Source organism: Amblyomma mixtum, chromosome 9 (assembly GCF_055824585.1).
Source record: "Amblyomma mixtum isolate Tamu chromosome 9, ASM5582458v1, whole genome shotgun sequence".
In the NCBI taxonomy this organism is placed as follows: domain Eukaryota; kingdom Metazoa; phylum Arthropoda; class Arachnida; order Ixodida; family Ixodidae; genus Amblyomma; species Amblyomma mixtum.
Genome location: NC_143020.1, coordinates 48,329,375 through 48,452,133, shown reverse-complemented (window position 1 = coordinate 48,452,133; position 122,759 = coordinate 48,329,375). Strand labels below are relative to the sequence as shown.

Genomic DNA, 122,759 nt, shown 5'->3' with positions numbered 1-122,759 from the left:
GACCAATGCTCAGCAGATGCGACACGAAGATCAAGTTGTAGGAACACTATAAAAACTAGAAAAGGTCACGTTTTACCAACATGTTGAGCATACATCCACAGAGCGAAGAATTTTCAGGGGCTTATATGCTCCAAATCAAAGACCCTGCTGTTAGAGCCAATGGCTCTTGTACGTTAAGCAATATTTCATCTAATTGTGATTCTGTGGTGACACAAACGAGAAATGTAAATGAGCGGACTGCTTTGCAAATACCTTCTAATACAACTAACTTAATAGTACACTCTGCAATCTTTGTTGTGAACGTAATGAGACTACATTTTCTCGGGCACCACGACTGCAAGACACAAGCGTGTCATGTAGGTCATACCTCCGTATATTTCAACAACGTTTTGCCGGCAGTTACACGTAGGATCAAGAAAGGTAGCGTTTTGACCAGCGGCTGTGTCCTAATTACGCATGTCTAAAAATTTACCCGAAGTGGTTGGTGGCCAGCGGTGGCCCGGTGTCGGCCTGTGTTTGCTTGCCTATGCATCGGCGGCCAACTATTGCCAGGGGTTTACCAGCGGTCAGTTGTTTGCCTTTTGCCAATCATAGGTCGACACAGCAGTTGGCCTGCCGTTGCCCGACGCTGCCCCGAGGTAAGTTGGCCGAACACGTCGGCTACCATCGCAATGCCGGCGATTTGCCAACCATCGGGCATTAGCCAATTTCTCTTGGGAGCGAAAAGGTGAGTGCAAGACATTCCCTAAGCAGACAGCGGATACGAAATGGGCCGTAAGTAAGCCTGCTGTCAATTCCTGGCACACGCGCCTCACCACGTAAAGAGGCCGGTTTAATGGGGTGCTATATTAAGTTTTTGGAGGCCTAGTTTTGTACTACAGTGAAAGCTGGCGTTTCTAAGCCGACTGACAGCGCATAGTATTTTCCACAGAGCCAGCGCAAAGCATTTCTTTTCTCGCTCATTTTTTTTCTATTTCAAGCGGGGCCAGAAACTACTACCCCTTTGGCGCTGCCGCAGCTCGAGTCCGGCCGCAGCCTTGGTTTTGGAGGAAAGAAAATGGCGCAGTAACTGCCTCACTTTTGGGTGGGCATCTCAACCGCCCTGTGAGGGAAGGGAGGAAGGTAGGAGTGAAAGAAGAGCTCAAGAGGTGCCGTAGTGGAGGGCTCCGGAATATCTTCGACCACCTGGGGATCTCTAATGTGCCCTGACATCGCACAGCACACGGGTGTCTTTTTTGCGCTTCGCCTCCGTCTTAATGTGCTTCGGCCGGGTTAGAACCTGGTTCTTGGAAGCTGTGGCGTGACGGGTTTCCCTGCCTCCACCCCCAGCATGCGCCTGCTGCAGGTGCTCGTCTACAGAAGCTGCGAAGCAAATCTTGCACTGTTGCGAATCCTCACTGAAACTAAGACGTCATTGAAACGGCAGGGCCTCAGTCGCTGTGCAGTCCAAATTCCCGAGAGAGCGCAAGACAAAGAGTGAAAGCAGTGCTTCTGCTAAGAGGGGACCTAACAACAAAGCGCTCAGAAATCGACGACGATGAAGACGAGGTTGAGGATAGATACAGCCCAGAGCAAAAAATTTGATTTGATTTATGGGGTTTTAACCTCCCAAAGCGACTCAGGCTATGAGGAACGCCGTAGTGAAGGGCCCCGGAAATTTCGACCACCTGGTGCTCTTTAACGTGCACTGAAGCACCTCCATCGAAATGCGACCGCCGCAGCCCGGATCGAACCCGCGTTCGATCCGGGTTAGGTGTAGGGGGTATAAGGGATGTTTAGGGGGGTTAGGGGTGTAGGGGACATAAGGGGTGTAGGGGATATAAGGGGTGTTAGGGGTGTACGGTATATAAGGGATGTTTAGGGGATATAAGGGCGGTTAGGGGTTACAGGTGTAGGGGGTATAAGGGAGGTTTAGGGGTGTAGGGGATATAAGGGATGTTTAGGGGTGTAGGGGATATAAGGAATGTTTAGGGGTGTTCCACGTGACACCTGTCAACCGTCCCCCTTTTTACCTCCTTATGTCCACTTCTAAGGGAAATGAGGGAGAAGCCGGACGAAGAATGAGTCAGCGAAAACGAAAATGTCTGGGACAACAGCAGGCCTATACGTGCAAAATATGCAGCCTCCCGAATAACTAACTATGTGTGCAAAATGATGCTTGTGGATGGTATTCCTTCTTCCATACCCCGGTTAGAGCAATCTGTGCCTCACAAACCCCACTGGAGGCTGTGTCTGTCACAGCCACCTGCCAGTGGTGTGGCTCATTGCTTAACACTCATATTGCCAATCTAGTTAATCAACTAAGTAAAGTAGCCGGATGTTCGTATAAAATCACTGGTTTAGTACCTGTCTCTGTCGAGCGTCTATTATACTATGCACTGCTTTATTCGCGACTCACATACTGCATCCTTACTAGGTGTAGAACAACACACAAAACCTCAACCGGCTCGTTGTCGCACAAAAAATGGCGATAAGACCAATTGAAGGATACTACGAAAGCCCACAATATCTGCGTACTGCACAGCTGTTCCAAAAGCACAGTATGTTTAAAACCAATCAGATTTATCACTTTCGTTACAGTACATCCATCAGCAGAAATTACATGTAGAAATTCCTGATAACTCAGCAGGATGCGACCTTCGAATCCATAGAAAGTTTATTCCTAAAGTTCAAACGAACTATGGCAAAGAAACACTTATTTACCATGTTCTCTCTGTTCTCAGTAGGTTCAGTCGGAACGTTGACTTTTCTGTCAGCAATGTTACATTTAAACGAAACATTAAACAATACCTAATTGCCACCAATATTGAATTTTGTTTACTCTAAAACTTCTTTCGGATGACTTTGTTCGTAAGTGACAGTAGGGCACCGATCCACCCACGTCTGCAGTTTATTATTGCATGCATGCAACTAATCTTGCTTGTATCTATAATTGTGATTAAGTTGGTCATTTGACTCTCTCTGTATAGTTTGTGCACCGACAGCTCTTGCGTGTGTACATTTCTACGCATGTATGTACTAACTGTACTGCGATGTATGTTTTGCTTCTATCATTTCACTCGTCTTCTGTCAAACTCTTAGGGCGCCGAAGCCTCGTCAGGCTTGTCAGCCTTTTGTCTCGGCTGTCTCTTTCTGTAGAAATAAATAAATAAATAAATAGATAACCGCCGCGCCACTGCGCCGGTAGTAGTATGAGCAGTCGCCGCGATCTATCAATGCGACACATCGATCCAATTGATCTCCCCTTAACATTCTTGTTGTGCCGATGTACCTGTGCTAGCTCGTTGTAGACATTGAGCACTTGCTCTGCTTTTGGTGCTGCTTACGTGACGTAGAAGTCTCGTTTCTAAATCTCAACCCCCCCCCCCCCCCCACGAACCCGAATGCCTGCCTTTTTTTACCTTAATTGTGCTCTCTGAGCGGGGGAACGATGAATGAAGACACTTATTTAATTTTACTTTGGCAAATAAAACGCTTAACAACACCTTATCTGGAAAACTTCTCAGGGGCGCATTAACTTGGATTGTTTTATGTACAGCCGGCCAAATCTTCAGCTGGCGTGCGCGACGGCCGCTTTTGGGATGAAGCAAAATTGCGAAAAGCTAAATATTCAGCACGGGCTTAGTGAGCCTGCGCTTAAATTTGACATTTTCGCAAGTTTGCTCCGTCGTAAGCTACAGGAGCACGGAAAACGCGGCCGTCACGCACGCCAGGTAAAGATTTGGCCTGCTGTACACCTACCACTCTGCTGGATGGGCATAGCTGAGCGAAATGTCGCACTTCCGGCTCGTTTTCTGGCACTTCCGTTCCGGCTACGACAGGTTCGTAGCCGTGTACATTCTAAACAAGAAGGTGTAGAAAGGGGGTAAGTTGTCCTCTATCCACTCCCTTTAAAGGGGCTGCGAAACACTGCTTGAGGGGATACTGACAATACTTTAGGTGGGTTCTTTATGTCACACAGATGCTGACTTAAAAAGAATTACAGGAATCGATGCACAGGAACGGGAGTTATTCAGTGGAGAAATATCAAAATACAAGCAAACAAAACGCTGCCCTCAACTCGATTTTGGCGGGGCTTCCCACTCCTATTTCGCTCTCCCAATGACGGCACCTGGCGCAACCAATCAAAACAGCCAGCCAGAGCACGTCGCGGAAGTTTGTACTCCATGGTTGCCTGCTCTCTGTAACTCGTTCTTGCTGAGACTGGCAGCGTTGTTTCCATGCCAGAGCGCCCCTGGTGGTACATTTTATTTTACTTGCTTTGCAGGGCTTTTATCTAAGACGAGCAAGTTGTTTTTGTTGATCTAATATAAAACGCAGACAGGTGACAAAATGTGTCTCTAGTTATTCACACAATTTGCAGTATATTTACTGTTTGTCCGGTCATCAAGCTCGCGCCAGGTGATGTCATATCCGCTGCTAAAACCCGCCACTGTGTGGCGACACCATCAGAGCCATGAAGTTGTTTTTGGGAGGACATTAAAATATTAAAAAACGGAATGTACGCGGTATTACCGACGCTAATAGCACCATTATAACTCACTGTATGCAATCAACAGGCAAAACAGTTAACTAAGATTGTGTTTCTGGGCCCCTTTAAGGGGCAGGGTATGCTGCCAAATCCTTGGGGTGTATTTCCATCGCTAAAAACGCAGAATAATCTCGATTGGCAAGGGAAACGAATTCCATCTTCAAAAACATGCAAAACTGTAGCAATTCCGAAGATTTGAACTGAGGTTTCAATCGTTCGCTGTTGGCTAACATCAGAACCTCCGTGGTGTTGCGTTTAAAAGTCTCCTCCCATTGCTAATTGCATCAAGTTGCGGTGCTTTGCAGCGGGAATATACCTCTTTTACGAAGAGTAAGCATGAAGTCTAAGGTTTGACGAAATCTCGTCTGGTCAGGCAGCAGTGTCATTATTAGTACCAAAAAAGGGAAACGCCGACCAAAGGTTTGGGTCACAAAATGTTGACGTTTCGGCTTCCATACGGAAGCCTTGTTGGAAGTCTACCATACGGAAGCCATACGCAAAGTTTGTTGGAGTGAACAAGGCTTCCGTATGGAAGCCGAAACGTCAACATTTTGGTACTAATAATGAAGAGTAAGCATGTTGTATACCCAGTGACCGAAATCTATACTCCAGAACTTGGACAGCAAACCCTGCCCCTAAAAGAAGTACAGCTTACTCCCTTGATAGTTTCCTGATCATAGTCCGTTGTATCGATTCGGTACCGGAATGATAGTCACTTCCACTGCCACTTTTCTGTGTTGTAACTGTCGATTTCTGGGCCGTCAATTCCGAAATTCCGGGCGCGCGGCAGCTGAACCAATGCCAGCACAGCTAAACAGCAGGAGCAGATCGCCGCGAAAAATGTGACGTCATGCCCCAACTCCACTCCACCCCCTGATGCAGGGACGGCGACTGGCGCGCGCGCCGTAAACCTAGAAAATAAATGCATCCGCGCAAAAATTACGCGAAATAAAGACTTCAACTTTAGATTATCGCACCTTCAGAATGCATTTCAGCGATGTCACAGAAAGTCCCAATTTCGCCCCAGTATCCCTGTAAGCCTGAAACCTGTCAACCACATAACCAATAATTCAATCAATCAATTCATCAATCAATAAAATATTTATTTCAGCATTAGCTGTGCTGTACTGGTACAATATAGCGATTCTGAGCCATTTGGTAAATTGGTTTTTGAGGAAAGGAAATGGCGCAGTATCTGTCTCACATATCTCGGTGGACACCTGGACCGCGCCGTAACGAAAGCGGGGAAGGTAGGATTGAAAGAAGTAAGAGAGAAAGAGGTGCAGTAGTGGAGGTCTCCGGAATAATTTCGACTACCTGGGGTTATTTAACGTGCACTGACATCGCACAGCACACGGGCGTCTCTTGCGTTTCGCCTCCATCAAACGCAAGAGGCGCCCGTGTGCTGTGCGATGTCAGTGCACGTTAAAGATCCCCAGGTGGTAGAAATTAGTCCGGAGACCTCCACTACGGCACCTCTTTCTCTCTTTCTTCTTTCACTCCCACCTTCCTCCCTTCCCTCAAGGCGCGGTTCAGGTGACCGCCGAGATACGTGAGACAGATACTGCTCCATTTCCTTTCCTCAAAAACCAATTTACCAATTCACCAAATGGCTCAGAAGCCATTTCCATTCTATATTTCCCGCTCTTTTTCGTTGCCCAGAGTGATGTCACGGCACCCGGACAGCAGACGAGGCACGGCGTCGCATTGGACAATGACGAAGAAAATACAAAATAAGAATGCAATTGGTTTGAAAATGGTTGCATTATACTGGCTGCAGTATTGAACTCCGCTCCGTGCAAGAGAAGTAAATAGTACAGGTTGCAGTGGTATGGCCTATATCTTCATATTGCCTGACGGACTACAAACGCACTCCCAAGGAATCGCGGGTACATTCAGAAACATGAGATAACACAAAATACATAGCTGTTTCGTCCAAAGCCTTCTTCCGGAAACCCGGCGTGGTGGCTTGGTGGCTTTGACTTCTGGCTGCTGATCACAAAGTCGCGGGTTCGATTGCAGCCGCGGTGGCCTAATTTGATGGAGGCGAAATACAAAAAACCTGTGTGCTGTGCGATGCTAGCGCACGTTAAAGAACCCCACGTAGTCTAAATTCATCCAGAGTACTCCACTACGTTATCCCTCATATAGCCTGAGTCTCTTCGGAAAGTTGAAACGCCACAATCCGCAATCTTTTTTCGAGAGAGATTGTGGATTGAGGTCGAAGAGAAAGACCTCGCCCGCATCATCGACACTACGGAAACAGCAATGATTACGAAGTTCAGGTTTTTGCTGGCCACTAGCGGAACTTGCTTAGCAACTACTGCTGCCAGTTTCTGCGCAATTGCAACAATTGAAGTAAAAAGAAAAGACAAAAAACAATCCTCTTTCGTGGAGCACTCGGTGTCCCTCCTGTGTCATCACTGAAAGAAGAAAAGGGGTGATCTTAGTCCTTAAATCCATCGACGCTGTGGCGAGCCCCTTTTGGTGTAAATTTTCATCGGGGGCTAAGTGCGTAGGGTGTAATGTTTAGGCTGTATTCGGACTAATGTTATTCCGTTTGGTCATGTGTAAGTATAACCATTTGATGACGAACAATACCCTCTTTCAGAAAGACTAACGCTTAGGCTATGAAAGTGCAAATATATGCCTTACTTTCTGCAGCATGCTTGCACCCACTCGGAATAAGCTTGGGCTCTATCCCAAAGCGTAAACTTATCCTCGCAAGGGCTACAGTTAAGCCTTTTAAATAAATTTACTGTAGAGCTCCTGAAGTGCAACTTTGCACCTTATCAATAGGCTTAACACTGCTCTGAAAAAGCATATGGTTTTGCCCTTTCAGGTGCACCTTTAAGCCGTTAGGTCGTTAGGAAGGGTAACGTTAAGCGTAAACTTACCCTCGTAAGGGCTATAGTTAAACCTATCTAATGAGTTCATACCTGCCATCTTCATCGTTAGTGAAGACAGATTAACATGAACTGAACAGCTTGGTTTCAAACAATGGCATAGCAGCAAGACATGAATGACATGAATGCAGGTTTGTTGGCAGCGCCAGTATGTCGCTACACTACGCGTGACACTCCTTTTATTAAGACGCCGACGAAAATAGCCTTCACTACGGATGTCTGTTCTTTAGGCCTAGAAATGGGACTGACATGCTGAACACAACGACCATGATGTGGGCACGGAGATCCAGTCTGTACAGACGGTTGTCAGACTAAAGCCTAGTGCTGCTCGTCCCAGTAGGAGCACGAGTGGAGAGGCATCATTTCGTCACTGTGCTTACACTTGAAGGCGCGTCTGAACCGGTCGCTGCTGCCCAGATGTGCGTTTACCAGGATGCGGGAAGGAATGCCCATTTTGTGCCTGACCTTGTAACGCTCGATACCCCGCTTTTCACACATCCCCATCGTGTACACAATGTAGAACAGCATATCCGCCGTGAACTCCGGCTCCAGCCGCAACCCGTCGGGGTGGTACTTGGACACCTTCTCTCTGAACATCTTGTGCAACGGGTCGAGCAGGGCGCTCTGAGCCACAAACTCCTCGAAAAAGTTCTGCTGGTTACTGTTGAGCAGCATGTCCTTCAACGCGAGAGCGTACAGATCTCGGTAGCACGACCTGATCTTCAAGTTCTTGGTGTCGTCGACCGGTGCCCACCAGTGCGTAGCGATCGCGGAGTTGCCGAGGAGAGTCTGTGACCCGCGCCCGTCGATGACCGATAGCATCGCCTTAAGAACGGGCGCACCGATCAGCGGGACTAGGAGCAACGGGTCCTCGAAACGCTGCACCTTGTTGATCAGTCCGAACAGCGCAGGGGGCAGGTAAAGAGTATGGGTCTCGGCAATGTACTTTGGCTCCAGGGAGAACACGGAACCGGGGAAGAAATCGCCCCCGCTGCCGACGACGCGACCAGGCGTCTGTTCCAGAAGGCTTGCCACAAGCTGGCGTGGTTTGTTGAAGTATTTTTCGCTCCGGTCGTATGTAAGCTCGTCGTGTGGCGTTGCGCCCAGGAGTTCCACCTTCAGCGTCTTCAGCCGCTTTGTTGCATCTCGCCGGCTGTCAGTCTCGGTGAACCAGGAGCGCACGTACTTTTTGAGGCCTTTCTTGATGTCTGCGATTAGCATCTGTATGACCTGAGCCTTTCGCTTCTCTGGAGACCATTCGGTGACTCCGAGCGCCTTCAGAGCCAAGACGCGCATCCCGAGCGGGAAGGCTTTCTCGGTTAGGCTTAGGCAGCCCTGGACTTGCATGGGGACGCCTTGGACCGTTTGCTCGAGTCCCAGCGGCGTCAGGAACGACATGTTTTGGATGAGCGGTGCGATTTGGGTCAGAGTCGAGTAAATAACCAGATTAGCTACGTCGAGCGGTGACGAAGCGTTCCGAAGCACAGTCATCAGGTTCATCAGATACTTGTGGTCGAGGGCCCGAACCTCCCGCCTGTTTCCGACCAGCGCCATCAGCAGTGAGTCCCAGAACTCGTCACCAGTCAGAAGGTTCTCCGTATCCACAGCGCGGTCGGCGAGGGTGATAAAGTCTCGCGAGACGATGCGAGACAAAGCGAGTTCCAGCTTTACGATGGCTTTAGGTATTTGGTTGCTCCGACGGCCTTGTAGTGAGGCTCGTATTAGCCTTACATAGTCCTCTTCCTTGGCGTTTGGGTGGAGCAACTGGTACCTGCAAGAAGCAAATAAATTTTTACGCAGAATCGAAGCTATTAGAAGGGACATAGCGTCTTGATGATTGCAGCACTTGCGATGCAGTCCTGAAGATGAACAATCAACTTACGATCTATTGATACTTCTGCATTGACTGGGAGATTAGGTGGTAATCTCCGAAGGATTGATTTGGTCGTGCTACAGACGCCGCAGTAAACAAATTCAATGAGTACGAACAGATTTAAAGAACAATCCATCACAAAAAGAATTCAGCGCACATGACAGAACGAAGCTTGAGAATGAACCTAACCAAGCGCTGAACTTAAGACTTGTCCTCATGACGTCTCGTCTTAAAGGGCCACTGCCCAGGGTCCGGACATTTTTGAAAAACAAGCCCACTGCATAGATGAGGCATCGAAGATAACCTCTGCAAAATACTAGAGCCATGCGCGCCCCGAAAAGCTGCGAAAATTCATATCAAAGCCCGCTCGTTCTTTCCTTCCTTCAAAAACGGGCCCGGCCCACTACTCTGAACCCCGTTGACGTCATGGGGGGTTACTTTCGCTGAAGGCACTCCATTGGTGCATCGTTCTGACTGACGGGAGAAGATTGGGCGTAGCCTTGGCGTCGCGTCGTCTGCACAACGCTTTCCGCAGCGCCTTCTGTTCTGGCTCATGCCTACAAACCCGCATGAAGGAACAAAAAAAAAAAAATGCGGAGGGAGCGTGCGGCGACAGCCTTGAACCCTTGCCATAAAAAGTAAAAAATAGTAAAGCTGAGGGAGTTGGTCCCCCCCCCCCTCCCCCCGCCGTGATCACCTCACGAGACGCTCTGCATACGCGCTCCCTTCTCAGATTTTTTTCTTCTATGCAAGCCCCCCAAAACAAGGTTTTAATTACTAGTGCAGCAGAGCCTTTCCCTCGCTCGCCCACTTGACCGCTCCGCACACACACCGCTTATCTTTCGTGCATCTTGCGTACGCCTTGACTCCAATGAATCACATATGCTTTGGAGCGGAGAAAAGACACAAACACACAGAACACAAACACGCATGGAGAAAAGCAAACGGGCGGTTGCCGGGTCCGCGCTTCGCCGTGTGTTTCGAACACAACCGACTTCCGCCCCTCCCTCGTGAAACGGTGGGGAGGCTAAAAGAAAATGAAAAGGTGGCTCGTTAACTGGGAATGGCAAACAGATGTATGAAAGGATGCGCTCGCTAACAAGTCTAGGTGGTCGAGCCGATCGCGCCTCTCGATCGTTCAGTGTGCGGAGAAAATGCAAAAACCAAGAAAAGAATTCTATTGAAGGCGGGGCCATGACGTCGCCCTGTGACGCACTCCACAGACACCACGCCTCCGGCTTACACCGGAGAAGGAAGGGGTGATTTTGCCTTGCCGAGCCTACTCGACGAGGAGCGGGAGAGAAAAATTTCGAGGAGGGAATGGAAGGAGAGGAGGCTCGCTCAAAGTGAGGTAGAGAGTGTCTGCTGCCCGCGGGTGGGCAGGGGCCCTTTAAGCGCTGCATTCTTCCTCGGAACCGTACCAGAAAGCCTAGTTCCTGTTCTCTAACTGAACAACACCATTGTCATGTCTTATACAATTAGTACCGCGTCACTTTAATATTTATTTTAACGCCATAGAATGACAAGGCTCTAGTAAAGAATAGCTGTAAAGCACGTGAAAATCTAATTCATGTCCGATACCTGCGCATTACATCACCGGGACACCTGCGCGAAGCCGTTAGTACAGTAACCGCGTTTCTTTGTGTCCTCTTAAACTGGCGAGAAGTTTGTCACTGTATATGTGTGCCACAAGAAACATACTTTACGACAGCAGTATTACTTCACTCACAGCCGTTCAGTTTGCTTAAAGTTGAAGCATAAAATTGGTATGCTGCGAAAGCAGGTGTTCATTCTTGTATTGGAGGGGTACTTAAGCTCCGTCTTAAGGGTATGACGTTGTATCTTTAGAGGCTTAATGCACATGTATGTAGGATTGGTCATTCTCTACTTAACATTCATAGATCGCGGCGAGTCCTCATACCACTACCAGCGCAGCGGTTAAGCGATGCTCCACTGCCCGATGCGCCACTTACCCGAGTAACTCGGGTAAGCACGGGTAGTAACTCGGGTTGCCAGGCAACGGCACAAGATTTTACGCATGGTGAACGTACGTATGGTGACACGATTCTCGGTCGGTGTTGGTAAGCGTTTACATAGCTAACTTTTACACTTCATATATCGCAAATACAAAGCCACCGTCATTACCTCGCCAGGGGCAGAACCGGGGACTCCACGTAGAGCGTATCGTTGTGAAGGGGCGTGCGCAACACGCCCATGTATGCCTTCAGCAGAGGCGTTGCCCTGAAGTACTTGGCCACGTAAGCCACAAGCTTGGGCAAAGTGCTCACAGAGGTGATCTTCTCCAGAGGCCAGATGGGAAAGCGGGGCCTCAGGCTGCTCAACGTTCGGGGCACCTTGGGTTTGAGGCAATCGGTGAAGAACGTGGCCGCGTTCCGCTCCCAGGGCGTCGCGGACACCTTGCCCTGGAGGTAAGCGGCCACGTCGTTCATAAGCCGCGCCACGGCCTGCGACCGAAAGTCCAAAGAACTCAAGTCCGACGCCTCGTTAGCCGACGACGTCTCGAACCACTTAGCCGAGCAGATGTGAGAGTAGAAGTCGTGACAGGGCTTGATTGTCCAATCCAACTTTGGGGTCAGGTACCTGCTCAGCCATCGGCACTGTGGACTGACGCACTGTTTACGCCGTCGCGGTTCCCCGCTATCACTGCCGTCTTCATCCTGGATGTCTCTCCAGGAGTTGTAAGTATTGACCAAAGCTGATCTCGGAGAGTCCATCTTAGCTAGCCTTAGTGCATCCTCCTTCTCGCTATGGTGCTTCCGCTTTTTCTTCGAGTGATGCCGTCGCATTTTGTGTTTCTTCTTTCTTCCGCCATGCTTTACAACGCCGCGTCTCTTGTGGTGCTCTTGCGTAAGCGTCGTCTCACTGAACGAATCCCGGCCATCGAACGGCGCCAGCGTCGCGGGGGCCGCGTAGGCCAGCGGTTCTGTGTCAGCCGGAGGTGTCACAAATCGCGAAGCCAGGATGTTGAAGAGCGCCACGCAGCAGATGATGACAACGGTCATGCCAGCCATGAAGAACAGCACGGAGCGAAGGTTGATGAAGACGAAATTGTTGTCGTCTCTGCTCTTGGGGCAGCTGCCGCTGGGCCGGTTGTCGGTGAAGGAGACCACATTGGACGGCTTATCGATGTGCATCTTGGCAGTCCCGCCACCGGACGACTGTGTCATGACGGTGACGGCTACTCAGATGATCGCATTACATGCATCCACGTCGGGCGTCTGGTCAACGTACGAATAATGACATAAGAAAAGCGCTTAGTTACTCAATTTAGACGCCTGAAAATGCACATACAGGCCTAGAGGGGGGTGGGAGGCGGCGCATGACCTCTGGAGCTTACGGCAATGCGATGGTCTAGAAGGCTGTCATCTTGTTGCACCGCTACGCCCGGCGACCTATTCAGATGCTTCGTTGTCGTCTTTTCCACGAAGCCTTATGCATAGAAGTGTTTCCTACGCCATGCGGTGTGCCGACGCCATTAGCAAAGCAGACTGCATAGCCGCTGTTAAAACTGGAATTTAAACCAGTAGAAGCTACGCAGAAAGACAGTGACATGACGGTCCACAATATTGATTTTGGGAAGCCAGCTGGCTACATCGATTTTGGTGTGCCACCCCAACTTCCTCGTCGTCTACACTGCAGCTTTGTCATTTGTAGTATTCGGCATCATCTGCTCAGCGTCCACTTGCGCTATAACACATTTATTCAGGAAGGGAAGGGAAGGGAAGGGAAAACTTTATTTACACTAATGGTTTTTCCGGCGGTTTGGGGGCATCTTCAGAGACGTCTTGGTTCTACCCCCAGGAGCCTTCTCTGTCGAAGTCGTCCGCCTATAATCAGTGGTCGAAGGAAAAATTCACGAAAGCTGTGCGAAGAATACATAGCTTGCACCGACGTCACATCCGGTGGCCGTCGGTAGCGAGTCGGCCATGCTGCCGAACCACTGCCAGACCGCCTCTAGCTTTCCGCTGCCTATGTTAGCTCGCAACGTGTCGGTTCTCGTCCATCCGTAGATTCGGTATGGCTTTGTGTGCCACCCTTGGCTGCTACGGCCGTAGCGGCAGCTCCAGGCGAAAGAAGAAGCCGTTTAACACGAACTTCATCTGCATTCGTAAGATAATCGTAGGCATGCAAGTGCGAGCGCTCCATGACACAGTACGAATCTGCGCGAGCTGTGGCTGGCTCGCATTAAGCGCGATGATTTGGACCCCGACAACCCAAATTTAATTGTGTGCGGAGTGCACTTTGTGACAGGTAAGAGGCTTGTGTCGTCAACTTAATGTTTACGATGTAGCGAACCACGACGGTCGCGCCTGACGCCGCCTAGGCCGATCGCTGCCGGAGCGCCGATGACGACGAAGCGTCGCTGAAAGACGAAGTGCCGCCGCTCTGCACGAGATCGCTTGGGTTGGACTGGCCGTCTTCTGCGCTGCCCGCCGTTCTGCTCGCCGTTTTGTGTCGCCCGCTGTCAACACCACGCCTTGTACCATTTGTGCAGAAACCCCATTTCAACGAAAACGTGGGAAGCAATGGCTACACTCTTGAATGTTGCTGTTTTGATTAACGCCATCCAATTTGTCTGAAAACACAAACCCAGACTGGGTCCCGTGTCGCTGCATCCTAGATACAGCACTAGGCAAGCCTTTTCGGATCGCCACGACCGCAGCGAGCAATGACTGCAGAGAAAGCGGCGTGCCGAGGCCGAGCTTTTCGTCTCGTTGCTTGCGCATCGCAGACAGGCTTCACACCCACCTGCTGTAGAAATCATTGTGTGGCCCCATTGATTCGAAGGCTTTCATTTCTTCCAACTTCACAAAGCTGGAAGGAGTACACGATATCCCCCGTGGGCCACTTCGAGGAACACATCAACGCCCATCGTCGCGTCGACTCCCGGTCGCAGCGTGTACGGATCTGTATCGTCGCAAATTTTCACTTTGTCTGCGTAGCGTACACGCGCCGATCAAATAAATTCAGACCAGTAGCCTGCACTGAATGGTTCATTCGTCTCTGGAGTAGGCATCGCACTCTAAGGATAAGAAAATAATCCAAAGTGTCCGAGGAGTGGTCCGGCATCGGAGGGCAGACGGGCGGGGACGGCAGAATGGTTCGGCAGCATGGCCGCAAGCGTTTGATGGAGGCGGAAGTGACGACACGTGCAACCTATGTATTGTGATATTCTACAGTTCTAACACGATAGTGACAGGCGCCTAGCGTTGATACTTAAAGCATGGCGTGTACCGCTGCCGCGTACCGCCAATTGCGCTTGTGAAGACATTGTCTGCAGACCGCCCTGAGGACGCCAGATGGCGCCACGCTCCGGTCAACAGCGCGCCCGCCTGCCCCGTCGGGACCAATCAGCGTGCGCGCAGTGGCGGGGCACGGTACGCGGTAAGCGGTGGCGGTAGTGGTACGCGCTATGCTAAAAGTAAGGCTAAAAGTATAAGTACAGCGCTCTGTGAGTCAGGGCGTGTGCAAGAAGGGGAAAAATCTCTCTGCGGAGTGCCAACATTAGAAGAGGCCATGAACAAGCGAAAGCATCGGTTGATTGGTCGTTATTAACCAGATAATGTAGTGCAATTTGGTGCCCCGCATTCACCACCTTGACGACACCGAGTCAAAACCCAGATAAAACGCAACACGCTTCCTCCGCGTTCTCTTTACAACTCACTTCCATTCAGAGAAAAAATTAATATAGATGGGGATCGTTTTGGGATCATAGAAAAGACGTATTCCGAGTGATAGTGGAACCAACAGGACAAGGAAGAATATTGCTAAATTTCTATTTGGTTTCAGTTGGAGAGTTGGGGACCAAGTGGGGACTTGCCATGAATCTTTTAAGCTGACTGGTACAGAGCCTTGCTAAGTCACCCAGGAAATTAACTGCAAAACATGATCCATTAGTTAGGTAGAGCAGTACTGTGGGTCTAAAAATTAACATGCAGAAAACCAAAGTAATGTTCTACAGTCTCGGAAGGGAACAGCAGTTCACAATTGCTAGCGAGGTAGTTGAAGTGGTAAATGTCTATTTAGTACAGGTAGTGACCGCTGATTCCGATAATTAGAGGGTAATAACTAGAAGAATAAGAATGGGGTGGAGTGCATATGGCAGGTTCTCTTAGATAATGATGCAAGTTTACCAGTATCCCTCAAAAGTATGCAACAACTGTATCTTACCGGTACTCAGCTATGGGAATAAACATGGAGGCTAACGAAAAGGCTTCAGCTTCTGTTAAGGACAACGCATCGAGCTATGGAAAGGAAAATGATAGGTGTAACGTTAAGAGACCGGAAGCGGGCAAAGTGGTTGAGGGAACAAACGCGGATTAATGACATCCTAGTCGAAATCAAGAGAAGGAAATGGGCTTGGGCAGGGCATGTAATGCAAAGGCAGCATAACCGCTATTCTAATAGCAGGCAAGGGTAGCAGGGGGCGGCAGAAGGTTAGGTGGGCGGATGAGATTTAAGAAGTTTGCGAGGATACGGTGGCCGAACCGGGCAAAGGACGGGGTTAATTGGAGAGACGTGGGAGAGGCCTTTGCCCTGCAGTGGAAGTAGTCAGGCTAATGATGATGATGAAAAAAACTTCTACCTAGAGTCGGCCATTTATATCTTACTTGTTTCAGTAACCATCATTACGTATGAATGACCTTGAGCGGTTGCGAGTTTCTGCAATAATTATCGTCGTACGTTATAATGGTACTGAGCTATAGGTCAGCCTACTGCGTTGGCCGCGGAGTTTGCGCAAACATACTTACATCCTCAGGTGCAGGGCTGAAACGTGTGGTGCACTAGCTAGGTCTCGAAAACTGCGCTGCTCTGGCAGAAGAGTAAATATGTAGGAGAAAGCACGTACGATGAAAGTTTCCGGCATGAATTTTTGAGGCTGGTGAAGAAGCGAGGCAGCTAGAAGGCTTCCCGATGGTGCATTTTGCATCACATCCGGCTCTGGTTGGCGTCGCTTTGCACCGTATATATTTTCAGCTGAGGCGTGAGAATTTTTTATCCACTGGCAGTTGCATTGGGCTGAATGCATGCATGTTAACGAGAGAATAAAACTGCATTAGGCTCACGAATAAAGCAGAGTGAAATTGCTACAGGCTGCTTGAGCTGAAAAACGCATTCTGCGTCTGAGAATTATAAAGATATGATAAGGGGCTTGCGACCCAGCCACTCTTCGGATATGATTTATTACTGGCCAACAAGGTATGTTACTCTAAATTGATGCAATTGATTCCCACACGAGCAAAATAAACTCTACACCACAGACATGTCCAATATTCGTGAGCAAAAATTTTGAATTTTTGAAAATTGAAACATACTGTTACGGAAATATTGAAGGTAATGGTCCATTTTCTCGATGTGTCGCAAAATCTTTCTTTTAAGCATCGAGCAGATAAGTCTACCATATAAAACAAATGGAGAGCGCTTTTGACGATAGCAAAAACGCTATCAGCAGAAAATGAAAGCCTTTCGAAAGGAGATCTGCGGTGTTTTGATTGTTATAGTGAAATCGCACGCTATGTGAACAGATCGCGCTGATAAATCCTTTCCCGTTCGAAAATGCTTTTGTCCACAATTGTTGGGGTATGGTACAGCTATATCTCCAGTCTATAGCTTTCGAACAAATGCACATAAAGCAAGAAAATTTGTAACTGTGGAAAACAGGATCTTGATTATCAAGCAGTAAAGTAACGTAATCATCATGAATGCTACATCGATCTTACGCTACCATTAACCTTCGAACCCACCCTTCGAACCATTACCCTTCGAAACCCTTCGAATTACAGTCTAAAGCGTTCTTAACAACTGCAACTCATATTTTATATATGTAGATACTCATGTGCGCATGCTATCAGTTCTCAAATTTGTTTTCTCAGATTTCTATCATTTCGTTTTACCTTTAAACCCTTTCCACATACATACAGACGCATGCTTTTTCGGTTACTTCTTTTTCACCAATGTGTTGTCGCGGATTCTATCATGTGTTTGTTTCAACGCATAACTTGTGTTCGATCGCCAGCCTGTATTGTGTGTCCATATGTGCCTTTTGTTTCATGCCATATTTGTATTGTTAATAAAAAGGATCCGCTGGGAATATATCAGAAAATTTTGCCCGCTGTCAACTTCAGATTGGGGACGAGGCTTCGTCAGGATTCATGCCTTTCGTCTTGTCTTCCACTTTCATCTGAAAGAAAATAAGTTGAACTGAACTGAACTGGGTAGCTTGTAGTACAGACCGGCGAGACCTTTCTATGTGCAAATTTGTTCTCAAAGTAACTGTGCGGCACAAAGAAAAGAGCAGCAGGCGTATATAAACAAGAGGGCTGGCATTAACTCACGACTGGTAAGGAAGGAAGGAAGGAAGGAAGGAAGGAAGGAAGGAAGGAAGGAAGGAAGGAAGGAAGGAAGGAAGGAAGGAAGCAAGCAAGCAAGCAAGCAAGCAAGCAAGGAAGGAGGTTCTCTGTGTGCGCCTTACCCGTACCATGAGGGAAGGGATGATGTAGGGGGAGGGATAGAAAGGAGGAAGAGATAAAGAGGCAACGTAATGTAGGCCTCCGCATAAATTTAGACCCCTTGGGGTTCACTAACGTACACTGACATCGCACGGCACACAGGCGCATATTGCAAACTAAAGACGCGATAACTGTTACACTCTGGGTGGACATCTGAATAGCACCTTGGACGGAATGAAGTGAATTAAAAGGGGGCTAACGGAATCCTAATTGTCAATGACAAAGTCCCATTCAAGTCACAGGAAGCAGAAGAAGCAGACTGAAGAGACCCTTATGGATCTGTCGCTGGCATCCTCGGGGAGCCGGATAGTTGCTTGCCGCCATACGGGCGAGCGCATTCACTACCAGGCATGCCCGCATGATCAAGACACTTACCTGAGAGCCATTTTGTGGTCCATGGGAGGAAGGACGAGATAAACAATGGAGGTCGTAAGAGAACCAAGGGTCTTCGTGAGCTAGCAGCGACGCGTAATAAGGAGTGGGCCAGACGACAGCCGTCAGTTAAATAGTAAGAATGTTGAGGTATTGTTGCGAAAGAAATTGCAACGAGGGTGACAGCGCAAAGAGGAAGGCGGAGAGGGGTCTCGGGAAAGTCATCCCCAGGAGCCCGGCAGGAGGGATAGCATATGCATGGGGTGACGCATACGGTTCGGGCCTTGTCTGTACACGATCAGTGTCTCGTGGGCTTATGACGATTGGGCGTAGCTAGCCTGAATAAGAAAAACAAAAAATGAACAACGCTAGCTTGCCTTTTCTTTTGTTCCTTATTATCCATCCTACAGCTTGTTCTGTAGCTGAGTCTTTAGAGGTCCTGGAAATACTAAACGCTTAGAAGGCCTTTCGGTGGGCATCGCAAACAGACAGCAGCCTTTGAGAATATTAAACCAGGATTAGCATCGTAATTTCGAACATTAGCATGTGGCTTTCCAATAACGCAGACGACTGAAATTTATAAGAGATTTGGATATATAGCACATACAAGTTGACGTGGCCGCTGAAGTCGTCAAGACATAAAAAGGAACGTTAGTTTGACTTTTACTTGGAAGTGGCCTGTCAGCCTTACAGGTTCAAAATACCTAAAGCTTGTCGAAAGGCATGCATTTAAAGTACTGTATTAATTAAATACTATTCTAATCATATAAAATGCAGGAAACGGGCACATATTGGCTAAGGGAGAGTGACGTCAGTATTAGGCTTTTTTTACTACGTCTCAGATATTCACGCACTACCACGAAATAATAACTCTCTTTTCGCACTTATGCTGGTCAATTAAACATTTATATCTCATTGGTGGGGTGCTTTAGTGCTACAAATGTTAACAACAAAATTGGAGGAGACATTTGAGCTCCGCCTTAAGGGTATGACACGATGGCGTTGATGGATTAATATTCATATATGCGGAATTGGTAGTTCTCGGCTTTAGATTCGTAGTTCCCTGGGAGTCTTCATACAACTCCTGGCGCAGTGGTGCAGCAGTTAAGCGATGCGCCACTGCACTGCGATGGCAGGTGCTGCCTCTGGTGGGGTTTGTGCGACCCAGGTTACTCTTCCCGATCAAGCTGTCGTGACCAATCATTAATTTAAGTGTCACCTACCACGGCGGTCAGTTTCAGCTTGCTCACAAACCAGTAGGCAGGTTGTGATGTCGCCACGAGGTCACGTGATAGGTCACGTGATAGATGGCCCACCAAGGTTTCTTTTCCGAACATTTTTCGCTCACGACACAGACGACGACAACGACACCGGATATTCTGCAGAACGAGAGCAACAACGCTACCGCGTTAGAACTTGAACAATGCATAATAGTGGTCATGTTTAAATCTAAAAACCACGACAAATCGTGTAAGAAAATAGCAACACTAATTCGTGCTTCCTATAATTTTCCAGTCTGCAAAGCCACGTGACCGTGAATTAAGGTTTGCGTGAGGTCACGTGTGCGTCCGTTGTATCACAGTAGGCATTTCTAAAACGTACGCGTATTTTTTTTTAACTTTCTGTCTCATTTTCTGCCTCACAATCAACGTGACTGACACAACCTCTCACGTGACATTGTTTTTTTTTTAATGTTCTGCTCATCGAGAGATCCGTGCCTAGAGGCCCCATTCCGATGTAACCGAATTGCAAACAAAATACGTCCGTATGTTATGCGATGTGAGCTGACTTTAATGAATCCCAGGTGATAAAAATTCCTCCACTACGGCGTCTCTCATAGCACAAGTACAATTTTGCGCTAGCTTTCTTGCACATCACTTTTGGTTGTGTGGAAAATGTGGGAAATATTGTAAGATATTATTTTTGTTATTTTTTATTTTCATTTACTTTTATTTATACATACCGCGGTCTTGCTCAAGATCTTGACACGGCAGGTCCATGTACAACTGCGTATACAAAAAGGCAAATAATGTGAGTAAATTTTATATTAGGTGCTCTTGAAATGGTGCTCATAAGTTTTGTGCAATTGCGTCGTTAGTGAGGTTATTCCAGTCAAATATAGTTCGTGAGAAATATTAGTACTTTAAACAATTATTTGCTGTATATAGCGGTGTTATTCTTATGTCATATAGTGGTTTTGTAGCAGACGAGAAAGTGGAAATACGATATACGTTAATATCGCAATGCCCTGTTATTAACTAAAAAGAAATTGATTGCAATAGTCTAATCTTCCGACGCATAAAAAAATCTTGCTTTTAAAGTTTGTTCTACGTTAACACCGAGTAGTTAAGACTGCCATAGGAAACCAATGGAAGGCGTTTTTTGCAATAAATAGCAGAAATCTACAAGCGTCCCGATATGCGAAAAGTTATGTTCGTAAACAACTTCCCGCCGAAAAAATGGGCCTGTACGTTGTGGTTAAACCTCGAGTACCACATCGTTTGACGACGCAAAATGAGCACAGTAGGTGGTAGGAAAGCCACAGTCCACTGGCCAACATTTCGACAAGTCACCTTGTCTTTGTCCAGACGAAGACAAGCTCACTTGTTGAAACGTTGGCTAACGAAATAAGGCTTCCCGCCTCACACCCATTGCTCATTGTTTCTAAAGCATCCCATCTACCCGTCTGTCTCCCTAGACTGCGAATGCCGCATTAATTGTGAAATGTATACTTCTGTTTTCTTCTGAAAGAACTCTGTTCACGATGCTGTTTTGACTGGTGCACTTCGTTACTTTCATCACTCTGCCTTATACAACACATTACACCTAGGAAGGGGCATTCATATGAGAGTTTTAGGCTCTCATATGAATGCCCTATGAGCTCTTATGAGCTCATATGAGCTCTTAAGCGCCCTTTCCTGGCTTCCGCGTCGTAGTCGTTGTAGTCGTCGGCATTGTCAGAGTAAGCCGTTGTTTAAGTAGCAATGAGAGTCGTTACCTGGAAGGTTGCTGCCACGGGAAGATCCCGGAGGGTGGCGAACAGCGTGACACGCCGCCTGCCATGCCCTCAAAGGTGCACTGAAGAAGAATCTGAACTCGTCTTTTTGCCGCGGGAACTCGATCTACACGTTCCCAGCATTCTTAGAAACGTCGACTTATTGCCCTGTGTGGCTGATTTTCCTAATTAAATTGAACTAACGGGCGGCTCCCGCCTTTTTTTTTTTTAATTCTCCCTCGTACGGTGGGCGGAGTCGACCAACGCGTGGAGTGCCTTGCAGCCAGCTCCGTGGAGGCTTTGCTTTCGCTTTATTCTGTTTTTTAGGTTTCCGTGAATAAATAGTTTCATTCGCAGATAATATAGCCGCAAAATAAGCCCGCAGAAATAAAAATACGCGCGGACTATTTGCTTCTACGGACTACTACGTATTACTCCGCCGATGGCAGAACGGCAAGCCGCCGCGGGACTGGCTGAAAGGCACTCCACGCGTTGGTCGACTCCGCCCACCGTACGAGGGAGAATTAAAAAAAAAAGGCGGGAGCCGGACTTTAATTCGGTTTAATTAGGAAAATCAGCCACACAGGGCAATAAATCGAAGTTTCCAAGAATGCTCGGAACGTGTAGATCGAGTTCCCGCGGCAACAAGACGAGTTCAGATTCCTCTTCAGTGCACCTTTAAGCGTCAGCGTAGTGACCTTAGTCACAGGTGACAGGCCACCCTGTCACCTGACAGGTCGCAGGTGGCAGGTAGCAGCAGAGGGAAATGCCACCTGCCACGGCGAAAGTGGTGGAATGAACAGCTGGAAGGTGGCTGCCATTAGAAGATCCCGAAGGGTGGCGGAACTGAAATATGCGAAGAGCTGCGCTCAAACTTCGCATTACCAACTATTGTAATCGTATATAAATATCTGTTATTTCCCCGCTAATGCAGTATGCAGCGATGCCGGAGTTCATTAGCTCCAGCATACGAGAATTTCATACATCCACCGAATCCTTCAAGATCCTCAGACTTCAATGTATGTTTTTGACCCATATCACATGTCATTTTGTCTTTCCTATAAATTTGTATTGTTGTATTGTTTTGTATTTCTCCTAAGGCGGTGATCTGCTGATGTACTGCATCTAGTTCTTGATTATTTCAAGGATTTCAACTCATGTCTTGGCAGCAGCTGACAGTATGAATAAATAAATAAAAATAAAATCTTCGCTTCCCTCTACTGTGATTTGCACCCCTAAGAGCTTAAAATCCCAATGAACTCGGCGGTTCCTTTCGCTGAGGCATTTATTGCAACGGGCTGTACAGCCAGACATGAAACACGATGAAGATGACGACCACATACGAAGTGGAACGATAATTGAGCGCGCGCGGAACGCCTGCTTACGAGGTGCCAATCTCTGACCACTTCAATATGAATGAGGCGTAGCTGCGCGTGGCACGATCTCATTCTCGGTAGCAAAATGAACGAGGCTGTGGTGCCTCGAACCCTGTCGGCACTGTAGAGCCCGGTACTTTACGGGATTTTGAAATGGGAGGGAGTATGTGTATTCTCCGGTCGCCCGCAGCTGGCAAGTCAGGCTACTGATCCCAACCCGTGACCTTAAGCTCAATAGCACGGAAAGTGACCATGGCAGTTCATGCTCTTGGGAACAAAGGAATACGACAAATGTGCAGACACAAGCGGTATTTATTGCTGCTGAAAGAAACAAAATATTGAAGAGGACACTTAGGGTGCGACAAGACGTCTAGTGTGACGTCTAGGATGCCGTCTACATGTCTACATGTTGGAACGTGTCTACTTCACTCGCCGCCTTGAGCATACAAACTGAACTAAAATTTACGAATAGTTGCACTCCTATGTTCTTAAAAATTGTTAATAAAACAATTTAAAAACGCGCTCTTAGTAGTTTGCTTGTTTTGTTTTGTTTGTTGTTTTTTTTTTGCTGCAATCATCCTGCGTTCGTTGCTACTGCTTTAGCAGACGATCTCACCCGCATAGCAAACGATCTCACCTGCACGATTTCCTCCGGCACGATTCACACATATAAGCTGCAATAGCAATCGTAGGTACACAAAGACTGCTTTATTGGCAGCCAGTTCTTATAAAAATCAACTTAATGGAATGACTCACACTTGAAAGATGGTGCGTCTCCGGGCTCCAGTGCCCGCGAAGAGCACGGCTCACTCAGCTCCGACTGCACCAACTGCTCCGCCATCTTTAGACAGGAAGTTAGCCCTCATCGATGTTGACTTCGGTGAAGCAGTCTTCTTGGACGGCTTCGTGAAAAATGGAACGCGTCTCAAAATGGCGGCTGTCCGGCAAGACGTCAAAGTAGACGTCTACTCCGGAGTATTGGAACGCACCCACAAGCTCCGCCTTAAGGGTATGACGCGATAGCTTAATGGGTTAAAGTTAATGCCCATATATGGAGAATTGGTCATTCTCTACTCAACAATCGAGATCCCTGGGAGACCTCATACCACTCCAAGCGAAGTAGTGCAATGGTTCAGTGATGTGCCACTGCCCTGCGATGGCAGGCGCTGCCAACAATGGGGCTTGTGCAACCCAGGTTAATTGTTTTTAACGAGAAAACTTTAGCGACCAAACATGAGTTTAACTGGCACCTGCCACGGTGGACAGTTTGCTCACAATCAGTTGGGCAGGCAATGATGACACTGCAAGGTTACGTGACGTAGGTGTCCCACCAGCCTTCTAGGTTGCTCTCCTAGGGATGTCTCGAGGGTTTTTCGCCCGCTGTCAGCGACGGCGACGGCAACGCCAGATTTTCTGCGACACAGCTCCTTAACGCGTTACACAATAAAACGCCGGGATACCTAATTACACTATGTGTTGTCAATGCAATAGTATTGCAAGAGAGAAAAGTGGTAGAGGAAAGGCAGGGAGGCTAACCGTATACCTCCCCCCCCCCTGCACTGGGGGAGAGGTATGAGGGGGGCGTAAAAGGATAAGCTGTTGATGACTTTACTGGAAGTGACTATTGGTGCTTGTGGTGAGGCCCAGGTTGCTCTTCCCTATAATATATAATAATAATAATGCTTTATTTCCACCAAATCAAATACAATTTGATGGAGGAGGGGAGAAAAAAAGCGGCTATCCGCTTGACGGAGTTCTCCTCTCCTGTTCAGACGGCAGTGACAGAAAACGAGGAACTAAATTGAACATCAAGTCATTAAGAACATAAAACTAAGAACTAAATTGAACTAAATTGAACTAAATTCAACTAAAGAAAGAGATGGCAGATGCTCCTCAAAGGAGACACTCCAGCCAATGACATAGACTGATTGTCATGACGCAGTGGTTAATCAGATTAAGCCGTAGTTATTCCCCTTTCATCTGTCACGTACCCCCTGAGATTTCACGCTAGCACGTAAAAGGGGAACGGCCAAGGCGTAGATGGGGAGAATCGGTCAAGGGAGAGAATATTCAGTGGACGCCACTGGCTACAGGGGCACCTTTGAGGGGCATTTGCCGCTGTGTTCTTTAGTTGTATCCGACTATAGTTGGCTGCAAGCAACAGGGTGGCTACGGCAGGCGACTACGTAGACGTAACAAATGAAGCTGAGAAAACAAGAGTTATACAGGGAAACTAATCGTCTACAGTCTCAACTTCTGGGCCTATACGGCATACCCGACTGCTAAGCGCAAACAGTATAATATACGACGAAGCGATACACGCAGCTTTTTTACATGACGAACCTTGTTACGTGCTTCTGTTTTCTCCGCGAGCCACTTCACTTCGGAGTATGCGGAACATTACTGGACACTTAAGTCATGCAGTTACAATTAGGCAAATGCGATGTGTGTTCTTTGGAACTTTATTCGAGAGCAGAGCGAATTTATATACTATTCTGCTCGATGTGTGGCCGAAGTCGAGATCTGACTCCACCGGCAAAGTGCACAAGAATGCTCTTTTTGTCCTTTCGGCTTTGGGAAAACTGCATAAGCGCATACGTTGACATTTTCTTCGAGCTTCCAGCGAAATTTAAGTTCGCTCGGCAGAGATATAGATATTGTAATTTGAGACAGAAAAGGAAAATAGCGCTGCAAAAAGACGTACACAAGAGAGACTGACACAGGACTTGCGCAAATCCTGTGTCAGTCTCTCTTGTGTACGTCTCCCAAATTGATGTTCTTCTAAACCATATTGTAATTCATTCTGCTTCTTGTGTTTTAAAATTCGCATTCAAGTGCACGCCCCATTCTGCTTTCAGTGGCTTTTGGTGTGGTATATCTGCTGTTTTCTCTAGGTTCAGATCGACCTGCCATGGGAAAACTCAGGTAATCTGGGAAAATAATACGGCGTGATTTTGCCGAGATCCTAGCAACTTTGAATCGCTTTCTAGAATAGGCTTTTAAAAGACACACTTGTTGAAGCTCGCGAAAGTGAAATTAGAGAAACCGCACCCAACAATTCTGAACAACAGCATTTTAAGCGGGAAAGACTTAATGAACACAATTTTTCTATCCGGCAAGATTTCACTATAAAAATCGATATATTTGGGGATCTTCCATCAGCAGATTTGCATTTTTTTGTATTATCGTTTTCGCTATCGTCATAATGTTCCCGATTGGTCTTCTATGGCAGACTTAACTGTTCGATACGAGCGATGTAAAAAATTCAGAAGAAAGATTTTGCTGCGCATCGGAAGAGTGGACCATTACCTCCAATATTTCTATAACAGTGCGTTACAATTTGCCAGTATTCAAAATTTTGTTGCCAAGAATATTGGACATTAACTACGCGTCGTACGTACTAGTTATCGAATCCAGTGCTGCTTCAGCTTCAAAGAAAGAAAGATTGTGCTACGCATCGGAAGAATAAGAGTGCCTTACAATTTTTTCAATATCCAAAATTTTTATCGAAGAATGCTAGACATGAACTACTAATACCCGAATCCAGTGCTGCATCAGCTTCAAACATTGCGTTTGGTGGCTCGCTGTGACTGGCAGCAGCTGGCGACTGGCAGCAGCTGTTTTGCCTTTTCTTTTTTTGCGCGAAGAGATGCCTGGCAAGTAGACCGGGTGACTGGCATCTGAAAAGGGCCACCTGCGTTCAACTTCCGATCACGCGCGCACGGAATATCGCGTCTAAACTTGTCATGATGACAGCACGAAAGAACGCGAATGACCTACAGGTGTTGATTCTTGCACTGCTCTCCGCGCGACTGAAGATCACCCATGCCCATTAAGCAGGGAAGAAGGGTTTTCTGGCGGGCTAGTTGGTGCTTGTCGTTCATGATTAAACTGCGCGAAAAAAACACGGACAGAGACAGAAAACAGGTACACACATAGAGAGCAGAACTTCCAACTTTTATTCGAAAAACGCTTCGAGCATTACCTTTTATACTCTCTACACAACCACCACATGACACAGCCGGGATCAAAACAGATAAGTATTTACAGTTGCGCGTAGTACATGATGCCCGGACCCGCCAGAACGCCAATCTAAACTACACCAGTGGTGCAAGCTTACGCACCATTGATGCCTTGATAAAAGGATAAAAGGAGACGGGAATATCTCCTGAAAGTTGTGGGTTTCTAAGTGGACACAGGCCACCACCCACCGCGGGTTCGAGCTTCGCGCGAGCCAAGGGCCCCGATCAGCCGTCACCACACACACACTGGGACACCGCTGCAGCGCACTCAACCTCCGCTGGGAGGAGAGCGGTTCGCCGCAAAGAAATAGGCCTCCAAGTTCACCAAGGAGACGTTTATTCACGTCGTCCTTCAGCAGTACACACGCACTCAATCGTCACCCCGTCCCGGGGGCACGCGAGGAGCAAGGCTCCGCTGCGCGCACGAAGCGACTCGAGCAATGTGCGCCGCTAGCACGCCGCTGCAGGAGAATGTCCCCGCGGCAGTGCTGTGATCTCTCTCTCGTGTCGACCGTTGGGCCGGTTGCGAGAGAGTGGGCAATCAACGCAAGGTACGCCTGTCGGAGGTCGCTGGACCCCGCTGGACAGGCTCGAGCCGCTGCAGGTCAGAGGACACGTGCGGGCGAGCTCGAGTAAGCACTGGTCCGAACGGCAAAGGCCGGCACGGACAAACAGTAACGTACGCACCTTACGCTGTCTCGGAGGGATCTCTCTCTGGGCCCCGCTCGGACGGTCGCGCCGTGCGCGGCCGCCCGTAGCGGGTCCCGGATTCCCGCCAAAAGGCGCCAATGGCAAAGGCCGTTGGGGAGCCGGGGCGGAGCTGTGGCCAAATGACAGTGATTAGTCACCCAGCCGCCTCTCCACCGCCTGAGGCGGGAGCAAGGGAAAGAGGAGAAAGAACGCAGGAAGCCGACACAGCCGCGCAAAGGCAACGGCGGAAAGCCAGGATTCCCACATCCCCCTCTCCTTAAATGCCCTCCTACCCATCGGCAGAGCACACGGCGAAAATAAAGAAATCAATACACAAAAAAATAAGCTACACTTCAGTTCCAAAATAAGGAAATGAATACACAAAAAAAAACTAGCTACACTTCAGTTCCAGCCAAAACAACGCAAGAAAACAAAGGAAAAACAAGGCAAAACAAACAAACACTGCCATACGCTTCAAGGAACTAAACAGCACGCAGATTATATACACGGTTCACAAGGAGATGTGAATGCAACTGTACAGCTGTGTTACAGGTGGATGCCAGCCTCAAAGTTCGATGGCGCGGCCCAGTGGGCCTGTCGGCGACTCACCGCTCGCAGACTTCAAGTTGAACGGGTTGGGAGGGGCCGACGACTGATGGCGGTCTTCTTTCCGTTGATGACGACGGGGCCGCGACAGAGCACTGACCTCGCGCCCTTGGACACGACATCACGTTCGGCACAAGACAGTTAGTGCACCCCTTCACGCCGGCTGAAACGGGCGAGGACGTTCGGCGGCGTCCCGATGTGTAACCTTGGCCACAGCGAGGGGTCCTCCTCATCCTCGCGCTCACGCAGAAGCACACAACGGCACAACTCACAGGCGTCGCCTTGTCTCATGGTTACGCGCGCACACAGTCACAACCACAACCACGCATACACCGGCAAGTGCGCGGACGCTGGTCGGCGACAACGACCCCCTCATCAGAAGCGTCCAGAGGCGCCGCGGCGAGGGTCAAAGGGTGCACTTTCCGCTCCCCCCCATCGCCCCAAACGCCCCGCGAACTTCCCCTCCATACGGGCCGCACAAAACTCGCACCGCGACACACGGCTCCTTAACGAGCCAACCACCCACAGTCGGGCCGGAAATGAGAAAAGGCGCGCTGTACAAGCGACACCTAATCCAATCTATTCCCTCTAGAAGATAAGAGCAAGCACGAGCGGGCTGAAGTTTCGGGTAAAAAAAACTGAAGGCCAACACAAACGCATGTTGCCTATGTACATCTCGGTACGTTAGAACCAAAAACAGACGAGCAAGAAGGAAACGAAAGTGGCTAGAAACTGACTCAAGCAAAACAAATAAATAAATAGATAAACACACAAGGTTGGAACTGAGCATGCTGCAAAAACAACAAAAAAAATAACACACCGTGCTTCGCCTGGGTAGGGCCTGACGAGAAAGCTCGCCAGCTAGCTGAGGCTGCGTGCCTTCGGTTGCGGAAAAGTCCGCCGTCCGGCATCAATCACACCGGTGACCGTTGCCTCAGATTGTACCGGTGCTCCGTACGCTTGCGTTCCGCAGCACCAGTTGTGCCTTTGCGCTTGCCTTTGATACCAATGGGTGCCGGCGCAAGCTCGTCAGACCGTGACGCGTAGGCCTTCAGGTCCATGAACCCCTGCTTGCTCCTGGGGAAAGGCCCCATCAAATCGCAGGTGGCCATCTGCCACGGACGCACACTGTCAATCGGTTTCATCATTACAGGCGGCTTGCCGCCCCGTGACTTCACCGCTTGACAGACATGGCAGGAACGGCAATAGCGGAAAATGTCACACTTCATGCCGGGCCACGTCACCGAATGGCTCAGTTTTGCAGAAACTTTGGAGCCACTCAAGTGACCGGCCAGTGGTTCGTCATGAGAGAATCTCAACAGTGCGCCTCTCAGACTTTTGGGGATAACCACCTAGAACGGGTCGATGGACTCGTCATCGGTGGCTATGTATTTCAGCACGAGCCCGTCATGGTCCAGCAAATATGAATCCCCGGGGTTCGCCGCGACACACGCTGGCTTCTGCCCCCCTGCGCCCGCTACAATACAAGTAGCGTCACGGCGCTCCGTCTCCCTGAGACCGTCGCTCACCTCGCGACAAAAGGGGTCATTTTGCTGGGCTTTCAGTAGCTCTTACGGCTGAAAACGATTCCAGTCATCCCAGAGGGGAGCATGGTCTCGTCCCCACTCAGGTTTGCAGCCAAAATTTCCGTTCGCGTCGGCACCTTCGAGACGCTCACGAAGAGCTTTGCCTCTCGTCCGCTTTGCGAAGCGCTGCTCGCCTGGTTAGCGGAATGGGTTAACCCGTTTGTGGGTTCCCCCTCCTTGCCGCCCGGCGGCTCGTCCGCTGTTTCGCCCCCTCCGTCTACAGGCGTCAAGGCGCCGCTGGCGAGTGGGGCACGGGATAGCGCGTCAGCTACCACGTTTGTGCTCCCCTTTCGACACTGCACGGAAAAGTCGTAATGCTGTATCAGGAGAGCCTAGCGCGCCAGCCGACCCGCAGGCTCGCGGAGCCGCATCAGCCAACTGAGCGCACTGTGGTCTGTCTGCACCACGAATTGCGTTCTATCAAGGTAGACGTCGAATTTGCGCAGTGCAAACACGATGGCGAGGCACTCCTTCTCGGTCACGGAATAATTCCTCTCCGAGGGCAGCAAGGAGCGGCTGGCAAAGGCCAGCGGTTGCAGCACGCCATCGAATTCCTGTAGGAGAACTGCTCCTAAACTCAGATCGCTCGCGTCAATCTGGACTACGAACTGTCTGGTCAGGTCGGGTAGCCTGAGCTGCGCTGTCTCGGCAATGGCACTAGACAGGAGGCGAAAGGATCGCTCTTGCTCGGGCTCCCATCGCCACGCGGCAGTCTTTCCCAAGAGCTTGGTCAAGGGTGCCTGCACGCGGGCACAGGACGATAAAAGTTGGCCATTCCCACACCACGGCGCAGGCCGCGTACGTCCTTGGGCGCGGGGAATTCGAGTATGGCTCGAAGTTTCTCCGCATCTGGCTCAATGGAGCCCCGGCCTCAGCGACTGCGCCCCTGCCTCAGTGGAGGCTTGGGCGGGCTGCACGAACGAGGGAGGCAAAGCTCCTAGTTCGATGAGCGGCGCGGTTTCCGCAGGGAACCGGGCCAGCGCCTCGCCGTTCCCAGAGTAGAATTGACTGCTCGCGGGGCACGGCTGCTGCTGTTCGAAACTGCCGGTTGCGGCAGCGTGACACGAACTGCTTTCGCACTGGGCGGAAAGCTTGCACAGCGGAGGCATGTGACCAGCGGATGCACCGCAGGGTGCTCCGGATACAGCTCCAATGGGAGCCGCGTGGTCGACATGTTGAATTGTGTTGCCGTAAACCCCAATGGGGGCCGCGGCCAACCACGGTGCCTAGCTATTCGAAGGAACAGCAGCCAGCGGATAAAACGACGCTACAACTCCGTAGGGAGCCGACATGTAGCTGCCGAGTGCCCCGCTGGGGGTGTTAAACATGGTGCGCAAGCGTGATCGTCAAGGCGACCTGCTCGGCTAATGTGCCATCAAAGGCGTAAGCGCCAATGACTTAGCACGTTGGGCGCCAGTTGTGGGTTTCTAAGTGGACACAGGCCACCACCCACCGCGGGTTCGAGCTTCGCGCGAGCCAAGGGCCCCGATCAGCCGTCACCACACACACACTGGGACACCGATGCGGTGCACTCAACCTCCGCTGGGAGGAGAGCGATTCGCCGCAAAGAAATAAGCCTCCAAGTTCACAAAGGAGACGTTTATTCACGTCGTCCTTCAGCAGGTACACACGCACTCAATAGTCACCCCGTCCCGGGGGCGCGCGAGGAGCAAGGCTCCGCTGCGCGCACGAAGCGACTCGAGCAATGTGCGCCGCTAGCACGCCGCTGCAGGAGAATGTCCCCGCGGCAGTGCTGTGATCTCTCTCTCGTGTCGACCGTTGGGCCGGTTGCGAGAGAGAGTGGGCATTCAACGCAAGGTACGCCTGTCAGAGGTCGCTGGACCCCGCTGGACAGGCTCGAGCCGCTGCAGGTCAGAGGACACGTGCGGGCGAGCTCGAGTAAGCACTGGTCCGAACGGCAAAAGGCCGGCACGGACAAACAGTAACGTACGCACCTTATACCCCTGTCACACGGGCATTTCGAAGGCCCTCGAACCGATAGTCTATCGACTCGAAGGCGATCGAGCGCTGCTACACGGCCAGTTTGAATGGCCATCGAGTCAATAGTCTATCGAGTCGACGGAGCAGCCCGGAACTCTATCGAGATTTCGAGGGCCTTCGAGCGTTGCCCGAGGTTGATAGCATTGCTTCGAACGACAACAAACATGGCGGCGCCCTTCAAAGCCGGACCCCTCGCTTCGGACTGAATTCTCGTTGTTGCTGACTTTTTCTGTCCGTTCACTGGTCACAAATGGGGCACCGGTCTTTCGCTTCGTCTCATCTTGCCTACAAGAAAACGTATAAGTGATAAATTTGCTTTATTTTTTATTTAGAGTTATGATTCTGCCGCTGCTAGGCCTAAGAGAGTCGGTTTGTTGACAGTAATGGTTCCCGCTTTGACAACCAGATGGCGCCACTAGATGCTGAGTTTATTTTTGCGTCTCTGCTAGCATACGCTGAACTAAATGTGGGAATGCGCCTGCGTTTATCGTACGTAAGCGTGCATACGCTCGTGGTACGTAGACAGCATAAAATTATGCTCTTTTCTCACTGTATCTGTGTACGCCGCGAGCGGCGACGTGGTGCGCACAGCGAGAAGCAGCAGCGGCGCGGCCGTTCCAACTCGCCCGGGCGTCAACAGATGAGAACAGGTCCTAGTTTTTGCGGCGAGCGAATCCGCTTCGCTTGCCGGATTTCTGAACAAGTGTGAACACGCCTTATGACTGCAAAAAAGTGTATTTCAATATTTAGTTAAGTTTCGTCAATATTTTTTTGTTATTTGCGCTAAACCGAACGTAGCGACTGTGGCGCCACACGAGCTTGGCGTAAGACGCGAGAACGATTTCAATGGCCATTGAGATTTGCCGTGTAGCAGCTCCACAACTCCCTCGAGTTCGATGGCGATCGAAAATCTCGATGGCCCTCGACTCGATGGCCATTGAAACTGGCCGTGTGACAGGGGTATTACGCTGTCTCGGAGGGATCTCTCTCTGGGCCCCGCTCGGACGGTCGCGGGGTGCGCGGCCGCCCAAAGCGGGTCCCGGATTCCCGCCAAAAGGCGCCAATGGCAAAGGCCGTTGGGGAGCCGGGGCGGAGCTGTGGCCAAATGACAGTGATTAGTCACCCAGCCGCCTCTCCACCGCCTGAGGCGGGAGCAAGGGAGAGAGGAGAAAGAACGCAGGAAGCCGGCACAGCCGCGCAAAGGCAACGGCGGAAAGCCAGGATTCCCACAAAGTGAAGATAAAACCAATACCACGAATGAGGCATCAGCAAAACGCTGTATTACTAGCGAAACTTACTCAGCAAAATAGGATGAGACGGAACCAACAGTAATAACAGTAAACGATGAAGGTGCAAAGCCACTGAACGTAAGCTGAAAAGAACTAGGAACTAAGAAAAAACACCGAGGCTAAAACTGTGAAACTGAGAGTGAAAGATGGAGACAACAATAAACAAAGGTAAAGGGGACGCGAGCAATGAAAAGGCAAAACCAGGCTAAAATCTATGAAGGATGGAAAAAACAATTGACAAAAGTACAGGTGCGGGGTTAAAATGGACGGTTTAAAGTGTTCCTTTTAAAAAACGAGATTTCTTTATCAGAAGGCATAATGGACGGTGTGATCACACAATTCTTCGAATTCTTTGCGATTAGGAAGGCCTCAATTGTCTCCCTTTCCGTTTTGGTTCTAGCCGTAGCGAGGAACTCTGTGCTTTCGAGAAACGGGTGACAATTAGTTTTTTCGCACTTCTTACAATGTAAAGCTAAATTTCCCGCTGAGTTGGTAGAAAGAATGCGAACATGTTCAGCCGCCCTCTCATTAAAACAAAGCGCGTCTGCTACAAAATGTCAATTTCTAAACGCTGTGTTCGTGAAAACTTATGTGTTTCAGGCGGTCACCCAACAAACACAAAACCTCCTCAAAATCTCCCAAAAATGACCCATCGGGACATCTGGAATCTCCCCAGGAGGTGCTCATTTTTCCCGAACACATCTAAAAAACGTCCCCACAACTAGCAATGTCCAAAAAGTTGTGCGTCCCATGGAAAGCTCCAAAAGGTTAATGCTCGATTTCTCGGCTCTGGTTCAATAAAATTGTTCCTCCTTTTTCATGCAGCCTGCAGGCATTCCAGCGCACATATGTGTCAAATTTCAGGTGCATACTTACCTTACAGGTGGTGTAATCCACCTTTCCACTCGTCTGAATGCGTGCTGGCTCGGCCGTTCTGCACTTATCCGTTTACGTGAAATGTCCTAGCATTTTGCTCCCCGCAGGGAGGCGTCTGCAGCATGCAGACGTTGGTGAGTGGCGACACCACGGGGTTAACCCGAGCATCCGCAGGGACATCCCCTCAGGGGGATGATGGTGAACAATGCGTCACCACGGACCCGAGCATCCGCGCTTAGCCGTGCGTGGCATCGCCGTGTCCGGGGAAAAGGGGATCCTGGTGGTTGAGCCGATGCCGAGCGTTTGCACCCTTAAGGCCCCTCGGCGGAGGCAACACACCACTTTGGCCCCAGCTTCCTGTAGACGGCACCTCCGGCCTGACCCGACCGGGGGAAATCGGCAGTCGCCTTTTCCTGTCCTCCCCTCTACCTTTCACTTTCCTATTTCCTTTCTTACAACTTTCCTGTATCCTCCTCTCTTCTTTGTTTTTTCCTTTTTCCTGGCGGCGAGGGTTAACCGTGTGTGACCAACTACCCTGAGTTGAGTCATATTAGGTTATAGTTAAGGTGTACAGCTGGCGTGGGCAGGACTTTCTTTCAAGTACCTGTCGCGTCCCCTTGTTGGACTCCATGGTGGGTGGCTGGCACCATGACCGAAAAACTACATTTTTTATGGCCCCCCCCCCCCTTTCAAAACTTGATCGCTCTCTCAAGAGAGGGCGGACCGAAGCAGATGACTTTTTCCAGAAAAGAAAAGTATCCTTTCCAAAATTTCATGTCATTCACAGTAAAGCAGAAGAAACAGAAGCAAGGATAATATCCCCATTCCAAGTCTCAAAACGCTTGACGGATGCCTTAGGCCTTGGCTACAAGGTGTCAAAAATGGCCAGTGGCGACTTACTTCTTGAACTGCGCGACAGCATACAACACTCAAAAGTTGCAACAATTGTATCCATTGGGGACATCCCTGTCTCTGTGACCCCACATCGGTCTCTAAATACTGTACGAGGCGTCATTTCTGAAATAGATTTTGTCCACCTTTCTGAAAAGGAAATGCTCGAAGGACTTACTGACCAAGAAGTTATAGATGTCCACCGGATCAAGATCCGGAAGGATGGCAAAGAAGTGGACACCAAACACCTGATCTTGACATTCAACATGAGCACATTACCCGAATCCATTGAAGTAGGCTACCTGAAAATAAATGTAAGACCGTATATTCCCAACCCACGCAGATGTTTCAACTGCCAGAGATTTGGCCACGGCTCCCAGAGTTGTCGCGGCCGCAAAACTTGCTCAAAATGCTCTTCGAAGGACCACCAATCCGAAGAATGTGTTGCTAACCTACGGTGTGCAAACTGTGATGGCGACCATGCTGCCTACTCCAGGGCTTGTCCGTCCTGGAAAAAAGAGAAAGAAATCATTACTCTCAAGACTACGCAAAACATTTCTTTCAAAGAAGCAAGAAGGCAATACTCTCAAACACACAAATTCACCTTCACTGCAAAAACAAACTTCGCCGATGTGGTGCGTGGGCGCGGCGCACCACACCAGGCTTCGGCACCTGTCCAGGCCACACGTAGTGAGCCTGTGGCGGGGCCATCCGCGCCGTCTGGTGGAGTAGCTCACGCTACTCCGCCTACCCCAAAGGAGGGGACGCAGACCCCCGGGTCGGCGGGCCCAAAGACCTCTTCCCACAGGTCGAGGTCAAATTCGAAAATCAATGTGCCTCCTGCACGGTCGTCCAGTGCCTCCGCAGAGGCGATGGACACGACCCCGGGCAGCCCCTCGCCGTCCACGTCGGATGGTCGGCGGAGCTCCCTGGATCGGTCAAAAAGAGACAGGCCCCGAGTCACGGGGCCATAAACAACTTGATCTAGTTTTTTCAATCAGTACAAACACAAAACTAAGATGGCTTTCATAATACAATGGAACTGTAGAGGAATGTTGAGGAACTACAATGATATAACTCATATTCTAGGGTCAGTGATGCCTCTAGCCTTATGTCTCCAGGAGACCAATCTTGGTCCACAACATTCAAATATCTTAAAACATTATACAACTTTTAGGCGTGATCGCGAACATGCGAATAGACTCTCGGGAGGCGTCGCAATCATCATCCAAAGCGGCGTCCCGGCTCAAGAAATCAAACTGAAAACAAAACTTGAGGCGGTTGCGGTTAGCGTCATCAGCTACAAAACCATTACAATATGTTCTGTATATCTTCCCCCACACATCACATTAACATGCCAAGATCTAGAAAGCCTGATCGATGAACTGCCGGAGCCATTTCTGGTAGTTGGCGATTTTAACGCTCACTCTCCGTTTTGGGGAAGCGAACGCTGTGACTCTAGAGGCCAAACAATCGAAGATTTTATACTTTCGAATAGTGTCTGTCTTTTAAATAAGGGAAAAGCCACATATTGCTGTCCAAGCACAGCAAAAATGAGCTCTCTCGATTTAGCTTTCGCATCACCATTACTTTTTACCGATTTTAAATGGGATGTTTTAAATGACCCCATGGGCAGCGATCACTTACCTACCGTCATCAGGCTCTCATCGTCTACTCCAATCATCCCCACAAGGCCACGGCGCTGGAAAATTCAGCTCGCCGACTGGTCACTTTTTACAAAAAGTGCCACTCTGGAAAAGGAATTTTGTGACGACCTTAGCACAGATGAAATTAATGAGAAGTTTACTGAATGCATAATATCGGCTGCAACACTCGCTATACAACAAACAACAGGACTTGCACAAAAGAAACATAAAGCGTGGTGGACAAAAGAATGCACATTAGCTAAAAAACAACAAAACAAAGCCTGGAGCGCTCTGCGTCGATATCCCACTGCAGAGAACTTACTTACCTTTAAGAAGGCAAAAGCCAGAGCGCGGTATGTGCGAAGAAGTGCAGAGAAAACCTCTTGGCAGAAATATGTCTCCTCAATAAATAGTTCAATAACATCAAAGAAAATGTGGGAAAAAGTTCGTAAATTTACTGGTGACCATACCCCTTTCACACTTCCTCTCTTGACAGCACCCGGGACACAAACATCTTTAGAAGAACAGGCCAACATACTGGGCGAGCATTTTGCTGAGATCTCAAGCTCATCCAACTACACAAGCACATTTCAAAAACACAAAGCAATAGCTGAAAAACAAAAATTTCCATCTGGAGCAGGTGTTCATGAGGATTATAACCAGCCTCTCACACTAGAAGAATTAAATAAGGTACTATCTTCTGGAAAAAAGACAGCACCAGGACCAGACAACGTGCATTACGCTATGCTTGCACATCTCTCCGAGGCTGCTGTAGAGGCACTGTTAAAATTCTTTAATAAAATCTGGATAACTGGAAATATACCTGACGAGTGGAAAAAAGCAGTCATAATACCTTTTCTCAAACCCGGAAAACCACCAACAAGTCCTAGCAGTTACAGACCAATAGCCCTCACCAGCTGCATTGCTAAATCTTTCGAAAGTGTAATAAACATTAGACTAACCTTCGTACTTGAATCTCGGCAACTACTAGATAAACACCAATGTGGGTTTAAGAAAACATGCTCCACCACAGATCATCTTGTCCGCCTAGAAAACACCATCCGGGAGGCGTTCATCCACAAGCAGCACTGTATTGGGGTCTTCTTCGACTTGGAGAAGGCCTACGATACTACGTGGAAGTTCGGCATCCTCCGTGACCTAGCAGAGCTAGGTATCCGCGGCAGGATGTTGAACTGCTTGAACGACTTCCTGGCTAACCGCACATTCCGAGTCCGCCTAGGAGCAACTCTCTCCATGACTTTCACCCAAGAGAACGGCGTACCCCAGGGGTGCATTCTAAGCACGACACTCTTCATAGTAAAAATGAATTCCTTAGCTAAAGTAATACCCAAGTCCATAATGTATTCAGTTTATGTAGACGACCTACAAATAGCATGCACGTCCTCTAGCATATCAACTTGTGAGAGACAAATACAAATCACACTAAATAAACTAGGTGCTTGGGCAGACAGAAATGGGTTTAAATTTTCTCCTCAAAAAACAGTAGCTGTTCTTTTTTCATTGCGACGAGGCCTACAGGTCGATCCTAATCTATGCCTGAATCACACTGTGCTACCAATTAAACAAGAACACAAATTTTTAGGCCTAACTTTCGACAAGAAACTCACATTTCTACCACACATTAACAACCTTAAAAAGAAAGCTTCTCAAGCCCTCAATATCTTAAAAGTTCTCTCACGGAAGCGGTGGGGGTCCGATAGAGCAAGCCTTTTACAAATATATCGCTCTCTGGTTCGCTCCAAGCTGGACTACGGGTGCATAGTATATGGTTCGGCAAGAGCATCCTACTTAAAAAGATTAGACCCCATTCATAACCTTGGTCTGCGCCTATCATCTGGAGCATACAGAACATCACCAGTAGTTAGCCTTTACGTTGAAACTAATGAAGCCGCTCTTGAGGATCGAAGAATTGCCCTTACATGCTCATATGTCTTAAAAATCCGTTCTCTTCCGAAACATCTCTGCCATCCAATTGTCACCAAGTGCCCATCTAAAAGATTATTCATCAACAAACCACACTCTATCAGACCATTACTACTGCGCTTTGAAGATAAATGCGAAGAGCTAACAGTGCTAGATGCCCTACCAAATATTGCACAAAGGAATGAATGTTTGCCACCATGGTACAGCCTGCCTTCAGTATGTGACTTCACAATGACACATTTAGATAAAAAGCAAACGCCACATGAGTACATATTACAGGAATTCTTTGCACTACAAGAAAAGTATGACACCTACATTGAATTTTATACCGATGGCTCAAAAACAGAAAGTCACGTTGGAAGTGCAGTAATCCAGGGAAAAAATAAACAGATAATGCGACTACCAGAATGCGCATCGGTTTTTACTGCTGAGTGTTATGCCATCTTTGTAGCTGTAGAAAAAATAGTAAGAGAGAATATCAAAAATAGCATCATTTACACCGATTCCCTGAGTATGCTTAAAGCACTGCACTCCAGAAATGCAGCTGAACCTATAATAGGAAACATCCTACATAGCATAGTTAAAATCACAAAACAAAAGCATAACATTAAATTCTGCTGGGTTCCTAGCCATGTTGGAATTTTAGGTAATGAGAAAGCAGATGTATGTGCTGCACAAGCCCGGAATAGCCAAATAAAGCAAGTGAACATACCGCACAGGGATTGTTTAAAATTTATATACAGTAAACTCAAAAAAAAGTGGCAGGCAGCATGGGAAGAGCACGCAAACAACAAATTACATTCTGTTAAGCCCATTTTAGGGCAATGGCAATCATGTAGGCATCAAGAACGTTTTACCGAATTTATTTTATGTCGGCTCCGCATTGGACACACCCACCTCACGCACAACTTTCTGCTAACCAAACAAAACACACCTCTCTGTGAAATGTGTGGTGCTGAACTCACAGTGAACCACATTTTAATTTCATGTGTCAAACTAGAAGAACTAAGAAAGAAATATTTTACAACATTTTATAGGGAAAGACTTCCATTACACCCCATGCTACTTTTAGGCGATCGTGCACTGGTTGACATCTCATGTATTTTTAGGTTTCTCGAGGAAGCCAGCGTTTTAAACAAACTCTAAGTATAAAAAGCTTCACCTTTAACAAAACCTCCAACCTTGTGTTTGGCGCATCATAGCCTCAGTTGCTTTTGCGCCATTAAAATCAATATAACTAACTAACTCCTAGCATTTTGCACACAAAGGAAATATGAACTCAAAAAGTAACCCGATTTGGCCCATGTAAGAGCAAATAGCAGCGCCATACAGAAGTAATTTCAGTTTACTAGCTGTGCTCTTAGCACGAATTGCATCCTGTCGTCCATGCCGGCGACCGCACCATACACCACCACAGTCAAAATGCATTCATGTTTCAGTCAAAGAAAAACAATACAGACCGAATTGAAAGTCCGTGCCGAACAAAACTTACGTTCAACGGCGCAAATCTGAATGAATACAAACAGCAGACGCAAACGTATGCACCATTTAATACACAGTGTACATAACACTACGGCGCCATGCATATAATGATGGCCACTTTTTTCTCCAGCCCTGAGAAATCTGCAATATGAAGCAAGTAAAACAGAATACAGGCTGAAAGTTGACGCACCTTAAACGAGCATTCTAAGGGCTCCAAAAGCAGATATGCACACGCAAAAGCAAACGTATGTAAAGAGCAACTTGGGTGACAAAAGAAAAGACGAGATGGGCGTACGCTGCAGACACGCAGTTTCAGGTCACGGATTTTCTTCAAGTTGAAACCCCCCTCACGCTTAGAGACTCGGAGCAAGCTTCAGCGACGTGTTATCAAAACAGAAAAAAAAATATCAGTTCTACTAGGCGAAAATAAAAAAAAGTGCGAAAAGGGCCTGCAGTATGCATAAATAAATAAACAATTAAAATAATTAAAATAAAAAAAACATACTTTGACGACGTTGCCTACCGAAACCCAGGGATGAAATACAAGGTTGCAACAGCTGAAACCATAAATTAAACGCAGGCTTCTGTCCTGCGCCTTCCCACAGCACAGCGAGCGCTCAAACATACGCGTTACACCCTCGTAACATTCCTGGGAGTTTTATTTTCTTGTGACTAAGTGTGGGGATAAGACTGCTTGGAGCCAGGCGGGAAGGTGAACGTGCTCAGGTACGTGCGGTGGCGCACTGCATCCATGGTGCGGCAGACCGCGCATGCGGCACAGTCCAGCTTGGGAGTCGAGATCAAGGCACGATTAATCCAGTGGGAGAGAGTCAATATAACCACGCGAACACTGCACAGGATGGCTGCGCGGTGGCGAAGTAGGTAGAGCAGGCTAATCCATGGGCACTCGCAGATGGAGAGTGGTGGGTCTCCGAAGGTCCTTCCCGCCTCAGACCGTAGTAGACGGCCACGCTGCCACCACCAACGTGCTGCAGTCGTCGGAGGCGCTGAGGAATGCAGGGTGCGTGCGAGGAGTCACCTATTCCCACGAACTCCGCTGCCGCGAACGCCGCCTCGAACAGCGGCATCAGTAGGGCCGTGGAGCTGCGCAAAGGACTTGCGATGCGCCGCCGCGGCCTCAGTTCCAAAAGGAATGGTGTGGGCACGCCGAGGTGCGCGGGAAAACTTCCATGAATCCGTAGCTACGAAGTCCACGACAGCCCAGTTGGCGCAGTGACGAGAGCAAGAACTGCCGCGCGCTGGGGCTTGTGCTCGAACGTCTCGGGCAGCGCGAATAAGCGCGCGCAAAATGGCGTCCGTCCAGCGAGGAAGCCGGGCGAGCGACGGGAGGCCATTACTGCACTTCTGCTAGACAGCGGCGCAGCGAGGAGTGCCGATAGTCGGAGAAGCCTGGAGGGACCACCACATAATGTTGAAGTTGGGCGCAAGCTGGGAAAACGCTAGAAGACGTGAAAGCTGGTGACCGCCGCTGCCGGCGGCGCGATGAAAATGCAGACCGCCGCCGCTTGCCTGCAGCATGGAGCCGACGGCCCACGTGCGAGAAACGCATGCGCCGAGAGAGATGCGGGGTTTACCGTTTCCTTCGGCTGTTCGAATGCAACTGCCGTTTCGTCTCTCAAAGCGACGAGTGCAAGAGCAAAACCTTCTCTCCCCGCAGCTTGTGGCGCGAGGGAGAGAGAAAAGAAAGCAAGCTGTCAATTTTTATTTCTTGTTGAAAACCATTGGTCCCGAAAACGTTATACCCAGTTACCTTTCTGGGACCGAAATGCATTAATTATTTTTTGTTGCTGCTTAAAACTCTCGAAAGAACGTTTCTAGACCTTTAGTGGGAGCACTGCCTTTTTTCTTGTGTTTCTATGTCTTGCCTCTATGGTCTGGAAACGTTTTATAAACACTGTACTGGGACTGAGACATTCCGTCCTTTTTTGGAGTTTCTGAGGAGGTTTTGTGTTTGTTGGGCAAGGATCATGGCATTTCAATATCTTATATAAAGAGTGGACACTACGTGAAAGTTGCCCCCCCCCCCCCCCCCGGACCCCGCGCGCGCGTGCCACCGAACATAGACTGTTGCCGTCTGCACATATGTGAGCGTTCTCCCATTGACGGTGCACCACGGGTCAAAAAGGATCTATAAACGATGCCACGGGTGACCATGGTACCAGAATGGAAGGAAAACACTAAGAGAACTTAAGTCTCCCTACGTGGTGCGAACGCGTAAGCATTAAATGCTACTGTTTCGCTTCTGTTGCCTGGTTTCGTGATCCTCACATGTTAACCGTTAACCGTAGACGTGGTGGTTTGGGCGTCCGCTTCGGCTGCGGTAGGTGGCTGGTTGGAAAACCACCGCCAGGCATGCTCTTTTCTTGTATTGTTTATTCTGGTTCTGTGGACACATTCTGCTCAAGATACGCATGAGGCAAGTAATGCTTACGCATTAATAAGGTCTTTTTCTGTTTCTTCTTATTCTCGTGGTGGACACAGCAAGCACGTCACTCGCAAGAGCCTACGCTTTTTCTGCAGCCTCAAGCGGCACACGTGCAGCCCTCGAGATTCATCGCGAGCGACGCGAGAGCGCCGTGTCCGTTGCGTAATCTGCATGCACTCATGCGGAGCCATGGAGCCATCCTTCGGCGCGGCGCGGAACCCACTGTAACTAACGAAGGCGGCGGAAGTTAGTGGCATGACATGGCATTAGATCCGTCGCTACGAGAACTTTCAGAATGAGCAAGTGGGCGAAGTACAGCCCCCGTAAAGTATACAGCCCAAGGGGTTTGCTTCGAAGCTGTTTAGCGTGGCTCCCTGGCGCACCAAGTAGTCCAAACTTTAGGAGGATTGAGGACTCAGTGCCTTTTCTCTTTCGAGAGATCACGGTTGCTGAGGGTGCATAACGAGCCATGCTGCAGGCCTCACAATTAATCAAACCACTTGGGCTGTATACTTTTGACGGGGGGGTGTATACATCCAGAACTACAAAAGGAAATGGAAAAAGGAGCCGGAATTCAAGGGTAATATGATTTTCTCATTATTGTGAACGTGCTGTTAGACTGAAGATAAAATCGACAAAGATTATCATCTAATGGTATATATCCTTTATTTATTCTGAGCTTATGCATATTGTAGAATGTAGCTTCAAGAAGTTGCATGCTAGATGCTTTGAGGTGACGCTGCGAAATGTGAGGCTGCGAAAGTATACAGTAAAGTATTTTCACTGTCGATGTGTCTAATCTGCGCACGAACATTTAAAAGGTGAAATATTCCTAAACTAGAGTTGCGATTGCGTTATATAGCGCCGCCGTTCTTTCCCGCGTGCAGACTGGCTGTCGTCACCCGCCTCAGGTGATATGGCCTACTGCCGCGCCTGCAAAGTGGAACTGCGGCCCCATCTTTAGGACCTGGTTAGCGCACCTGGTTAGCCGCACTGGTTAGCGCGCATGACGGGTGCGAAACGTAACAATGGAAAGAACACGCCGTGCGCACCCCCTCAGACATCATGCGCGGGAAAGAAATCTAATATGTAAATATTCCTACCGAAAATTAATTCAATATGCTTAAGAAATGTCGTCACAAAAACAAATATTTTTGGCTACTTTTGGGCTACGCAAAAATTTCGCTTTTGGCTACGTTTTGGCTACTGCGGAGGGCAATTTGGCTACCTGAGGTCGGAGCCATCTGGCAACCCTGCCCGTAAGAAGAACTACTGCTTGGCCATGGATATAGTGCCTAGAATATACCATGGAGGAAAAAAGTTTTTTTTCTCCATGTGCTTGGCCTCCATGTGCTTGGCCCTCCAGGCCAAGACAGTTGGAAAACTCTCTCCGGGTATGCGGCCCCTTTCTGTCGCCGATTTCATCTCATAGAGATGCAAGCACCATCTCTTCGGTGGTGGGAGTACCGCGTTTGTTTTCTATGGCCTCCGTGACCAGCACAAGCATCAGTACTTTAACACTGCGCTTGATCTCAGAGGCCACGATTTCTCTTCACTGCCGCGGCGCCCATTGACTGCGCTTGGTCACTGTTTGCTGCGCGAATGATTAACGTTAGTTCGCGCCTCGCATCGTCTGCGCCGGGGGCGGCTGCTTCTAGCCGCGCTCATCTACGAATTGCGAAGTCCGCGTGCGCTCCACGTCTGGGGTACGTGAGGGCAGGATGCTCGAGGTTGAGCTTTTGGCTGTAAATATCGGAGAAAACTGGAAGCCCTTCTTTCCGCGGTTTAGAGAAACATGACGTACTGCTTGCCTCCTCGTAGTTTATGTTGATAATATTCCTCGGGTGGGTAATATTCCTTAAATACGTTGTTTTTTTAACGGACGCGAGCCATCTCCTTCCGGCAACCCTCAAGCTGGGAGTAGCAGACGACGCGCTCATCCTAAATAGAGTTCCTGTATATGCTACCTTTGGTAGCATATACAGGAACTCTAATCCTAAAGCGACCGCAGCGCCACCGCCTAGACGGCGATCGCGTGGGGCCGCTCTGCTCCCTGGCTCGCCGGCGCAGTTTCCCAACTGTCTTTATCTAGAAACGTTGCTCCAGGCGCCAGCCGATCTCTGCTCCTACCCTTAAGGCCGGTTCACATGCAAGCGACTGAGCGATTGAGCGGCGCGTCGCAGCGAAAATTTCCAACTTGTTGAAACCTCGCCGCTTGTCGCAGCGACGACTCAAAACAGGTTTTTCCGCCGCGGCGACAGGATTCGCTAGCATTTTCGCTGGCATGTGAAACAGGCGTTACGCGTTCTGTCCTAGGATCTGCACTTGCTGTGTTATTGCCGCTATCGCCCTTCTAAGTCAAGTCCCTGAGCCAGTCTTTCCACCATTTGTGTGGCGTAAAGCCCCTAGATCAGCATTTTTTAGAAAAGCTCATAAAGGGGCTTTAGTGTGGCGTCACCATTGAGGTAAAGTGTCATTGAGGACATCATAGTAAGGAACTGTATGCATCAAGCATTTCACCTGATGGCCCTGCCATCTGGCGCGAACTTAGCAGACTAACACTTCGTAGTGCGTTCTAGAGCCGCACTGGCGCTAGCTCTGCTTAATGGCTTCTCGAAGTGTCGCCGGTCGGCTACACGCGCGTTCGTGTTAGTTTTTTTAGGGGGCAATTTCACCAGTTTAAGTGCTTTCGCGTTGGTCCCACTGCTGAGAGCTTCGTGGTAAGCATCACTCTTACATATGACGGACCGGTATGCTCTGTACTGTTATCTCCAGTTGTCAGTGAAATCGATTTCGATCTACTTTGTTTACACGTCCCGATTTGAAACCAGTGCGCACAACTACCTGTCGTGTGGATAGCTTCACAGTCACCCTTCGTGCCTTGATACAATCGCTGTGTACTCTGTTCTTTGCATTTGACAAACCAGCGATGTATTTCATGTATTTCGGGCAATTCGATCTAGCCGCAACGCACACCGGCCTTACGTTCTATTACGCTCGCCGCGTTCTGGCATTTTCTGCGCGCGCTTGGTCTAAGTACAGGCGCTCGCATAAAGATCTTTCGCTGCGATCTCATTACACGTGCACTCGGGGTTATATAAGCAGGGAGAACAAGACCGGGACGACGAGATATGCAAACAGCCGGGCTTGCGCTGAATATTTAATTCCGTGATTATTAACCAACTAGCTCGCACCAAGATTTGGCTCGACAGTGTGCACCAGTATGGCCAAGTAGCCCAATGCTCCCCGGTGCACTGTACTGGATTGTGATTTTTCCAAATGAGGCTAGGAGGTGTGCAATCGAGACAATCCTGTTCATGCATTGCAGGTATACTAGTGCTCGCACTAAGCAGCTGTGAAGTGGAGCTTTTTCGCGATGCTGGTAGCAGTTGCTAGGCCGTGTTTTCGATGGGGCCGATGTTTCTCGGAAGCAATTAAGTTGCGCGCGCCTGTCTTGCAGGGCGAGCAGGAAACATTTATGCATTTTGTAGATGGCTCTTTGGTGTCGCTGGAACGCGATATCTCACACTGCGGTGTTTCTGTACATCTTATTTTTGGCTGTTAACATTTTAACCCCCACTGAAGTTTTGGGACTGTAGATAAACTACGTGTACTATATATGCATGACAGTATATAAACTATGTATACTATATATACATGACAGTATATTAACTGTATACCATGTGTACTCAGCTTGCACCTGACATCATGGGTGCCATGGTGGTGAACCAGTGAAGGCCAGGACAGGTTTTGATAAGTGGATTATATAAAGATACACCTTATCCCAATGGACCTGGTTTGCGTGTATGGCAGCTGTGACGCTGGTGCACGTTATGTTTCTAGTTTGTGGCTTCCGAATGCCTGACATGGCACACTACTTAATGCAGCTATGCTGTAACTAGTAAAATTGCTTGCTAGGCTAGTGTGCACACTCTGCTAAAAACCAGTAACATGATCACTTTCTCAAGAAGTAAGAAAGCATGAGGGAGCTTTCTGTGATGTTGGTAACAGTTGCTCAGTCGTGTTTTGATGGCACTGATGCTTCTGAGAAACAAATAAGGTGAGCTTAATTTAAAGTAAATCCTTTGGCGCTAAAAAGCAGTGTTGGTATAAAATTGCATCTTAACATTTTAGTTGATGTCAGATGATTGCAGCTTTCAATAAGTACATAGTCAGTGTGAATTGAGAGATTACCCTTCAAGGGTAACCTGTCTGTAGATGTTACCAAAACTAGAGATAAGGAGAAAAAAGAATAAATGTCAATCACGTGCGGCTTTTGCCAAGCACTGTATGCCCTTTCACACTACATGTCATGATAATATTGTGATGCATTAGCTGATTGTATGAGCCATAGAAATTGTTAGAAAAAACCACAACGAGAGTATGGGAGTAAGTAAGACCTTTGTTATGGAGCACTTCAGTTAGCAGTGCTTCACATTCAAAGCGTTGCATTTTCAATGCCCTCCTTTGCACGAGCACATCATTTTTGGGTATAGGCAGCCTGCAGTGAAGTTAGCTGTGTCGATGGTCATAACACACAGCCTAGCAGTAGAAGCAAGCAGTTAATGGCGAGCCTGAAGTACCTTTCTGCTCCACCTTCCCGCGTTATAAGCATGAGCTTCCTTGCTGCGTCGAAGCCACATGTAGTAGTGCTTTAGCTAACTGGGCTACGCCAAGACACATGGCGGAAGCCAACACTCACCGAAACCAAGAAGCTGTCCAATCTTTTGTTTTACTGGGTATTTATGTGTAGTGTAACCAAACCTTGAGAGTGTTCACCAGCGCGTCCCTCGTCCCTAGCGGCGGACTTTGTACGTCCTGTATTACCACGAGTGCCACGTAGGAACGTAGTCGAACGGTTAGGGTGGAAGCTGTGCAAGAACCATCTGATGCTTCTACCTAGGGCATCAAGATGGCCAGATTCGAGGCCCTTGTTAGGTAATTAAGCAGACAAGGGAAGGGAAAGAGGTGCTCGTTATGACATACATGACGGAAGCCAACAGTCACCGAAACCAAGAAGCATAGTGGATATCTCTTTTTTTTTTAATCGGTAGTCTTTCATTAATGGGAGATTAATAAAAGCAGGAGAAAAAGAAACCACATGCCGCCGGTGGGATCCAAACTCACGACCTCCGAATTTCGCTTCCGATGCTCTACCAACTGAGCTATGGCGATGGCTGTTCTGCTTGTTTCTCAAGATGAAGAGCGTGCTAAAGGGCTATAGACACCAGATTTTTGCCTACATGTTTTCTTCTTTCAAATTATGTGTTAGGCATTACTATACATGGATCACCACGTGATATTCACCCGCGACCGCTAAATAATTTGTTGGAATTTCTTCTTGGATGTTTTTTGGGTTTCAGTTTCATCAACAGAGCAATGGCGACGATGTGTGGTTGGCGTTTCACTCATCCAAGGCATGAAAAAAATGCCAATACACTGCTGATACATCGTTTATTGTCATTCCAGCTCTTGAAGAAAACTGGTTTAAGTGTTGTAGTGAATTAAAAACTACGTATCATTATTTATATTGCAGGTTTTTTTCATGCCTCATGTGACCTAAATGTCAACTACGCATCACAGTCATTTTTCGGTTCATGAAACTGAAACAGCATGAGAGAAAAAAATTAAATTATCAACTTTTTAGTGGTCATGGGCGAATACCACATGGTGATTCATGTATTCTAATATTTAACGCATTATTTAGAGGAAAAAGACATGCAACTAAAATTAGATGTCTATAGTCCTTTACTGTTACACACCTTGCATTGCATGAATAAATCACCTGCCCTGCACTTCACTGATACAGCCAGTAGCCACTGTTATTATTCTGCAGTGACAGGAGACTAATGCAATAAGGGAGTAATTACTCATTGACATCCACCCAAGCGCAGCCATACGGCTACAAAGGAAAGCTATACAGCTTTCTCAGAAACTTCGCAGTTAAAGAAAAATTCGTCCTGGTCCGGGGTTCGAACCAGGGACCACCGCTACACCGGAGCAGTCGCTCTACCAACTGAGCTAACCGGGACGGCAAGCTTATGGTAGGGCGAGAGCGAATTGATCAATAACTCAAAGTGGGAACAGTGTTGGTCAAATGTTTAGGGGAATCCCCCAAGGTGGAGTAGATTTGTAATAAGGGAGTAAACTCATTGGCATCCACCTGAGCGCAGCCATACGGCTACAGAGGAAAGCTATACAGCTTTCTCAGAAACTTCGTAGTTAAAGAAAAATTCGTCCTGGTCCGGGGTTCGAACCCGGGACCACCGCTTCACCGGAGCAGTGGTTGAAGTGTATCTCTAGTGGTTGAAGTGTATCTCTGGTGATGTGGGCACTGTACCAGAAAGTGATACGCTACTTGTAAAGAGGACTCATAAAATCTTCACTTGACCTTAGCATCTCTCATTTCTGTCAGTTGAAAGCGCTCCTGATCAAATCTCTTTTCTGTTCCCAGTAAAAATTGATTGCTCGGTGCTTTGTTGCTGTGTTGATGTTCGTGCAGCAGAAAAGGACACATATTTGTTGCTGAGAAACATGATATTAAAATAGAAAATTTTTTCACGGTGCTCGATTCCAAGTCATGACAATAGCAATGGAAAGGGCTCTGAGACCACCAACTACTAGTGGATGGCAGTGCGGTTGAGCCTTTTAGGTCCATGATGTAAATGTAAAAAAAAATATACTTAGTGTCATGGCATTGTCCTTGTGAAAATGGCGGCTAATGGCCATCCCTCTCTTCCACTCTCTGTGTCATCATAGAACACAGTAATCCATTAATATAGACCAACTTCAGTTTGTCTGCCATGTTTCCCTAATAAAAGTGATTACGGCTTGGAGGCTAGGTTTATTGAACACCTCTCATGGAGTGTTAAAGTTGCACCAAAGAGGATTCTGAGCTTGCCTTTTCATCATGGGAACTCATCTACACGCTCGAAGCATTCATAGAAACTTTTAATTATTATCCTGTGTGCCCGATTTCTCTATTGAATTGGACTAAACGTCCCGGTTCCCGCCCTTTTTTTTTTTAACTGACCTCCAAGAAGAGTAGGAGGATTCGCCTTTCACCGAGTCCCATGGTGGCTTGCCGCTTTGCGATCAGCGGAGTGACACGTAGTAATATGTGGAGTGATCTGCGAAAGCAGAGAGTCCTCGCGTATATTTGTTTCTGTGGGCCTCATTTGCGGCTTTGTGGTCTGCAACTGAAAACTATTTATTCATGGAAACATAAAAAACAAAATAAAAGCGAAGCCATCACATGACTGGCTAAAAGGCACTCCATGCATTGGTTGACTCCTCGTATTCTCGGAGGTCAGTTAAAAAAAAGAAAAACAGGAACCGGGACGTTTAATCCTACTTAATATGAAAATCGGCTGCACAGGAAAATAATTCCAAGTTTCTAAGAATGCTTGGGCGTGTAGATCGAGTTCCCGTGTTAAAGAGACGAGCTCAGGATCTTCTTTAGTGCCCCTTTAAAGATTGCAAGGTCAGCCCCTCACCTAAGGGGCTGGTGAGAACATGCTGTGTGTCACAAAGAGTATTAGTGGGGCCTTGGGAGGATGCAGGAGATAATAATAAAAGGGAAAATTAACTGAAAAAACAAGAAAATAAAAAGTAATGAACGGGAAGGCGAAGTAATGAATGGGAAGGGCGAAGAAAAAACAGCTAACAATAAGAGAATCAGAAATAAGATAACAAAACTGCCACTAGTGTCCAGAAAGTTGCACCTAATGCTTCATGGAAGTTTGCAGAAAGAACCAACATTTCTGTGGCAGTGAAAATAAGGGAAGGCACACTGGCATGTCTGTCTTTTGGGAAGTTGCTTAAAGGCTTATTTGCTTAAAGGATGGCAGCTGGTTCCCTGTCTTAATGATAATAGAACATTTCCCAAAGGCAATGCACTGCTCAGCTAGCTAGCATTCTTTCGTGATGAGGAAAGCACCACACTGGGAAATTAATAGCATAGGAGGCACATATGATAAGGACCTGCACTGCTTTCAGTTGTCACTTAGTTTATTGCGCTGGCTTTGCATGTCTGTGTATTTGTTTATGTGTACCTGTTCTCTGTTTTGGTTTGTGGGGTGCTTCGCAAATTATGGACCTTCCAAAGTCTGGTTCACTCCGGCTGTTAATGCTGTGGTTTGGTTTATGGTTTATGGGGTTTAACGTCCCAAAGCGACTAAGGCTATGAGGGACGCTGTAGTGGAGGGCTCCGGAAATTTCGACCACCTGGGGTTCTTTAACGTGCACTGACATCGCACAGTACACGGGCCTCTAGAATTTCTCCTCCAAAGAAATTCTAGCCGCCGCGGCCGGGATCGAACCCGCGTCTTTTGGGTCAGCAGCCGAGCACCATAGCCGCTGAGCCACCGCGGTGAATCTGGAGATCAACATTGGTAACTCTGTGCGAATTATATTGATGTACTCTGATGCTAATTTTCTGTGCAGTTTCAAATGAGCATTGCAATGAGCCCTTGCGGCCTGCATGCTTACTAGCTAAATTTATCTGGTGCCGACCCCTATCGTATCTCTCATAACCCATGTGTCGCTTCGGGACGTTAAAAACCCCACAATTTTCAAATTTACTGACAATAAATAAACAAATAAAAATGTAATCTGGCATCTTCCACATATGTGGTAAACATAAGGCCAGCGGAAAAAGATATTAAAAGTGCACAAGCTGGTTGCTTTAAGGGGGGACCCTGGTCTTTGAAAAAAAATGTTTGTTAATGAAGTCACAGGTATGAAATTTCCAGGCCACATGTAGTTTTGTGCGCTGATTCTGGATATGTCATTGAATTTTGTGTAAAACAATTCCTTGAGCACTTGTGCAATTTTTATGCAAGTATTTTGGGAAAAGTTTTGCAGAAAATTTGCTGCGGGAAACTCGCTGAAATGCATGTCATTGGGTTCTCTTGACACCAAGGAATGCAATAAGGGTAAAATTATCATCCTGGCTATCATAGAACTTGAGTTACAGGGTTTTGAAGTTGTCGCTTCAGAAATGAGAAGAAAAGTGTGTATTCCTGTTTGTGAAGTGGCAGCTTCAGTACCCTGTAACTCAAGTTCTACGATAGCCAGGATGATAATTTTACCCTTATTGCATTCCTTGGTGTCAAGAGAGCCCAATGGCATGCATTTCAGCAAGTTTCCTGCTGCAAATTTTCTTGTATGCTCTCTCCAAAAGACTTGCATAAAAATTGCACAAGTGCTCAAGGAATTGTTTTACACAAAATTCAATGACATATCTAAAATCAGCACACAAAAATACATGTGGCCTGAAAATTTCATGACTATATCTAAATTAATAAAAAAATTTTTCAAGACCAGCGCCCCCCCTTAAACTGCAGCATGTTGCCATGATGAGAGCAGCACGTCCTTCGTGCAGCCTAATTCCAACTGATCGATAGTTTCATGCTTGAAAGCACCCATTCTGACTTTGCATGCTAACTGAGACACTCAGACGGTCAAAACGTCATGAACACTACATGCTTGTCATTACATGTCTACGCCTATGCTGCAGTGTCACCATTCTGCACACTGCACAAAGAAAACTGCCTGAAAAAGGCCCTGATGTTAAGTGTGGAAGACCATGGTCATTGTAGTGCGGTCTTGAGGAGAAAGACAAGCACCATAACTTGATGCCACCAGAGGCATCTTCAGGCCACCTAAAATTCTTCTAACATTTTGGTTTAGGGAAACTAAGAGAAATAAGGTGTTAGGATTAAGTGCGACCGAGATAAGCTGCCGCTGTAGACCTTGAATCAATTTCTTGCACAGCTCATTATTTGGATGAGTATTTAAGGTATAAGCAGGTAGCCATTTGGTGACCAATTGTGTTCAGATATGGTGTGAACTATCCGCACTGCTGTTTTTTTTTTTTATTTCAGCAGAGCTGAAAAAGCATGCTTGAAAACTTACGCTCATTTTACATCTGCTGCTGATAATTGGTAGTTTATGAAATAGCACAGAACCTGAACTTTAAACTTGCATCACTCCTTTTAAGCATGTCTTTCAATATACTTTCATATGGAATAGAAATGATTAATTTATTTTTTTTACCCTCAGGGTCGTATTGCAGAGGGGAGTGGGCGAAAAATGAGCAGCAAGCAATGTTAAAAAAAAATTGGTCCATAAATGATTAATCCTATATATACAATGTTCGTTAAGAGGATAAATTCATTAGTACAGAAGAAAACTGTCAGCGTTTATACAATGCTAGCCAAACATTTCAAAAGTTGTTTGTCAGTAATAGGTGCAATTTCATTAAAAAGATCGTTCCATTCTTTGAGCATAAGAAAGAAACTGTTTTGATTTGCAAGTCAAAACACATACCATCAAATTCTCTCCTTGTGTTATGCATTCACTTGGTGCTTCGTTTTAGTAGTATGATAATGTACGCATACATACACCAGGGGCGTCTGCAGAACATTTTGCAGGGAGGCGGGGGGGGGGGGGATGGGGGGGGGTGGTAGGTTAGCACCAAAAAGGCACTATTTGTGGTCTAAACTATGCACGTGAAACAGAAATCAGAAACAGCAAATTAGTGCTAGGCTTGGAGAACATGCATTGGATTTTATTAATGGATTGGATTATGGGCTTTAACGTCCCAAAGCGACTCAGGCCATGAGAGATGCCGTAGTGGAGGGCTCCGGAAATTTCGACCACCTGGGGTTCTTTAACGTGCACTGACATCGCACAGCACACGGGCCTCTAGAATTTCGCCTCCATAGAAATTCGGCTGCCACCGCTGGGATCAAACTTGCGCCGTTTGGGTCAGCAGCCGAGCACCATAAGCTCTGAGCTACCGTGGCGGGGTGGTTTTATCAATGAACAAAGAATTAAACTTAATAAGCAAAATGCCAAAAGTTACTGTCACCTAAGTGCACTAATCAAGCTGTGTAGTTGTTTTCTGCTAGTGTATAAAAATGTCTGAAGTTCCAAATACACGCATGCTGCAAAAGTGAAGATCTGACTTGGAGCACTCCTGAGTTTACGAAACGCCTACGCTTTCCCGTCTTGTGTGCAGATGTCTTCGAAACGGCTTTCCTGTAAGGAATGCTGCATGCAGTTCACTGGCCCTGTGCCGTACATGGACCACATGCAAAGTGCCAGGCACAGGAAAAAGATGGCGGCCCTGAATCAGACCGATGCGGTGGCGCCCTCTGGTGGTGAGGCGACCGCTCCAGCTTCGAACGGCAAGGAAGCGAAACATCCACCCAGTGGGCTCAAGCATCCGCTGCCGTTTGTCTGCAAACTCTGCAACATGGCCATGAACTGCGAGACTGCTCTGATCGCTCACAACAAGGTGTGTGTGGGAGTCTCATTTGGAAAGGGTAGTGTATGGACATTGCATTACATCAGCCCAGCAGCATAGCAGTGCTCGAGAGCAGATGCTGGTAATGCTAATCAGAAATTTGTTCTTGGCCTTGCAATTACAATGCATAGCTTGTGTGGAAGGAAAGTTCTTTAACCCTTTCAGGCACCATTTTTTGTTTTGACTGAAATCAATTATTTTTTCACCTAAGTAGTATATTCAGGCCTCAAGAAAGGGAATTTGTTAGTTTTCGAACGTGAAAGACCAGCAGGTAAGTTTTTACAGCGATGCGGAGAATTCCCTACAAAGTACCAGATTTGTTAGAAATAATAGCATAGAAATGTTCTCGTGTGTCAGGTAAACACCTTAGGGATCATGGAATTGCTTTGTGTTTCGAAGATTCACATTACGCTCGAAATTGAGCAAAAACCGTCGATGTTTTCACTCGCGGCAAAAGCTGTCTGCACAAAAACGGCAGACAAAGTGCTACCTAGCTCACTCTTATGTGAAATATTGTTTACTGCATTTGCTACATGGTACAAAAAACCGACTTATTTGCGACAAGAAGGGTGCTCAGTTCGATTGAAACCATGAAATCACTGCTAAGTGCACCAGTCCCTAAGAAAAAGCTGCGAGTTTGTTGTGTACACAATTGTGTACAAAGCGCCCGAAAGTGCTAAGGTTAACAGTAGCGACAAGTGACCATTGCTTGGCTTAATTAACAAAAACATGGAGGGGAATGCAGGAGAAAAATAATTGGAGGGGACACTTACGCTCCACCTTAAGGGTACGGCGGGGTAGTGTAATACCCCTGTCACACGGGCACTTTCAATGCTCATTGAACTCGATCTGCATCGAGATTTTCGAGCACGCTTGAAACATACGGTGCTACACGGGCATTTCCAATGCTCCTTGAGAAGTTTCCCTCATGTGTGTTAGGTGGCGCCAAATGTTCCTCCAACAGCCATAACAAGGTCATGTCCAGCTACACTGTGCAGTCGGGGGCAGCGGTAGCCAAATCCGTAGCCAGACGTGCGACGCATCTCTGTATCTGCTGTTGTGCGATGGAACCCGAGGGTTCGAAACGCCTCCGCGATTTCTGCGTAGACTACGGCATTTCTCTTCTGGCGCCGCAAATTATCTTGGTGGTCTAGCCAGCAGTCGATGAGAGCGCCTGTCTTTGCGCGTCGACGAGCAGGATGACACCATCTTTGTTGTTTACACTGACGGCTATGCTTGGAGCATGGTGTCGAGATTATTTGTAAATATGTTTGCATATAAGCAGGCATAGTGCCTGAAACTGTTCTGTCTTGCATTTTAATCAATTACAACAACAACAGTTGTAGTTTTGTTTTGTTAACTAGCGTTTATTTTTATAGCTTCGTGAGAGCGAGAGTGCTTTCGATTGTGCTTGGAACCTCGAGCACTCTTGAGGGGCCGGCATCGAGTCAAGCAGGATCGAGCTCGATTGCGCTTGAAAGTGGCCTTTTGACAACCGTCGATCTGCATTGAGTTCAATGAGCATTGACTCAATGAGGATTGAAAGTGCCCGTGTGACAGGGGTATTAAGGTATGACGCCACCTTTGAAAAATCGTTTTTTTGCAAAAATGACACTTTTTCTTTTTTATATTTCGGGAATCCCAAAACATTCGAAAATGTTTTGCAGCATGAATAATGTTCGTATCTTTATTTGTTCAAAAGTTATAGCCAACTTTCGAACAGGTGGTGTACAGTTCTGAAACCGAAACTGATATGTTTTGGTAACAGAAAATGATAACTCAGCGATAATCAGCGGCGTATATTGAAAATTTTCCTGTTTTGTTTTAGTCTGATATGTAAAAGATTATTCAAAGGCAATTTGTAAGGCTTCCTTTTTTTAAAACATTGCTTTAAATTTCCACAAGAGGGATGCAAGACGCTACAAGCGTCTCAGTTGTTTACTTTGCGCGCACTTCACGCTATCGCTTTGAATGCTACCGGATTCGTCCTTCAATGATGGCAGCAGAAGTACAGCAGATATTTTCAGGGAAGCAGGCATCGAATCTGGCCACCACACTCTCGTAGCATGTTGCACCAGTGACTCAAAAGAAAACATTCGACAGAAGTCTGTCTGGTTGGGAAATTTAATGTTAGGAGAAGGTAAGTGACGCCAACCAAGTAAAATACAGGAAAAACACGACGTTTCGGGACCGGCTCGGCCCCTTCTTCACGGTGTGACTACGGGCGAGCGCAGCTTGGCTTTTTAAGCCCCTGTGTGGAGGACCTGCGGGTCAATGGCCGCAGCCCATGGACGTAGGATGAGGGGAGAGTCCCCAGGGAACGATTAACATTCTCTCGTGTTTGCTGTATGTGCCACGACTCGAGTAGAAGCCTCCTGCGTGGGTTAGCTTCCGTTTCCAATACAATGGTGCTGTCGAAGTCAATTGGGTGGTCACACCCTTCACAGTGTTCGGCCACGGCGCTGCGTTGACGATTCATGTGACGGACGTCCGCTTTGTGTTGGTTCATCCTTTCCGCGAAGTTCTTCGTTTCCCCTATGTACGACGCCGGGCAGACGGAACACGGAATTTTGTACACGACGCCCTGGGCCTTTTCTCTGGGCTGCCGGTTTTTTGGGCGGGGGAGAAGGCGACCGATAGTGCTGGTCGGTTTGTGCGTTGTCAGCACCCCTTCTTTTCCGAGAATGCGACCGAGCGTCTCGCTCACGCCTCTCACGTAGGGGATGCAAACACGTTTCCGCTTCTGGCATGCGTCTGAGGAAATAATAGACCGGATTTTGTTTTGCCTTTCTTGTTTCCTGATAATGCGCCGGATGAATGAGCTTGGGTAGCCGTTCTTTTGGAGGTCAGAAATGACTCGGTTCTTCTCCTTCCTTTTATCTTCACTTGAGGAACATATGGAGTCGGCTCTCTTCAGTAATGACGTCACGACAGATGCTTTGTGCGGGATGGGATGGTTCGAATCGAAATGTAGGTACCGTCCTGTGTGGGTTGGCTTCCTGTGCACCGAGGACTGCAGGCCTTTGTCGTGCCTTGTAAGTAGGACATCCAGAAAAGGCAGGCTGCCCTGCTGTTCATGTTCAACAGTAAATTGTATGGCCGGTTCAACTGAATTTAGATGACTCTGGAGGTTTTCTATCTCTGAGGTTTTCACCACACAAAAGCAGTCGTCTACATAACGGAGGAATAACTTTGGCTTGGGATTAAAGGAGGAGAGGGCCCGGCTTTCGACGTCTTCCATGGTTAGGTTAGCCACTGTGACTGAAATTGATGCCCCCATAGCAGTTCCGGTTGTTTGCTTGAAAAATTCTCCGTTGTAGGTGAAAAAGGTACTGCGCAGACAGAGGTCGAGAAGGCGACATACCTCATCGACGTTGAGTGGAGTTCTCTCGTGCAGCGTTTGGTCGTTTTCGAGTGCGCGGCGAGCAACGGACACAGCAAGGGGAACCGGTACGCAGGTAAATAGCGACACCACGTCAAACGAGACTAGGCTTTCGTCTTCCTCCACGGTAAGGTTCGAGACAAGTTGGACGAAATGCCGCGAATTCTGTACATGCGTGGGTGTTCTGCCGGCGAGCGGCGCCAGTACCTTGTGCAGGTAGTCAGAGAGACGTCGCAGAGGAGACAGGGTAAAGTCTACAATTGGCCGAAGGGGGACGCCAGGTTTGTGAATTTTAGGTAGCCCGTAAAAACCTGGAGCTGAGCCGTTTCTGGAGATGAGGCGGAGGTAAAGCCATTTGAAATCAGGATGCCGCTTGAACATCTCTGCCAGGGTTTTGTTGAGTGTTGCCTGAGTGTTTGAAGTCGGATCCTTGCGAACCTTCTCATACGCCCCACTGCTCAAAAGGGCTGACGCCTTCTCCTCGTAGTCGCGTCGGTCCATCACCACTGTAGAGTTGCCCTTGTCTGCCGGGAGTATGACGATGTCGGTGTCGTCCCTGAGACCGCGTAGGGCTTTTCGTTCCAGTTGAGACAGATTGCTCGGAAATTTGGGGGGTACCTTGGCGATGACACCAATCGCTTTCAGGCGGACCTCTTCCCTGACGTGCGGCTCCAGGTGCTGGATCGCATCTTCAACAGCCGCGACTAGTTTTGGGAGGGCGGGACCAGATGATATGTTGAATCCATGTCCTTTTGCGAGAACAGAGGATTCGGGCGGTGTTAAGCGACGGGAGGAGAGGTTCTTTACAAAGCCAGAGTTATGGGGGTCAGGCTGTTTCTTCTGCCGCTGCTGTAGGGCAAACAACTTCTTGTTTTGACACTCACGATGTTTGTTGGCTGCAGTGGAGGCCGCTTCCGTGGCAAAGGCGTCCACCCGCGGGAAGAGCTCAGGCATCCTGTGTTCTAGTTGGCGGCGCGCGAAGAACCGGTCCAGCTCCTTTTTGCGGAGAACGGAATGGCACTCGTGTATCCGCGCACTTAATAACTGTTGCTCCGTTTTGGACACCAGCCGTAGGCCTTCTGCGGTGGTTACAGGGCGCTTTAGGCGAAGGCTCACGGGTATCACATCCTTTTCCTTGCAGGTCTTGTTGAAGTTTAGATGTGTCCGGAAGACAGCAATACTCTTGGTGATGTTGACGTATCGCTTCACTAGCTGCATGGTCTCGATGCCGAAGTCTTGGCGTATAGACTCAAAAGAAAACATTCGACAGAAGTCTGTCTGGTTGGGAAATTTAATGTTAGGAGAAGGTAAGTGACGCCAACCAAGTAAAATACAGGAAAAACACGACGTTTCGGGACCGGCTCGGCCCCTTCTTCACGGTGTGACTACGGGCGAGCGCAGCTTGGCTTTTTAAGCCCCTGTGTGGAGGACCTGCGGGTCAATGGCCGCAGCCCATGGACGTAGGATGAGGGGAGAGTCCCCAGGGAACGATTAACATTCTCTCGTGTTTGCTGTATGTGCCACGACTCGAGTAGAAGCCTCCTGCGTGGGTTAGCTTCCGTTTCCAATACAATGGTGCTGTCGAAGTCAATTGGGTGGTCACACCCTTCACAGTGTTCGGCCACGGCGCTGCGTTGACGATTCATGTGACGGACGTCCGCTTTGTGTTGGTTCATCCTTTCCGCGAAGTTCTTCGTTTCCTCTATGTACGACGCCGGGCAGACGGAACACGGAATTTTGTACACGACGCCCTGGGCCTTTTCTCTGGGCTGCCGGTTTTTTGGGCGGGGGAGAAGGCGACCGATAGTGCTGGTCGGTTTGTGCGTTGTCAGCACCCCTTCTTTTCCGAGAATGCGACCGAGCGTCTCGCTCACGCCTCTCACGTAGGGGATGCAAACACGTTTCCGCTTCTGGCATGCGTCTGAGGAAATAATAGACCGGATTTTGTTTTGCCTTTCTTGTTTCCTGATAATGCGCCGGATGAATGAGCTTGGGTAGCCGTTCTTTTGGAGGTCAGAAATGACTCGGTTCTTCTCCTTCCTTTTATCTTCACTTGAGGAACATATGGAGTCGGCTCTCTTCAGTAATGACGTCACGACAGATGCTTTGTGCGGGATGGGATGGTTCGAATCGAAATGTAGGTACCGTCCTGTGTGGGTTGGCTTCCTGTGCACCGAGGACTGCAGGCCTTTGTCGTGCCTTGTAAGTAGGACATCCAGAAAAGGCAGGCTGCCCTGCTGTTCATGTTCAACAGTAAATTGTATGGCCGGTTCAACTGAATTTAGATGACTCTGGAGGTTTTCTATCTCTGAGGTTTTCACCACACAAAAGCAGTCGTCTACATAACGGAGGAATAACTTTGGCTTGGGATTAAAGGAGGAGAGGGCCCGGCTTTCGACGTCTTCCATGGTTAGGTTAGCCACTGTGACTGAAATTGATGCCCCCATAGCAGTTCCGGTTGTTTGCTTGAAAAATTCTCCGTTGTAGGTGAAAAAGGTACTGCGCAGACAGAGGTCGAGAAGGCGACATACCTCATCGACGTTGAGTGGAGTTCTCTCGTGCAGCGTTTGGTCGTTTTCGAGTGCGCGGCGAGCAACGGACACAGCAAGGGGAACCGGTACGCAGGTAAATAGCGACACCACGTCAAACGAGACTAGGCTTTCGTCTTCCTCCACGGTAAGGTTCGAGACAAGTTGGACGAAATGCCGCGAATTCTGTACATGCGTGGGTGTTCTGCCGGCGAGCGGCGCCAGTACCTTGTGCAGGTAGTCAGAGAGACGTCGCAGAGGAGACAGGGTAAAGTCTACAATTGGCCGAAGGGGGACGCCAGGTTTGTGAATTTTAGGTAGCCCGTAAAAACCTGGAGCTGAGCCGTTTCTGGAGATGAGGCGGAGGTAAAGCCATTTGAAATCAGGATGCCGCTTGAACATCTCTGCCAGGGTTTTGTTGAGTGTTGCCTGAGTGTTTGAAGTCGGATCCTTGCGAACCTTCTCATACGCCCCACTGCTCAAAAGGGCTGACGCCTTCTCCTCGTAGTCGCGTCGGTCCATCACCACTGTAGAGTTGCCCTTGTCTGCCGGGAGTATGACGATGTCGGTGTCGTCCCTGAGACCGCGTAGGGCTTTTCGTTCCAGTTGAGACAGATTGCTCGGAAATTTGGGGGGTTGCACCAGTGACCATTACCGTGTGACGAAGGCCCAGCGTCAATCAACGGGCGAGGCAAAACATCTCCGCAAGAAAAGACGGGCAGCAACAAATGCCAAAAGAGAGCTCGTGTCAGCTAAGGAGGGCCCTAGCTATGAATCTGGAGGATTTTAACTTCCTAGGGCATGATGATCTTGTTTCTACAAGGATTGAAAAACTTTAATCTTGTTTTTCTCAAAACTTTATTTTTCGCAATTTCGTGTTGCGCAAACAGTGATAACTTCCAAATGCATAAATATTTTTCAATGAAACTTTGCACGCTCGTTCCTTTGTTACTAGCCTGTGCAATGAACTGGCGTAAATGAAATCGAATCGTGAGTTTTGATATAATCATGTTTTATGTGGAGGAAGGTAGGCAAAAATGACACATTTTTTGTTTTCTTTAGCATTTTTGCTATAACTTTTTTCTTAATTATCGGATGGCAAAGATCCTAGTTGGTTGCACAGTATGGTTAGTTGGCTAACGCTGTGCCAAAAAGTTTGCAATTCCTGCTCTTCATTCACCAGTTATGAATGTTTGCATAACAGCCATGTTTGGGCAATTTTTTGTGAATAATAAATGCCAGCATGGCTTTTTTCACTCTTTTGTGCTTTTGAATATCATATAAAATGGTGCTTTATAAGGTAAATGTGAAATAAAAATTTAATGCTCAAAATTTAAAAAAATTTTGAAAAAAGTGGCGTCATACCTTAATGAGTTAATGCCCATATATGCGGAATTGGTCATTCCCTACATTAATAGTATGTCCCTGGGAGTCCTCACACCATTCCTTGCGCAATGGTGCAGCTGTTAAGGGATACACCACTGCCTGCCCTCCGATGGCTGGTGCTGCCACCTAGGGGGCTTGTGCGACCTAAGTTGCTCCACACGAGCAACCTCTCGCGATCAACCAAATCTAAGTGCCACCTGCCAGGGTGATTAGTCTGCTCACAATCTGGTGCTCAGGTTTTGATGTCGCAGCAAGGTCATGTGACCTACGTAGCCCAGCTAGGTTGCTTCTTCGGGGGTCCCTATGCCACCCTATTTATCGCTCATAATGTGGACGCGGTATTTTCTGCATAACGAGGCCTTTAACACTATCGCATTATCAGAGAAGGGATGCATACAGTAGCAGACTGCGAAGTTCTGACGCATTGTTTGGTGTTTGGAGTGGTGCAGATGAAACGGTGATTTTTGAAACCAGTTAGAAGAGCTTAGGATGCTGTTTAGTAGTCTGGAGAGCTGTAGTTAGGCAGCTGTAGCTGACAGGTGTAGCAAGAAAATTTGCGAGATGAATTTGGGAGAGGGTGCGTGGAACTTTTGGTCTATGGTTACCAGAGCCACTTCGCATAGAAGGTACAGAAGCAAGTTGCACATCCGGCGACCATGAATCATAGGACTTTTTGCAGCTGGGTAGGCATCTCATGCATGTGTGGCATGAGTGAAGTGCTTTCGTGAGTATTTTCAAGATATTAGTGGCACCTTGCCCATGTGCCTTAAAACAAATTTGGGATCCGTCTAATGAATGTAAAATATCTTGTTTAAACTGTGCGATAATTGTTTACAAGGTGCCATTCCTGGGCTTTAATCATGTTTACATCAGTGAGACCATAAAATTCTGGACACGCATAAAGGAGTACCATTGTGGTGTCCGAAATAACAGGCACACTATTAATGTGCTTTTGGGCCAGCCACATGAAACTGACCACCAGATCGAATAGAGCAATGCTTCTTTCTACCTTGTCCAAAGGGGAAAACCTGATGATACGTCTTTTGCTAGATTCCCGATTCATCCCGACCATGGCGGAAACTTTGAGAATCGGAATGAATGCGCTTTGCCATGCGTTCACACTCTATCATTGCGTTTAGATTCTTTGCATATCAACACACAACAGGACCTACCCCTTCCCTGTGAACCAGAAAGTCGTACAATTAGTTTCAAAGCCTCTTTCTTTAATTTTGACTATGTTCAGTGACTGCTTTTTTGTTTTGTGAACTGACACAGTTAAGCATGTGAAGCCAGCATGTGATTCACTGTTCTCGGACACTATTCTGGCAGCAGCAGGATTCGAGACTAGTGTCCCGTTTCGGCATGCCAAGGTGCTAGCAATTTTAACAGAATATCGTTAAGGGTTCCCTCTCGAAGAAAAGTCGGCGTCCTTGGCTGTGAGCGAACAGTCCACGAAAAATAGCCAGGGAAGCAACCTAGGTGGCAGGTGGGCCACCTATGTCACGTGACCTTCTGACGTCATCACAACCTGCCCACCATGGCAGGTGGCAGTTAAGTTAATGATCAGTCAGTCAGTTAATGATCAGTTAAAGGTGCACTGAAGAGGAATCTGGACTCGTCTTTTTGCTGCGGGAACTCAATCTACACGTTCCTAGCATTCTTAGAAACTTCGACTTATGGCCCTGTGTGGCTGATTTCCTTAATTAAATCAAATTAACGTCCGGCTCCCGCCTTTATTTTTTTAATTCTCCCCCGTACGGTGGGTGGAGTCCACCAACGCGTGGAGTGCCTTTCAGCCAGCTCCGTGGAGGCTTTGCTTTTGCTTTATTTTGTTTTTTAGGTTTCCGTGAATAATTAGTTTCATTTGCAGATAATATAGCCACAAAATAAGCCCGCAGAAATAAAAATACGCGCGGACTATTTGCTTCTACGGATTATACTACGTATTACTCCGCCGATGGCAGAGTGGCAAGACGCCACGGGACTGGCTGAAAGGCACTCCACGTGTTGGTCGACTCCGCCCACTGTACGGGGAGAATTAAAAAAAAATAAAGGCGGGAGCCGGACGTTCATTCGATTTAATTAGGGAAATCGGCCACACAGGGCAATAAGTCGAAGTTTCTAAGAATGCTGGGAACGTGTAGATGGAGTTCCCGCGGCAGAAAGACAAGTTCAGATTCCTCTTCACTGCGCCTTTAAGCTAATGATCAGGTTGCTCAGGAAGAGTGACCTGGGCATCACAAGCCCCACCGCTGGCTGGGTTTGAAACAGCCACCTGCCCGGGCAGTGATGCATTGCTTAACCATTCCACCGCAGTGCCAGCAGTGGTATGAGAACTCCCCGTGATCTATGAATGTAAAGTCAAAAATGACCTATCTCCGCATATACTATGGGCATTCACCTATTAACATGGCACCATGAATGCAACGTATAACTTAATAATAATTAAAAGAAAAGCTCCACAAAGTGATTTCAAAGCAGCCTTATGAAGCCCACACATCTCCATTATTCACTAAACTCAAAATTGTTTGGTTTATTGGTTTATTGGGGTTTAACGTCCCGAAGCAACTCAGGCTATGAGGGACGCCGTAGTGGAGGGCTCCGGAAATTTCGACCACGTGGGGTTCTTTAACATGCACTGACATCGCAGAGCACACGGGCCTCTGGAATTTGGCCTCCATAGAAATTCGGCCGCCGTGGCTGGGATCGAACCCGCGTCTTTCGGGTCAGCAGCCGAGCACAATAACCACTGAGTCACCGCGGCGGGTTAAACTCAAAAGTGTGAAATTACAGAACCTGTATGACTTTAAGCTACTGTCAACACTTAAATCTGAAATACGTAAAGGCACATATACTCTCACAACATTGGGAAATTTGAAAAGTAACACATCTTTACGCTTAATGAGGCACACAGAACTGTGGCATGTTCCAAGATCTCGCACGAATTGTGGATTTCAGATGGTTCAGTCTAGAATTCCCCAGATTTTAAATAAATGCCACCTCACAACAGAGAAATTGCGCGCACTTTCTAAACTTGACTTGTATTCACTTTTTGTATAATGCTTGCTAATACTTCACTGTTCATTCCAATTCGTTATGTAATAGAGTTGTTTGAATTTGATGTCTATTGTTTGCAAACTACCTTCGCAGTCATGATATTTGTTGCGTGAATCTGTGCTACTCACCATTGTCAAAGCGTCCGCTGTCAGTTATTGGGAGGTGGGGCTAGTCAAGCTACTAATGTGTAGCTTTTTTCCCACCTTCCCTACCACATCTCATGTATCAATTTTTGCTTTGTGGTAAAACAAAACTTCAACTTCAACATACCGCATCATACCCTTCAGATGGAGCTTTAGTGTTGTCCCCTTTAGTTTTTGTGCGGAAGCACCGCTTCACGAGGTCTGATCAGTGCACTGACTCTGTGTGAACCACGTTTTAAACTGCAACACACTCTTGCACTGTGCATTGCACATTGTTGTCATCATAAACTTCCATCCGTGGCGCGAACAGTTCACATCAGCTTAACCTTGATCTGAGCTTTACCTGGCTCTGATATCATCACCAGTCTTGCCGACGACCCAGCAAAGCAAAACCATGAGCTGACCAGGCTAAACACATGCTTTTGCACATCTACTCGGTTTAGCTGCGTTAAATCCCTGCCACTTTTGGTCAAGGGTGTGTGCTCTTTGTCTCGAGAAATTCTTGGTATTCCTGTTGTCAGACATTTATTTACATCTTAAGGGGGGACGAGGGTCTTAAAACTGACCTCTTTATTTATGGCTAGAATCTCATGAAATTTTGCACACAGATGCGTTTTTCTCATCTGATTCCAAATATGTAATCCTAGTTTAGCTGGTGGTCTTAGATCTTACAAAGTCTAGAATGTAATTAGGTAATTTCTTACGCACTTTAATGAACTTTCTCATTATATTTTGTTGCTTTTATTTACATGAATTGATAGCCAGAGAGTTCCCATACCCGATGACATTCTTCGTTTTTCTCTAAAGGCATGTCATCCTGATGTACTATGTCGAGAGTAAAAGGTTGCAGTATTTTACACTGCAACTCGTTAAGCTAATTGTAAATTGCTATTTATATGTGGCCTAAACAAAAAAAGTAAGAATGTCATCGGGTGTGGGAATTTGCTGGCTATCAATTCATGTAATTAAAAGCAACAAAATGCAGTGAGAAAGTTCATTAAAGCTGTGTAAGAAATTACCTAATTACACTCTATAATTTAAGATAACTTTTGACCTAGGATCACCAGATCAATTATGACTACATATTTGGAATCATGAGAGAAAAACGCATCTGTGTGCAAAATTTCATCAGATTCTAGCCACAGATAAAAAGGTCAGTTTTAAGACCGTCGTCCCCCCTTAATACCTGCATGCCCTTAGGCAGGGACTTTCAGAGTGGGTACCGTAGCACCCTTGGGTTCCTACAAATGCTGTTTTGGTTTCCCTGAGTACCTAAACCCATGCTAACTTCAGCTGCCATCTTTCTTTTAGTCACTTTATTTTGGTACTAATTGTATGTAATCTCTCTATAACTTACTGTTTCTCAATGCAGCCATTCATTATCAATTAAAATTTGGGCATCTTTTGAGAGCTTATGTTTCTGCAGGCCCTTTTTTGCATGTATGTCGGGCAGGATGGAATGAAGGCCAAGACACCGAAGACTTCGAGCGCCTTTTGAGGAATTAATTTGGGTTTTGTGAGGCTCAAAACATTGGGAACCCCTGCCCTAGGGCATAACAAAAAGACAGAGGACTGGGTAACTATGATACCCTTTTATAAGGAAGCGCGGGCAACATAATGTGTTTAAAAAAAAAATGAAAACAAACATAGAAAGTCTAAGAACGCGTACAACAAAAAAAAACGACTAGTGGGTGGCACAGTGAGATAGATCCGCAACATGCAGGAAAATGCATTTTAGGAGTGGTGTGGTAACAATATTTTGTGGTGAGTAGTTCTGGTCTAAAATTTTCATGGGGAGTAATTGTTTCTTAACTATTTCAATTTTTTACTGCTTAATTCCGTTGCAAAGAAAAATAGTGGAGTTGCAGCTCTTATTTACCGCATTAATGCCTATTCTGGAATTAAACCATCACTCGACAGTAGGCCATATTCACACTGTCAGTCAGGTGATAGAGAAATGCGGAGCGTATAACCAACCCCTATATGTAGCCTTTATAAATTATAAGAAAGCATTTGATTATGTGGGAACCTCGACAGTCATGCAGGCATTGCGGAATCAGGGTGTGGAAGAGCCTTATGCAAAAATACTGGAAGGTATCTGTAGCAGGTGTACAGCTACCATAGTCAGCAATAAAATTCCAATGAGGAAGGGTATCACACAGGGAGACACGATTTCGCCAGTGCTATTCACTGCCTCTTTACAGGAAGTGGTAAATTGGTAAATTGATTTTTGAGGAAAGGAAATGGGGCAGTGTCTGTCTCACATATCTTGGTGGACACCTGGACTGCACTGTAAGGGAAGGGGGGAAGGTGGGAGTGAAAGAAGAAAGAGAGGAAGAGGTGCCGTCTCCGGAATAATTTCGACCACCTGGGGTTCTTTAACGTGCCCTGACATCGCACAGCACACGGGCGCCTCTTGCGTTTCGCCTCCACCGAAACGCGGCTGCTGCGGTTGGGTTCGAACCCGGGTACTCCGGCTCGGTAGACGAGCGCCTTAACCACTGAGACACCGCGGAGGGTACAGAAAGTGTTCAGAGTCCTGAATTGGGAACAGTTGGGGATAAGAGTCAAGGAGAATACCTAAGTAATCTGCGATTCTCTGAAGACATTGCCTTGCTAAGTCACTCACGACGTGAACTGCAAAACGTGATCCATGAGTTAGGCAGAGCAGTACTGTGGGTTCGTCGTTCTGACTGACAGATGAAAGGCGGGCATAGTCGACACGTCATGGCATCAGCTTGTTGCACGCATGCTTTCCGTCACTTGTTTCGTTTTCTCACATGCATACGAGCCCGCAAAAACAAGGTTTTTAGTTTCTTGTCCCCATTCATGTATGATTCAGCGTGTTCTGTGCGTTGTGCCATGTCGTATGGCCTTCCCCACACATTGCTTCTTGCTCGTCTGTCTAGTCTACACCGCCGCTGTCCTGTGGCCTGCAAAGCTGATCTGTTTGCGCCACGCCGGGTTCAACTCCCAGTCGTAGATATTTATTTCATTTCTTTTTAACTAGTAGTAGTAGTAGTAGTAGTAGTATGTTTATTTGGCCATATTATACACAATATGCCCTCGAGGTGAGGCTAAAGGAGGTAGACCAAGCATGCCTCCTGATAAGGCCTACACCCCGATCAACACATCATGGAAACGGGGGCCGAATGGACAAAAGATAAAAAACAATGAGCAAACATGATCACAATAGAAAATAGTTAATGACAGACAATAATAAATGTCAATTAACAATAAACAAAACATTTCATAATATGCACATTTAAAAAAAAGGCAGAACACAAATACACACTCAAAAAAAAAACTAAGTATACAGAATTAGCTAAATTTAACCGGGGGGGAAAAGAATCGTCAGTTTTTTCTTGAGTACAGACACACTATAACTTTCTAAAGCAATCTGAATAAGAGACTGGTAGGCATTACACAATGTTATAATTTGATAATCGGTTGTTTGTTTACCATAATTTGTTCTGGGTCTTGCAGTAGATAGGGCAACTGAACGTAGACCATACGCAACGTTTCTTGAATTATAAGTATTAGAAAAAGAGCTAAAGTCATGCTTGACTTTATAAAAAATGTGAAGAGCCAAACTAAAATTGTATGAATGAAAGAAATTGCGAACATGAAATGTTTCGAAAAGATTTGCTTCAACAGATGAACTTGAACTTAAAGGGAAACTGCATAGGTTTTGGAAATCAATGAGCTTAAGAGGGCCGAATGTGTGTATCTTGGAGGTAAAGCATGCGAAGTATTTTTGGGCTATCGCTTGAAATAGTGAAGTAATTGCCGATTAAAATCCGGGCGCCCTTCAAGCTTCTCCGCAGCGCACAACGCCAAGTGGGGGGCGCATGATGACGTCATCGAAGGTATCGGTACATTTCTAACGCACAAACGGCTGCTTTCAAGGAAAAAAACCAACGCCACCGAAGGCGAACCCTGCCGAGAGTTGTTTGGCAGCGTCTAACGCGTCAGGGCAGGGTGTGGCTGACGACCGCGGTAATTTGAAATAATACCTTCTTTGACGTCACGCTGAGTTTTCCTGCACTCCTCAGGTGCACTGAGGAGAAGCGCAATTTTAAATCGTCGATTACGTCACTATTTTAAATGCTAGTGCAAAAACACTTGGCATGCTTTACCTACAGCCTACATAGATTTTAATCCTTGAATATCGCAAAATTCTCAAAAAAGTGATGCAGCTGCCCTTTAATAAACATAGAGCTCTTTTCTGGAGAGAAAGCAATTTGTATGAATCAGTTTTGTTGCATGTACCCCAAACTAGGTTGCAATACACCAGGTGAGAATGAACAAGAGCAAAATATAACTTGACATCGCATTGCCTGTGCTAGGCAACGGCATAAGAAAGATGATAAGATTCATGGTCGGTGTTGATGAGTGTATGAGTGATTGTTGAAACTTGGTTCAGCGCAAAAGATGAACGCAGAGAAAGGAAACGACACACACAGAGTGCTACTAACAACTGATTTATTGATGAATGCAAGAAACACATTTATAGTCGTTCACACACATGTGCACATTCGGGCGGCTCCAGGCTACTTTAAGAGTTTTACATGGCTCACACTTGTCTAAGCTCACCTTATGTCTCTGAAGAAAGCGCGGGTAACAAGATAAGGTAGGTAACTGTGAACATGAAAATGACAAAAGGAAAAGATATGGAAAGGATATGAATGAAAAAGTTTTTTTGGAGGCCTTTCATATTCATAAAAAGGCTGGCCAGTGCATCAGCGACCCTTCCATAAGCTTGTACTCGGCTGAGCGTATGTTTTTGGACAACGTCATATAACGTCGTGTAACATCCTGGCCCGTTTCTTTTTTGTCTGTCGATTCTCGAACTTTTTCATTCAAGAATCGCAACATTTTGTATGTTTCAAAATTTCTGGAATATTTGTTTCTTTTCACGCAATAAGTCTATGTCATAAATATTTACCGTAATTTTCGCCTCAGTTTGTATCACACAAATAATATTTTGCATTACTACCTGATATTTTTACTTCAAGTGCGCACTATCGAATAGTACATTCATTTAGCTTCATTTGAATGAGCTACATGTTAATGTGGCTAACAGTTTTTTCAGTCAAAAATGATAAGAACCTGAAAAAATTCCCATTTTTCCATGGTGTGGAAAGAGTCAACAAAGTATGAGCTCCAAGTGGGCGTGCTAGTAGACGATGCATGGTGATGAGGTTGAGTCTCTCGGTTTTTATATCTCTCGCTCTTGGCACCGGTGTGAGGTTGGGTTTGTGGAGAATTGTCTTAACCCTTTCAGGCACTTTGTACACAATTGTGTGAGTGGCAAACTTACAGCTTTTTCTGAGCAACTGGAGCACTTAACAGCGATTTCATTATTTCAGTCAAATTGAGCACCCTTGTTGTTGCAAATAAGTTGCTTTCCTGTGCCATGTAGCGAATGCAGTAAATAGTATTTCGCATAAGAGTGAGCTAGGTAGCACTTTGTCCGCCCGTTTTTCTGCAGACAGATTTTGCCGCGAGTGAAAACATCGATGGTTTTTGCTCAGTTTCGAGCATAATGAGCATCTTCGAAACACAAAGCGATTCCATGATCCCTGGGGTGTTTACCTGACACAAGAGAACATTTCGATGTTATTGTTTCTAACAAATCTGACAGTTTGTATGGAATTCTCCACATCGTTGTAAAAACTTACCTGCTGGTCTTTCATGTTCGAAAACTAACAAATTCCCTTTCTTGAGGTCTGAATCTACTATATAGGTGAAAAAATAGTTGATTTCAGTGAAAACAAAAAATGGCGCCTGAGAAGGTTAACACGCCCAACTGCGCTGCTCAAACCAATGATCCCACTACCTCACCGCAATGCTGGCTTCCACTTTCTCGTATTCGGTAGCCAGCCAGCTGTGGCATACTGCAATCCAAGTTGTTGAACTTTTTCGGTTGAAACCAAATTGAATAAAAATGAATTTGGCATACTTTATGCCATACCTAGGGGTTGGGCTTTTCGGATTTTATTTTTTGAAAATATGGCGGACTTTTGCGGTTTCTATTTCAGGAAATTATTTTTCGTATTTTTCGGCGATTATTGTTTTCGATGACTGAAATATTCACTTTTTTCGGTGACTAAATGTAGCAATTTTGTGCAGTCCAAAGTCATGTAAAGTCAGTCTCGGTATTTTTGTCCTCCTGAACAATACTCAGCAGTAATTAATGTGAAAATGGTAGTATACCTGGAGCTGTGCGTGTAGGAAAAATTTTTGCGCATTAAAAGAGTAACAAGCTAAATGAAGATGAAACGGAAGTGTAATACCCCTGTCAAGCGGGCAAGTTAAGTGCACTCACGGAAAGTGTCACTCGCTGTAAGTATACTTTGCCACATCTAAACGACGCAAGTGGAGTGTCACTCGCGTAAGAGTGCACTCCGCGAGGAGTGCGTTCACGGACCACACTTTGAGGGCTGAGTGCGTAGCCTCGCCACCAGCGACTTCAAAGACACAATATGTAGAGTGCATAAAGTTTATTTTACATGCTATAACACTGTTTTTAGAAGAAAATCGTTCGTTACATCTACAAGCAAAGCAACAAAACAAAGGAACGAGATCAGATGCAACATTGCTGCCCGCCGCCATCTTGTTTGTTGCCAAAATTCTGGATAGTCTTGGCTTTTCTTCTATTTCTATTTTTTTTTATGGTTAAAAACTGTTGAACCTCGTTTTATTCGTGCTATCATGTTAAGCAATTCATTATTATGAGTACTTTTTCTTTCCCATCGACCTCTTCAGAAATTCCGCTCATTTTCTGTCGCAATTATTTTTTTACTACGAGTACATTTTGCTTTCCCGTTTAGCACCGCGTAGCCCAAAGTCTCACTCGGGATGCCGAAGTGCACTTTCCGTAAGTGCAGTTAACTTGCGCGCTTGACAGGGGTATAAGTTTACTTCTGAGAACTAAGATAGCTGGGTTGTCAAGCTGAGCAGAGCGCGAGGGCGGGGCATCAGATGGTCTGCGTGTTGATGGCAGCGATGGAACTACCACACAATCGTCGTGGTAGCGAAAGCATACTTTTTCTTGACGTCGATTTGCAGTTTCGTGTGATTGCATATGATTACCGTAATTAAACGACTAACTGCTGTAAGCAAGTGACGATAGTGAAGAAACGATACTTAGCTAGAAGACAGCAAGGAGGTGATGCTTCTCAGTCTGCAGAGGCCTGTAAGCTAGCGGAGCAATACCTCGAATTGCACAACTGCACTGCTTATCCTACAACACCATTGTCGCATCATGCTCCTGGCTTCCCTACTTAGTTAATCAAATTTAAGATAGTTCAACTCACATTCAGCAGCCATCTAGCTACGCTTGGCAAGTCAAAAATACTGACCTTTTTCGGTTAAAACTGAATTTCGAAAAGTGAATTCGGCATACTTTTTATCGTTTTTTTTTTTCGGTGTAAAACGAAAAGTCTAGCCCGTAACCATACCATACCTTTAATTTCATTTCATTTGTGTTACCTTAAAGGCCCGTGGGTATTGCCTGACCTCGGTTGATGGAAATTAATCCCTAGTCGTCCTGCAACATATCTTAAGCTGTAATTAAGATGTTATTTAGCTGTTATTTAGCTGTTATTAAGCTGTTATTAATGACAAGGTTTGCTCTTCCTCGCCATTTTATTAATAGCAGATTTCTTTGCACTTGTGATTTTCTTGCAGGGCAAAAGGCATCAGCGGGCACTGAAAAGCCAGGAGGTCCTCCGCCAATCCGGCGAGCAGTCAAGCGAGGAAGACAGGGACCTGTCCTGCGAGTACTGTGGCATCGTCCTCTTCAAGAACCTGGATAGCAAGCGGAAACACCTGGAGACCGAGGCGCACCGCGAAAACGAGTTCCAGGCGGTTGGGAAACGGGGGAGCGACGACGAATGCCACCAGCCACTGCTGAAGAGGCCAAGGACGGGATACCGGGAAAACGAAACAGAAGGGGACCCCAACGAAGGTTACTATGGAGGCGAAGATGAAGCGAGAGGACATGAGGCCGGAGGTCCCAACGACGATTATTACACAGGCCACCCTGAAGACCCCAACGACGGTTTCTATCCAGGCCAGTACCAGTAGTTTGTTGAAAATGTATGTGAAGGATTAGTTAGGTGCCACTGGTGGTTGGTTAGGACATGATTTGGTCTCTGTACAAATACTTGACGGCGCACGCTGTCAAGCAAAATTGGTTGGGTGCAAATTTCGTTTTGTTTGTCTTGTCGTGAAAGGACCGGCATCTGGGGAACTCTAGGGGCGCACATATCATCACATCACACTGAGCACATGTTAATGCATGTTTTTGTTCTTCAGTTATGACATAGCGTATAGCTTTTACTTTGTTAGTGTTTGTTTATGTTTGTTTTTCAATACTTTTGACTCCTGAGTGTTCAAAGGGCTCATGCAGTGGGAATGATGGTGGTGGGTGGATGTCATTACTCGAAAGGCGGGAGGCATGGTCTACCCAGGAAGACAAAATCTGAGAAACCTCCCCCCTACTTGTTAATGGAAATACATCCATGCTTGTAATCTTTTTGTTGCTCTTTTACCGCTGCTGCCGTGAAATAAATCAGAATGGGCGAAGGGTGGTATGCCACATCTGGTTATCAGTGTTGGGATGCTGCTCTAGCAATTTGTACAGGCTGTAGCCTGGTATCTGTTCTAACATTTTATCACTGGTCACTGGCGCTACTTTGTACATAACTGCTAAGTAAAAAGGGTGGCACATAGTAGGCAGAAATGATAATTTGGCACTCTCAGTAGATGTTCACGTCGTACCCACGCTATCTTGTCCCTGACTGCACATTGTCTCATGTATCCTCACAGGTAGTGCTTGCAACTAGGAAGCGCACATGTGCTCAGTGATATCGTATTTGATAAGGGCATAGAACCTTCACAACAGTCTCTTTCATCATCATAAGTATCACTCTACCCATGCTGATTTCATGCTGCAGTACTTGGACTGCTTGGAGCTTCTAGGGTTTGACTCTGAGAGCAATCCTACTTTCACTTCACCATGTGCTGTCTCTGTCCCATGTCACACCGCCCACTTCCTTTGAAAGCTGGATCATTCTCTGGAAATGTAAAGGGTCAAATGGATACGAAGAGAAGGCACTTAAACCTTACCTAGCTAAAGGGCATCATAAATGGGGCAAATACCATATTTGCTCGCATAATGATCGCACTTGCGTAATGATCGCACCCCTGAATTTTGTTGTCAAAATTAAATTTTTTTTTATTCCCCGCGTAATGATCGCACCCCAAACTTGCCGCTGCAATTTGTTGTGCCAAGTATAGCCGACGATGACCGTACTTCACAGATGGGACGTGTAGATGACCATCTGGCACTGTCAGCCGCCAGTTTTGTTTTGATGTCTCGCACTGTTACAGCGGCAGCCGCCTGTTGGTTGACCTGCAGTCACACGGGCAGTTTAAACGCAGTTAAGAATTGCGGTTATTTCGAATTGTGGTTCGCCGTTGTCGCAAGGCTTGCCACCGTTTTAGGCTGCGGTGCAACGGACGAAGTGACGTGGTGATCCAGAGTGAAGCGACATCTGCAAATATCTAGCAGCGCAGTTGGCGCAGTGTCGACAGTACCGTCTGATGGCGCTGTCGGTCGCAGTACTGCCTTCACAGCCGAATGCATCACCGCGCCACCCGCAAGCCGCCCGCGCCAAGGAAATATCTTTACGGCGAATCCCTTGTGCCAGCGTCGGAAAACTGTGCTAAACTTCCTTGTTTTCTTAAATAATAAGCACTGGGTTACGGGAATGTCAAAAATGAATCCTCCTTGAGGATCGCTGACCTGTTCTCTCCATAAAACCCTTTCTTTACTTAAATAGTCTCTCTTTGCCAGATTCTACATGTCCCTTTTGGAGTAGACCGCAAAATCACGATAAAGATGCCTCGCCCACATTAAGCCTCTGCGCACAGAGTTCCTCCACGACGAAAAAGTAGACCGCTGCTTAAACGTTTCTTGTTACGTAAACAAGAAGCTTAGCAGAAGAAAAAAAATTATAAGCTCTCAAATTTGGAAACGTAAATTGTTTGATATAGTCAAACATTAAAAAGCTGATTTCGTTTACAGTTCCGTTTGGATAGCGGAGTAATACAGGATGCTGCGGACCTTGGCCCAGTGTTAGCAACTGCTGTTTTTTTAAGTTGTATTCTGCTATAGAAGGTGTGCTTTGTCTCTTTTACTTTCGTATTCTCAAACATTGGTGGCACATTTCATGTTCTCTCCATGAAACCCTTTCTTTATTTAAATCGTCTCTCTTTGCCAGATTCTACATGTTCCTTTTCGAGTAGGCCGCAAAATCGCGATAAAGATGCCGCATATGCACTGTACTTGTGTGTAGCACATCTATATCTTGTCATACCTCGTGTGTTGTCTTCACTTTTGTAATTTAATAAACATCAACCTAACTCTGTGTCCTACTAGTTTGTATGTTATTTCACTAGCATGTTGTACACGATGCCAGAAACATGGAGGAAAAAAAACCGAGGAGGGAGCGTGACGTCACGCGGCCAGCGTTCGCAAGCCGAGTGTTTACGAAGCCGTTTTCTCCCTCAGTTTCTCGCTCTCCGAGTCTGTCCTTTATGTTTTGATTCTGGTATGTTTTAGTGCGCGCGCATGTGCGACCCGCGGCGCGGGCGTCTACAGCAAGGAGGTTGATCTACAGTCAGTCTGCCGCGCTAATCTGCGCATGCGCGCGTGCAGGGGGGCTAGATTTTACCGCACGCTCTCACGTTGTGTGATCACGGGGGGACACACTCTCTTTTTTTTACTATATCTTTACTTGTTAAGACTAGGCTTCAAGGTTGTCGCCGGCCGCTCCCTCCTCAGTTTTTTTTCCTCCATGGCCAGAAACAAAAAAACCCTGTGATCACTTTTCTCTCTTGCCAGTGATTGTCAGTGATCAGTGTGATTGTTCAACTTACACTCATAAGTGTTGAAGCTGTAAGGAAGTCTTTATTTAATTATAACTGTTAATTATAATGCTAATTTAATTTAATTATAATGCTAGTATAGCATTACAGTGGGGAGGGAGGGGTAGAAATAATACAAGGCAAAAACATGTTAAGACAAATGAATTCAGCCTAGTAACAAATGGAACATTTGATGCGACAGTTGCAAAAGTGCAATCATGTCGGTTCCATTCCCTAATAGTTTTGAGAAAAAATGCCATTTTGAAAAAAATCTGTTCTACATGTGTTTCTTTGACCCTCCTTATGTGGCCCAGACATGACGGAATGTAATCGAAACTTGTCCTGTGCAAACCAGGTTTTATACCTGTTTTAGAATGAAATACATTGTGTCATAATTGCAAACGAAATATTTTTCTCCATTTTTCAAGCGCATCCGAACCGAGATTGTCTTTTGCAGCTGTTATTCTGAAGTACTTCGAGTATTTCTTATAACGAGGCGTGCTGCCTTGTTCTGCACGCTATAATTTATAGGTATAAGTTATTATCCAGGAATCCCACACTGTGTATCTATATTCAGTACAGACTGCACAGAAGTCTTTTATAATAATATTTTTGTTTCAGAAAGAAACTGTTTCCAGTTTCTGTGGAGGAACACTAAAACTCTGCATGCTTTAGCTGCAGTGAAGTCATTATGCCAATTCTATTAGAGATTGGCTGTGATGTTATCGCCGAGGTATTTGTGCTCAGGCACAGATTGTAAGTTCGTTCCGTTAGTATTATATTTATATTCATGTCTTTTTCTAGTGAAACACATGCTCTGTTTTGTTTATAATTAATTTGCATGTCCTATGCATACTGTGCGGAAACCCTCTTCAAGTCTTTGTGTAAATGGTTGCAGTCATTCTAATTACTGATTGGCCTGTACAATACACAGTTGTCTGCAAAGAGTCGCATATCATCATAAGCAAAAAAAAACTGAAGATGCTCGGTCACCTCAGAATGGAACCTATACATGTCGTTCATCGATATATACTGGCCACTGGCCGAGTAAATTCCACCATTAAATGCGCTGGAGTCCTATTACAACTTTAATTAGGAGGAGTAACTAATTTGGAAGGGCGCATAATCTTCTGATCGAACTCAAAAAGGTATGTAGAATCACTGCAAAATTATGAAACGCCATAGAGTAACAAAATTACCCAAAACTGCAAGCTGTATCATAAGTGATACGCATATGTACACCCTTCGTAAAAAGCCTTGAGCCGGGGGGGTTTGCTTCTGAGCCACATGGTATGGCTTGTAGTGCATCTCCATAGTGATGAAAATCTCCTGACGGTAAGATTTTTGGTCTTGCCCCCTGCTATGGGTAAGCTGTACATACCCTTCTCACAGTGCTGTCTGCCGGATCATCGTGCCTGCTGCAGATGCTGCTACGGAACGACAGCGAGCTAGTTGGGATGAAGAAATATTTTCTTCACCTACTGAATTTTCGAAGCAAACTTAAAGCACTGCCTCTAAGTATATTAAAAAAAAACTACAGAAATCTTCCCCAAGGATGAGTAACTGCCTGCATGGCTCAGTGCACGTTATACTAAATAAGCACAATCTCCTTTATGGTTGTTCACGATAACGTACGATATGAAAAATATACTGTGTCCTATACGACACGCTATGTAGAAAGAGGTTAACATGCGCAATAAAACAGTACAGAGGCAAGTCAGCTGAACAAGGTACGAGGCCAAAACCGAAATTGCTAAATATAGAGAGACACTTGAGTAAGGAATGTACAGTCCTGTATGTCCTGTCCTGTATGTATGAATGTATGTCCTGACCATTTTCCAGCAAATGTTAAGACTAGGTTTCGCTTGTTCCGCGCGAAACACGAGAAATAAGCGCCCAAAAAATTCGCACAAGCACAGCTAAGAGACCCTGCGGTTGGGTAAAATTTACGCTCTTCGGGCATTGAAAGATACGTTTGCGTTTTCGGAAGATAAAGAGGCATAAAACTGCACTTTGGTTCCTCATTGCCCAGTAAGCCGGATACGGAATAAAAATGAATGTTAGTGTTGGTCACCAGTGGCCTTTGGAAACATGGTAGTTTCCGTACGTGACATTCGTACCTGGAGTTAGATGGCTAAGGCGGCCCCAACTTTGTATACGTTGGCTGTTCTTAAGTGATTTAAGTGACAATAAAAGTGGTGGTGGCAAAACATTTATTGATTCTTGAGCATCAAGATTAGAGCCTACTGATGGGTCGGCTCGATATCGCTTGCGTAGGGTGGCCAGGAGAATTGTGGCTCTCGGCGATTCTTAGAGCCCAACCCACCAGCTGCTTTTGTGCAGCCGGACCCGAGCTGGACACCGCGATCTCCCATTGCTCTGTATCGGTGAGCTGCCATTCGGAAGGTGGCTGGAATGGTGAAAGTCTGCTCTGCGTGTCTCCTGCAGAGGGTGCATTCAGGTGAGAAAAGGTCGGGGTGGATAAGGGCTAGGTGAGCTGGGGATACAGAGGTATGGGATTGGAGCTGCCTAACCTGCTCGAGTGTAGAGAATAATTTGTGGGGGGGTATTGCACCTGTTGCTGCCTATAGTGGATAGAATATTCGTTATAGGTAACCAGGCATTCTCGTGCGTATTCGCCAACTGCAGCCTGTACAGCCACAAGGCTTGAAACCACGGTGAATTGATCACGGTGACTGAAGATTGTCACAACGGCTTACCTAAAAGGGATAATAAATCCATAAATAATGCTTAAAAGTCTATACCAACCTATTGTTACTAACCATGTAATATTTAGTATAAAATCAAAACTGATATTCCAGCGCTCTGAATAATCTGTGTAAAAGTATGCAGAAAATCTTTTGAAAATCTTAAACGGCGTTATATGCCACTAAGCATCACGATTTGCGACCTAAAAGGCAAAAAAATTAAAAAATGGAATGAAAAAAATAAAATTTCAGTACAGAGAGCGGAGTCGAACAGCCGACCTTCCATACGCAACACGTGCCTGTAATCCACTGCACCATAGCGGCGATGTCAAGCCGTCGTTCTGAATGAATATAACCAGCCTTAATGGTGGCTACCTGCCGGTGGGCGGCGCTGTCATCGCTGGCTGTACCGGTTGCATTTGGCGAACACGCCATTCTCGTGCACTGTCTGAGTTTGTAGCTGGCCCTGCTCGGTTTACGTGTGCTCAAGCTGTGTTGTGGGCTGCTGCATTCCCAGGGTTACCCGCATGAGCAGTTACTTATGGAGTTGAATTATCTTGTTTGGTTTGGTTTATGGGGTTTAATGTCTCAAAGCGACTAAGGATATGAGAGACGCCGTAGTGGAGGGCTGCGGAAATTTCGACCGCCTGGGGTTCTTTAACGTGCACTGACATCGCACAGTACACGGGCCTCTAGCATTTTACCTCTATCAAAAATTCGACCACCACGACCAAGATAGAACCGGTGCCTTCGGGTCAGCAGCCGAGCACCATAACCACTGAGCCACCGCAGCGTGTCGGGGGGGTTGGATAGAATTGAGAATTTTGAGAGCAGGCGTGTGAGTCTTGCCTTGTGCGAAAATCCGGACTGCTGTTATTGAATCACTAAAAACTAGCATGGCTGTGGTTGAGGATATTGCCAAGGCAAGTGCAGCTTCCTCCACCTCTAGTGAGGACGTAGGCTTGGTCAAACCAGAAACTATAGGCGTTCCAGGCTGATTCTCGTGCTCGAAAAAAAAAAGAAAGGTCATGTGCAAGATGAGGGAGAGCAGACGAATCTCGCTGTAACGAGAGGACTTCGTGCGGATGCGCAAATCTTAGGCCATTTCGCTTCCAGTGTACGTCATGCAGCTTCGTCTGTCGGTAGTAATGCGATGATATTCAAAACCGTCTACTGTGTGCGCGTACTTAGAAGGGTGTCATGAACACAGAGTAAGGGGTAACATGCAGTTGTGCATATTTCACAAAGCCTAAACGAATGCCGCATTCAAAGCACAAATATGCCTAGATGAGAGTAAAAAGGGGGGTAAACTGTCCACTGACGCAAGTGCGCTAGAGGAGAACTCATTTCCTTTTTGCTCCGTTCTGATTGTTCAAGTGATGAAATTTTTCGGCTAAATAAAGCGCACTATGCAATTTACACATCATTTAGCTATGTGTAAGGGCTAATAGATTATTAAGTTGAGAACAGCCGATTAACATTAGCTATTTATTGTCAACGAATGAAAATTCACAAACGATAATTTCTGTGAAACCGCTAAGATAGAGCGTAGTGCGCCGCTCGTTTCCACACTCCTAAACCGTAAACACGAAAGGAGTAAAAAGGGAGTAAATGTCCTCTAGCGCACTCCCTTTTATAAAAGGACTAGAGGGCACCTTTAGTCTCTTTTTACTCCCATATAGCAGTGTTTAGAGTGTAAGTAATATCACATCATAGCCCTCAAGAGTCGACTGAAGGTGACTAGCAGCTCGTTGAGGGCAGAATAAATTTCGTGACAAAGTCCTGTCGCCTGTCGTGCCACTGGTCGTGGACAGCACAGTAAACACACTCGCTCCAGGACAGAGACACCCGGCCTCGCGGACGGCAGTAGTTCTCGAAGAAGAGCCTCAATTCGTAGCTGTCCGTCTCCAGGCGACGCAGCGACGGCAGGGCTTCCAACACATCGTGCAGGTCTTCCGGCTGGAGACCTAACTGACGCACCGTCCATTCCGTGGCCAGGATCAGCTCTTCGAGAAGCGGGAAACAGACTCGTCCACGCTCGCGGCAGAGGTGCAGGAAGTTCTTGCAGTTGACGTCATCGCCAAAACGCAGGCTCCGTAGCGACCCGCAGGTGGCCTGGAAGAAGGCTTCGTAGGCGGGCTTAAGGAGAGCCGTAGTTAAATCGACGCGTTCGATGTTCGGGAACGCGTCGGCGTGGACTGCAATGTCATGCTTTGACGCCTGGCAATATATCAGGCGCAGACACTTGATCTGTGGACACAGCCTCGCCAGAGCGGAGAGCCGCAAACCGCCGCAGAATCTCAATGAAAGAGACTCTAGCCGTGGCCACGCTTTCAGTAGCAGCCGTAGTTCCGAGTCCGCGTTGGCGAAAATGGCGGGGGGAGTGAGCGTGAGGGAGAGAGTGCGGAGATTGCGGAAGGATGAGACGGCGGCCATGGAACCGAGGGACGTGACAGCCACCTGCAAAAGATCACGTGTGCCATTCAGCATTTGTAACTGGATTCTCCTATCCATGAAACGCGGAAGCAGACTGTCATGACGTATTCTACAATAGAGGAACAAACTCGATGCAACTAGCCGACCACTCAGGGAAGCCAGGCGTTAAAGAACAACTGCAAAGGTTTTAGAAATCGACGAGCTCAAGTGGTCGAATATGTGGAACTTGGCGGTATAGCATGCGAAGTCCTTTTTAATATAGCATTTCAAATTGTGACGTAAAAGACGATTGCACTGCACCATGTAGGGGGGGGGGGGAGAGCATGATGATGTCATTGACGATAGCGGTACATATGCAATGCATAAACGTTAGCATTGAAGAAACAAAACCAACGCGACTGAAGGCAAAACCCGTCGAGCGCTTTCTGGCAGCATCCAACGTGGCACGGCGGACTGTGTTTGACGGCAGCAGAAATTTTAAATCTCACCTTCCGTGACGTCACACCAAGCTTCTCCGCACTCCGGTGCTTTGAAGAGAAGCCTAAAATTTAATCGTCGATTACACCACCATTTTATACGCTAGCGCAAAAACACTTGGCATGCTTTACCTACAGCTTATATAAATTTGAATCCTTGAATGCCCTGGAATTCTCAAAAAGTGGTGCAGTTGCCCTTTAAAAACAAAACAAAACAAAAAAAGATTGGCGGACATAAGCCTAGCGGCTCAACAGCGCAGCAGCGTTTATTCCCCGTCGACAGGGCGCTTTGCTTATTCATTCATCAAGGTTACAACGGATATGAAACAACAGACTACGAACAGCTAATGGCAAAGCCTCGTGGATTGGTGTTGTAAATGAAAATCATTTAAATGCGTGACCCTTTAAGTGTTACACGCTTAACAGGGGTCCCCCGTGCAGCCGCCTCGCTCAGATTGAATGACACGGGAAATTTTTGCGAAATAAATCTTTCTGCCGCTTTTCGGCGTTTAGCTCTAATCAACCTGGACAGTATTCCGAAGGTAATCGTGAACAATTCTCGGATCGCTTCCCCGCAAGAAGGCCTTGTAACTGTATAGGAACAGATTACTGCAACAAAGTTCAGGAAGGTGGCTGAAAGGAATATAGAAGAGGCAAACGTCACAAGAGAATATGCATACAACGCTCAAAACTTCTACTCGTTTAATAACATGCGGCCACATTTCATCAGTGAGCACGATGGTTTCCTGAATAGGTAGGATAGCAAGTGATCACACCCAAGAAGTTAACGATTGAGGGATGACACGTACGAGAAAAGTAGGAATGCGTACAGTACTAAAACTGATCGCTTAGAAAACAGACAGCGAAATTTCGTTTTAGAACCACTTTAGGCAATCACCTTACTCGAGGTCATTTTAAAACCATGCCAAGCGACGACAGCCGAGATCCCTACCATTTAACGTTGATTACTAAAAACAAAGTTTTCGGTCATATATTTTCAGATCCGAAGCCGTCGCTAGACGACAACTACAGGTATAACCTTTGAAAAAAAAAAAAAAGATCTTATTTTTCAGCCTGTCACGGGGCGCTGCGGATAGCGGGCATGGCTAGAGGACAAAGCGCTAGAGACTTTTGGAATAGGGTCACTCTATCGGTTAGGGGCATAGGGGACTAAAGGGGCGCCAGTGCGCAGGATATGAGCGGCGCTATTGTCCTGCGCCTGCGCACTGACATTTCGCTATCCCCCTATATGCCCCTAAAGGATAGGGTGACCCTATTCCAAAAGTCTTTAATGACGCTGTCCAGTGTGACTATATGCGCCTAGATTGCAAGACAGAATTAGAAAACTGGACATCTCGGCAGATGTTAAGTGGTCATATCCGCAGTGAAGTTTCCATGTTGACATCATAAGTCGAGTAAGCTGTAGGCCACCCAGTTTAAAAATTCAGGGGGGGGGGGGGGGCACTTCGTTGACCTAAAGTGCGGTGAGGCGAAAGCCATAAGCGCGGTGTTGCTGCTTATGTCACTGATGTGTGGCTATGTTAAGCTTCGCCTCCAAGAGTGGAACGCGACAGCGTTTTGCAACGCTGCCAGGGAGTCCACAGAACGCCATCACCCGTTCGGCTCAACGCCTTGCTCGTCGGTAAATTGGTTTTTGAGGAAAAGAAATGTGCCTGTTTCGCATATCTCGGTGGACACCTGAACCTCGCCGTAAGGGAAGGGAGGATGATGGAAGTGAACGAAGACACCGTGTTCAGTAGACGCGCCTTTGTTCATTCCAAACCATCGAGCTTGCATGGCGGAGTGGTTAGCATGCTCGTCTCGCTCTCCGGAGGCCCTGGTTCCATTCCCCAAATCGACCAATTTCCTACTCGGTTTTATTTATCTTTCTGGTCTGACTAGAAAGGTTAATTAGGCTACTTGACTATTAATTAACTAACTAAACTCAGTCCCACTTACTTCGAGCATCACTTTACCATCCCGTTAATTGGTTGCATGGTTACTATCCAAAGTACAATCGGCCCTGTGACGTCACGACCATTTTGACCTATTGAAAAGCGTGACATTTCTGTCGACAACTCCTGCTTACAACGATGAGGCATTAAAGGCTTCCGCCTTAAAAGCACAAGGAACTCACCACCAAGTGTTCGACGCGCGGAAACATCCCCGCTGCAAGAGTGACGTCATGTGCGCCCGCCACGCTTTCCAATCCATCGGCGCAGGTCTTCAGCGAAGTGAGCAGCGTGACGTGGGTGAAGTCGGTCGTCCTTGCGCACACTGTGGGCGTCGCCAGTTGGTGCTCCTCCACGAAGGGCTCCAGGACGATGCGCGCGTCGATGCGTTGCAACTGGGAATGGAGGAATAAATCAGAGGTGACAGTGACAGAAGATAGTAAGGCCTGAAACTTATAAAAAAACTAATGGCTGGCCTAAGAAGTGTGCACTCGTTCATCCCTTGGAATCGGCAGTAAAGAGAGCGGACACAGTTCCTAGGTAATAAGGGAGCAATTACTCAACGGCATCCACCCAAGCACAGCCAATCGGCTAAAAAGAAAAGCTTTATGCTTTATGGGGAGTCTAAGGCCCTCCTCCTTACACTTCATAATAAAATCTGGCCTATGTCTTCATTATTTGACTCAGTATTCTAGACCGCACAGCATGGATAATTGATACTACCTGCCAGCGATCCACAACGCAGTTAACATGTTAATCGCTGACATCGCACAGCACATTGGTGTTCGTGCATTTCGCCTGCATTGGATGTATTTGGATGAAAGAGGTGCCCCTCCGCGGTGGCTCAGTGGTTACGGCGCTCGGCTGCTGACCCGGAAGACGCGGGTTCGATCCCGGCCGCGGCGGCTGAATTTCGATGAAGGCGAAATTCAAGAGGGTGTGCTGTGCGGTGTCAGCGCAGGTTAAAGAACACCAGGTGGTTGAAATTTCGGGAGCCCTTCACTACGGAGTCTCTCATAGCCTGAGTTGCCTGAGATGTTGAAAGAAACAGCAGCGAAAGCGCTGAACTTCAGGAATAATTTTTTGTTCTCTCTCTCCCCGCACTTCAGGACTTTGAACTTCCCTTCTCCATGGGGACTACAGAAACCTCTCCAGAAAAACTCCGCATTAGACATGGTTATTTCATTTCATTTATTGTTCCCTTAAAGGCCCGAAGGCATTACATAAGGGGGGGAGGCATATTGGTTTACAACGGCGATGATGGGAACATGCATAACAATAAAAAGAACAAACATACAAACAAACATAAAAGGGGTTGTAGTCATATCAGGGTTTCCCAGCAGGTGATACATCAACCAAAGAGCCATTATATTAGAGCCATTTGTGCTAAATTAGTTGTTTTTGAGGAAAGGAAATGGCGCAGTAACTGTCTCACTTCTCGGTGGACACTTCAACCGCGAAGTGAGGGAAGGAGGTGGAGTGAGAGAAGGAGAGAAGGGTGCCGTAGTGGAAGGCCCTCCTGAATAATTTCAACCACCATGGGAACCTTTAACGGGCACTGACCTCGCACAGCGCATGGGCGCCTTTTGCTTTCGCCTCTCCCAAAACGCGCCCCTCCGCGGCTCGGTTAGAATCCCGGTATTCCGGCTTGGTAGCCAAGCGCCATAACCACCGTCACCGCGGCGGGTGTCGTGCTAAAGCAAACGCTCCTTTAGGATCTGTCACTGATGGCTAAACAATTTCCCGCGTCCAGGAATCGGGTAGTGCTTAAGAACGGGGCACCTTTCAAATAATTAGAGGCTACTGCACGCTGCACATAGGGGTGTCAGGTTTCCGATGGTGCGGCAGTCAGAGACTGAAGCATGTTCTTGGCTTGTTTTGTGCGAAATCACCTCCAGCCGCGATCCCGGAATTCAGCGGCGTGTATCTGTGCAGGAGTATGAAGCATCCTGGAGTAGCAACTGTAACGGCTCACTGGGTCAGTGGACACCTCACCGCGCTTTGAGCAGGCGGTGTGGTCTATCTACAAATTGAGGCAGTTATATGCGCCTTTTCTTTTCCGAACACCAGCGGCAGGTTTTTTTAAGGCGGAAGCCTTTAATGCCTCATCGCTGTAAGCAGGAGTTGTCGACAGAAATGTCGCGCTTTTCAATTGGCCGAAATGGTCGTGACGTCACAATGCGCGAATTTCAAACGGGGCCAATTGTACTTAGTCTAGTAACCATGCAACCAGTTAAAGGGATGATATATTGATGCTCCAAGTACGTGAGACTGAGTTTTAACCAATTCGACTAATTAACCCTTCTTCTCAGACCAAATAAATAAATTAAACCGAGTAGGAAATTGGTAGAGTTGGGGTATCGAACCAGGGTCTCCGGAGTGCGAGACAAGCACGCTAACCATTCCGCCATACGAGCTCGACGGTTTGGAACGAACAAAGGCGCGTCTAGTGAATACAGTGCCTTCGTTCACTCCCATCTTCCTCCCTTCCCGTTACGAAGAAGTTCAGGTGCCCACCGGGATATGCGAGGCAGATACATTTCCTTTCCTCAAAAACCAATTTACCGACGAGTAAGGCGTAGAGCCGAATGGGCGATGGCGTTCTGTAGACTCCCTGGGAGTGTTGCAAGACGCTGTGACGTTCCACTCTTAGAAGCGAAGCATATCTTAACCACACATCAGTGACGCAAGCAGCAACACCGCGCTTAAGGCTTTCGCCTCACCGCACTTTAGGCCAACAAAGTGCCCCCCTGAACTTTTTAGAGCGCAGCTCTTTGGCGTCCGTTCCTGGGTTTCGCGTCGTCGTCGGCGTTGTCATCGGCCTCGTAACCAGCTCCGCCCCCTTTTCATCCCCCCAGCGCTATCGGCGTCAGCGGCATCAGTCAGTCGCTGCTATCTCTTCCCTCCTCCCTTTATCGTGTTGTCCGCTTGCTGCGCGCGCTTCTGCCCCCATCGTTTGCCGCTGGGTGTACACGCCGCCCCCCTCCCCCCTCTTCCTGCGAGTCTCCGGTTGTCAAAGCGCCGGCTCGAACTTAATTCCTTTCTTCGCTCCTCCTCCAATGCAACCCCTGTGCGGTGGCAATCAGAGAGCCAGATCGGTGGCGGCGGATCTGTATATGTGCACCGCCCGAGCCGAAATTGCGAATACGTGTGAAAAATAAAAAAAAGTCTGTGATAGCTTATACATGTGTTGCTCGATTTCTTTGCCTCAATCTATCGAAAAGGTGAAACAGCTTATTTGCTGCGCTCAAATTTTTTCTTTGGTTTATGGTTTCTGAGGAAAGAAAATGGCGCAGTAACTGTCACATCTCGGTGGACGCCCGACCCTCGCCGTAAGGAAACTGAGGAAGTGGCACTGAAAGAAGAGAGAGAGAGAGAAAGAGATGCCGTAGTGGAGGGTCTGCAATAATTTCTACCGCATGGGGATCTTTAACGGGCACTGACATCGCACAGCACGCGGGCGCCTTCTGCATTCGGGAACTCCGGCTCAGTAGACAAGCGCTCTAACCACTGTGCCACCGCGGAGCGTGTGGACACGAGGAAAGAAAAGGCGCATAACTGGCTCCCTATGTCATGGACACCTCAATCGCGCTTTGAGTTACGTGGCGGTGGTGTACAGGGGCAAAAAAAAATTCTTTCGCACAATATTTCATGCAATGCTAAACCACCCGCCTTTTTTTTTCCACATGTATTTAAACGCACAGAATAAATGCATCCCACTGATAAATTGGTTGGTTGGTATTGGTTGGTATTGGGGTGTAACGTCCCAAAGCAACTCAGGCTATGAGGGAAGACGTAGTGATGGGCTCCGGAAATTTCGACCACCTGGGGTTCTTAACATGCACTGACATCGCAAACTACACGGGCCTCTAGAATTTCGCCTTGATCGAAATTCAGCCGGCGCGGCCGGGATGGAACCAGCGTCTTTCGGGCCAGCAGCCTGCGCCGTAACCACTGAGCGATCGCGGCAGGGCCTAAATTTCTGGAGCCCTTCACTACGGCGTTGCTCATAGCCTGAGTCGTTTTGGAACGCCAAACCCCATAAACCTTAAACCAAACATGTACAACCCAAGGGGCTTGCTTCAAAAACCTGTAGTGGGGCTCTCTGGGGCTCTTCGGAAGATGAAGAAGGGTGAGTTTGAGTTTGAGTTAATTAACATTTTGGTTCTCAGTACAGAAAACTCCTTTCTCAGCGTCGAGAGCTTTGGAACTTGAACCTCGCTATGAGGAAAGGTTTATAACGAAATAATGGATACAACAAAGGAATGACGACTTCACTTCGAAGCACGGTCAGCACAGGCTATAATGAAGTATTCGCCGGACTCCTTCAACTTCGTTACAACGAGGTTAAATTGCGTAACAAAAAAATTGGTGGGGGCTTAGCTTTGGTTAAGCCTAGTAGGTTGCGAAAGCAAAAGCACAGCGCCTCCAACCGAAGGAACGCAGAGCGCCGCGTCTACAGGTCACGCGTGGCTACCGGCCGCCGCTGCGCGACGACTCAAAACGTCTTCGGCAATTTTTTTATACTTTGTTTTTGATGTTGTTGCGACTCAGAGAAAGAAAACATAATCTACAGCTGGTATGACGTCACAGCGGCAGTAGCGCCACAGGTGCGCAGCGCAGCAAACCCGCACCGTAACTGCTGCCGGGCTCTCTGAAGGAGCGAGTTGGTCGCCCATAATCTACAGCTGGTATGGCTTAACAGCGGCAGTAGCGCTAAAGGTACGCGGCGCGGCGTAACTGCAGCTGGGCTATCTTAAGGAGCGAGTTGGTCGCCCATATTCACTGCGCTAAAGGTCAAATGTAACTGCGTCCGGGTCACGCGAAAGCTTGAAAGTGCGAGTAGTATTGCTTTCGCAATAAATAATTCGCTGTGGCTTAGCTTGGTTAAGCCCGGTAATTGCGAAAGCAATATCCGTACCTACGCCATGGTTCAGCTGGTAATGTAGCTGGTGGTGGTGCTTGTGGTTAGACTTGTGGTGATGCATCGGTTATACAATCCAATGCAATGTAATGTAATCCAATGTAATCCAATCCAATGTAATGTAATCGAATCCAATCCAATGTAATCCAATACAATCCAATGTAATTCAATGTAATCCAATGTAATCAAATCCAATGTAATCCAATCCAATGCAGTCCAATTCAATGTAATCCAATCCAATCCAATGTAATCCAATTCAATGTAATCCAATCCAATCCAATGTAATCCAATCTAATCCAATCCAATGCAATGTAACGCAATGTAATGCAATGTAATGCAACGTAATGTAATCTAATGCAATGTAATGTAATATAATGTAATCTAGCAGAGAGCGCAGGAGTTAGGCGCCGGTGGCAGCACTGCCGCGGCTTGCAACGGCGCGGGTCGGTCGCCCTTCCCTTCGGCGTGATGTCACAGATGACTTTCCACAGAGGTCAACTAAAGGTCAATGGCGAACCACCGCGCCCCGGCAAAGGCTGAAAGTGCAAGTAGTAAATTTTTCGCTCGCCATGGTTCAGCTGGTAGTGTAGCTGGTGGTGGTGCTGGTGGTTAGACTTGTGGTGATGCATCGGTTATACAATCCAATGTAATGTAATGTAATGTAATCCAATGTAATCCAATCCAATCGAATGTAATCCAATCCAATGTAATCTAATCCAATCCAATATAACCCAATCCAATGCAATGGAATCCAATGGAATCCAATCCAATGTAATCCAATCCAATCAAATGTATTCCAATCCAATGTAATCCAATCTAATACAATATAATCTAATCTAATCCAATCTAATCCAATGTAATGCAATGTAATGTAATGCAATGTAACGCAATGTAATGTAATATAATGTAATCTAGCGGAGAGCGCAGGAGTTAGGCGCCGGTGGTGGCACCGCCCCGGCTTGCGACGGCGCGAGTCGGTCGCCCTTCTCTTCGGCGTGATGTCACACATGACGTCACACAGAGGTCAAACGAAGGTCAATGGTGGCACCGCCGCGCCACGGCGAAGGCTGAAAGTGCAGGTAGTAAAGCTTTCGCTTTAAAAAAATCTCTGCCTCTCCCGTAACCGAGAGTAGAGTAAGCATGAAATGTTTACGGGCCTAATGTCATCTCGGTGGACACCCGAACCGCACCGTACAGGAAGGGAGGAACGCCACCACCCGTTCAGCGCGATGCCTTGCCATTTGAACGCAAGGTTTTTTGAGGAAAGGAAATGGCGCAGTAATTCTCTGCCATCTCGGTGGACACCCGAACCGCACCGTAATGGAAGGGAGGAACGCTACCACCCGTTCGGCGCGATGCCTTGCCCTTTGAACGCAGCGCTTCTCCCCCGGGCCCCTGTGCGCCTGCGCGGCTTTGCTTCGATGCGCGAAGCCCCTAAGAGATCACGTATGACAACGAAGTGTATCGTGGCATTTATGTGCTTTTTGCACGCGTTATTAGAAATCGGAAATTATAATTGCGTGCATTATCAAACGCACATCGACTGATATCTTGATAAACATTGAGAAGGCACTGGCAGCAGTTATTTTTTGTGACTCCTTTGGAAACCAACCGGCGCTTGCATGCCGGTCGCGTAGGAGGGCTTACAGAGTCTCGTTAAATCTCGTTAAGTCTCGTACGGTGCCGGGATGTTCTGGTTTCAGAGCCCGGATGACTGGAATTCAGTGCCCGGATGAGTAGATTTCAATGCCCGGATGAGTGGATTTCAGTGCCCGGATGATGGCTCTCGGTCTCGGCGTGACGTCACCACACTGCCGACAACGGGGGCTAAAATCATTTCATGCTTAAAAGAGCCACAACGGGTGGGCTTGAAGTGCCGCCTACGGGCTGTGCTTTTTTTACAAAGGCTGTAACATCGGTCACAAAAGTTTACGGGGGACGGATGTGTCGGAAGCAATGTATTGTGAAGCATTCACACAAGTCAGTTGCTTGAAATATGTGAAGGTGTGTGAGAATGAGCAAGCTCGATGAGCAGGCAATTTTACCAGCGGCTGTATTGCGAGACAGCGCAACAATTTTTAATGCGAGAGCAATATATGGCTATGTCGCGTCAGCAAAAAGTTTTCGCAAATTTTGTCGTCACGATTACGTCGTTCTCTGAAGAAAAGTGTGTGGAAGTGTCACTGTGATATATTATATAGTGTCTGATAAAATTTTGCCGTGCGAAAAATTTCGTTCATGAGGTGTAATTAGTTAATTAAATGCGAAAAATAGACGTCAAAATAGTCAGGGACGTTGATATAGCACATGGACGTCAGAACAGCCACGGATGTCGATATAGAATGTGGGTGTTTCGCTTTCGCATTGCTCCAATGCGGGTTGCCGCAGTGATCTTAGTTTTTTTCCCCCGAGAACACGGATCCTGTGCACTTTTGTGGCCAATAGGGCATTCACGCAAACCTTGTGTGCCCCAGTGTGCCCTAATAAATTAAGCACCACCGTGCTGAACGCAAAGGCCAAACAACCAAAGGTAACAACAGCGGTACATACCAGGGGACAAGTCCGCAAGATGGCGCTCACCGTCTCCCTCGTGAAGAGGAGGCAGCCGTCACTCTGACCCTCCACGTTTCCCACGAGCTGTCTCAGCCGGGAGTACTGCACCAGAGGCGCGAAGCGGTTCCTGAACGGCTCGTCCATCTCCAGGGCGTGCGAGCCGAGGTCGTGCAGCAGGGCGAGCACCCTGGCGTTGGGGAACATCCGCATCAGCCGGTAGACCGTGTCCCTGTTGTGCACGATGACTACCTCCTCGGCCTCCGCCAGCACCTGCCTCGCAGCGACCTCGAAGAAGTCGGACGAGTCGAAGGCCGCGCACCCGGCGAACAGGGCCGCCGAGATCTTGTTCTTCATAAGTGCGCCCTTAGCCGCAACCAGCGACTCTTTCGTGGTGACCAGGGCATGGCCGTCGTCGCTAGCATACGAGAATCCTCCCGGAAGAGGTCTCTCCCGGGGCCAGGGCGGTGACGCCAGTTTGAGGAGGATGTGGTTCTCCGCAGTTAGCAGGGCGTCTGGATCACCATATTTTTTCATTACTTCCATCTCGACGGAGCGGCTGCAACCTGGAAGCAAGACATACAAAGAAATGGTGTAAGGTTTAGAGGGGCTTAACCTGCCGAGGCAACTCAGGCTATGAAGGACGCCATAGGGAAGCGCTTAATTTCTATCACGTCCGGTTCATCCTCGCGTAATACGCGGGTTTATAGCATTTCGCCTCCATCGAAATGCAGCCGCCACGGCCGGGTAAATACATTGGTAAATGGGTTTTTGAGGGAAGGAAATGGCGCAGTAACTGTCTCACATACCTCAGTGGACACCTGAACCGCGCCGTAAGGGAAGGGAGAAAGGTGGGAGTGAAAGAAGAAAGAGAGAAAGAGGTGCCGTTGTGGAGGTCTCCGGAATAATTTCGACCACCTGAGGATCTTTAACGTGCACTGACATCGCACAGCACACGGGCGCCTTTTGTTGCGTGAGCTACATTGCCCACAGTCTCGCCGTTTCTTGCGCTCTCTTGCATGACCATACTGCGCATGCGCGAAGAGCAAGTGACGTCACTACGCACAGCTGGTGTGCCTCGCCGCGTGAGCTCCCCTTCCTTTCCTTAAAATGATCGGAGTGTAAAACGTTAAAGCCAACGCCAATGAACACAATGAACGACGACGGCCTATGGCTTCAGCGCCGCGTTTCTGGCACAACGTTGTCAATAACCATGCAGCGCAACCTGTCACTACCGCCACTTAGCTTAAAGCACGGTTGAGGTGTCCACTGTTCTGAGAGGGCAGTTATGCGCCTTCCCTCTGGTTCAGGTGTCCACCGAGATTTGGACACCTCGCCCTCACCTCACGCTACGTTTATCCTGGCATAGCAGAGCTAAGCCACTGCCAATTTTTTGCGTTTCGCCTCCATCGAAACACGGCCGCCGCGGTCGGGTTCGAGCCCGGAAACTCTGGCTCGGTAGACGATCGCCCTAACCACTGAGCTACCGCGCCGGGATCGAACCCGCGTTTTTCGGGTCAGCAGCCGCGTACCATAGCTACTGAGCCACCACGGCGGCCCATACAAGGAAAAAATGGGGGGAGGGGATGCAATGTTGCTTGAACCTAGTTATACGAGCAAGAGCTCTCTTAAGCATGGTCTCCACTATCTCAAATCAAACGTCAAGGCCAAGAACCCAATGGTCATAGTCTTGGTTTGGTTTATTGAGGTTTAACGTCCCAAAGCAACTCAGGCTATAAGGGACGCCGTAGTGAAGGGCTCCGAAAATTTCGACCACCTGGGGTTCCTTCTCACTGGTTATTTTGTCGGCGCATCCAACGTGGTCACGATGTCAAATAAACATGATTATGATTCTGAAAACAGTGGTATAAACCAGCCCAGGAGGAAGCGCTCAGGGGAGTCACGAAGGAAATGTAGCAATGTACTATATGAGAACACAGCACTGCGCTTTCAGTACAGCGGCGACATGCATGCCAATAACCAAGTTCCCTTAGCACAAAGTTCGTCTTAGGGAGAGAATGCCACAGCGCTTCAAAAAAAAAAAAATGCAGGATTGTACTTGTCTGCTTAAGAGCGGAAATGCGAAATCCTTACCCTGTCCTCTCTTTCTCCGTCTATTTTTTTTCTTTCTTGGTCATTATATTTATTACTTGTTATTTTGATTTTTTCCTTTTTCAGTTTCTTTTCATTTCTATAATTTTGTTTGCATAAAATTTGGTTTTTACTTTCTTATTCTTTTTTGCTGGTATTATTTTTATCATTTTTATTTAAATTTTGTTTTTATTTCAGTTTTTTTGCCAGGAAAAGGACCGCTCAGCCAGTTTAGCCAACGTACGGACTGTTATGTGCCTAGTGTTGGATTGGCTATGGATCTGTCTTGTCGGAAGAAACGCCCCTGATGAGCTAAGAAATGCTTTCGCATTAAAAGAACAACGAGTGGTAATCGTATCACAACGTGATGTTTGGTTTGGTTTGGTTTATGGGGTTTAACGTCCCAAAGCGACTAAGGCTATGAGAGACGCCGTAGTGGAGGGCTCCGGAAATTTCGACCACCTGGGGTTCTTTAACGTGCACTGACATCGCACAGTACACGGGCCTCTAGAATTTCTCCTCCAAAGAAATGCAACTGCCGCGGCCGGGATCGAACCCGCGTCTTTCGGGTCAGCAGCCGAGCACCATACCCACTGAGCCAACGCGGCGGCACAACGTGATGGGGTGACGGGACTGCGGGAGACGGAGCCACTCACGTTGTGCACCGCTACAGCCTCTTTCGATGCTGGCTGCCAGTGGACCATTGGTTTCGGCCGGGTAGGACACCATTCAACCTAGGCACAAGCCACTCAGCGGGACAGTGAGACCACGCTGCAACAGCGCTCGCGGCTAAAAAATTCAGGGGGCACTTTGACCATGTAAAGTGCGCGAAGCAAAAGCCTTTCCACGCAACTTTGGCTGCACGGCCGCCGTAGGCACACACAAGGAGGCTATGGGGCGACTTGGACAGGCTAGTCATGACTAATTAGTCATGACCCATGACTATTTAGTTGATGGCTAACTAGTCACGACTGGTTAATGTATAACTAGTCGTTATTGGTTAATGACTAACTACTCATGAATAATTAGTTGATGACTGGATGATTGGTTAAGGACTAACTAGTCATGTATAACCACTCATCACTAGTCATGACTAACCTATCGTAACAAACCAGTCATAACTAGTCCTGACTAATTAGTTGATGACTGGTTAATGACTAGTCATGGCCAATGAGTGGATCCCTAACTAGTCACAATTGGTTAATGACTAAGTAGTCATGACTTTTTAATGACTCCTTGAGTATAAGCCATTAAAGCTTTGCGGCTTAATATTCCGGATGGCGCGCTTACGCCTTGCTTATCTAGCAACGCCGCCGCGAACTTATGCTCGCGCATGGCTCTCGGGGGAAAAAACCTGCCGGTCATGCGTAATAGAATGGCATCTGGGAGCACGCGCTCGCCGCCGGATCTGAGCTACCACAGGGGCTGTGAGGCCACACTACTGAGTCGCTCGGCGGGCTGTCACGCGTTCCAGTCGGGGCGTGTTAGGCGGACAGAATGAACATGGACGCCGGGGTTGGCGCGAGCACTAACATTTAATTTACACGAGGACAGATGCGCTTGCCTCCCCTACGCGCATATAAGATGATTTATTGGGGTTTAACGTCCCAAAGTGACTCGGGCTATGAGGGACGCCGTAGTGAAGAGCTCCGGAGATTTCGACCACCTGGGGTTCTTTAACGTGGCGCATACAAGAGCAAACGCAGACACCTTAAAGCTTCGTCGACGACGCGAGTACGAGTACGAGCATTCGAGGCTACGAACGTCTTATGGAACGCCATACACAAAGCATTGAAAGAAACAGTCCCAAGCGTTCTAGCAGCATAAATGCACTTTTAGGGGCAAAGGTCTCCAGGACGCATGGCCGGGAACAAAAGCCGATAGCTCCATTATTAGGCAGTTGATAGAAGCCAAACCTGCTGACGTGGCAGACAGACTCACATGCTCCAATGTGGTGCAGTAAAAGCAGTTGTTCTTTAGCAGGCGTTAAAGCTATGATCCTAGATCGCTTTTTCCTCGTCCTGGAGAGTTTTGAGTTGAGTTGAGATGCGGTAAGCAACAGGTGGAGTTTTGTCCTCGATAGTACAACTGCACTTTCATTCCAAATACACCAAGTTAAGCATTCGCTTTTGCTGCAAATTGCGTGACCTACCGTCGGAGCGTTCGGTGAACAGGAGGGCTCTCGAAGACGCGAGGAGGTGCCGCAAGTGCAGAAGAAGGACGCAGGAACGGTGGAAGGCCGGCTCTGCTGCCTCCCAGTGGTGTGGTGTTCTCTCAGCACAGGGCACGAGCTGTAGCGTCGACTTCCACGTGCCGTTCAAACACCTCCCACTCGACCGCTGCTGCTGATATTGAAAGAAGAAAAGGAAAGTGCACGGGCCTGTCGACTGGCTCCATCTGGGAAAATTCAGCGCAACAAGGGGACGAGTTGCAAAGGAAGAAGAGACAGATGAGCGGTGACTTCGACCATTATTCGCTGTTGTTCTCTTCCTTTGTACTCGTCCCCGTATTGCGCTCAGTTTTCCACGATGCATCCGCTCCAACTCGGCCACCTCAGCATAATCGTCCATCTGGTCCACAATCACTGCTGCGTGAACACAGAGGAGAGCTGAAAGAGAACAGGAAGGAAAGAAGGGAAGAAGCGCGACGCAGCACCTGCGTCCGCTGAAGCGACGACGACGGTTGGTTCAGGAACAGATACCCCCAATTTCTACAACATAATTCCGAGAGCGGCAGTTACTGGGCCTTTACATTACTCTCATTATGATCTATCACCTTGCCAAAGTGGTCTAGAAAGTGTGCGTATGCCTTCCACTCTGTTGATTTTACGGAGGTTGAGGGCTCCTCAAGCTGCTGGTATGAAGCTTAACCTCGCCTTCGTCCATCCGTGAGAATTGCAAATAATGAATGAATGAATGAACGAACGAACGAACGAATGAATGATAATGAGTTAGCACTATGACAGGCACGCGTCTCTGAGTATTAAAATGTTTATTAGGGTTTAACGTCCCAAAGCGACTCAGGCTATGAGGGACGCCGTAGTGGAGGGCTCCGGAAACTTCGACCACGTGGGGTTTTTTAACGTGCAATGATATCGCACAGTACACGGGCCTCTAGAATTTTGCCTCCATCGAAATTAGAACGCATCGCCGGGATCTAACCCGCGTCTTTAGGTCACCAGCCAGGAGCTGAGCCACCGTGTCGGCCCCTATTTAAAATGCGGTCCCGCATTTGTTGAGGAAAAAGGGGTTGTTAGCGACACTTATATAACCGTGCTCTTGTAGGTTTATTTAAGTGGTCTGTCTAGAAATTAGGCTAATTGCTTAATCGATATTATCCGAATGCCATCGATGCACTGCGCGCCAGTGCTGCTAACGCCGGCTTCGAAGGGCAGAAGTGGCGGACCTCCTAGTGGCGCCATCTGTCGTAGACAGAGCAAACTGCTCGGCGAAGCTGTCGCGCGGCGCGCCGACGGCGCTACTATCTGGTGTAGCGCGGCTGAAGCAATGCTGTTCAAGTTCATCCGTCCCTACCGACACGGTCTATGTGACGAGGCGAAAGCTACAGTAGTATTGCTAACGCAATAAAACTCAGACTGCACTTAAGGCTGCTTGCGCTCTGCGAAGGCGAAAGCATTAGCGTGTGATCGTGAGTGTTCGACGTCGACGCAGGTTGCGCCCTGAGAAATGAAACGAGGATGCGTATGCGGACGTTGATTCCACAGATGCCAAATCCAGAAAGTTTGGTTGGTTTGGTTTATGGGGTTTAACGTCCCAAAGCGACTGAGGCTATGAGAGCCGCCGTAGGAAAGGGCTCCGAAAATTTCGATTACCTGGGGTTTGCGGGTGAAACACTGGGACACTCAGTTCGAATTCGTCTCACGAGACAGCTTCCAACCTAAGAAACGTGCGCAATATGGAACGAGAAACTAACTTGTGTTCTAATAGGAAGATTGGTTTTTGAGGAAAGGAAGTGGAGCGGTAACTGTCTCACATCTTGGTGGACACCTCAGCGGCGCCGTAAGGGAAGGGAGGGAGGTGGGAGTGAAAGAAAGAGAGAGAGAGGTGCCGTAGTGGAGGGCTCCCAAATAATTTCGATAATTGAAATAGTTGGTTGATTGGTTTATTGGAGTTTAACGTCCCAAAGCGACTCGGGCTATGAGGGACGCCGTAGTGAAGGGCTCCGGAAATTTCGACCACCTAGAGCTTTTAACGTGCAATGACATCTCAGAGCACGCGGGCCTCTAAAATTTCACCTCCATCGAAATTCGCCGCCGAGGTCAAAAGATTGGAATAAATTACCACCTATCGTTTCTGAATCGAACGACTTAGTAACAGAACTGGAATGTCTTTTTTGAAGCAAAGGCTCCTGGAGTTGCGTTGTGTTCTCAATATATATCTCTTTTCTAGCGCGGCCGCATTTCGATGAGGCGAAAGGCTGAGGCCCGTGTACTGTGCGATGTGAGTACACGTTGAAGAACCCTAGGTGGTCGAAATTTTCGGACCCCTCCATTATGGCGTCCGTCATAGCCTGAGTTGATTTAGGACGTTAAACCCCATAAAACGATTTTCTTGCTATGGTACCCAGAGTTGATTTTGTGGTCTCTTTGTCCTTTTCTTGTATAGCTTCTTTACCTTTGTCTTTTTTGTTGCAATGTCTTTGTCTGCGTATCGTTAAATAAATAAATAAATTTGACTTGCAACGCACTGGCACTCACCTTATCCTGGTTCATGCTGGGCACCAAACTAATGCTCCATAGTGCAGAACACCGGGATCACGGGCACATTACAGTAAAGCTATGCACCCTCTTTGGAAAAATAAGCCAGCAACGGGGTTTGCTTCTCAGCCATATTGTGGAGTCTTTACGGCACTGCCATGTCTTTACGGCAGCCATGTTTGGAGACAAAGGGCTCGTTTCCTGTGGTTCCCCTCCTGCGCTCCTGCCTGGTACATCGCGTGTTATGAAGCACAGGTGTCGAAAGAAGTGTCGACCACCGTCTGGCCATGGATCAACATGTGCTGACCTAACGCAGCCTGCTCTACTTCGACGGCATCCTCCCCTCCCTCAGGCTCAACAGGTGATAGCGACATGTACATAAGTGCGGGGGTGGGAGATCATGCGCAAAAGTGAACGCTTCAGGCCACTCCCGCCTTGCCGAGGCCGTTCGCTACCTAGTGACTTTAGGGAATGAGAGCCCTTTAAGACTGGTAAAGAGTGTGGCCTAGCCTATCCCGTTTGCTGTTGCAGTTGCATAATATGTAAATAAATCCAATCGTCTTCTCACGCTCATCGCCCAACTCCTTCACTCGACGACACTCCTGTCCTGGTGGAACGGGCGTCGATTTGACCAACGTTCCGTCGAGTCGCGACCCAGAAGAACACATCCAACACCGCGATTCCATGGAGGCGAAATGCAAGACACCTGCGTGCTGGGTCAGTGCATGTGAAGGAACCCCAGGCAGTCGAAAATAATTCGGAGATCGCCACTGAGGCGCCTCTTTCTCTCTTCCCTTTTTCTCTTCATCCTTCAGCAAGACCATACGATTTCCTCCCCTTTCTTCAAAACCAAATTTTATACGAGTACAATCTGCGTCTCTGGCAAGAGCAGCGGTGGTACAATATAACGATTCTCCAAATGATTGCACGCCATTCTTGAATTTCCTGCCTTCCACCATTGGCGCCGCGCCCTGCATTCGCTCTTGGTTATTACGGTTACTGGATGAATCCTGCGGCGTGGACTCACTTCTGTCAGTGCTGAATGGCGGGCATTTAAAAAAACAGAATAAATTCTGGAAAGAACTGTTATATTATATTGACTCTGGTTAACTACTGGATTCGGTGACGTCAAATTAATTGGGACAAGTGCTCCTCGACGTCCCTCTCAGCGGTGTAAATTATGAGCTTCTCCTCGGACAACATTCAAAATTATAATAAATTATGTTCCTATGAACGCCTGCGACTGAAACTTGCTAGAAGGCATCTCCTTACGTTTATGAAACAAATCTTATCGTTTGTTTGCGTTGGAAATTTTGAGTCTGTAGCCCTTTATTTATAAATTAGAAATTTTATACCACGTAAAAAAAAAAAAAATTAGCCACGTACTCAGGCGTACAATTCCACTTCCGTTAAACTTCGTAGAAAGTGGACGTAGTGGACGCTCCGGTCATAATCCGGCTGCGAGAGTTATGTTGATGCCAGGCACCAAGCGGCGCTGTTGTACCAAAACTGCAACCAAGCGGTGAAACGCTTTAAGATAGCTGCAACGGCTTGGGGCGAGGTTTATGCTAGACTTTTGACTTGAGACGCATGACCGAAGTTCCGAGTGGGCTGAGCACACGTACTTGACAATTGTCAAGGTTTTGATGGTGACTAAATCAAAGGGGTAGTACTTACTTTTGTGCGCCAGATGTGCTCCTCTCGTTTTCCTATCGTCGATAACGTAAGCCAGCTGATTCGAGTCGCCTTGAAGCCAGCTTTCAGTAAACTAGAAAGTAGAACAGAAGTGCGACAGACGGCACTGAATTCGTCTGCTGCCGGGCACTTCCCGCGTTGTTTGCGCACATGTTTGCCAGACTGCCTCCGCATTTGGTTGAAAAACTTGAGAACAGATTTCTGTCTGTAAATTACTGAACAAATCAGGCGCAATCGTCACATACCAAGTAGTCCGAACTTTCCTGGATTTTCTGGAATTAACGGGAAGCAGCTGTCGATGGCGAATACATTTTGAGGAGACGCGAGCCCTCCAGACATGCAGCGCCACCTGTTGCGTGTAGAAGGAACTGACGGCTCAGTTGGATGAATTGGCGTCTTGCGCGGGTGTTTTGAAGACTACGTTGTTTATTCAAAAGGGCCTCTCGTTCCATGGCTCAGTGACATTCGCGGCATGTATACTGTCTGGAAGGTTGGTGATTCTGGCTTGAAATATTTCTTAGTCGAAATATTTCTGAATCGTAACGGACAATTTACTGTGCGAACGGTAATTTTGGCTCCCTTCAGAACCCTGCCACACGGTACGCACAATGTGTAGTGGGTGCTGTGATAAGGGACCGAATTCTAGGCATCTTGTCGCAGTGGGTGCTCCTCGTTGAAAATGAGAAGGTCAGAGCGCTGTTCCCATCGCTTTAGAACTGCACTGCGCTTGTGGACGTCCGCGTTATCAGCTTTGACGAAATAGAGGTGCCGATTATTGCCTGTTGCTCGCGGGAACCGTCACCAATAGTTCAGCGCTTTGAGCCTTCGCTGTAAACTATGAAGGACGCCAACGTGATGAGACGGTTCGCCATCCGCGGTATCTTTTTGGCCGAATTTTACGCCTAGTATGTTTGAAAACCACCTATTCTGGCTCGATCCCAAACGAATTCACTTAGTACCTGTCGACAGTTCAGCGCCCGTCCTTCTTTTGTGTTCCTTCTTTCCTTCGTTCTTTTCGCGCTGTAGATTTCGTCAGTTAGCTATGCACCAACTAGCCCAGACAAAAGTACTTATTCTATTAGAAAACAGTAACAATTCTCTTTCATGGGTGTGTTTCGAGCCCAGTGTACTCACTGGACCAAGGGCCTAAAGATTGCCACATTGTCTTGCGCCTAAGTGCTGCGTACGGGGGCTGTAACGTAAGCACAGATCAGACTAGTAAACGTTGGACGCTTGGGTGCACGGACTGCCAGAAGAAAGTTGTGTTTGCAGAATATTTTCGCATGTGAAGATAGTAGCATATCATTACAACTTGTTTTTGGGCGAGTTCGTGCGCAGTTATTTAATCGTTGTCTGTGTTTGTGTTATGACCTTTTACTACAAGAAATGGCGCACCTATTCTGAACAAACAACGTACTGTGTTCATTAAGTGGTAAAATACTTCTTGTACTGAAAGAAATAACTAAATTAACTTCCGACTCCTTGTGCGAGATCGGATAAAGCAACAGCGTATACGCCTAACAACGATGTTGGTAAACTGCGTTAGAAGTAATAACAGCGCCAACCTGCAGCTTTGACATGCTTACTGAGAGCTGGGATCCACTACGTTCCAAGGCTGACTGGTTGTTCCATCATTGCTTCTGTTCATACTTAACCTGGAAACAGGTGATCCCAGCTGCATTACACTTTAAGAAAAATTTATCTTGTCGTAACACTTGAGTGGTGCAACCGTGAACTGATATGCTCTCTACTTGGCACACTTAACTATAGAAAGACGCACTCTGTTAGTCCTCAGCCGCGACGGACGGCCTCGGAAGAATACCAGGTAGTGTTTTACTGTGTGCTGGAGTGCCGTAAGATGGTGTTCTATAGACACTGCCGTGCGGCATTCCGTGCATTCATATTTAAAGGGACGTTCATTGGAAAACAAAGGAGTGTGGCGTGCAGACAGAGCACAGAAAAGGGTTTTGCGAACATTTCATTGCGGCCAGGAGGATATTCCCGCACCTGACAAAACGTCGATTCTCACATTTACACTGTGGCTGTCATCTAAATGGGTGTGTTCCGTAAATATGTTGAATTGGAAGTGCTTCTAATTAGGGCCGTTGCATGAAGGGCAGCAATACGGTGAAGCTGTAGGAGCAGATGAGGACGAATTGAGCGTGATAGCATCTTGCGATGGACGCCTGACTTCTGAAATTAATTGGGGCGAAATTAACTTCGATCTTACATTTCGGAACGACCCCTTTGTGACTGTAACATGAAGTGTCTGCACAGTATGCACGTATTTGGAAATCCTGGATGTTGCTGTGAGAACTCGGCGCGCTGGCTGAACGTCCGTGATATACTTAGCGGCACTTTGTCACTATAGGCTGCACTGTGGCTTTGTCAACGCATCCTGCTCGTCGGAAAGAATTTCTCCGTTGAATGCTGAGGACAGGTTGCACTAACTTTGTTCCTTACCCGTTACTCCGGAATTAATTAATAGAGCATATTAATGCTCTAGAGCCTCATGACTAACAGAAGACGCCTGTCGGTCTTACGCTGTTTCGACGAAGCAACAAAGCTGCTTTCTCAAAGCAGAGATTCCTTTAACTGGTACCAGAAGGGTGGTTGTTAAGATGCTTAGCAAGTAACATGCAATTGTGCGCTTCCAGTCTACGTCCTGCAACGTCGTCAGTCGATAGTAGTGCGCTAATATTCAAAACCGTCTACTGTGTGCGCGTACTTAGAAGGGGGTCACGAACACAGAGTGAGGAGTAACATGCAATTGTGCATGTTTAACAAAGTTTAAACAGATGACGCACGCTAAGCACAAATATGCCTATATATGGGAGTAAAAAGAGACTAAACAGTGCACTGGCGCAAGTGCGCTAGAGGACAACTTATTTACTGTTTACTCCTTTATGTTCACACTGCGTGAACAAGGTCCACATTTAAGCATTGTTCAAGTGATGAAATTTTTTGGCTAAAGCGCGCTATGCAGTTTACACGTCATATATGGCTAAGGATAAGGGCTAATAGATTTCTAAGTGGACAATGGACGGTTAACATTAACTATTTATTGCCAACGTATGAAAAATCACAATCGCAAATTTCTGTGAAACCGCTAAGATAGTGAGTGGCGTGTTGCTCGCTTCCACACTCCTAAACTGTAAACACGATAGGAGTAAAAAGGGAGTAAATGTCCTCTAGCGCACTCCCTTTTATAAAAGGACTAGAGGGCACCTTTACTCCCTTTTTACTCCCATATAGCCGTGTTTAGAGTGTAAGTAATATCACATCATAGCCCTCAAGAGTCGACTGAAGGTGACTAGCAGCTCTTTTCAGAGGGCAGAATAAATTTCGTGGCAAAGTCCTGACGCCTGTCGCGCCACTGGTCGTGGACAGCACAGTAAACACACTCGCTCCAGGACAGAGACACCCGGCCTCGCGGACGGCAGTAGTTCTCGAAGAAGAGCCTGAGTTCGTAGCTGTCCGTCTCCAGGCGACGCAGCGACGGCAGGGCTTCCAACACATCGTGCAGGTCTTCCGGCTGGAGACCTAACTGACGCACCGTCCATTCCGTGGCCAGGATCAGCTCTTCGAGAAGCGGGAAACAGACTCGTCCACGCTCGCGGCAGAGGTGCAGGAAGTTCTTGCAGTTGACGTCATCGCCAAAACGCAGGCTCCGTAGCGACCCGCAGGTGGCCTGGAAGAAGGCTTCGTAGGCGGGCTTAAGGAGAGCCGTAGTTAAATCGACGCGTTCGATGTTCGGGAACGCGTCGGCGTGGACTGCAATGTCATGCTTTGACGCCTGGCAATATATCAGGCGCAGACACTTGATCTGTGGACAGAGCCTCGCCAGAGCGGAGAGCCGCAAACCGCCGCAGAATCTCAATGAAAGAGACTCTAGCCGTGGCCACGCTTTCAGTAGCAGCCGTAGTTCCGAGTCCGCGTTGGCGAAAATGGCGGGGGGAGTGAGCGTGAGGGAGAGAGTGCGGAGATTGCGGAAGGATGAGACGGCGGCCATAGAACCGAGGGACGTGACAGCCACCTGCAAAAGATCACGTGTGCCATTCAGCTTTTGTAACTGGATTCTCCTATCCATGAAAAGCGGAAGCAGACTGTCATGACGTATTCTACAATAGAGGAACAAACTCGATGCAACTAGCCGACCACTTAGGGAAGCCAGGCGTTAAAGAACAACTGCAAAGGTTTTAGAAATCGACGAGCTCAAGTGGTCGAATATGTGGAACTTGGCGGTACAGCATGCGAAGTCCTTTTTAATATAGCATTTCAAATTGTGACGTAAAAGACGATTAAATTCGCGGTGGTCTTCAAACTTCTTCTCAGCGCACTGCACCATGTAGGGGGGGGAGCATGATGATGTCATTGACGATAGCGGTACATATGCAATGCGTAAACGTTAGCATTGAAGAAACAAAACCAACGCGACTGAAGGCAAAACCCGTCGAGCGCTTTCTGGCAGCATCCAACGTGGCACGGCGGACTGTGTTTGACGGCAGCAGAAATTTTAAATCTCACCTTCCGTGACGTCACACCAAGCTTCTCCGCACTCCGGTGCTTTGAAGAGAAGCCTAAAATTTGATCGTCGATTACACCACCATTTTATACGCTAGCGCAAAAACACTTGGCATGCTTTACCTACAGCTTATATAAATTTGAATCCTTGAATGCCCTGGAATTCTCAAAAAGTGGTACAGTTGCCCTTTAAAAACAAAACAAGAAAAGATTGGCGGACATAAGCCTAGCGGCTCAACAGCGCAGCAGCGTTTATTCCCCGTCGACAGGGCGCTTTGCTTATTCATTCATCAAGGTTACAACGGATATGAAACAACAGACTACGAACAGCTAATGGCAAAGCCTCGTGGATTGGTGTTGTAAATGAAAATCATTTAAATGCGTGACCCTTTAAGTGTTACACGCTTAACAGGGGTCCCCCGTGCAGCCGCCTCGCTCAGACAATGACACGGGAAATTTTTGCGAAATAAATCTTTCTGCCGCTTTTCGGCGTTTAGCTCTAATCAACCTGGACAGTATTCCGAAGGTAATCGTGAACAATTCTCGGATCGCTTCCCCGCAAGAAGGCCTTGTAACTGTATAGGAACATATTACTGCAACAAAGTTCAGGAAGGTGGCTGAAAGGAATATAGAAGAGGCAAACGTCACAAGAGAATATGCATACAACGCTCAAAACTTCTACTCGTTTAATAACATGCGGCCACATTTCATCAGTGAGCACGATGGTTTCCTGAATAGGTAGGATAGCAAGTGATCACACCCAAGAAGTTAACGATTGAGGGATGACACGTACGAGAAAAGTAGGAATGCGTACAGTACTAAAACTGATCGCTTAGAAAACAGACAGCGAAATTTCGTTTTAGAACCACTTTAGGCAATCACCTTACTCGAGGTCGTTTTAAAACCATGCCAAGCGACGACAGCCGAGTTCCCTACCATTTAACTTTGATTACTAAAAACGAAGTTTTCGGTCATATTTTTTCAGATCCGAAGCCGTCGCTAGACAACTACAGGTATAACCTTTGAAAAAAGAAAAGATCTTATTTTTCAGCCTGTCACGGGGCGCTGCGGATAGCGGGCATGGCTAGAGGACAAAGCGCTAGAGACTTTTGGAATAGGGTCACCCTATCGGTTAGGGGCATATGGGACTAACCGGGCGCCAGTGCGCAGGATATGAGCGGCGCTATTGTCCTGCGCCTGCGCACTGACATTTCGCTATCCCCCTATATGCCCCTAACCGATTGGGTGACCCTATTCCAAAAGTCTTTAATGACGCTGTCCAGTGTGCCTATATGCGCCTAGATTGCAAGAATTAGAAAACTGGACATCTCGGCAGATGTTAAGTGGTCATATCCGCAGTGAAGTTTCCATGTTGACATCATAAGTCGAGTAAGCTGTAGGCCACCCAGTTTAAATATTCAGGGCACTTCGTTGACCTAAAGTGCGGTGAGGCGAAAGCCATAAGCGCGGTGTTGCTGCTTATGTCACTGATGTGTGGCTAAGATGTTAAGCTTCGCCTCCAAGAGTGGAACGCGACAGCGTTTTGCAACGCTGCCAGGGAGTCCACAGAACGCCATCACCCGTTCGGCTCAACGCCTTGCTCGTCGGTAAATTGGTTTTTGAGGAAAAGAAATGTGCCTGTTTCGCATATCTCGGTGGACACCTGAACCTCGCCGTAAGGGAAGGGAGGATGATGGAAGTGAACGAAGACACCGTGTTCAGTAGACGCGCCTTTGTTCATTCCAAACCATCGAGCTTGCATGGCGGAGTGGTTAGCATGCTCGTCTCGCTCTCCGGAGGCCCTGGTTCCATTCACCAAATCGACCAATTTCCTACTCGGTTTTATTTATCTTTCTGGTCTGACTAGAAAAGTTAATTAGGCTACTTGACTATTAATTAACTAACTAAACTCAGTCCCACTTACTTCGAGCATCACTTTACCATCCCGTTAATTGGTTGCATGGTTACTATCCAAAGTACAATCGGCCCTGTGACGTCACGACCATTTTGACCTATTGAAAAGCGTGACATTTCTGTCGACAACTCCTGCTTACAACGATGAGGCATTAAAGGCTTCCGCCTTAAAAGCACAAGGAACTCACCACCAAGTGTTCGACGCGCGGAAACATCCCCGCTGCAAGAGTGACGTCATGTGCGCCCGCCACGCTTTCCAATCCATCGGCGCAGGTCTTCAGCGAAGTGAGCAGCGTGACATGGGTGAAGTCGGTCGTCCTTGCGCACACTGTGGGCGTCGCTAGTTGGTGCTCCTCCACGAAGGGCTCCAGGACGATGCGCGCGTCGATGCGCTGCAGCTGGAAATAGAGGAAGAAATCAGAGGTGACAATTACAGAAGGACATTGTAACGGCTGAAGCTTATAAAAAAAACTAATGGCTGGCCTAAGAAGTGTGCACTAGTTCATCCCTTGAAATCGGCAGTAAAGAGAGCGGACACAGTTCCGAGGTAATAAGGGAGCAATTACTCAATGGCATCCACCCAAGCACATCCAATTGGATTAAAAGGAAAGCTTTATGCTTTATGGGGAGTCTAAGGCCCTCCTCCTTAAACTTCATAATAAAATCTGAACTATGGTTTCATTATTTGACTCAGTATTCTAGACCGCACAGCATGGATAATTGATATTACCTGCCAGCGATCCACAACGCAGTTAACATGTTAATCGCTGACATCGCACAGCACATTGGTGTTCGTGCATTTCGCCTGCATTGGATGTATCTGGATGAAAGAGGTGCCCCTCCGCGGTGGCTCAGTGGTTACGGCGCTCGGCTGCTGACCCGGAAGACGCGGGTTCGATCCCGGCCGCGGCGGCTGAATTTCGATGAAGGCGAAATTCAAGAGGCCCGTGTGCTGTGCGATGTCAGCGCAGGTTAAAGAACACCAGGTGGTCGAAATTTCCGGAGCCCTTCACTACGGAGTCTCTCATAGCCTGAGTTGCTTTGGGACGTGAAACCCCAATAAACCAAACCAAACCAAACCGGATGTTGAAAGAAACAGCAGCGAAAGCGCTAAACTTCAGGAATAATAATTTTTTTCTCTCTCTCCCCGCACTTCAGGACTTTGAACTTCCCTTCTCCATGGGGACTACAGAAACCTCTCCAGAAAAACTCCGCATTAGACATGGTTATTTCATTTCATTTATTGTTCCCTTAAAGGCCCGAAGGCATTACATAAGGGGGGGAGGCATACTGGTTTACAACGGCGATGATGGGAACATGCATAACAATAAAAAGAACAAACATACAAACAAACATAAAGGGGTTGTGGTCATATCAGGGTTTCCCAGCAGGTGATACATCAACCAAAGAGCCGTTATATTAGAGCCATTTGTGCTAAATTAGTTGTTTTTGATTAAAGGAAATGGCGCAGTAACTGTCTCACTTCTCGGTGGACACTTCAACCGCGAAGTGAGGGAAGGAGGTGGAGTGAGAGAAGGAGAGAAGGGTGCCGTAGTGGAAGGCCCTCCTGAATAATTTCAACCACCATGGGAACCTTTAACGGGCACTGACCTCGCACAGCGCATGGGCGCCTTTTGCTTTCGCCTCTCCCAAAACGCGCCCCTCCGCGGCTCGGTTAGAATCCCGGTATTCCGGCTTGGTAGCCAAGCGCCATAACCACCGTCACCGCGGCGGGTGTCGTGCTAAAGCAAACGCTCCTTTAGGATCTGTCACTGATGGCTAAACAATTTCCCGCGTCCAGGAATCGGGTAGTGCTTAAGAACGCGGCACCTTTCAAATAATTAGAGGCTACTGCACGCTGCACATAGGGGTGTCAGGTTTCCGATGGTGCGGCAGTCAGAGACTGAAGCATGTTCTTGGCTTGTTTTGTGCGAAATCACTTCCAGCCGCGATCCCGGATTTCAGCGGCGTGTATCTGTGCAGGAGTATGAAGCCTCATAGAGTAGCAACTGTAACGGCTCACTGGGTCAGTGGACATCTCACCGCGCTGTGAGCAGGCGGTGTGGTCTATCTACAAATTGAGGCAGTTATATGCGCCTTTTCTTTTCCGAACACCAGCGGCAGGTTTTTTAAGGCGGAAGCCTTTAATGCCTCATCGCTATAAGCAGGAGTTGTCGACAGAAATGTCACGCTTTTCAATTCGCCGAAATGGTCGCGACGTCACAATGCGCGAATTCCAATCGGGGCCAATTGTACTTAGGCTAGTAACCATGCAACCAATTAAAGGGATGGTATAGTGATGCTCCAAGTACGTGAGACTGAGTTTTAACCAATTCGCCTAATTAACCTTTCTTCTCAGACCAAATGAATAAATAAAACGGAATACGAAATTGGTCGAGTTGGGGAATCGAACCAAGGTCTCCGGAGTGCGAGACAAGCACGCTAACCACTCCGCCATACAAGCTTTTTTTTTGTCTTTATTGCCTGTTTTGACAGATTACAACAGATCATAAACAGATGTTCTGCGCTGCACACTCAAACAACAAGAACGGACATGTGTTTCACTCGTGTGAGAAAATCAAAACTTTCTCAGGGAACACAACTCTCCCATCAACTCGATAACTTCATCTCCAAAACATAGCTCCTTGTACACTTCACGTAGCTTAAATATGCTTTCTTTGAAGTAATCGCGGACAGAACGCGCATCTTCATCACAGTGTCGTACAGCCATCCTGCTTCGCCAAATACTGTGCAGGCCAAGCAGGAAAATTACATCATATTTATAAAGATCCGGCTCTATGTCCAGGAATCGTATCCCATACGGCGTTAGGGGTAAGTCTTTCTTTATTGTACGCTGGAGCACGTCCCAAAAGAGCAGCGCATCCCAGCAATCAATAAAAACGTGTTCTATTGACTCTGGTTTGCGACACAACAAGCAGTCAGCACCCCATGACAGTTTGGAACGAACAAAGGCGCGTCTAGTGAATACAGTGCCTTCGTTCACTCCCATCTTCCTCCATTCCCGTTACGAAGAAGTTCAGGTGCCCACCGGGATATGCGAGGCAAATACATTTCCTTTCCTCAAAAACCAATTTACCGACGAGTAAGGCGTAGAGTCGAATGGGCGATGGCGTTCTGTGGACTGCCTGGGAGCGTTGCAAGACGCTGTCACGTTCCACTCTTAGAAGCGAAGCATATCTTAACCACACATCAGTGACGCAAGCAGCAACACCGCGCTTAAGGCTTTCGCCTCACCGCACTTTAGGCCAACAAAGTGCCCCCCTGAACTTTTTTCTTTGGTTTTTGGTTTCTGAGGAAAGGAATTGGCGCAGTAACTGTCACATCTCGGTGGACGCCCGACCCTCGCCGTAAGGAAACTGAGGAAGTGGCACTGAAAGAAGAGAGAGAGAGAGAGAGAGAGAGAGAGAAAGAGATGCCGTAGTGGAGGGTCTGCAATAATTTCGACCGCATGGGGATCTTGAACGGGCACTGACATAGCACAGCACGCGGGCGCCTTCTGCATTCGGGAACTCCGGCTCAGTAGACAAGCGCTCTAACCACTGTGCCACCGCGGTGCGTGTGGACACGAGGAAAGAAAAAGCGCATAACTGGCTCCCTATGTCATGGACACCTCAATCGCGCTTTGAGGTACGTGGCGGTGGTGTCCACGGGCAAAAAAATTCTTTCGCACAATATTTCATGCAATGCTAAACCACCCGCCTTTTTTTCCCACATGTATTTAAACGCACTGAATAAATGCGTCCCACTGATAAATTGGTTGGTTGGTATTGGTTGGTATTGGGGTGTAACGCCCCAAAGCAACTCAGGCTATGAGGGAAGCCGTAGTGAAGGGCTCCGGAAATCTCGACCACCTGGGGTTCTTAACATGCACTGACATCGCAAACTACACGGGCCTCTAGAATTTCGCCTCGATCGAAATTCAGCCAGCGCGGCCGGGGGCGAACCAGCGTCTTTCGGGCCAGCAGCCTGCGCCGTAACCACTGAGCGATCGCGGCGGGGCCGAAATTTCTGGAGCCGTTCACTACGGCGTTGCTCATAGCCTGAGTCGTTTTGGAACGTCAAACCCCATAAACCATAAACCAAACATGTACAACCCAAGGCGCTTGCTTCAAAAACCTGTAGTGGGGCTCTCTGGGGCTCTTCGGAAGATGAAGAAAGGTAAGTTTGAGTTAATTAACATTTTAGTTCTCAGTACAGAAAACTCCTTTCTCAGCGTCGAGAGCTTTGGAACTTGAACCTCGCTATGAGGAAAGGTTTATAACGAAATAATCGATACAACAAAGGAATGACGACTTCACTTCGAAGCACGGTCAGCGCAGGCTATAATGAAGTATTCGCCGGGCTCCTTCAACTTCGGTACAAGGAGGTTAAATTGCGTAACAAAAAAATTGGTGGGGGCTTAGCTTTGGTTAAGCCTGGTAGGTTGCGAAAGCCAAAGCGCAGCGCCTCCAACAGAAGGAACGCAGTGCGCCGCGTCTACAGGTCACGCGTGGCTACCGGCCGCCGCTGCGCGACGACTGAAAGCGTCTTCGGTAATTTATTTATACTTTGTTTTTGATGTTGTTGCGACTCAGAGAAAGAAAACATAATCTACAGCTGGTATGACGTCACAGCGGCAGTAGCGCCACAGGTGCGCAGCGCGGCAAACACGCACCATAACTGCAGCCGGGCTCTCTGAAGGAGCGAGTTGGTCGCCCATAATCTACAGCTGGTATGGCTTAACAGCGGCAGTAGCGCTAAAGGTACGCGGCGCGGCGTAACTGCAGCTGGGCTATCTTAAGGAGCGAGTTGGTCGCCCATATCCACTGCGCTAAAGGTCAAATGTAACTGCGTCCGGGTCACGCGAAAGCTTGAAAGTGCGAGTAGTATTGCTTTCGCAATAAAAAATTCGCTGTGGCTTAGCTTGGTTAAGCCCGGTAATTGCGAAAGCAATATCCGTACCTACGCCATGGTTCAGCTGGTAGTGTAGCTGGTGGTGGTGCTTGTGGTTAGACTTGTGGTGATGCATCGGTTATACAATCCAATGTAATGTAATGTAATCCAATTCAATCTAATGTAATCGAATCCAATCCAATGTAATACAATTTAATCCAATCCAATACAATCCAATGTAACTCAATGTAATCCAATGTAATCAAATCCAGTGTGATCCAATCCAATGTAATCCAATTCAATGTAATCCAATCTAATCCAATCCAATGTAATGCAATGGAACGCAATGTAATGCAATGTAATGTAATGCAATGTAATGCAATGTAATGTAATATAATGTAATCTAGAAGAGAGCGCAGGAGTTAGGCGCCGGTGGCAGCACTGCCGCGGCTTGCAACGGAGCGAGTCGGTCGCCCTTCTCTTTGGCGTGATGTCACAGATGACTTCACACAGAGGTAAACTAAAGGTCAATGGTGGCACCGTCGAGCCCCGGCAAAGGCTGAAAGTGCAAGTAGTAAAGCTTTCGCTCGCCATGGTTCAGCTGGTAGTGTAGCTGGTGGTGGTGCTTGTGGTTAGACTTGTGGTGATGCATCGGTTATACAATCCAATGTAATGTAATGTAATCCAATCCAATCCAATGTAATCCAATCCAATGCAATTCAATCCAATCCAATGTAATCCAATCCAATGCAATGTAATCCAATGTATTCCAATCCAATCCAATGTAATCCAATCCAATCTAATCCAATCCAATCCAATGTAATGCAATGTAATGTAACGCAATGTAATGTAATATAATGTAATCTAGCGGAGAGCGCAGGAGTTAGGCGCCGGTGGTGGCACCGCCCCGGCTTGCGATGGCGCGAGTCGGTAGCCCTTCTCTTCGGCGTGATGTCACACATGACGTCACACAGAGGTCAACCAAAGGTCAATGGTGGCACCGCCGCGCCATGGCAAAGGCTGAAAGTGCAGGTAGTAAAGCTTTCGCTTTAAAAAAGAGCCACAACGGGTGGGCTTGAAGTGCTGCCTATGGGCTGTGCTTTTTTTACAAAGGCTGTAAGATTGGTCACAAAAGTTTACAGGGTGCGGATGTGTCGGAAGCAATGTATTGTGAAGCATTCACACAAGTCAGTCGCTTGGAATGTGTGAAGGTGTGTGAGAATGAGCAAGCTCGATGAGCAGGCAATTTTACCAGCGGCTGTATTGCGAGAGAGCGCAACAATTTTTAATGCGAGAGCATTATATGGCTATGTCGCGTCAGCAAAAAGTTTTCGCAAATTTTGTCGGCACGATTACGTCGTTCTCTGAAGAAAAGTGTGTGGAAGTGTCACTGTGATATATATATAGTGTGTGATAAAATTTTGCCGTGCGAAAAATTTCGTTCATGAGGTGTGTAATTAGTTAATTAAATGCGAAAAATAGACAGACGTCAAAATAGGTCAGGGACGTCGATATAGCACATGGACGTCAGAACAGCCACGGATGTCAATATAGAATGTGGGTGTTTCGCTTTCGCATTGCTGCAATGCGGGTTGCCGCAGTGATCTTAGTTTTTTTCCCCGAGAACACGGATCCTGTGAACTTTTGTGGCCAATAGGGCATTCACGCAAACCTTGTGTGCCCCAGTGTGCTCTAATAACTTAAGCACCACCGTGCTGAACGCAAAGGCCAAACAACCAAAGGTAACAACAGCGGTACATACCAGGGGACAAGTCCGCAAGATGGCGCTCACCGTCTCCCTCGAGAAGAGGAGGCAGCCGTCATTCTGACCCTCCACGTTTCCCACGAGCTGTCTCAGCCGGGAGTACTGCACCAGGGGCGCGAAGCGGTTCCTGAACGGCTCGTCCACCTCCAGGGCGTGCGAGCCGAGGTCGTGCGGCAGGGCGAGCACCCTGGCGTTGGGGAACATGCGCATCAGCCGGTAGACCGTGTCCCTGTTGTGCACGATGACTACCTCCTCGGCCTCCGCCAGCACCTGCCTCGCAGCGACCTCGAAGAAGTCGGACGAGTCGAAGGCCGCGCACCCGGCGAACAGTGCCGCCGAGATCTTGTTCTTCATAAGTGCGCCCTTAGCCGCAACCAGCGACTCTTTCGTGGTGACCAGGGCATGGCCGTCGTCGCTAGCATACGAGAATCCTCCAGGAAGAGGTCTCTCCCGGGGCCAGGGCGGTGACGCCAGTTTGAGGAGGATGTGGTTCTCCGCAGTTAGCAGGGCGTCTGGATCACCATATTTTTTCATTACTTCCATCTCGACGCAGCGGCTGCAACCTGGAAGTCAGGCATACAAAGAAATGGTGTAAGGTTTACAGGGGCTTAACCTGCCAAGGCAACTCAGGCTATGAAGGACGCCATAGGGAAGCGCTTAATTTCTATCACCTCCGGTTCATCCTCGCGTAATACGCGGGTTTATAGCATTTCGCCTCCATCGAAATGCAACCGCCGCGGCCGGGTAAATAAATTGGTAAATGAGTTTTTGAGGGAAGGAAATGGCGCAGTAACTGTTTCACATACCTCAGTGGACACCTGAACCGCGCCGTAAGGGAAGGGAGGAAGGTGGGAGTGAAAGAAGAAAGCGAGAAAAAGGTGCCGTTGTGGAGGTCTCCGGAATAATTTCGACCACCTCAGGATCTTCAACGTGCACTGACATCGCACAGCACACGGGCGCCTTTTGTTGCATGAGCTACATTGCCCACAGTCTCGCCGTTTCGCGTGCTCTCTTGCATGACCATACTGCGCATGCGCGAGGAGCAAGTGACGTCACTACGCACAGCTGGTGTGCCTCGCCGCGCGAGCTCCCCTTCCTTTCCTTAAAATGATCAGAGTGTAAAACGTTAAAGCCAACGCCAATGAACACAATGAACGATGACGGCCTATGGCTTCAGCGCCGCGTTTCTGGCACAACGTTGTCAATGCCAACGCATGCAGCGCACACCTGTCACTACCGCCACTTAGCTTAAAGCACGGTTGAGGTGTCCACTGTTCTCAGAGGGCAGTTATGCGCCTTCCCTCTGGTTCAGGTGTCCACCGAGATGTGGACACCCCGCCCTCACCTCACGCTACGTTTATCCTGGCATGGCAGAGCTAAGCCACTGCCAATTTTTTGCGTTTCGCCTCCATCGAAACACGGCCGCCGCGGTCGGGTTCGAGCCCGCAAACTCTGGCTCGGTAGACGAGCGCCCTAACCACTGAGCTACCGCGCCGGGATCGAACCCGCGTTTTTCGGGTCAGCAGCCGCGTACCGTAGCTACTGAGCCACCACGGCGGCCCATAGAAGGAAAAAAATGGGGGGAGGGGATGCAATGTTGCTTGAACCTAGTTATACGAGCAAGAGCTCTCTTAAGCATGGTCTCCACTGTCTCAAATCAAACTTCAAGGCCAAGTACCCAATGGTCATAGTCATAGTTTGGTTTATTGAGGTTTAACGTCCCAAAGCAACTCGGGCTACGAGGGACGCCGTAGTGAAGGCCTCCGAAAATTTCGACCACCTGGGGTTCGTTCTCACTGGTTATTTTGTGGGCGCATCCAACGTGGTCACGATGTCAAATAAACATGATTTTGATTATGAAAACAGAAGTATAAATCAGCTCAGGAGGAAGCGCTCAGAGGAGTCACGAAGGAAATGTAGCAATGTACTATATGAGAACACAGCACTGCGCTTTCAGTACAGCGGCGACATGCATGCCAATAACCAAGTTCCCTCAGCACAAAGTTCGTCTTAGGGAGAGAATGCCACAGCGCTTCAAAAAAAAAATGCAGGATTGTACTTGTCTGCTTAAGAGCGGAAATGCGAAATCCTTACCCTGTCCTCTCTTTCTCCGTCTATTTTTTTTCTTTCTTGGTCATTATTTTTATTACTTATTATTTTGATTTTTTCCTTTTTCAGTTTCTTTTCATTTCTATAATTTTGTTCGCATAAAATTTGGTTTTTACTTTCTTATTCTTTTTTGCTGGTATTATTTTTATCATTTTTATTAAAATTTTGTTTTTATTTCAGTTTTTTTGCCAGGAAAAGGACCGCTCAGCCAGTTTAGCCAACGTACGGACTGTTATGTGCCTAGTGTTGGATTAGCTATGGATCTGTCTTGTCGGAAGAAACGCCACTGATGAGCTAAGAAATGCTTTCGCATTAAAAGAACAACGCGTGGTAATCGTATCACAACGTGATATTTGGTTTGGTTTGGTTTGGCTTATGGGGTTTAACGTCCCAAAGCGACTAAGGCTATGAGAGACGCCGTAGTGGAGGGCTCCGGAAATTTCGACCACCTGGGGTTCTTTAAAGTGCACTGACATCGCACAGTACACGGGCCTCTAGAATTTCTCCTCCAAAGAAATGCAACCGCTGCGGCCGGGATCGAACCCGCGTCTTTCGGATCAGCAGCCGAGCACCATAACCACTGAGCGACAGCGGCGGCACAACGTGATGTGGTGACAGGACAGCGGAAGACGGAGCCACCCACGTTACGTACCACTCGCTCCAGCCTCTTTCGGTGTTGGCTGCCAGCGGACCATTGGCTCCGGCCGGGAAGGACGCCATTCAACCCAGGCACAAGCCACTCAGAGGGACAGGGTGACCACGCTGCAACGGCGCTCGCGGCTAAAAAATTCAGCGCGCACTTTGACCATGTAAAGTGCGCGAAGCAAAAGCCTTTCCACGAAACTTTGGCTGCACGGCCGTAGGCACACACGAGGCAGCTATGGGGCGACTTGGATGGGCTAGTCATGACTATGACCCATGACTATTTAGTTGATGGCTAACTAGTCACGACTGGTTAATGAATAACTAGTCGTTATTGGTTAATGACTTACTACCCATGAATAATTAGTTGATGACTGGATAATGACTAGTTAGCCATGACTAGGTGATGGCTAACTAGTCATGTATAACCACTGATCACTAGTCATGACTAACCTATCGTAGCAAACCAGTCATAACTCCTGACTAATTAGTTGATGGCTGGTTAATGACTAGTCATGGACAATGAGTCTATCACTAACTAGTCAAAATTGGTTAATGACTAAGTAGTCACGACTGGTTAATGACTCCTTGAGTATAAGCCATAAAAGGCTTTCGGCTTAATATTCAGGATGGCCCGCTTACCCCTTGCTTATCTACCATCGCCATTGAGCGCGCACATGGCTCTCGGGGAAGAACCTGTCGGTTATGCGCAGTAGAGATTCATCTGGGAGCACACGTTTGCCGCCGGATCTGAGCTATCACAGGGGCTGTGAGGCCACACTACTGAGTCGCTCGGCGGGCTGTTACGCGTTCCAGTCGGGGCGTGCCAGGCGGACAGAATGAACATGGACGCCGGGGTTGGCGCGAGCACTAACATTTAATTTACACGAGGACAGATGCGCCTGCCTCCCCTACGCGCATACAAGATGGTTTATTGGGGTTTAACGTCCCAAAGTGACTCGGGCTATGAGGGACGCCGTAGTGAAGGGCTCCGGAGATTTCGACCACCTGGGGTTCTTTAACGTGGCGCATACAAGAGCAAACGCAGACAACTTAAAGCTCCGTCGACACGGCGACGCGAGCACGAGTACGAGTCCGACGACGCGAGCACGAGTACGAGCATTCGAGGCTACGAACATCTTATGGAACGCCATACACAAAGCATTGAAAGAAACATTCCCAAGCGTTCTAGCAGCATAAATGCACTATCAGGGGCAAAGCTCTCCAGGACGCATGGCCGGGAACAAAAACCGATAGCTCCATTATTAGGCAGTTGATAGAAGCCAAACCTGCTGACGTGACAGACAGACTCACATGCTCCAATGTGGTGCAGTAAAAGCAGTTGTTCTTTAGCGGGCGTTACACCTATGGTCCTATAGATCGCTTTTTCCGCGTCCTGGAGAGTTTTGAGTTGAGTTGAGATGCGGTAAGCTACAGGTGGGGTTTTGTCCCCGATAGTACAACTGCACTTTCATTCCAAATACACCAAGTTAAGCATTCGCTTTCGCTGCAAATTGCGTGACCTACCGTCGGAGCGTTCGGGGAACAGGAGGGCTCTCGAGGACGCGAGGAGGTGCCGCAAGTGCAGAAGAAGGACTCAGGAACGGTGGAAGGCCGGCTCTGCTGCCTCCCAGTGGTGTGGTGTTCTCTCAGCACAGGGCACGAGCTGTAGCGTCGACTTCCACGTGCCGTTCGAACACCTCCCACTCGCCCGCTCTGATGATATTGAAAGAAGAAAAGGAAAGTGCACGGGCCTGTCGACTGGCTCCATCTGGGAAAATTCAGCGCAACAAGGGGACGAGTTGCAAATGAAGAAGAGACAGATGAGCGGTGACTTCGACCATTATTCGCTGTTTTTCTCTTCCTTTGTACTCGTCCCCGTATTGCGCTCAATTTTCCACGATGCATCCGCTCCAACTCGGCCACCTCAGCATAATCGTCCATCTGGGCCACAATCACTGCTGCGTGAACACAGAGGAGAGCTGAAAGAGAAGAGGAAGGAAAGAAGGGAAGAAGCGCGACGCAGCATCTGCGTCCGCTGAAGCGACGACGACGGTTGGTTCAAGAACAGATACCCCCAATTTCTACAACATAATTCCCAGAGCGGCAGTTACTGGACCTTTACATTACTCTCATTATGATCTATCACCTTGCCAAAGTGGTCTAGAAAGTGTGCGTATGCCTTCCACTCTGTTGATTTTACGGAGGTCGAGGGCTCCTCAAGCTGCTGGTATGAAGCTTAACCTCGCCTTCGTCCATCCGTGAGAATTGCAAATAATTAATGAATGAATGAACGAACGAACGAATGAATGATAATGAGTTAGCACTATGACAGGCACGCGTCTCTGAGTATTAAAATGTTTATTAGGGTTTAACGTCCCAAAGCGACTCAGGCTATGAGGGACGCCGTAGTGGAGGGCTCCGGAAACTTCGACCACGTGGGGTTTTTTAACGTGCAATGATATCGCACAGTACACGGGCCTCTAGAATTTTGCCTCCATCGAAATTAGAACGCATCGCCGGGATCTAACCCGCGTCTTTAGGGTCACCAGCCAGGAGCTGAGCCACCGCGTCGGCCCCTAATTAAAATGCGGTCCTGCATTTGTTGAGGAAAAAGGGGTTGTTAGCGACACTTATATAACCGTGCTCTTGTAAGTTTATTTAAGTGGTCTGTCTAGAAATTAGGCTAATTGCTTAACCGATATTATCCGAATGCCATCGATGCACTGCGCGCCAGTGCTGCTAACGCCGGCTTCGAAGGGCAGAAGTGGCGGACCTCCTAGTGGCGCCATCTGTCGTAGACAGAGCAAACTGCTCGGCGAAGCTGTCGCGCGGCGCGCCGACGGCGCTGCCATCTGGCGGAGCGCGGCTGAAGCAATGCCGTTCAAGTTCATCCGTGCCTACCGACCCGGGCTACGTGACGAGGCGAAAGCTACAGTAGTATTGCTAACGCAATAAAACTCAGACTACACTTAAGACTGCTCGCGCTCTGTGAAGGCGAAAGCATAAGCGTGTGATCGTGAGCGTTCGACGTCGACGCAGGTTGCGCCCTGAGAAATGAAAGTTGGACGCGTATGCGGACGTTGATTCCACAGACGCCAAATCCAGAAAGTTTGGTTGGTTTGGTTTATGGGGTTTAACGTCCCAAAGCGACTGAGGTATGAGAGCCGCCGTAGGAAAGGGCTCCGAGAATTTCGATCACCTGGGGTTTCCGAGTGAAATCCTGGGACACTCAGTTCGAATTCGTCTCACGAGACAGCTTCCAACCTAAGAAACGTGTGCAATATGGAACGAGAAACTAACGTGTGTTCTAATAGGAAGATTGGTTTTTGAGGAAAGGAAATGGAGCGGTAACTGTCTCACATCTTGGTGGACACCTCAGCGGCGCCGTAAGGGAAGGGAGGAAGGTGGGAGTGAAAGAAAGAAAGAGAGAGAAAGAGAGCGAGAGGTGCCGTAGTGGAGGGCTCCGAAATATTTCGATAATTGAAATAGTTGGTTGATTGGTTTATTGGAGTTTAACTTCCCAAAGCGACTCAGGCTATGAGGGACGCCGTAATGAAGGGCTCCGGAAATTTCGACCACCTAGAGCTTTTAACGTGCAATGACATCTCACAGCACGCGGGCCTCTAAAATTTCACCTCCATCGAAATTCGCCGCCGAGGTCAAAAGATTGGAATAAATTACCACCTATCGTTTCTGAATCGAACGACTTAGTAACAGAACTGGAATGTCTATTTTGAAGCAAAGGCCCCTGGAGTTGCGTTGTGTTCTCCATATATATCTTTTTTCTAGCGTGGTCGCATTTCGATGAGGCGGAAGGCTGAGGCCCGTGTACTGTTGCGATGTGAGTGCTCGTTGAAGAACCCTAGGTGGTCGAAATTTTCTGACCCCTCCATTATGGCGTCTGTCATAGCCTGAATTGATTTAGTACGTTAAACCCCATAAAACGATTTTCTTGCTAAGGTACCCAGAGTTGATTTTGTGGTCTCTATCTTTGTCCTTTTCTTGTATAGCTTCTTTACCTTTGTCTTTTTGTTGCAATCTCTTTGTCTGCGTATCGTTAAATAAATAAATAAATTTGACTTGCAACGCACTGGCACTCACCTTATCCTGGTTCATGCTGGGTACCAAACTAATGCTCCATAGTGCAGAACACCGGGAACACGGGCACGTTACCGGGAAGCACGCACCCTCTTTGGTAAAAGTAAGCCAGCAACGGGGTTTGCTTCTCAGCCATATTGTGAAGTCTTTACGGCACTGCCATGTCTTTACGGCAGCCATGTTTGGAGACAAAGGGCTCGTTTCCTGTGGTTCCCTTCCTGCGTTCCTGCCTGGTGCATCGGGTGTTATGAAGCACAGGCGTCGAAAGAAGTGTCGACCACCGTCTGGCCATGGATCAACATGTGCTAACCTAATGCAGCCTACTCTACTTCGACGGCATCCTCCCCACCCTCAGGCTCAACAGGTGATGGCGACATGTCCGTAAGTGCGGGGGAGGGAGATCATGCGCAAAAGTGAACGCTTCAGGCCACTCCCGCCTTGCCGAGGCCGTTCGCTACCTGGGTACTTTAGGGAATGAGAGCCCTATAAGACTGGTAAAGAGTGTGGCCTAGCCTATCCCGTTTGCCGTTGTAGTTGCATAATATGTAAATAAATCCAATCGTCTTCTCACGCCCGTTATCCAACTCCTTCACTCGACGGCACTCCTTTCCTGGTGGAACGGGCGTCGATTTGACCAACGTTCCGTCGAGTCGCGACCCAGAAGAACACATCCAACACCGCGATTCCATGGAGGCGAAGTGCAAGACACCTGCGTGCTGGGTCAGTGCATGTGAAGGAACTCCAGGCAGTCGAAGATAATTCGGAGATCGCCAGTGAGGCGCCTCTTTCTCTCTTCCCTTTTTCTCTTCATCCTTCAGCAAGACCATACAATTTCCTCCCCTTTCTTCAAAACCAAATTTTATACGAGTACAATCTGCGTCTCTGGCAAGCGCAGCGGTGGTACAATATAACGATTCTCCAAATGATTGCACGCCATTCTTGAATTTCCTGCCTTTCACCATTGGCGCCGCGCCCTGCATTCGCTCTTGGTTATTACGGTTACTGGATGAATCCTGCGACGTGGACTCACTTCTGTCAGTGCTGAATGGCGGGCATTTAAAAAAAACAGAATAAATTCTGGAAAGAATTGTTATATTATATTGACTCTGGTTAACTACTGGATACGGTGAGGTCAAATTAATTGGGACAAGTGCTCCTCCACGTCCCTCTCAGCGGTGTAAATTATGAGCTGCTCCTCGGACAACATTCAAAATCATAATAAATTATGTTCCTATGAACGCCTACGACTGAAACTTGCTAGAAGGCATCCCCTTACGTCTATGCAACAAATCTTATCGTTTGTTTGCGTTGGAAATTTTGAGTCTGTAGCCCTTTATTTATAAATTAGAAATTTTATACCACGTAAAAAAAAAACTAGCCACGTACTCAGGCGTACAATTCCACTTCCGTTAAACTTCGTAGAAAGTGGACGTAGTGGACGCTCCGGTCATAATCCGGCTGCGAGAGTTATGTTGATGCCAGGCACCAAGCGGCGCTGTTGTACCAAAACTGCAACCAAGCGGTGAAACGCTTTAAGATAGCTGCAACGGCTTGGGGCGAGGTTTATGCTAGACTTTTGACTTGAGACGCATGACCGAAGTTCCGAGTGGGCTGAGCACACGTACTTGACAGTTCTCAAGGTTTTGATGGTGACTAAATCAAAGGGGTAGTACTTACTTTTGTGCGCCAGATGTGCTCCTCTCGTTTTCCTATCGTCGATAACAAAAGCCAGCTGATTCGAGTCGCCTTGAAGCCAGCTTTCAGTAAACTAGAAAGTAGAACAGAAGTGCGACAGACGGCACTGAATTCGTCTGCTGCCGGGCACTTCCCGCGTTGTTTGCGCACATGTTTGCCAGACTGCCTCCGCATTTGGTTGAAAAACTTGAGAACAGATTTCTGACTGTAAATTACTGAACAAATCAGGCGCAATCGTCACAGACCAAGTAGTCCGAACTTTCCTGGATTATCTGGAATTAACGGGAAGCAGCTGTCGATGGCGAATACATTTTGAGGAGACGCGAGCCCTCCAGACATGCAGCGCCACCTGTTGCGTGTAGAAGGAACTGACGGCTCAGTTGGATGAATTGGCATCTTGCGCGGGTGTTTTGAAGACTACGTTGTTTATTCAAAAGGGCCTCTCGTTCCATGGCTCAGTGACATTCGCGGCATGTATACTGTCTGGAAGGTTGGTGATTCTGGCTTGAAATATTTCTTAGTCGAAATATTTCTGAATCGTAACGGACAATTTACTGTGCGAACGGTAATTTTGGCTCCCTTCAGAACCCTGCCACACGGTACGCACAATGTGTAGTGGGTGCTGTGATAAGGGACCGAATTCTAGGCATCTTGTCGCAGTGGGTGCTCCTCGTTGAAAATGAGAAGGTCAGAGCGCTGTTCCCATCGCTTTAGAACTGCACTGCGCTTGTGGACGTCCGAGTTATCAGCTTTGACGAAATAGAGGTGCCGATTATTGCCTGTTGCTCGCGGGAACCGTCACCAATAGTTCAGCGCTTTGAGCCTTCGCTGTAAACTATGAAGGACGCCAACGTGATGAGACGGTTCGCCATCCGCGGTATCTTTTTGGCCGAATTTTACGCCTAGTATGTTTGAAAACCACCTATTCTGGCTCGATCTCAAACGAATTCACTTAGTACCTGTCGACAGTTCAGCGCCCGTCCTTCTTTTGTGTTCCTTCTTTTCTTCCTTCTTTTGGCGCTGTAGATTTCGTCAGTTAGCTATGCACCAACTAGACCAGACAAAAGTACTTATTCTATTAGAAAACAGTCACAATTCTCTTTCATGGGTGTGTTTCGAGCCCAGTGTACTCACTGGACCAAGGGCCTAAAGATTGCCACATTGTCTTTCGCCTAAGTGCTGCGTAAGGGGGCTGCAACATAAGCACAGATCAGACTAGTAAACGTTGGACGCTTGGGTGCATGGACTGCCAGAAGAAAGTTATGTTTCCGGAATATTTTCGTCGGTAAAGAAATAGCATATCATTACAACTTATTTTTGGGCGAGTTCGTGCGCAGTTATTTAATCGTTGTCTGTGTTTGCGTTATGACCTTTTACTAAAAGAAATGGCGCACGTATTCTGAACAAAGAACGTACTGTGTTCATTAAGTGGTAAAATACTTCTTGTACTGAAAGAAATAACTAAATTAACTTCCGACTCCTTGTGCGAGATCGGATAAAGCAACAGCGTATACGCCTAACAACGATGTTGGTAAACTGCGTTAGAAGTAATAACAGCGCCAACCTGCAGCTTTGACATGCTTACTGAGAGCTGGGATCAACTACGTTCCAAGGCTGACTGGTTGTTCCATCATTGCTTCTGTTCACACTTAACCTGGAAACAGGTGATCCCAGCTGCATTACAGTTTAAGAAAAATTTATCTTGTCGTAACACTTGAGTGGTGCAACCGTGAACTGATATGATCACTACTTGGCACACTTAACTATTGAAAGACGCACTCAGTTAGTCCTCAGCCGCGACGGACGGCCTCGGAAGAATACCAGGTAATGTTTTACTGTGTGCTGAAGTGCCGTAAGATGGTGTTCTATAGACACTGCCGTGCGGCATTCCGTGCATTCATATATAAAGGGACGTTCATTGGAAAACAAAGGAGTGTGGCGTGCAGACAGAGCACAGAAAAGGGTTTTGCGAACATTTCATTGCGGCTAGGAAGATTGTCCCGCACCTGACAAAACTTGTTGATCCTCACATATGCACTCTGGCTGTCATCTAAATGGGTGTGTTCCGTAAATATGTTGAATTGGAAGTGCTTCTAATTAGGGCCGTTGCATGCAGGGCAGCATTACGGTGAAGCTGTAGGAGCAGATGAGGACGAATTGAGCGTGATAGCATATTGCGACGGACGCCTGACTTAAGAAATAAATTGGGGCTAATTTAACTTCTATCCTAGATTTCGGAACGACCCATTTGTGGGTTGTAACATGCAGTGTCTGCACAGTCTGCTCGTATTGGTAAATCCTGGCTGTTGCTGTGAGAACTCGCTGCGCTGGCTAAACGTCCGTGATATACTTAGCGGCACTTTGTCACTATAGGCTGCACTGTGGCTTTGTCAACGCATCCTGCACGTCGGAAAGAATTTCTCCGTTGAATGCTGAGGACAGGTTGCACTAACTTTGTTCCTTACCCGTTACTCCGGTATTAATTAATAGAGCATATTAATGCTCTAGAGCCTCATGACTAACAGAAGACGCCTGTCGGTCTTACGCTGTTTCGACGAAGCAACAAAGCTGCTTTCTCAAAGCAGAGATTCCTTTAACTGGTACCAGAAGGGTTGTTGTTAAGATGCTTAGCAAGTAACATGCAATTGTGCGCTTCCAGTCTACGTCCTGCAACGTCGTCAGTCGATAGTAGTGCGTTAATATTCAAAACCGTCTACTGTGTGCGCGTACTTAGAAGGGGGTCACGAACACAG

General features: G+C 47.6%; 4 protein-coding genes across 5 annotated transcripts; 1 reads left to right on the top strand and 3 right to left on the bottom strand.

The window, feature by feature from the left end:
- Positions 1 to 7,755: 7,755 nt before the first annotated feature.
- Positions 7,756 to 12,498, bottom strand: LOC149328929 (neprilysin-1-like). The gene is made up of 2 exons (XM_089562004.1): positions 11,456 to 12,498; positions 7,756 to 9,208 (listed from the first exon to the last, which is right to left on the bottom strand). Exons 1-2 carry the CDS (start codon positions 12,496 to 12,498, stop codon positions 7,756 to 7,758), a joined length of 2,496 nt encoding a protein of 831 aa, XP_089418130.1.
- A 32,098-nt stretch (positions 12,499 to 44,596) lies between these two features.
- LOC149328928 (uncharacterized) lies at positions 44,597 to 74,317 on the top strand. The gene is made up of 3 exons (XM_089559936.1): positions 44,597 to 44,783; positions 53,090 to 53,368; positions 71,569 to 74,317. Exons 2-3 carry the CDS (start codon positions 53,090 to 53,092, stop codon positions 71,965 to 71,967), a joined length of 678 nt encoding a protein of 225 aa, XP_089416062.1. The 5' UTR covers positions 44,597 to 44,783; the 3' UTR covers positions 71,968 to 74,317.
- Positions 74,318 to 78,327: 4,010 nt separating this feature from the next.
- On the bottom strand, positions 78,328 to 94,444 carry LOC149328927 (uncharacterized). Of its 2 annotated transcripts, none has more exons than XM_089559933.1 (4): positions 94,104 to 94,444; positions 89,861 to 90,426; positions 82,572 to 82,781; positions 78,328 to 79,982 (listed from the first exon to the last, which is right to left on the bottom strand). In XM_089559933.1, the coding sequence occupies exons 2-4, from the start codon at positions 90,404 to 90,406 to the stop codon at positions 79,263 to 79,265; spliced, it is 1,476 nt and encodes a 491-aa protein (XP_089416059.1). In that variant the 5' UTR covers positions 90,407 to 90,426; positions 94,104 to 94,444; the 3' UTR covers positions 78,328 to 79,262. The 2 variants fall into 2 exon arrangements, with proteins under 2 accessions (XP_089416059.1, XP_089416060.1); XM_089559934.1 differs by lacking the exon at positions 94,104 to 94,444 and adding an exon at positions 90,670 to 91,191.
- A 7,156-nt stretch (positions 94,445 to 101,600) lies between these two features.
- LOC149328926 (uncharacterized) lies at positions 101,601 to 115,875 on the bottom strand. The gene is made up of 4 exons (XM_089559931.1): positions 115,738 to 115,875; positions 111,457 to 112,022; positions 104,990 to 105,199; positions 101,601 to 102,399 (listed from the first exon to the last, which is right to left on the bottom strand). The coding sequence occupies exons 2-4, from the start codon at positions 112,000 to 112,002 to the stop codon at positions 101,677 to 101,679; spliced, it is 1,479 nt and encodes a 492-aa protein (XP_089416057.1). The 5' UTR covers positions 112,003 to 112,022; positions 115,738 to 115,875; the 3' UTR covers positions 101,601 to 101,676.
- Between the last annotated feature and the right edge of the window lie 6,884 nt (positions 115,876 to 122,759).

Bases quoted from the DNA above. Each gene is read 5' to 3' on its own strand.
- LOC149328927 (XM_089559933.1), bottom strand. From the start codon at position 90,406: ATGGAAGTAATGAAAAAATATGGTGATCCAGACGCCCTGCTAACTGCG. The intron at 82,782-89,860 runs GTATGTACCGCT...CTCCATTCCCAG, and splicing joins TCTTGCGGACTTGTCCCCTG to TTGCAACGCATCGACGCGCG. The intron at 79,983-82,571 runs GTGAGTTCCTTG...GATCTTTTGCAG, and splicing joins CGCGCGTCGAACACTTGGTG to GTGGCTGTCACGTCCCTCGG.
- LOC149328928 (XM_089559936.1), top strand. From the start codon at position 53,090: ATGTCTTCGAAACGGCTTTCCTGTAAGGAATGCTGCATGCAGTTCACT. The intron at 53,369-71,568 runs GTGTGTGTGGGA...ATTTTCTTGCAG, and splicing joins CTCTGATCGCTCACAACAAG to GGCAAAAGGCATCAGCGGGC.
- LOC149328926 (XM_089559931.1), bottom strand. From the start codon at position 112,002: ATGGAAGTAATGAAAAAATATGGTGATCCAGACGCCCTGCTAACTGCG. The intron at 105,200-111,456 runs GTATGTACCGCT...CTCTATTTCCAG, and splicing joins TCTTGCGGACTTGTCCCCTG to CTGCAGCGCATCGACGCGCG. The intron at 102,400-104,989 runs GTGAGTTCCTTG...GATCTTTTGCAG, and splicing joins CGCGCGTCGAACACTTGGTG to GTGGCTGTCACGTCCCTCGG.
- LOC149328929 (XM_089562004.1), bottom strand. From the start codon at position 12,498: ATGACACAGTCGTCCGGTGGCGGGACTGCCAAGATGCACATCGATAAG. The intron at 9,209-11,455 runs GTAATGACGGTG...TGCTTCTTGCAG, and splicing joins CCGGTTCTGCCCCTGGCGAG to GTACCAGTTGCTCCACCCAA.